At 33.6% G+C, this 144,179-nt stretch overlaps 2 protein-coding genes and 1 non-coding gene across 10 annotated transcripts; 1 reads left to right on the top strand and 2 right to left on the bottom strand.

Moving 5' to 3' along the window:
- The first annotated feature begins 50,823 nt into the window (after positions 1–50,823).
- LOC127850854 (cytochrome P450 1A2-like) lies at positions 50,824–94,094 on the top strand. Of its 5 annotated transcripts, none has more exons than XM_052384195.1 (7): positions 50,824–50,843; positions 52,884–53,466; positions 56,168–56,380; positions 57,105–57,228; positions 57,778–58,037; positions 58,808–58,935; positions 59,314–59,706. In XM_052384195.1, exons 2-7 carry the CDS (start codon positions 52,990–52,992, stop codon positions 59,519–59,521), a joined length of 1,410 nt encoding a protein of 469 aa, XP_052240155.1. In that variant the 5' UTR covers positions 50,824–50,843; positions 52,884–52,989; the 3' UTR covers positions 59,522–59,706. The 5 variants fall into 5 exon arrangements, 4 of the variants coding, with proteins under 4 accessions (XP_052240155.1, XP_052240156.1, XP_052240154.1 ...); XR_008035486.1 differs by lacking the exons at positions 50,824–50,843; positions 57,778–58,037; positions 58,808–58,935; positions 59,314–59,706 and adding exons at positions 51,554–51,589; positions 91,445–91,704; positions 93,358–93,485; positions 93,872–93,995; XM_052384196.1 differs by lacking the exons at positions 50,824–50,843; positions 59,314–59,706 and adding exons at positions 51,554–51,589; positions 93,872–94,094.
- Trnaa-agc (transfer RNA alanine (anticodon AGC)) lies at positions 70,434–70,515 on the bottom strand. Its single transcript has one exon. It is a non-coding gene; the product is annotated as a tRNA-Ala (tRNA).
- Positions 78,793–138,770, bottom strand: LOC127850853 (uncharacterized). 4 transcript variants are annotated; one of them, XM_052384191.1, is made up of 5 exons: positions 138,546–138,770; positions 136,872–136,954; positions 133,576–133,907; positions 132,366–133,177; positions 78,793–80,342 (listed from the first exon to the last, which is right to left on the bottom strand). In XM_052384191.1, the coding sequence occupies exons 4-5, from the start codon at positions 133,029–133,031 to the stop codon at positions 79,509–79,511; spliced, it is 1,500 nt and encodes a 499-aa protein (XP_052240151.1). In that variant the 5' UTR covers positions 133,032–133,177; positions 133,576–133,907; positions 136,872–136,954; positions 138,546–138,770; the 3' UTR covers positions 78,793–79,508. The 4 variants fall into 4 exon arrangements, 3 of the variants coding, with proteins under 3 accessions (XP_052240151.1, XP_052240153.1, XP_052240152.1); XR_008035485.1 differs by lacking the exon at positions 78,793–80,342 and adding an exon at positions 131,035–132,092; XM_052384193.1 differs by lacking the exons at positions 132,366–133,177; positions 133,576–133,907; positions 136,872–136,954; positions 138,546–138,770 and adding exons at positions 80,611–80,773; positions 87,589–87,804.
- Positions 138,771–144,179: the final 5,409 nt, after the last annotated feature.

The raw sequence follows: 144,179 nt of genomic DNA, 5'->3' as shown, positions 1-144,179 counted from the left end.
CCTGTTACATCCCCCCCTCCCCCCTCCATCTCAGAAAATCAAGTCGTCCGAACGTGAATGCTAGTAAGTACCCTTATAAATACCAAACTAAACATTAACTGATAAAGGCATATTTTTGTACAGCTATCATCTTCTTCCGCGTACAAATAGTGAACCACTATTTACTATTCTATGTCATACACTTACAATAACTGACGTAAACTGTCATGGCAATCATTTTCAAACAATCAAATATTACATAAAGTCAAAGTACTGTCCTCTGCCATTGTCATCTTTTATTATCTTCATTCTATACATAGATTGTGACGTCATTACGTGATTGTCACCTCTATACTAAGACGCATCACATTCCACTGGTTTGGGGAAATATGCTTCCGCCAAAGTAGTTCTGCGTAGGAATGAAAATGTAAATAATGAAAGAAAAAAAGTTTTGTATTGTGTGTTTAAAACAAAATGTTGTTTTAAGAAATGTTATTTAATTATGCTTAAATGTGATTTTGAATCTCTATTAAGACTGAGAGCGATTATCAGAAGCACGATTACCTGACCTACTTTCGCTTTCACTTTTCACTCGTAAAAGAAGTGCTACCCTCGATTCTTTTTGCGCTAATACACATATCAGTAAGACCGGTGTGTACACAATGTCATTATCTTCAATTAAACAAATGTAATTATGAAAAACAAAAAAGTACACAACGTATTACTAAACTAAAATTTATTGTTTAAGGGGTGTTGCGGCAGTTTTGCTGATTTTTTTTCCATCTAATAGATTTTGTCCAAAATTAATATTTAAGAGATATATACAAATACTATATAACAAATGAAATAAAAACATGTTTTGTTTTGATTTTATTCACCATTATATAACATGTACTTTTTCAATAAAACTGAAAAATCTCTCATTGCGTAAAACAAATGAAAACATATGAAATTGGCAACATGTAGATATTATATAAGCTAAGATACATCAAATACCATTTAATTAAACCACACACTACCAATAAAATGGAGTACACAAGTTAAGTTTTAAGAATTATTTTTTTAATTTTTCTGTCACCCAAAAAACCATTATTTTTTACTATTGTAACAACATAAATGGAATTTATCTTTTTTCTGTGTAATAGAATTCTGCGAAACTGCTTAAATATGTTCATATATGTATAGTCATCATAACAGACAAATAAAAAAGGGGGTCACCGCACTTTTAACAGAGATTTTTTGTTTTAACAATCCCTACCGTCTACGTCAAATTTCATAAAATACTGCAATTAGGCAAAACCCATGTACCGGTACATAGATTGTTAGCAATATGCATAAACATTAGAAATTGTTTACAATCTTAACTGGGATCACAACAGCTTACCAAAATACTTTAATAAAAAACAAGCAGACCATGCAGTATCAAACTCGACCTTAATCATTCATAACTTACTTATACTTGTTCACAGATTTCGGCATGTTTTGAAGTTTGTTATTAAATGCTTTAAATTGCTAAATGTAAACACCAGGACTAATGAGCCCCAACACAAAACAAGAATGAAATTAAAGAAAGAAAAAAGAAGTAAAAAAAATTAACCCAACCTGGAATCGAACCACTGACAATTGTATTATGAACCAACTCGGTCATTTCTGATGATACCTGACAACAATAATATTGAGTTGTGATAATAGCATGATCGGTGTTGCTATAAATATATCTTCGTTTAAATAAACTGCCGCAACACCCCTTAAGTGTGTTGTTCACCCCAACCCGCCTGATTATAATTGCTTATAAAAATAATAGAAAGCATTATAAACACAATAACTCGGACCTAAGACCGTATAAAACAGCGACACAATAACGGTTGCTTGTAAAAAGAAAGTATAATATAGCTTGCATTTATATAAACTTGTCTTTAGATTCAGCACTTCACGTAATATGGCGATCAGAATTTATAATTTAGCAACACTCAATTTACTAAGACCAAAACTTCCATCGAATATTATTCAATATGTTTTCTATAATTAAATCATTGTTTTCAAATACAGGTAAACGGTTCAGACCATCAGAAGGGACTTCAAGAGACAGAGAAAGCAAACTAGAAATCCTTCTGTTGGATGTTATGGCGCTGTACGAGAGAAGTGAAGTTCCAAAGTCGGAGTGGCCACAATTTCTGCGCCCCAAAACACAGTACTTAAACCGAAAGGTAAATCAATTATTTTACCAGATTAATACTGTCTATTTAATGATACGTACAATTATTTAATGTTTATGAGCTTATATTATTTGACTATATTTTTGTTAAAGAATATTTAGTTTTAACTAGTCCATATAGTATACGTATATCTTTCTAGTGTACTAATTGTCAAGAACTTCTTAATTTGGGTTGAAACTGTTATAATATCAAACTTTTGTAAAATGCGTCAGTGTGATTGTTTGTAGAATGTTTCGGCTCTATATAAGGCAGACCCCAGCATTATCGCATGTGGTTATCAACACCATATTCTCGAAATCTTTTTGAATAGACCGGAAAACTCGGCATTGGATAGCGCTATCATAAAAACATTACAGGGACTTCGTATTGTATATTTTCATCTTAATTACGGACCGTCCACATATCGTCCGTTAGCAGGAATCGATGTTGGCACAAAACTTTCCGGAAAAAATGGACGATTTGGTACTTTAGGAGGATTTGCATTTGGTGGCCAAGATGTATACGCATTAATATCTCGTCACTTTGCCGATGAACAAGAAGATGGATTTATATACTACAGGAATGCCAATGACTATTCCGAGTGCATCGCAGTAAGGACGCGTCCAGCCCAAGACGGTAGGGATGAACTTGATATTGCAGCAGCGAAAGTGTTACCAACCATTCAAATTAAAGACACGCGTTTTAAAACATCAACAGGCGCGCTTTCTAATACTTTGTTGTTTAGATTTCAAGGCAAAACTGACAAGGAGGTGCAGCGTTTATTACAAGGAGAGATGGTCTTTGCCTGGACTGCCAATTCGTCTGCTGGGTTCCCCAGCCTTGGAAGAATAATCGTACCTCTCTGTATTAGACCAAATTGCAGATATAAGTATGTAGTCATTGTAAACGATGCTACTTGCGACGATGACAATATTCAAGCGGAAAGCCAAAGAGGTGAGATGTTCGGTAAGCCAGGAGACAGCGGAGCTATTGTATGCGCAGACGACAAGGATGGAAAAGGTGTCCACGTTATTTCAATGTTCATGGGAGAACTTCAAGGACGAGATGCCACCCAGTTCATGACCTTGCCATTGCAACAAGGATTACAACAGATAAATCGGGAACTAGGCCTTAATCTGGAAATGCGTTAAATTGCGCAGTGCGTTTTTATATTATTTGTCATACCAGTACACGGATATACATTGGTGTCTGATATACTTTTATATAAGGACAGAATAACTGGACAGAACTGAATACGTTTTTTGAGAAAACAACAACATTTGACACAATGCCATATTGCATTTTAAATACAAAAGCAGCAAATATTTGTGTCATAATTAATTTTTTAAGAATAATTTTCTTCTCAATCGAAATTAAAATGCATAGTAGGTAGTGATTATATGTTAATAAATAGGATCGTTATTGTATGATTTACATAAAACAGTTTACTGCCCTTACGTCTTGTACTAGATCAAGATTGGCAAACCTCGACGTTTACTTATGTGAAACCCCACGAAACGATAGGACAATAACCCGGTGATATTTATGTAGAGTTTAATTAGCTTTCGCTGCATTGGCTGTTGCAAGGCATAAGCCAGTGAGTTAAGTCATGTTTAAATTGACTTACTTATATTTATCGTTCTGTTCTTTGTACGCAGTTGGCCACTACCCAACAATCAAGGACCATGTCATTGTAACGAGTTTTTTTTCCTTATGGTGATGTATATGGATTTTTGTTGTAAAATGTTTAAATGAATTTTGTCTTTGTATTTGTTTTTGCGATGATTTAATGCAATATAACTAAAATGATTTTCTGTAAGAAGTTGCGATGCTATCTCTTGACGGAAGTCTACGAAAAGTTTAGTGTAATATCTTATGTGATGCCATGTATGAATCGTAGTCAAACTGAGTTTGTGTCGTAATGCAAGAACACTATATAATTGATGTAAATGCATAAATGTGAAATTTCAAAGCTGGCTTAATGTATCATAACAAAAATATTGTAACGTCTTTCGTCTTGAAAATTGTAATAATGGTTATTTCATTTTTGGATATATGAATGTACACATAATTCTCTGCTAAGTTGTTTTATGCTTGATATGACTTATTTAACTTTAAGCAAATTTTCAATGTTTATGCCATTGCTTTTGAATGTATTATAAATTATAATGTTATATATATATATATATATATATATATATATATATATATATATATATATATATATATATATATCAGATACTTGTATGACAGACAACACGTAAATATGAATCATTACATGTATACTTTAAGCAGACATAATATATATAATAGTAGGTATATGAACAAAATCGGTAGTGTGTGATGAGTGAATTCATTGATCGATTTATCACTTAAAAGTTCCTCTCTTAAATTGTTTGCGTGATATATGTATTTTGCTATGTTTATCAGTTCACTTTTATTGTTTGTGGACATAAGGAATTTACATTTTGTTATCGTTGGCCATCTGCAATAGTATGGTTTTAAGTATCTTCCTCTTATGTGAGAGTATAAGGGACACGTTAGGATAAAATGATATTACACGCTTGGTTCTGGACCAATATATCAGGTGATCTAATACCAACGTACACATAGATATAAATATACATGTATCGTTGTTTAATTCCCCCAAATGCTCCTTGTTTAATATAGACTCCGCATATTTGTTAACAATATTACTTACACAGAGTTAACACAGATATACAATTAAAACGTACATGTACGTCGCAAATAATTCGCAATTTATGTTACTGAACACTTGAGCTCTTTAGTAAAGTTACACATGACGTTTTATGTTTGCCTATTAACTACTATTTAATTATGATTTCGATTTTAGAGCACGAATGGATAAGTTACGAACATTTTTCCGAAAGTAAGCTGATGTCGCTGCTCTCCCCGAAAACAAATTTAAGTCAAACTGATTGAAAATGTTAAAACTTTGCCGATTGTGAGTCTTTACTTGTTCGCAGCCGGTCGTTCACATCTCGGCCATATACCGGGCGGACAGCGATCGGCCAAGCTACCGACCCAAAATGATTCTTACATGATCGGTGGATAGAATTATGTCAATACATTTTTTAGCCAATTGGTCAACCAAGAATCTATATCTGGCAACGGCCGGCCGTACAGATTTTGGCCGCATAACAGCCAAAAATCAGCCACGCTATCTGCCATACATAGACAAGAAACGGAACAAGAAAGCAAGATGGCGGAAAATCGAACGATGAAAATTCTGACAAAACTACTTAAACGTAACTGCATAGATATGACTTCTGGATTTAAGCACTTTATGCACAATATTTTAAAATAAATATGTTGTCATTATGGATATCTTCAGTATAATTCATAGACATTTAAAACTGGCTTTCAAGGTATAACTAGCGGAAACCAAAGAAGGTTAGTTTTTATGAAATAAATTGTTCAGAGTAGAGATGGATTAATTCGTTATTTTTGATTGACAATCGGACGATAAGCTACAATGTTTTATGTATAAAACTTTTACTGTATTCGTTTGTTATTTTTCTTCCAGTTTCTTTAGTGAATACACTGAGACATTGCTACTCATCGTCATAAAGTTAGGATATTTCAATATAATCACGAAACGTTGTATACATATTTAAAGTTATGAAATGGGTATGCGGGGCCCTTCATTTGTGGAAATATTAAATATCCGTTAATTAGCATAGACTTACACAATAGAGATACATTTTACGCAAGGCAAACCCCCTTTAAAATAAATTTTGCATATATATGCATGCAATTGTACAGTAATATCTGATTACCGACACTTTCCGTCTGGATTACGTTTACATTTCCTTAAAACGAAGGAAATGTATCGTTTTTGATTAGCCTGTGCGGACTGTACAGGCTAATCTGGCACAACATACTCCCAGTCGGTTCAGTTCCCTTCAGGTTATACATCTCATTCTTGATTATCAAGGTTAAGTAGCCGCTAATGCCGTCGTAGGAAGCACCGAACGATCATGGTTACTTAACTATTGACATATCATAAACCATTAATTTGAATTCCCGTCCAAATTCACCCTTAAAGGCATAAAGTAAGTTTTATTTGACTTTTCCTTTATATATAATGTTCAAGGTAACAGTTGCTGCTTATATTATGACCCTTATATACTATGTATGCCATAGAGCTGTATATTGTGTTCAAAGTATTCGAGATATGTTGCAATCTGTAGGAAGAATTTCAATTGTATTCCTACGGTTTATGGATAAACATGTACTTTATAACTTGATAATAATTTGTAATATGATGTAATTTTAAAGTGATTTTCATATGTTTAAAATTGTGCACATTGTTTAATTGGATGTTTAATTGTTTGTTTGTTGGGGAATACTCAAAAACTATGAGTAAATTGTCATCCCGTCAATTCATCTTCAAGTATAAGAAAAGCAAATAGATCAAGAATCTTTGGATTGATGTAAATAAGCATTAATTTCAATGCTACAATATATTACACATTGCGAATACTCAAGATGTTGGTTTATGCAAAAACATGTTTTTCCTAAATTACTCAACATTTGGAAAACATTACTTGTTGTACATAAAGGTAGTTTTAATCATACTATAAACGTGTAATATAATACATAAATAAAACACGTTTTATTGTTTATTGATTAAGATGTTTTTAATTAAAAAGATATTGGTATTCGAATAACAGACAGACATGTGGTTACAATAAATTAGTTCCTCGCATTGATACATAGAGGCGTTAAAACACCTGAAGTTGTAAATTGCACAAGCTACTGAAGATGAAAGTTATGTTATGGCAAACGTACCGATGTCAAATACATGTGACGTATGGCAAACGTACCGATGTCAAATACATGTGACGTATGGCAAACGTACCGATGTCAAATACATGTGACGTATGGCAAACGTACCGATGTCAAATACATGTGACGTATGGCAAACGTACCGATGTCAAATACATGTGACGTATGGCAAACGTACCGATGTCAAATACATGTGACGTATCAACCGTTATGTTTGAATGCCTCAGTTATTGAGAAATAACATTTGTAAGCGCTGTTTGTACCAAGAGATAAGTTTTTTTTCGAAATAAGAGATATAGATTTTAACCATTGATCTACATTTATTAAACTACCAGATTTATAGTACTTCATTAACGGTTTATATGACCTAAAATAAATTAAAACTTGAACTTATATGTCAAAGAAAAATAAAATCAATGTTTTCGTGAAATAAAAACGACATGTGACGAAACAGTCACGTTCAATAGACTATATGAGTGTTTTGCATATGTTCAGTGCAAACATATTATATGTGATAATTGGAAAACTTGAATACGTCAATACTGCTTTCGTATTGTGTCCTCCATTTGTATCGGGTTTCTCTGTGCACGTGTTTAACACGTTTTAAAACAACGTGACTGAATTTTCAGTCTCTAACTCGGGTTCTCTTTAACCGGTTAAATTCTGAACTCATTTAAAGGGGTCTTTACACAGATTTTGGCATATTTTGAAGTTTGTCATTAAATGCTTTATATTGATAAATGTAAACATTTTTATCTTAAAAGTTGCAGTAAAAAATCAAGAATAAAATTTAAAAAGGGAAAAAAGTAGCCCGCAGCAGGGCTCGTACCAGTGACCCCCGGAGTCCTGGAGTTAGTCTGAAGTAGAAACGCATTATCACTCACGGCTATTCCGCCGGATATACACAGTTTAAGTATTTTATACCTTATATAAGCAATCTTCGTAGTTTCGTAAATTTAAACGACAACAACAGAACTCTCCAAATTATTCAATCGTTTCGCGTTGCAACGCTTTATAATGTTTAGGTTTTCAAATCGTCAAAAGATACATATAATGGCTATATTGGACTATGGTAAATGTTCAGTAATACTGTTTCCTCACAAATATCATAACTAAAACGAAAATGTGCGAATCTGAAACAACTTTTTTCAAATTTGTCAATTTACCAAACCGTGAAAAGATCTCTTTAAGGTAAGAAGTCTTAAAAAACATTACATAATACATTGAATTACCTTCGAAAACATATTATTACCTATACAAAAAAAAACTTTACTCGCGAGCAAGTGCAGTCACGTTCCATTTTTCATTATATTATATTGTAAGTACGTTATTTTTGGCGCATATACATTTAACAAGATATAAGTGAACTCTGAGAACATTGTGCGCTCGACACGTTTCTAATACAATTGACTATTTGGTTGTCCTTTCATATGTTTAACGCGTAAACTGAAACTAAAACTGTATTTCAGTCGGTTACTTTTGCGTCGCAACAACTCATTGTACTTATTGCGGGACATTACTGCCACCTGGTGAAAAAGTCTCAGAGGGGGCAATCTTGTTACAAATAAGACGACGACGTTCATGCCGAGGAAGGTATGTTTCGCCGTTTTATACAGTGTATTGTATTCTTTTAATGCCGCTCCAGCTATATCAGCAAGAAAGTTACAAGCGTTTATTTCGTATTAATATTCTCCCTATATCTCGACCTTTCTCGCGTAAATTTCTTAGCGGGATGACCTAATAACAGCCTCACAAAATATTGTTTTAAAAGGTTTGGTTAACAAACCTGCACTTGAGGTTTGTCATTTATAACATTAAGTTTCTTTGATCTTGAAACTCATGACATTTATTCGATTTTCTTCATGAACGATGTATCTTTTTAAAGCCTATAAGTGTTCACCAAATTTTGGGTTGCTATTTTTAAACCCAAAGTATCATGTTGTTGTTGTACGACAGTTTTAATTTACATTTGATTATTATAGCACTATCCATTTGTCGATGTTATTATATACATGTGTACGATGCGCATTTGCAAAATAAAGTACATTTAAAATGGTATATAGGCCTATAAGTATTATCATTACTCAACGTTTGTATTAATGTCACTTAACTAAAAATTGAGATGGACCTGGAGACGGAATATACTATTCCAATTTTTGGTAGACTAAGATGCGGCATCACTACTCGGCCTATCTCGTAACTACCCGCCATAAACCTTGAAGACCGAATGACGAACTTTCAGCCAGTATACCAGCATTCCTATAAACTTGATCACAAACAAGAACTTGTTGTTCAGTACATAAACACACAGCAACAACACAGTAACAATATTTTCGGACAGTTATGAACTATGATAATCAGTTGAATTCATGTTTTTTGGTAAGGAGTGTCAAATAAAATACTGTGTAATTTGCAAAATAGATAATGCCTAATGTTAAAACACATTCATTGATAGAATTCAAGGACCATCATCTTGCTTTGACCAAACTTGTTGAATTTCATTAAAAACGTTGTTAGTTAAAATTGTGTTCTTTGATATGCGGTGTTTGTTATTTGTGACTTCTTCATGGTTTCTGCCACAGGTAAATATAAGAAGCCTTGTAATGAATTATATATAATGTTATAGATTCAGTCTTACCCGATTGCATGCACTGCTTGAATGCTTTCATTTTTAAGTTAAATTGCTATGTATATCTTTAGATCACTACATATCATACGTATGCACCATTATACCTGCGGTACACATGATTTATGATGGTGTTTACGTACTTATTATTTTGTCCCAGGTTAAGTACCGAACGTTGAATATCTTTAGACACCAGGTTCATGGTTCTACAAAGGAAACGGACTCGAGAGTGCCTCAATAAGCTATAAACAGTTAAAAATTGAAACATGTTCTGTTGTTTTTCGTGTACGTGTTTTATAACGGTAAATACATTGCTCCGATCATTTTCATATGCTGAAGAAGACCGAGGGATCGACATGTTAATACTGATAATGGGCTTAAATGGGGATATTTTTATGTTTAATCTATTTTGTTTTTGTTATTATGGTAAAAACATTTAAATTACGAAACAATTATTATTTTTGCGATTTAAAAGAAAATTACCCCCCCCCCTGAAATACATATTATTTGAGGCTTATTTAATTTCAAAACAAACAAAAGCAAGGCCTACTAACACGTTTAATACTGTCAACGACTTGCTCTGTACAGAAACAAGTGTAAATGATATATACAGATCCGACAACAAAGCAGCAATACTAAAATACAATTATGTGATAAATTAAAACAGCAATACGTATTGTTACGTATTGATACAATATGCTTCATGTGTTGAAAGGAGTATCATGGTTTTTCAGTTATGTTAAAAACATGTGTTTGCTTAAAATGACAATTAATGTTCGATTTAATTCCTATGTGTATTTATATACACAGACAAAGTTACATACTACCTAAAAACATTGTCAATATAACAGGAATGTGTAAGGGGTGTAATTTTGGAAACAGGTCATTTGAGGAAATATTCTTCCCCACAAACTGTGTTAACCAAACTTTGTCACTTTTATATAGATGCAAGAAAAGAAATATTTACTAGACTTTCGTTTGATGTCCATTCTCATGTTGATTACTTTTATTTGTTTAATTCATTAACATGTTTTGAAAGGTGCAATTCTGTATTAACATTACATTTACAATGTAGTTGGAATTGTTGTTTTCCCTAGCCAAGGTTATTTTAATTTCTATTTAAAAACAATAATGGTAATAACATGAATAAAATCGGTGAGAGGAACTATCACACCCTGTTCATGTTACTGTGTAAATATCAACTTTCATTGTACATTGTGCACCTAGATTGCTGTTGCCATGCAACAAACAATAATAACTTAATTTTACAATGAGTATCACCATGTCAGCATACGATATCCTAAGAAAGCTATCGGTGCTATGGTTTTTGTCTATAATGACAGTGATTGGGCCGTAAAATATGTAACAGAATATCATAATGATACCAACATAAAGCAGTGTCCTTGTGAAAAATAATGTAAAATAATTGCCTTCGTTTTTATACCAGTTATCATTTTTTAAATCCACTGCCGAGAACAACCTTGTCAGCATAACATATTATAAGCTTTATAGCAGTTACGATGCGTTGTGTATCTGTAATGGTGGTTATTTGGATATAAACATTTAACATTATATCATAATAATACCAACATAAAGAGTTGTCCATATTTAAAATAATGTCGAAAATGTCTTTTGTTCTATACGTTTTTTAACATATCAATTTGCGTCTGTTTTCAACATGCGATTCAGGCGAAGTTGGCTAGCGATGTTGATATTGATTTATCATCTTCAATCATCTTCCAGTCATTAAAGATGCTGTTGACAAAAAATGAAAATTATTGGTATTGTGATAATAATTCTTATTATTGTCTTTCGAGAAGATAAATAATACACAAAATAGTAATGGTTGGTAAATACGGTAAGACTGGTGATGATAAACTGTGATTCTGAAGTTCCGGTACTTCATAATTTTAATGCATCCCACAGCTGGATTTGATACACCATTTTTTCCAGTACTCTTTCTGCCATGATTATAGCAAGTAATACATTTGTAACTACTGAGATTTATATGTTAACGTGTAATATTAAAAGAAGCATACTACCGAATTTCGGTTTATCGAGTCATGTTTCAAGGATTTATAAATCATGTAATTTATAATGAAATAATCTTTTTTTTACTCCAAGATTCAGCCCTTGATGCAGTTTTTGAATATAAATAAATGCATGTTCAATCGCAACAATCAGTAGATTGAGATCTAGCGTTGAACATCTTGCCAAACTAACACTCCGCATGATACTCTAAAACCCATCAAATGTTGACATCTATTCTAGTCTACAAGTGATGTCACAGATGCGCATTGATTTTGATTAATATAAAGCCATATATTGTATTTGATTGCAATTGCATCTAATCAGAATCAAAATTAATTAAATCACCTATAGGCACATGCGGTAAATGGTTTAACAAAACAGAATATAACTTAAAACATGTCTACGCAATGCATAATCATATATCACACTTATGTCAATACGCATTTTGTTCGTACAATATAAATGCTCACCCTTCCGTTTATAAAACGACAGGCAAAGAAAATGAAAAAATATAATAATATATTGCTAATATTTAACGGGCACGTGTCTTTGATTTTTATATAAAAGATGGTTACAGAAAAACGAGTGTAAGTATATGGAAATGTTTTTTTTTGCGGGAAAAAGCATTTAAATGAAATATTCTTTATTGGTAATAATGGACATTGGAAGACGAGAAATAAATAATTCATGAGTAGCTTGAATAGTTTGAACTAGCAGTCACTAAGCCTCCAAAACGCATATTTCTAACCCAGATTTTGTTTCCATAGTTTATTTTCAGAAAAACAGATTGTGTTTCTTGATCAAAACGTTTTGCTGACGAGTGAAAATGGATGACACTTTGACGGTGTATAGAAATTTAGCAAGACGTGTCGGTATTGCCGGTTGAAAAATGTTCCCGGAACAAATGTTGATTCTTCTTATTAGTGCAATCAATAACCCGTGTTAAGAATGGAATCATCCACCCTCGTTCATAACTGCATGTGTTTTGTTTTTTGAAGATATTCTGGTTGACGTATGCGTTTCGATTGTTTTGCTGTTGTAAAACTAACGACAAGTTGCAATCATTCTTGGCGACTAGGCTTTGTCGCAATTGAACGTGAACATGCAATCGTAAAAAAAAAGATAAAATTGCACCAAAAATGTAATCCCATTTATAAAGTCTGATATTGACCAATGATCAACCGTTTAAGCCTTCTGGGACCATTATAGAAGCAATTTTATGTGTCACATACACCGATGTTCCCATGACACCCTCTAGGACACAGAACACTCCACTACAATGGTAAAGTTGACATGCTTTAAACGATATATTTTTTTAAAGACGAAAGACGAAATGAATAATTATTCCAAAATGGGTAGGGAATTGCAATCCTTCTTTGAAAGGCACCTTAAGATGGAGGTTCATCGCGTCTGAAAGTTTGAGAGAAATCCACATTTACAAGATTGACGTCTATATATATCCATAGAGAACAATTAATGTAGTGCCATGCAACTGTCGAAATTTGACATAAATGTTATAATATCTAAATCAATTGTAATGAAATGCATACACGTGTGCATACTATTCTCGATTATAGGCCTATACATAAGTAAACGTAACGGCAATTAAATGTTCACCACGCTATTTTACTTTATTTATTTATGGTTATACAGTGCTAAAGGCCGTCAAACCAACCGAGTACATGTTCATAAAATTACGAATTGACACATTTCCAACGTTATCGAGATTTGTATGACAAATGTTTGAGCAACTTCCGTCATCCAACCCTTATTTTACCATGAACATGTATTGAGCACTTGTCAGAATAGCATTGAAGTAGTGAACGACAATCTACCCCAAAACGGTAAGTTGAAATGCCGTGACGGCAACGACTAGAGCACATAAGTTGACGCGGTACTGGCCCCAGATACCCATGTAATCCAACAGCTGACGTCGTGATGGACCGATGCCTAACACCATTTTAAGCTCATACTTGAAGTCAACTTATAGAATTTTGAAAACAAATGTGGTTCTTTGATTTATTTACATATGTATCTAAACCTATTATAAGAGGATTAATCACATTTATCAATAATTATTCCAAAATGTCACTAAAATTAATATTAATCGGATGTAAAGACACGTGAACATGTTAATGATTAGATTATCTCATAAAAATTCCGTCATGTAGATCTATCATGTGACTATTTCGTTGCAATTAATCGGTTCCTTAAAAAATACGTGCACAAACAAAATTCAACAAACTTGTTATAAAATTGATGATTTTCTTTAAATTCTTGTTAACTTAAGGTAGCCTGCAGTAATGTAAGAAATGACTGAACAGTATCCTGGTCAGCTAAAGCGGCAATGCCCTTCCGGTACCGAAGAACGCTTCTTATTCCGAATACTTTTTCCGGCACAAGGCGGCGGTTAACAATAGATGGCGTTTACTAGATCCAACACCATATGTGTTTTCAGACTTACCAACGAAGGCATGAGTACTTTTAGGTTTTCCAAACAACAACTTATATATTTTTACCATGGCCAATGATCACTTTTGCAATAATTTTGTGACAAAAACTACGATGGCGCGCAAGTGGAAGCCAGTAAATACCTAATAAAGAAGCTGGTCCTTTTGTGCATGATGTTAAATATGGTATAATAAAGGGTTGAAAATGCGTTTAATAAACCGAAATCATTATTGATGATATATTATCATAAAAGTAGTGCCACAAACTTCAATTGTTTTTATAGCTGACGTAACAAATCAAAATCGATGTTAAATCCGCAATGAAAAAATAATATTTGGTTAACGAATATCAAAACTGACAGCTGTCTTTTAAAGAATTACAAACGGTCGTATGATATTATGATTTCCTTTCACGGGTCAATGTCAATTCCCATTTTTGATGTTAGAAGCATTTTGCTGTCATTTCGTCTTGCCCTCTCCCATCGGACACCATCGTTCCTTTCTGGAGGGCGTTTCTGCTTGTTGACACGGTGTCAAATTTTCGTTTAGGTTCCTTCCGTTTTAGAATGTCAAATTTGTGGTCCCTGAAACAGGATATTTGTTATATCGAAAACTATTTATTTCCCAACATTTACCATCTCATTTACTAAAAGCGAGTTTTTCAGCTCGACATCAACCGAGGCAAATACAATGCAATGTAATCACAGTTTATGTCGAATCATGAATTATTAACAGTACTGAGTATCATTTTAAGGCAATTATGACAACAGTATTCGTCGACGGAACCCGTGCCCTAGACTCTTAGTAATACGTGAAATTGATCTTCTACAACTTGGCAATTAACCTTTTTGACGACAGATGCAAATTAATCCTGTTGAATATTACGCATTGGTTGATTAGTCAATATAACGCATTTCAAATTTTAGGAAACATCTGCATTAGACACATATAATCCTCTTCATTACAATTCATTTACTGAGCACGTGCCTGAGTGTACAAAGCATACCTTTAAAATAAAATAAATGTTCACTGTCATCCGGCAAGTTATCCATGGGTATGGACATCGCCTTGCAGTCCTCGCCTGCCACGTTTTGTGTATGAATTAAGCGTTCAACTGTCACAGAGCGGCCTTAATATAATTCATTGGGATGTCGACCAAGCCGTTCCTCGGACTCGGACAAGTTCCTTTTCTCCCCATGTGTTCTGGTTACTGCATTGCTTCCTCCGCCTCCCAGAAAGTTTCCTGCGTAAACAGTGACCTCGGTCACAACCTTGTTTTCTCCGTCTCCCAGTAAGTGCCTTTCGTCCATAGAATTAATCTTGGTAACTGCCTTTCTCCATCATCAAGCAAGAGATTTTCGTTAACAGATACCTCGGTCACTGCATTGCTTTCTCCAATACCAAGCAAGAGCTTTTCGTTCACAGATATCTCGGTCACTGCCTTGCTTTCTCAACCGTTTTCACTGCCAAGCGCTTCTAAAGATCACCGCTTGTTCACAGAAAGATCGGCAGTGACACTGCTTATCTCTAGCATATCAAGCATACAAATGCGAAGTAACATAGCAAAAGCCATTATTTAATTGTACATTTGTATTTGATATAATGTGTTTCGGTAATTCAATAATAACAATGCCTTAAGTTATTTGAGACCTCTTGCTATTTGATTGATCGTAACCTTTAATGGGGAAACATGTTTAAGTACCCAGTTACACATCTTTAAGACGTTTCATACTGTTTGTGTCGTAGCTCTCTTGCATTTAAATAATAATATTGAAACTCTTTGACACTAAACAAAAGTACAATATTCTCGAATATAACATCAACAACATAATGTCTATGGAAGTTCAACAAGTTTAGCCGTTTTCGTTGCATCGCCGTTATTTTATTCTAAGCCTCGCCTGATATATTACAAAACGATCAGGCAGTAACCTGTTATTCTCTATATATCTAAAGAAGTCAAATCAAATATGATTCAGCTTATAATCTTGTAAACTTTCAGTTTCAGTAATTGTAGTTTACTAAATTAAGGTCTGATAAACAAAAACTCTTGATTTTATCCAATATATGTTGTTTTAATTACGATTTAATACATTGCCTGTTAAACTGTCTAATTCACAACTACGAGTAATTATTGGTATGAATAATTAATCAACAATTTACGTACGCATTGAATGAAAATGATGCGAACACAAACCTGACTCTCGGAAACAAGGAATTTTACTTTACGCTTGACTGTACATAATCTTATCCGGACATTGGTTCCTCTGGACAATTGTTCATACGCTCATTTTGACCCAGGCGCACACATTGGTTCAAATTTTATTTTGACAACCTACGCTATTGCGTAATATACGTCCAGACGTATTCAGTCTAGTAACAACCCCTATACGTAGGCTGATTATTATCCCTTCTTTCTTCTGTTGGACGCTTACAACATAATTACTCACAACAGTTCCGAGTAATTGGCCAAGTAATTTCCATAAATTTACAAAATGACAATCAATTTCGACGTATAATAACCAGTAGGAGTCCCGACAACAAATCCCAACCTCCCACTGACGTATCTCCATGGTTTAACCAAGCAAGTCACTTAACTACTAATAATTTTCACATGCGTAATATAAATGATGAATAAACATGATACAGAAATATTCTAAGATGAGCAGTCTTTCCAAGTACGGGATGGGACAAACTTATTTTGAATGAACTTGCCATTGGTTTCCCTTGTTTTTGTTCAGCGAGATCGTGTGAATCGACACTTAAAAGCCTATTTAAATACGAATTACGAAATTACTTTTGACGGGAAATTGCGACACTTTTAGATGCTTGTAAGTAATAGCTACGAAAGTGATCTTGTTTTCTCGGCGGTAGACGTCCTTATTGAGAAAAAATAAGGCCTGCAAAACTAAAGTTGGCTTCTTATGATTGCAATTTATTTTATCTTTATCGTATTATGTTGAGCTTATATGTGTGCGAAATCGAGTTATTGCGACTATTTCGAATCAGATTCGTGTGTTGTTACGTATGCTTGGCAGTAAAGAAATGGTTGGAATCTAACTCACTGTATAATAACCAAAAATATGTGATTTTTCTGAAAGCTCTATAAGCATTTTATTGAACGAAATTTCGATAAACGCCTAAAAAATGTGTCGGCCTATTTTGATACAAAATTAGCTTCTGATGCTGAAAGATGTAATAACCATAAGGATTTTCAAGATTAATTTTAGAACATTTGGTTTCCACTAGGGAACGGTATATAAGCAGCTCAGTTGGATGTGAAAATGAAAGACAAACAACTGCTCAAAACAAAACACAATATAGAGAACAAGATAGCAAAACGAAACACCAACGAAACAATATCGTTTGAAGATAAAAAAAAATACAAAACAGGTTTGTTGTGTATTTTTAAATGAAATTTGTAATAAATGTAACACTCTGATAATAATGGGGAAAAATGTAAACGTCAATATATATCAACTGAATAAAGTGATTGACATGTATTAAAGTGGCCTTTTCACAGATTTTGGCATATTTTGAAGTTTGTCATTAAATGCTTTATATTAATGAATGTAATCATTGGATCTTAAAAGCTCCAGTAAAACATCAAGAATAAAATTTAAAAGAAGGAAAAAAAGTGGCCGGTACCAGGACTCGAACCAGTGACCCCCGGAGTCCTGGAGTTAGTCTGAAGTTAAAACGCACTGGCCCTCTCGGCTATTCCTCCGGGTATACACATCTTAAGTATTGTATACCTTATATAAGCAATCTTCGTAGTTTCGAAAATTTAAACGACAACAACAGAACTCTCCAAATTATTCAATCGTTTTGCTTTGCAACGCTTTATAATTTTAAGGTTTTCAAATCGTCAAAAGATACATATAATGGCTATATTGGACTATGGTAAATGTTCAGTAATACTGTTTCCTCACAAATATCATAACTAAAACGAAAATTTGCGAATCTGAAACAACTTTTTTCAATTTTGTCAATTTACCAAACCGTGAAAAGATCCCTTTAATTATTAAAATTAGTCAAATATTAGGTCAGCTTGCCGAATTTATTGCTGACGATATGATGTAATAATATATCAACTGTATACCGGTAGTATCGTCTATATAGACTTTGTTAATACATGTACTAAGTTTTTTTAATTGGACAATTAAAAAGGACAAGTCAGAGTAATGTTTTCAGAAAAACGCGATTGTAAAACAAAATGTGTGATAGAATTTATTTATCCTTATTCTTTTTCATTTAAACAGAATTAAAACATCACCACCAGAATGGCATTCATACGATTTGTCCTGGTCTACGTCGCCATGGTTACCATGTTGTTGGGCGTGGAGGGCCGACTGTGTCAGCTGGACTCCGTCGCCATGACATGCACGGATGTCGTGCCACGTGGAGGCCCGTTAAAGGGCATATCACTGTGCTCGACCGCTGGAAAGAAATACCAACTGAAAATACGACGGAGGTCAATTGAATGCAGGTGTGAAGCCGCCCGGGAGGGATATCAGCTATTATAAAACAAATATTTAACAGACTCGGGCGCTATCCGAGAGTTTCGGAGTATTTTGCGGTGATCTAAAACATGCTTTCAGAGTAACAAGTGGACAATTTGAGTTGACCAACAATTTAAAGGTCACTTCATGACATTTAGGTTAGATCAGAAATATGTCTAATTAAGTTTAATTAATGATGATCGCAACACGCGTTCTTTGATGCTACCAGTTACCATAGGACAATATATAAATGAATGAGATAAATTAACTAGTTTTAAACTCGATTTTCAATAAATATGTAGACATTTAATTTATTAAACGTTCCCTTTTTCCAATTGAGATAACGATTCGCTGATTTCACTTTATCATCGATTTGAGCAGATACAATTCTAGCAGGTATGAATTTGAAGGCGTGTTGGGAATTTAAATAAATCCATATGTTTATGTCTAAAATGCAGGACATGCTCATAATCTGTCGCCAGTATGTCATTCTTGATTACAGTCTTATTTATCATTGTTTGCATGATATTTTTAGTGCGTTCTTTTATTTATTTATTGTATTTTTATCTATTTTGGTTTGTAGGTTTAATGTTGGATAATATTTTGCTTCAACTATTCATATACGTGTATATTGTAGTGTATTATGTTTATATTTATTGCATTGTTCATGTTCACTGATATTGCGTTTTATAAACATGCGTAATGTATTTTTTGTGCATAATCAACTTATACCTCTTCGTTTGAAAATTATATATATACTGTACATAAAATGACGTGTTACCAATTTAAATTTGAAATGCTTACTGTACATGGGCATTATCATTGATCTCAGACATTTACATACAAAACATATTCGTTACTAAAATAAAAAAATATTATACATATATATATTTGTATTATAAAAAATCAAAGCGTTCTTCACTTTCATTTGAAAGTTATTTCATATGTTCATACAACATGTTTAAATGTATTTGTTGTATCTACAAGTGTTATCCAGTGTGTAAATTAACTCTTTACAAGGCATTTTTTGTGTTGTTAAAAAGAACAAGGCCCGGAAAAATCTGGTGAGGTTTACAAAACTTATCGAACCTTATCCCTTGTAAGATTTGTTTGTCTTTCGCATTGGTTGAGTATGCGTAATGTATTGTATTTGTTTCAGTGACAATAACTGTAATGTAACGAGGTTATCGAGGGAATAAACATTCGCCACATATGCATAGAGCCTTCAACACAAGGTTATCTTTAATAAAGTTTGATCATATTGCAATCTTGAATGTTTATGCACTAGATTGCACGTAAAAAAATTCATCATAATCATGCTCGGAATTATTTCGTTGCCTCATGAATAATTGATGTTGTAAAAGGCATTTTTTTTAAACGCTCGATGCAAGATCGCGGTTAACTACTGTCGCATTTGTAACATCTAACTTACATTTAAACAAAAAATCATTATTTTTGACATAATTGTTTTTGTGCGCTCTTCTGTCGATAAGAGTGTGTTGCTGAGCTTTCAATAACACAAATAAGATTATGTGGCTAACGGCGCTGTAATAAGAGAATTACATAAGGATATTGATCATATGTATCATAAGTCGACCTAATACAAATGTACCTCATATAATGGGGACGTATTATGGGAACACCCTTGGAAGATGAGTGGACGGGCAGTAGGGCGAGCGGTCGACACATGAATTTGATTTCCACCCTCAAACACGTACAGTTTCGACAATCTTTTTACAAAATGTATTATCGTTCATATTGTCATCGCATAGTTAATGTCCTTTGTTAATTAAAACACAGCTGAATTCGCAATTTTCACTCTCTTACGACCATAGTTTTCATTGATTCTTCATCAAACATTCTGGACATGTTTGTTCCATACCATGAAATTAATTCCAATAATCAGCCAATCCATACCAGTTTATCTACTGTATCAGTTATTGGGCTTTGATTATGAAAATGCGTAGTTTGCATTGTTTTTTTTGGTTTATGCATTGCAGTTTTCATTTAATCTTAACCAAACGTTCCACCAATGTGTGTTGATATGAATGCTCAGTTCGATGACGAACACCTCCGCACCAAATAATTTACAATCATTGCCCTTTCTGAACACAAGCATACGAAATTCGACGTTACCGCTCTTTTAATCTGACAGTTTTATTTGAATCTTCATCTAACTTTTACAAATGTTTGTGAACATTCAATTGATGCCAATTTTGATAACCAGCCAAATCGCGTCAAACACTTTAGAGGATTTGACTTTTCAGCTTTCATGGTTCATTAACTTTTCATTGAAAATTCACCAAATGTTTAATATATGCTTGTTCCCATATAACATAGGCAAAGCTCGATAACAAGCACGTGGTTCAATTTTTGCGTCGATGTATATATATACTCATGACCTATTGTCATAATAAGTCAGTTGATGTTGATTATAATTAAATATTTTAATTACGTTATATTACTTAAAGTCGACTATAAAGCCGGTATCATTTTTTCGCAAGAGATGGAACACATTATACAAAACCACTAGTTTGATACCAATATGTACTATTGTTTCTACACTAAAATAATCAATGACATAAAACACAACGGAATTGTTTGCGATCAAATCGTATGAAATGGAACTTACATTTCATTATTTCTTTAACGGAATAGATGAGACAGCTGTAAACTAAACTTATAGGTTACTGCCCTATCGTTGTATAGCATAATTGGCTCGGCACTTATACAATAAAGGCTCGGCAAGCAACGCCAGGTATATTACACAACGTAAGGGAAGTACCGTAACCAATAATTTTTGGCCTCAATGCATCCAGATTTTCAAGCGTTAAAATAAGTAATAATATAATTAATTTAAATAATTATTTTATTTTTCCGCCAAGCAGATGTGAACCACTTGAGAGACATTGACGAAATCCGTACACAATCATATTCAAATACTTCCCGAACAAAGTCGTGTAAGTGAATTGAAAAACTTTTGTAAAAAAAAAATCAAAAAAAATTGTCATATGCTGTTTATGCCAAAACAAAACCGCACGTTTTTGAAACAGATTCGGTAAACGCATGGAATAGTAATAAATGTGAAGTTATTTTTTATTCACAATACGGTAAACTTTACTCATCAGATGTCTTTTAACGCAATTAACTAAAATAAAAGATATTTTCCTGCATAAGAAAAAATAAATAAATGACACTTAACAATACCAGAAAATCCTACGAAACTGAACATTTAATACACATTAACACACCAAACATATTTTTTAGTCAATCAGATATGATTGGGCTTGACATAGACGTTGAGTACAAAACAACATTCAATCATTCTAATCCAAAAAATGCGTCATCCACAGACACAAACACGTCGTCGCGTTCCGTTCCCTTTTGCTTTCGTTGTTTTCGGCGTGGTAATTGCTGAAAAAAAACACAGGCTTCAATCAAAGGCTGTGATTTTATCGCACAGGTTTAATTTAGTAAACTTTGTTAACGGTATTCATGCATGACAATACTGAGTAACGTGCGCACCCTTATTATGTGTATCTCATTTTCTTAAATGGTGAACTATTACCAGTAATATAAATTCTTTAAGTCTAATATGTGTATATATATATATATATATATATATATATATATATATATATATATATATATATAATATGCCTTTTAACGTGATAGCTCTGATGTAGCTCTCAAGCGACTTTGTTAATTTTTACTATAATTACTTTTAGCGATTTCTTTATAGATTTGCAGAAAGCTAATAGAGCTCTACATAACGGGCTCCTAGAATCGATCTGTTAAAGTTAAATAACAATTTATTTAAATTCGATTGAATGTATGTTGATTTTTATTCGTAGTTGTTTATTCCTGAGAATAGTCAAATGATAACAATGAGAATAGTCAAATGATAAAAAATGTGTTTATTTTTATTCGTATTTGTATTGTTACTTCTTCTGACATGTATGTGAAGGCAGGTTTTACAATGTCATTCTCCGAATAAGCCAACAGCTACGAGTTAGCGCATTCGGCTAAAAAATATGAGGAGACACTTTTTTTATAATAACCAATGCAGTAGTATTGATAGAAAAAATAAATCTGGCTAAATGTTGTGTACGGGTTAGCTGTGGTATGTGTAACTAATGTTAATTTATATTAGCTTTACTTACCTAAGGATAGACCCTAAAGTATAGATCGAGTTTGTCAATTATATTTTTGATGATAACTGTTGTGGATAAGAGCATTAAATATTTTCACTGCATCCCGTTGCTTACAAAAGATGGACTATATTTGTAATTGCTAGTATTCATTATAAGAAATGTTCCAGTTGACCATTCACTAGTGTTTACACATTTTCCTACCTTTCGACCCCTATATCTCTTGACGTTTGCCCTGGAACACGATATTTGTATGATTAATACCTTGGCTCCGTAATGCTCCGAGTACCGTTTTGTTCGCCGTCTGACGGGGTGCGCGAACACTTCACGCAGTAATACCAAACCAAGACGAGTAAGATAGTGCTGACCGAAAGCAGTCCATTTGCTAGCCATGCAAAGATAAAGCATGAAATAATCAAACAGTCACTGTTACAGAAATCTCATAAGAATTAATCAATTTTCCTAGAACTACGTAGTTTACGGTTTCTTGTCAATGTTTTAAACGTTTCGCGACGTCGAGCGAATTAACTCATCATAGATATAAATATCAAGGTTTAAATTATTTAGGCGATTAAAAGCAAACTCAAGTTTAATTTGCGAGACTATGAATGAATTAAATGGCATGTTATTTTGTTAAAAAAAGTATATCCAAAATACATACCAAATCCATTTTGTAAATGATAATACAATTTTGAACGCTTTACTATCAAGTCATTTGTAAAATCTACTTTCAAAACTGCAGAAATTACACATTGTTTATTCATAGCGAGTGGTTTTTTGTAAAATTAATTCTATTTCTTGGTTTTTGGTTATGCTCATTGATGCCTTGGGCGTAATCCGACTCTATTTCGATGAGAGTGAAATTTTCCATCTCTAGTTGAACTTAAACTGCAAAAAATACAACCTGAAAGAGGCCCAGTGTACTTTAAAATTAATAACAGCATCTTATTAGATACTCAATATCAAACGCAAATAAAACAAGAAATATTCAATGCAGTTCAAAATAATAAAGATGCGAATCCAAATACCTTATGAGAAGTAATTAAAGGAAATAAACGTAACACACACAATTAGATAGACATTATTTAAACAAAAAGAAACCCACAAACTGAAACCATAAAAAGCATTGAAACACTTGAAAAACAATTACATGGAACAAATACAAACCAACGCCATTGAAAACGAAATAACATAAAAAAACAAGTATTGGAAGGAATATATCATACACATTTTAATGGAATAATACTAAGAGCACGTGCACAACATGTTGAACACAATGAAAAAATATAAAATACTTCGCAAACATCGAAAAACGCAGAAGCAAAAAAAACACAAATTTGTAGTCAATGGCGAAGATATAACAAACAGAACTCAAATACTAGGAGAACAACGTTTATTTTTCGAAACCCTCTACAAACGAAAACATGTTGAAAATAACACCTTTTTTAAAAATACACATCATGCTTAAAATCAAGAGGATATACTACCTTGCGACGGATTACTTAATGAATATGAATGTGGATAAGCACTTAAATAAATGCAAAATAACAAAAGTCCAGGATCTGATGGCATCATAACTGAATTTTATAAAATATTCTGGAATGATATTAAAACACATTTAATAACTTCACTTAACTATTCATTTAACAACGAAAACTTAACTACGCTACAAAAACGAGGTATAATATCACTCATACCAAAACCTGGAAAAAAAACTTAGAATCCTTATCAAACTGGCGCCCTATTAGTTTACTGCCCAATAATTATAAAATTGCAACTAAAAGTATATCAAACAGAATTAAAAAATATTACCATCAATCATTTCAAGATCTCAATCTGGTTTCATTAAAGGACGTTAAAGGACGTTACATTGGTGAAAACGTACGTCTCATACAAGAATGCATAAATTATTTCAACCAACCAAACAATTCTGGTCTCGTTTTCTTTGCAGACTTCGAAAAGGCTTTCGATTCACTAGACCATTCGTTAATGTTATCGTGCTTAGAAAATGTGAATTTCGGTGAAAGTCTTATAAAATGAGTTAAACTTTTTATACCGATATAAACAGCATAATTATTAACAATGGCTTTTTCTTAAACAGTTTGAACATCGAACGAGGGGTAAGACAAGGATTTTCACTTTCATCCTCGCTATTTATTATATGCATCGAGTATTTATCACACTATATCCGATCACATAAACATATAAAGGGAATATCGCTAGAACCAGACGAAGAAATTAAACAGTCCTTATTTGCTGACGATGCAACTTATTTTTTAAATGACAGTAGTGACTCATTCAATAATCTTATAGAATCGCTAACCCTTTTTGGAACGACATCGGGTCTTAAACTAAAAACAAGTTGTTGTTTTTTTTTTAATTATAATTTAAACAAAGTTATATTCATCTTAAAAAAGATATGAAAATCAACCGGACATCAGATGAAGCAACAACGTTAGGAATAATCTTTAATTTTTTTCCGGTTCCGGTCTAAAATGTAAACACGTATGCAAAAATGAAATCTATAAAATAAAATAAACGCGAGTGATCTGAGTGAATGTGGATTGTCTAAAATGGAGGGATTATATTAATATGGACTATTTCACGAGAGACAAGTAATAAGCTGTGTAGATAAAGAAAGAGAAACAGCTGAAGAATCTGTGAACATAGTATTGAAAACACTTAATGCAAAAATGCCGACAATCAAACTAGTCAAGGAAGACATTGACATAGCACACAGAGTGGGAAAGTTTGAACAAAATAAACACCGACAAATTATTGTAAAACTGCAATCCCGGATGAAGAAGACCCAAATAATGCGCGAAAAAAAGAACCTTAAAGGCGAGAAGCTGTATATAAATGAAGACCTGACAAGACTTAACCAAGAGGTGTTTCGAAGTGTACGACTGAAGAGGAAAGACCTCATACAATCGACATGGACCAATGAAGGCATAATAAAATATAGAGACTATCACGACCACGTGCACACACTACACTTCAGTAACTTCAAATACTGGTTGGAGTTACCATGGCCATAGAAGTCCACAGAGTAGTTTAATACTATGTACAATTATATATATTTCTCTAGTTAAGAAATAGAATGCCTGTTGTTTTTTTTTCCTCCAGTATACACTCATGTGAGTTAAAAGCGTATTACATCAAGTTGTTTATACAATGAGAAACACTCAACACGTTTAAATAAAGTATTGTAACTAAGACAACACATAATGTCAAATATTGGAATTATATGTAAGCTTTGAAAATTACAATCCCTTTATGACGACAAGAGTCTGTAGATGTTTTAATATGAAGGTACATACACTGTAAAAGTATACACTAAGTTAAAATTAGCATACTATACTTGCATCACGAGGCGAAATACACAGCTCCTTTTTTTAAAATATAAAAATCAAAAGTGTATGTTTTTTTAATAATAACACTAAATAAAAGCGTATAATTTTGTATGCAAAGTAAAATGGTGCACAACTAAAAGCAAGTAAGATTGGTTGTGTGCGGATGAATATGATTGTATTGTGTGTGTGTGTTTTTATTCAGAAAGTGCATGAAATACAATACTAGGCTTAAATAAGAAAAGCCGTTGTAACTGGTAAAGTGATCTTTTTTTACCATACACCCCCAAGGATATTCTCACAATTTCGTTTTCAATGTGAGAGTAACCTTTGTTCGTTCATTTTTTATAGGGCGGGGGGTGTAATTCATTTAATCTTAAAAATAAAAATATGCCTGTATAGTACATTAATTATATCTTACATTAATTTAACATATGTCCTTTATGAACCCTTAGTCAATCTCACAGTTTTTTTATGTATTTGTTGTTGCTTTTTTTCGATGTGAGAGTGACAAATAGGGTTAGCATATGTATTTTGTTATACATTTTAATAATTGTGTGGATTTTTATAAAAACGCAAAGTTAAATCAATGACAAACTATTGAAAGGAAATGTAAATTGTAACATTTCCATCAAATGCGTATCTATGTATCAAAAGTATATCAAATTTGTATAATTGAGAATATAATGAATAGTACGTACCTTTAACTGTATATGATTTTTCTTTTGATACATCTGTGCTATGTTTAGCCTTTAGTTTAAACCATACTCTTAAAGATACCTATACTATATAGTACAATGTTGCTAAGTTTATATAGTATTGCTTAAGCTGTGGTAACTTTTTTATTTTATGTGAATCTTAATCAAATATCTGTAATTGGGAAGATGTTATATAGTCTTTTTCTAATTGTATATGATGAAATTGTGTTTTTTTTTTATACAAGTATGCTATTTTTTATTTTGATTTTTCGACTTTACTAAAAAAAATACCTTTATTGTGTAGTATACTAGTTCTAAGGTAATATAGTATAACACCTTAAAGAGTCCTTTTTTTTTGGCTTTAATTTGAAATTAAAAAAGAAGATATATATAGATCATTTGCGTAAGAATAATTGTAAGCATGATGAATAACTTTTGTAGACATTTTATTGGTAAATTATTTGGTAATAAGTATATGTAATCTTGAGATACACAAGTTAAAAAAATAACACCAGAATGGTTACACATATGTTACTTTTTTATGTGTACTAAACTAGATATAAAAATAATACTAAAACTGCGTTGAACACTCTGCTTTAGAAACTCTGCATAATAATATATCTACATGTATTGCATTTTTATGATTAATTGTTATTGTGATGTATATTTGCACAATGTAACTTATACCATCAATTAAGTACTTGTACTTGTACATACGATGTTACAATATCGTGATGTAATACCTTCTTTTAACAGAAAAAAACAACACGCTATTAACAAAATTAAAACGAGCACTGAACACATATTCAAAAAACAAATAGTCTAACTACATTGGCATTACAATTAATATTTTTTTCTTATTCACATTAACTACACATGATTATACACAAATTGATTGAAGTGAATAGCTGGAAAATACTCTTGTATTAATAAGTAAAAAGCCACAACTGCTTGTACAGTAAATACTTACATGTATAGAAATAATGAATAGTAAAGGGTCGCTAACACCCTTGTTTGGAACGATTCTTTTTATAATATAACACGTCAACAAATAATAATTTGGTAGCACTAAAAATGAATCTTTTGACACAATTGAATAACTGGAAACTCTCTGACTGGTTCAAATCAAACTACTATAAAGTAAAATGGAAACAGTAATATTATCAATGAATGTTAAAGGTTTAGGTAATAAACAAAAGAGAAATCAAGTTTTCGAATGGTTAAGAAATAAAAAATTTGCGTTGTACCTATTGCAAGAAACACATTCGACCAAAAGCATAGTAGAATCATGGGAACGGGAGTGGAAGGGACAAGCCTATTTTAGTGGCACGAAATCAAACAGCGAAGGAGTAGCAATCCTCATTAACGATACACTGCCAGTAAAAATATTAAATTACAAAGAAATTATACCGGGTCGTCTTCAAGCCTTAACACTAGAAATCAATGAACAAAGTCTTACGATTATTAATATTTATGGGCCTAACAAAGACGACACCCTTCTTTTCAAAACTCTAGCTAAATTCTTACAAGATACCAACGAAAATATTTTAATCGGGGGTGACTTTAATACTGTTTTAGACACTAATTTAGACAAGAAAAACGGCCGAGCCGATACACATAAACATTGTCGAGATAACTTAAATAAAATTATAGACGAAAATAATTTAATCGATGTTTGGAGAATGCATAATCCTAATAAATGTCAATTTACATGGCACTCTAACGGTAAACCGACAATTTTCAGCAGACTTGACTTTTTTCTTATCACAGATACATTATGCAATATAACAAAAAATTGTATTATTCAAACAGGATATAAAACAGATCATTCATGTGTTATATTAAAAATGAATTTCACATCACAAAAACGGGGACCTGGTTATTTTAAAATAAACAACAGCCTTCTGTTAAATACCGAATATAAATCACTAATCAAAAACACATCGCAAGAAGTTTTAAACAACAATAAACACTCAAACGCAAACACTAAATGGGAATTGGTAAAAGGAAATATTAGAAATGCAACTATAAAATTTGCTAGTCAAAAGAAAAAAGAAGACAATAAACAAGAAAAAGAACTAATTCAAGAAATAGAAGCTCTTGAACAAAACGTGATACGTAAGGATAATATAGACACAAAAGAATAATCAAATAAAAAAATGTTATTGGATAATTTAAGAGACAAAAAAATCAACGGTATTTTACTGCGATCAAAAGCTATATACGTTGAAAGTAATGAAAAAAACAGTGCTTTTTTCGCAAACCTAGAAAAAAGACACGCAGAGAAGAAAACTATTAAATGTATAAAAGTGAATGATAAATTTATAACAAATCAAAATGAAATATTAACAGAAGAAGTGAAATTCTATCAATCCATTTATCAAAAACAGTATGATAAAACATCAAATATTGATTTCTTTAACACACCGATAAACCGCCTTAGTGAAAACAATAAAAATATATGTGAAGGTATCCTAACCGAAGAAGAATGTTATAATGCCTTAAAAGAAATGAAAAATGACAAGAGCCCGGGCTCAGATGGACTAACAGTAGAATTTTATAAAACCTTTTGGGATGACATTAAAAAAACTTTCATCGAATCAATAAACTATTCATTTATACACGGACATCTAACTGACTTTCAAAAACAAAGCATTATATCACTAATCCCTAAACCTAACAAGGATACCACTATTTTAACAAATTGGCGACCAATATCATTACTTAATGTAGACTACAAAATAGCTACAAAAGCCATCGCTAATAGAATTAAAAAAACGATATCCTCAATAATAGCACCTTCACAAACAGGTTTCATAAAAGGGAGATATATTGGGGAGAATGTCAGACTCATTTTCGAAATAATCGAATACCTTGAAAACAAACAAATACCCGGTCTTTTATTTTTTTCAGATTTTGAAAAGGCATATGATACTTTAAATCATGAATTTATGTTTAAGTGTCTACAGCATTTTAATTTCGGCGATGATCTTATATGTTGGGTAAAGCTGTTTTACCATGATATAAGTAGTATTATTATGAACAATGGATACATGTCGGAAAGTTTTAAGATAAAAAATGGCGTTAGGCAAGGTTGCCCTCTCTCATCGTCCCTGTTTGTAATATGTATCGAAATATTGTCTAATTATATTGAAAAAGACCAGAACATTAGGGGTATTGTTGTAAATAATATAGAAATAAAACAGTCGCTCTTCGCAGACGACGCAACCTTTTTCAATAACGGTGAACAAAACTCTTTTGAAAATTTGGTCAATGTTATAACGCAATTTGGGAAAACATCTGGATTAAACCTTAACAATTCAAAATCAACAGTTTTAAGAGTAGGGCTTTTCAAGAATACTACAATCCGGTTTTGCAATGATCACAAATTTATTTGGACATCAGAATCTGCAAACACTCTTGGGTTATCCTTTTATAATTGTAAAATAAAAAATATGTCCATGAACTTAGAACCAAAATTATGTGCATTCAGTAATTGTCTTAAACAATGGCACCACAGAAAATTGACCTTACTAGGGAAAATTACAGTAATAAAAACATTCGCACTACCAAAATAAGTATATCCATTCACTGTATTACCAAACCCTCCTCAACACACCATACAAAAAATAACTAAGGAAATTTTTAACTTCTTATGGGATGGTAAACCCGACAAAATAAAACGCAGCAAAATAATAATGAATTATACAAATGGAGGCCTTAAATTAACAGACATTGAAATGTTCCTAAATTCTATAAAGGGGTCATGGGTTAAACGACTGCTTACAGAAAATAATAGTATGTTGAAGTGTATATATGATACAATCCTACAGAAATACGGAGGAGAATTACTATTTGAATCAAATTTACAAACTAAAGATATTAAACGTATATGTAAAGACAACGAATTTTTAAAAAACATAATTCAAGGATGGAATACATGTAAAAATTGCTATAAACACAACTTCAGCAAACATATTATATGGAATAATAGTAAAATACAAATTGAAAATAAAACTTTGTACTGGAAAGATTGGCACGACAAAGGAATCGTATTTGTCGATCAGTTAATTGACTTTCGCGTGAAGAAATTTTATAGCTTTACTGACTTCAAATATATCTTTAATGCATCAGACAATGACTTTCTTAAATACAATAGTCTTATAAATAACATACCAAAAGACATATTGGAACTTGTAGATGAGCGTTTGATAACAGGATCAAGGAAAAAATCATTACTAGATATAATCAAAACTTCGTACCAACCAAATAAATTTTTATACAATCTTCAGCTATCTGAAATAAAATATACAAATTCGAATGCGGAAAATAGATGGCAAAATATTGTTCAAAATAAAGAGTTAAATTGGGCAAAGATATACACGCTAGTGTTCAAAACTTGTACGGACACAAATTTAAGATGCTTCCAATATAAATATATTATGCGTTTAACAGCTACAAATACATACCTCTTCCGGTGCAAACTAACTAACTCTAACTTATGTGATCTGTGCAATGAATACGATGAAGATATTGAACACTTGTTTTGGAAATGCCGGGTAGCACAACATTTATGGAACAGATTAGCGGACTACATGTATGATAAAGGCATTTTATTATAGTTTAACTACGAATTAATTTGTTTTGGACAGATGGAATATAATAAAAACATGCAAACAATTAATTTCATCATTTATTTAATGAAATATTATATATTTAAATTGAAAACAATGCACCAACCATATGATTTCAACAATTTCCTTACATTCCTAAAATTACGCTTTGATATAGAACAAGAAATAGCCCTAAAAAACGATAATCTTGAACAATTTAATACAATTTATCAGAGATTACTTGACGGTCAGTTTTGAGCTTCCAGCTTCTCCTTTTTTATACTTCTTTCTTACTTTTTACTTTCTTTTGTTAACTCTTCATATTGCAAAAAGACATAAATAATAACCTCTGGTTAAACCACAATTATCACTATTGTTCCATGCGGAGTGGGTATATTTTGAAGAAAAAATATTTAAAAAAAAACAATAACATTCTATTGTACGTGCATATGCACCCATAACTGTATTGTTATCTTCTTGAAGGAAAAAATGTTTGCAATGTATGTACATGTATAATGTTTGCTTTTTTTTAGTTATATTAAATAAAAAAAAAAGTAATAAGCTTTTGTTAAAAGTGTTCTAGATGATATTTTTGATTTTTTTTTCCACCCGCCTGACTTTCGCGCGGGTGGGGTAGCATAATATTCAGGTTATATAGACATATAGACAGCAATCGTAAACTTATCTAAAGCGGATAAACAAGTTCTATCCTGTCAGCTTTCTACCTGATCTGTACGGTGAACTCGTCACGCATGACCGGATCGCCTAATCGTCATATCGCCTAATTGAGAATAAAGAAGTGTCATAGTGCCAAATAAACCGTTAACCACTTATACGTCCTCGGAGGAAACCCTAATGCAGCCTAATAACTATAATTATAATGAGCAAAAGGCAACACTCATCCACAGCTAGCGAGAGCAACGCTAGTTTATGTGAAGTACCAGTCTTCGAAACACCAATCACAAATAAACAAAACAAGAAAAACAAAAAGAGCAGTAAAAAATCGAAAACAGAACAGGACAAAATAAACCAAAAAAGCATGACTGACTTTGTGCAAAGCGGTGCGGCTAAATCCGTGAAAGAGCACACGGAAACGTCAATTGAAAAGCGCCTCGATGACATTAGCTCTAAGTTATCAAACGTGCTGACAAAAAATGACACTTCCTTAATTAGAACAATAATAAAAGATACTCTCGATGAAATAAAGGAAACGTTTCTAGGAAGTATACTGAAAAAACTCGAAATAAATAAAAACGAAATAGATTCACTGAAAATAACAATTAAGGAACAAAGGGTTGAAATTGATGCCCTGAAAAAAACGCAATATGATCGAGATTGCAGCCACACATCCGAGCTAAACGAACTTGAACAATACGGCCGGAGGAATAGCATACGTATCACAGGCCTCTCCAACGATACAGACCAACAGGCATCAATGGCCGTGGCCGACGAAACGGTCTTAATGTTGAATCAAAAGCTTGGCACACAAATCGAGACCAGGGATATCGACGTAGCACATCGCCTTGGAAAATATGCCCAACATAAATGCAGGCCAGTCATTGTTAAATTCGTCAGGCGCCAAACGAAAATTGAAATCATGAAACGCGCCAAGCTTCTGAAAGGTACTGGCATTTACATCAATGAAGACCTGACTAAAATCAATGCAGAAGTTCTTGCTTCATTGCGCCTTAAAGAGCCGGAGTTGGTAGAGAAGGCCTGGTCCCGCGACGGGAAACTATTCGTTCGTTATCGGGGACAAGAGCGCAACGAACAAGTGACATTCGATAAATACAAACCCTGGATGGCAAAGTCATGGCCAACCAAAACCTACGCAACAAACAAAACAACGTACGCACGAAAAGTATCAAATGGCAGCCCCTAAAATCGTCAAACATAAATTAACAATAGAACAGTGACAAAACTCTGGTCCCGGAAATGGCAACCATCACCTTTGAAAATACCACCGTGTAGTTCCCCTTCGCAATTATGTTTTTGATACTGCATGTAACTATGTTATTGTTACCTAAATGTAATGTGCATGTAACTATGTTTCTATTACCTAAATGTAATTCGCAACACACACACACTGCATGTTACTATGTTAGTGTTACCTAAATGTAATGTGCATGTAACTGTGTTTCTATTACCTAAATGAAATTCGCAACACACACAAACATTCATACACAGACTCAAGATAAATATTATGATTTATAAATATTTGTTTTTTATATGATTGAATAAGCCTAGGCAAAATCTACGAATAAACGTTGTGTAATGTTTGTTGGTAGTCTTTCGGAAAAATCAGCATTTAATATGAAATTGAACATTCACTACTGTTAAAGTGCTAAAAAGTAACATTTTCTTATTATGTACATAATTATTGTCTGTACGGTTATACTTGTATTTATGTTTTCGTGAACTATGAAAGATTTAAGGATATTTATCTATAGCTATAAAAAAAATAACATTTTCCTATTATGAAAGTCATGAAATTTCAGTTATGAAAAGATATAATGGTATTCATCTATATCTATAAAAAAAATAAAAAAATTCTTATCATATACATAATTATTGTCTGCATTGTTTACTTGTATTTTTGTTTGCATGAACTGTAGCATATTTAAAAATATTAATCTATATCTATATTTATATATGTAGCGGGCGTTGCTTAGAATAGAAAATCGCACTCAACCACAGACACACAAACACACGCGCACGCACACACACGCATACGAACACGCACACACACGCATGCACGCTCGCGCACACGCACGCACGTACACACGCACACATACACACACGCGCACACACACGCACATACATTCACACACACGCGCATACACACACATGCACGAACCCGCGCACACACCCCCTTACACGTACATGCACAACACACGCACATTACATACTCGCGCAACATGCACACACACACACGCACAAACACACGCGCGCCGTACCACCCCACACAATTTTGTAGTTCTTACTATTATATTACTACTATTATAAGTTACATACAATCTACGAAGCTTTATATAAACTTTTTATTTTGTGTATTTCCAGTGTATGGAAGTACGCTTTTTTATGTCGCTCATGAGCTGTGAAAGGAGGATATGTATCTATTTTTATATTTATGTATATAGCATGCGGTGCGTAGAATATATGTGTTATAGAAAATACAGAAAATATGTGTTTTATATAATTTGTGTAATTTTCAGTATATTGTATTTGCTCTACAACTCCACATCACTTATGTTGTCAATTAAATTCTTTCCAAATAGGGCAACACATTTTTGTAATCATTTTTGTTAATAAAAATTAAAATATTTATTAAGAGTAAGACGCTCATAATTTTGTTATATGAGTAAAAACACATCTGGTGGTATCTCTAGTTCATTTTGTTTTCGGAACTAGATTAACTGCAGACCAGATACAGTAAAAATGAAAATACTAGAGTTACATTTTATAGGTACAAAATGCTTAAAAAACGTTTGCTTACCAAACAAAAAACGTGGGAATGTCCGTCAGTCGATCTAAGTAGGTTTCGTTTTTCGTATATTTCAGATCGACAATGCGACGGACATATTTTCGTGTATATGTCTTTGATCTTAGCACATATCGTGTAATGTTGATATTTGTTAAACGTTTCGTAGAAAACAGTTTATTAAAACGTGTACTGATTGCATTAATTGTGTTTAACAATAAATGAATATATACATACATAATCAATAGAAGATTTTCAAATACAGTAGGTGCATAGGTTCTTTTTAACTGTCGTGAACCTCTAGACAAATAATAGCACAAAATGTTTGTATAAGAATACATATTTTGTCATTGTAATAGTCATGTTATAGTAATTATTGTAACCTAAGCTTATCAATTATTACAACGTTTTTTTACGAGATACAGGTACACACAGTGCAAAATAATAAGACAGAATACATGCATGTATACACACATACACTCACATACACGCTTACAAACACACATGAACATACGCGCGCACTCAACCGCAGACAAACACACACATACACACGCGCACCCGCACACACGCGTTTTACACAACCAGCACACGCACACATACACATACGCGAGCGCTCGTGCGCGCACACACACACACACACACACACACACACACACACACACACACACACACACACACACACACACACACACACACACACACACACACACACACACACACACACACACACACACACACACACACACACACACACACACACACACACACACACACACACACACACACACACACACACACACACACACACACACACACACACACACACACACACACACACACGAGCACGCACACACGAATACGTGCAAGCACACACACGCAGCCGCGCACACACAAACCATACACAAACACGCACACACACGCGCACACACACACACGCGCGCATTCACACACATAACTGAACCGGCGCGCACACTCCTTTCCACGAACATGCACAACACAGGCGCATAACACACGCGCGCACACACACACAAACACACACCCACACGCACCGAACCACCCTCCACACACATTTTAGTAGTTTTTGTATTGGTATATTATTATTATTATAAGTAACCATACAATGTACGATGTTATATATATACTTTTATACTCAGATCACTATTTCAATTATTTTGTGCATTTCCAGTGTACGGAAGTGCGCTTATGTATGTCTCTATTGGAGACAAATCGTTTATTGTTGTTTTCTTCTCACTTTTGTGATTATTTCTGTTTGCTTCTTTTTTTATGGACTATTCAGCTGTTTGTATCCATATTTTTTGTTTTCTTTTTTCGTTTGTATGTAATGATATCTTATGTCTTATACTAGAAACCAACTGGGCATTTTTTTAAATAGGGACCAACTGGACAAGCATACGCAAATTATCATTTACATCACCCTCCACTTCTTTAAATGATTAAGATATGTACTTTAAATGTAAAAGGGCTAAATAATAAAGACAAACGCATAAAAATCTTCAAATGGTTAGACGAAAAAAATATAGTATAATCCTATTACAAGAAAGTCACTTGACACATACTTTAACACAAACCTTAAAAGATGAATGGGACGGAGACATCTATCTTAGTGGTCAACATGCTAATAAACAAGGCGTGGCCTTTCTGATAAAAAATAATATTGGGATCACAGTCGATAATTTTAACGAAATAATAATTGGCAGACAAGCGAGTATAGATATCAAAATACACGAAACACAATTAACATTAATCAACGTTTACGGCCCTAACATAGATGATTCCACTTTTTACGAAACATTACAATCCTTTATAAATAATAATCAAGATAAAAACATTATAGTCGGTGATGATTTCAATACTGTTCTTAACCCATTATTAGATAAAAAGGAAGGGCAACCTTTATACTCATCCTTAAAATAGACACATTTTAAATAACATAATTGAAAACTACAATATGATAGACATCTGGCGTACAATATATCCAAACGAAAGCAAATTCACCTGGCACTCAAACACAAAACCAACAATATTTTGTAGATTAGACTATTTTTTAATATCTGAGTCTCTTTGCAACATTATTGACACATGTAACATAAAACCAGGATTTATAACTGACCACTCTCTAGTTGAACTTAAACTGCACAATATACAACCTGAAAGAGGCCCAGGATAATTTAAAATTAACAACAGCATCTTATTAGATACACAATATCAAACACAAATAAAACAGGAAATATTAAATACAGTTCAAAATAATAAAGATGCAAACCCAAATACCTTATGGGAAGTTGAACACAATGAAAAAAATACAAAATACTTCGCAAACATTGAAAAACGTAGAAGTGAACAAAAAACTGTACACAAATTAGTAGTCAATGGCAAAGATATAACAAACAGAACTCAAATACTAGAAGAACAACGTTTATTTTTCGAAGCCCTCTATAAACGAAAAAATGTTGAAAATAACACCCTTTTTAAACATACACATCACGCTTTAAATCAAGAAGAAAAACTATTGTGTGACGGATTACTAAATGAATATGAATGTGGATTAACAATAAAAGAAATGCAAAATAACAAAAGTCCAAGATCTGATGGCATCACCATTGAGTTTTATAAAATATTTTGGAATGATATCAAAACACATTTAAATAAATCACTAAACTATTCATATAATAATGAAAACCTAACAACGCTTCAAAAACAAGGTATAATATCACTCATTCCAAAACCTGGAAAAAACTTAGAATCCTTATCGAACTGGCGCCCAATTAGTTTACTCAACAATGATTATAAAATTGCAACTAAAAGTATAGCAAACAGAATAAAAAAAATATTACCATCAATCATTTCAAAATCTCAATCTGGTTTCATAAAAGAACGTTACATTGGTGAAAACGTTCGTCGTATCCAAGAATGCATAAACTATTTCAACAATTCAAATGATCCTGGTCTAATATTCTTTGCAGACTTCGAAAAGGCATTCGATTCGCTTGATCATTCATTTATGTTCTCTGGCTTAGAAAATATGAACTTTGGTGAAAGTCTCATTCAATGGGTCAAACTATTCTATACGGATATTAACAGTTTAATCATTAACAATGGCTTCTTTTCAAACAGTTTCAACATCAAACGAGGGGTTCGACAAGGATGTCCACTCTCATCATCGCTATTTATTATTTGCATCGAGTATCTATCACATCACATCCAATCAAATAAACACATAAAAGGCATATCACTAGAACCTGACGAAGAAATCAAACAGTCCGTATTTGCTGACGATGCAACTTATTTTTTAAACGACAATTACGATTCTTTCCATAACCTAATAGAATCGCTAACCCTGTACGGAATGGCATCGGGTCTTAAACTAAACAAAAGTAAATGTACTGTGCTACTAGTAGGTAAATTAAAACAAAGTAATGTCCAATATAAAAAAGAAATGAAATTTCATTGGACATCCGATGAAGCCACAACGTTAGGAATTACTTTCACAAATAATGAAAAGGATACAGTTCTTAAAAACATACTACCTAAATTACAAAATTTTAAAAACTGCTTAAAATCATGGCATCACCGTAAACTTACACTTATCGGAAAAAACACAGTATTGAAAACGTTTGCACTTCCTAAACTAATTTATGTATTAACAGTCCTCCCAAATCCACCAAATGATGTTATTTACGATATAAAATCAGCAATACTGTATTTAATTTCATATGGGACGGTAAGCCTGATAAAATAAAACGAACTCAGTTAATTCAATCTGTAGAAAATGGAGGTATCCAATTAACGAACATTGACTCATTCTTGAATGCAATCAAATGCAGCTGGGTTAAAAGATACCTAGATAGTACCAATACGAGTAAATGGAAATTATTCTACCAGAAAATCTTAAACAAATATGGTGACTCTTTCCTCTTTGAATGTAACATCAACAATACTATCCTACATGAAATTGCAAACGAAAACATATTTCTGTCTGATGTTCTATCAGCATGGAGTGATGTCACTCACAATCTAGAAACCCAAAACAGCAGTAAAACTATTTTATGGAACAATAAAGACATAACTTCAAACAATAAGACGTTTTTCTATAAAGATTGGTTTGAAAGAAGCATTAAATATGTCGACCAATTATATGACTACAGAATTAAGGATTTCTACTCTTTTGATAATATATGCTACATATACGTAATACCTTCAAATAATTTTCTGAAATACTTCACACTAATCAAAAGCATACCCATACATATTAAATCTGAAATCAATACAAATAATACACCATGTACTCAAACAACATTTGTAGAAAACAAACTTGGATGAAAAAACAAAACAAATAAAATATTTTACACACTACAAATTAAGAACCCTACAGAAAACTCCAAAATCCAAAATAAATGGCAAGTCCTTTTTGGAGAAAATGAACTTAACTGGAAAGACATATTTACCATGCCATATAAAGCAACTATTGAAAGCACTCTGAGAAATGTTCAATATAAATACATCCATAGAATTAAAGCTACAAATAAATATCTCTTTAAATGCAACTCAAATCTGTGTGACTTCTGCAGTGAAAATATTGAAACTATAGAACATCTTTTCTGGGAGTGCAAACACATCCAGCCAATTTGGAATCAATTAATATCTTTTCTTGAACAACATCAACTAAACGTTAAACTATCTTTCTTAAATGTAAGTTTCGGAATTAACTCATTGAAATCAATAGACTGTAATAATATTGTGAATTTTATGGTTATATTGATGAAATATTTTATCTTAAACATGAAGTACAAAAAACAAGTACCAAATTTTAATTGTTTTGTCCATAGTCTTAAACTAAAAATCCAGATTGAGAAAGAAATAGCCCTCAGAAATGACACATTACAAATCTTTGAACTAAAATGGAATCGGATTAAATTCTCGTGATGTTTGTCCACTTATATACATTTCACTCTAATGTTAGTTTATCTCTCTAAAATAGTTTTGTTTATTTTTATTATTAGTTTTTTTTTTCAATCTAACAAGACCATTGTGAATATACAACAAAACACACAAGCCCAGTATGCTTTCTTCCGCCTTTATACAACTCATCATTTTTCATAACTATTCCTCTGTTGTTCTTTTCTTTTCTCTCTAAAAAAATAAATACTATATTAGCATATCTTGTATAACATGTCTGAACTTTATTGCTTTGTACAATCACTATGTTGTATGATCATATACATGTTTACATTGTATGTATGATATTGAATAATAAAAAAATAATAATAATCTTTACAAACAATGAAAATGAAACAATTCTAAAAAACATATTGCCTAAATTACAAAAAATTAAAAATTGTTTAAAATCATGGCAGCATCGTAAACTAACACTAATCGGAAAAAAACACCGTGTTGTAAACGTTTGCACTCCCTTAATTAATTTATACACTAACAGTTCTCCCAAACCCACCGAATGATATTATTGAAGAAATAAAATCAGAAATATTTAATTTCATATGGTACGGTAATCCCGATAAAATTAAGCGAACTCAATTAATTCTATCAGTAGAATATGGAGGTATCAGACTAACGGACATAGATTCATTCCTGAATGCAATCAAATGCAGTTGGGTTAAAAATTATTTAGATAATACCAATACGAGTAAATGGAAATTATTTTACCAGAAAATTCTAGAAACATATGGTGACACCTTTCTTTTTGAATGTAATATCGACAATAATATCTAGATGAAATTTCAACCAAAAACATATTTCAATCGAATGTTCTATCGGCATGGTGCAAAGTTACTCATAATTTAGAAACCTAAATAAACAGTTAAATCATTTTTTAGAACAATAAAGACATAACTACTAACAATAAAACGTTTTTTTATAAGCATTGGTTTGAACGAAACATAAAATATGTGGATCAATTGTACCAATACAGAATAAACGACTTCTATTCCTTTGATAATTTATGCTACATATTCGGAATACCTACAAGTAATTTCCTGATGTACTACACATTGATCAAAAGTATACCCGTACATATTAAAGCTGCTACTAATACAAATAACACACCATGTACTCAAAAAACATTATTGCAAAACAAAACAAAACAAACAAACAATTTACGCACTTCAAATTAAAAAACCTGCCGAAATCTCAAAAGCCCAAACTAAATTGCAAAACCTTCTCAGAGAATAAGAATTTAATTGGAAACAAATATGTGTCATGCCATATAAATCAACTACTGATAGCACACTGAGAAATTTACAATATAAATACATCCAGAGAATCATATCTACAAATAAATATCTTTTAAGTGCAATCTATCCAACACAAATCTATGTGACATGTGTAGTGAACATATTGAAACAATAGAACACCTTTTCTGGGAGTGTAAACATATTCAATCTCTATGGAATCAATTGACAACCTTTCTAGAGAAACAACAATTAAATGTTAAACAATCTCTCTTAGACATCAGTTTACGGGTAAAAACCTTTAAAATACAAAAGGTTGATAACGCTGTGAATTACATAATTATATTAATGAAATATTTAAATTCAGCATGAAATACAGAAAACAAGAACCAACAATGAACTGTTTTATCAATTATTTAAAACTGTAGATTTAAATAGAAAAAGAAATAGCCCTAAACAATGATACACTTCATATATTTGAACATAAGTGGAAACACGTAAAACTTTCATAAAAAAGTCCAGTATGCTTTCTACCCACTTCATACAACTCCTCCTTATTCATAATTATTCTGTTGTTTTACTTTTTCTTTTCTTTTCTGTCTTTTCTTTTCTTTCTTTCTTAGAAAAAATATATATTAACATATCTTGTATAACATTTTTGAGAATTATTGTTGCTACATGGTATCAATTTGTTTAATGATCATATACATGTATACATTGTAATTTTTTTCTGATACATTATTTTATTAGCTTTCGAAAACAACCGGTGTGTAGTTGATTCGTTAAAAATTGTTCGAGTTACATGGTTTACAGTAAAGATGGTGTAGTTTTTCGGCAAATGAAGTTGAACTCCTTGTTTCTATTATAACATTAAAAAAATACGGGATTCCCTCCTGTGACTGAAACTAGATAAAACAAAATAAATCTATCTATATTAACATTCGTATTAAATAAACAGTAAGAAATCTTAAAGAGATGCATATTAAAAATCTACCTGTCTTAAAAAATGCTCCCTAACACTGTGTCTTAAAGATGAAATACTTTTGATATCTCTGATATACTGAGGAGGAGTGTTCCAGAGAGTACAACCATTGAAAGCAAATGACTTTTTACCAGACCCATTGACCCTTAGAATGGCATACCTATTGCAATCATGCATGTTAAGATCGGTATTGGGTGAATCTGACTCTGATCTAATTCTGAACCGAGTATTCTTATTGTGGATATTAATGACTGGAGTAAAAGTATCTTCCAAATATAGCGAGGCCAACTTTGAGCTCATTTTAAAAACTTTACAAAGTGTGATCTGGTTTACGCGACTTTCAATAGGCAACCAGTTTTGTCTAGTAAAATGTTCTTTACCTATGTGAGACCTAGGATGCAAATGTAATATGAACCTGATACGTTTATTTTGGGTGATTTGTTTACCAGATTGCTATAAATAGCACAGTGTGACTTCAATTTTCTATCGTGGAGTATCGTGGTTTGATGTTTCATTTACAAGACGCAAATATATTTATATACTTTTAAAGACTCGCGTTATGCAAAACTGGGACTTATGCATGATGCAGAAAATGTAGTTCCAGTCCAGCCTGCGCATCATATACGTGCACTTCATAACAAACATTTCATGCGCTGGATATGCGACTTTTAAATGAACACAAAAGAACAAAGCCATACTTAAACCGTAGATTTTAATTTATTAACTTAGAAAAATACATTTTCTACGTTTATTTCAAAGTCAGGATATACGCCGAATATATTTCTTGGTTCAGATACACGTCAAAGTGTTTGTGCCAACGTTTAAATTGTATTTTCTTTTTGCTAGATACCCATTTTTATGTTATAAGAGCACTTATAAGAAAAAATGATATTTCTTCATTATAAAAAAATTGGCTTTGAAATTATTATCGAGGTTTTATGCTCTAAATATAAATAAAAGAATGTCAAGGGGCTCGGTCACGTTACATCTCGATTTTTATTATGAATATGTGTCATTCGTACTTCATACAAACCATAACCGTTACGACGTAAGTAAAAGGGGTTTACAAACATATGTCAACATTGAATAAGATCTTTTGAGAAATTGATAGGAAGATGGAATTAGTAGGAACTTATAATTGAGTGTGAATAACATACAACCATAATTCAAATATATTTTTTAAAGAAAACTTTGTGTTAATTTACATCGGTTACAACGTAGACTTAATTAAAATTAACATAATGATCCAACAGTTCAAATATTTCTGAAAAAAGAAAAATCCAGTAAATTGACCAAGCATATTTTGAAGTACTAAACAAAGGTATTCTCGGTATTATTGATGTGAGATTATCGTGAAAAGTACGTGATGACTGGCTTGTGTCCTTCTGAATTGGTCCATCATGATTGCTATTTATCGCATGTTCCCCATGAATAGGTTATATAAACGGTATTGAATCGGTAATATAAACGCGTTAAATAACACCATGAACATAAAACCAAAGTATTAATAACAACCGTTTAGTTTTTCCGAGCGAACTTGAAATAAACCTGAAGCGTTCGTAACGCTGAATGACCAATACTTGTTAGAGTCGCTGCTATGTTCGTTTTAATTACAGACAACAGGTTGACCGCTTCTGAATAGGTCTGGGCCAAGTTTGAGATATATCTTGTAAAAAACGGTTTAAGCCACGATGCATAAAATTGACATTTTCAATGTGACCGCAGTTTTATTTACCTGTATATATGTGTGTTTGTTGTTGTAACGTAACAGCCCCGTGATGATATAAGAAAATAGTAGAAATAGATTTAACCGTATAACATAAATATAATGTTATATAATGTTAAATAAAATATAACAAATTAAGTCACATCGGTAGAGTTAAATACATTAATTAGTTATTTATCCATATAACATATTGTTTATTTATGTAACATAAATAGTATGTTATATAATATAACAATAGGATTGAAATTTAGTGACAGATAATATTAATATATATGATGAATGATAGGAATTTATAAGTAAATTTAATTATCATAAATGTATTTCAGAAATTATCAAGAGTTGTTTTTATAATATAATGAAATCATAGGTTCATTTTCAGAAATTAAATAGATGTTTTAATTATGTAAGAAAATGTTAAAAGTTTATTTACATTAATATTTATCAATAAAAATACTTTGGTAATTAATGATACATCTTATATCATAATAATTAGAGTCCTATAAAGAAAATATTTTAATGTCGGAAAATATAATAACATAAATGAAGTTTTGAAATTTAATAAAAATTCTTTGTGATGTATTGGCCATTATTATAGAACTTGAAAATTATTAGTATTTGTTGAATTATAAATTATAAATAATATAAGAGTATAGAACTTAAATTAAGATTTCTCGAAAGTAAAAACCAGACATACCTTTACATTCATAGATCAACAATTTGGAAGATCAAAGATGAGATACTATAGACGAATAAATCTGTTATTCGTCGATGTGTATTTAACAAGATGCCCAAGTTGATAAAATGGTCAAAAGTACTGCCGCGGGAATTCTAATCTTAGTAAATTACGTCTTACATCCAGGGTATTGATGATTTAATGATATGAGTCATAAATAGAATTTTTATTCGTCAAACGAGACCTTTATAAAGTGTTTAGCACTATGTTGATAAAATGAAACAAGATAAACGCACATTTTTGAATTGCATGGTTCATAATAAAGGAATTGTCCATGGTTTCATTAGAAGGTAATTATTTATTTGCTATTTTTACACTTGCGACTAATGCACACTTTTTGGAATAAACACAAATGTACAACGTTATAATTCATACTGCAATCTCCGAGCAGTCATGGTACTGATTCTTAGCATATGTGTTATAAAACTCTAGCCGTCGATACAAACAACTGCTTCATTAACATATAATTGCCATTGTATGTGGTTTTCAGTGTTTATTTTAAATGTTTCGTCATTTGTCCCCCGTCAACTATATCTATCAAAGCACAGAAGGCACTGAATCTGTTCGCTGTTGTATAATCTTAGACGCAACTCAGTTTTCAAAATTATGTTATAGCTTTTTATATCGCAAGTTTGAAATGACAACCCATTCAAATTTATAAAGTGTGTGTCTTAAAGCACAGGTCGAGATGTGTGGGTTTTTTTTCAAATCATTGATACAGCTAATCAGTGTGCACAGGCTAATCTTATTTGACATGCATTAAGCCCCGTTTTCCCTGAAAGCAGCCAATATGCAGATTTCAATGATAAACACTAGTCTGGCCAACGTTGTCTTACAAGCTGTTAAATACACTGTGTAGTGTACCAGTGAGAACAGGCAGAAATGGTGGTTAAACCAAACGCTTTAAGCATTAAATTTTGTCGTCTGCTAAATTGTACTAGAGTTATCCACACAGGCAGTCATTGGTTACGGGCCCTACCGTAGCTAAGGCATACTGATTTGCAAAATTGCGTCTGCATTATTAGTGAGCGAATGACCATTTTTGTAAAAAAAAAAGACGATCATGAACAGCTAGGGATTTTACAGCTGTGAGGAGTTTACTCATAGAGCAACAATGCAAGTGTAGATACAAACAATTCGAACTGTGGCTCTATTCACCATGCGTGTTCAAATAAAATGTGCTGTTAAAGTGAATGTATTTTAAAGTGTTTTGTTTAAGATCACTGGCATTCGCACTAATATGCTCAAGACTCGTGTGGAAAGTAAAGCTTCACAAACAGTTCAACAAATCATCAACGCCATCAACCCTTTTCAAACATGCATTCAATGTAGCAAGAAAGTAATATTGTCATAAATAAAGATTAAAAGTGCATATAGACGACATTTGTAACCATGCGGAAATATAATATAATGTGTATTTCCATTTTTCCGCACACATATCTCTCTATGTTATAAAAAAACATTGTCAAAAAACAACAACACGCTACACATGGGGTTGAACTTACGCGTACCAAAAAGTAAAGTTAATTCAAGGCAGTTATCAAATGGATAAATCAATTGTGTGCAGATACATGTGAGTCGTGTTCTGAGAAAACTGGGCATAATGCATGTGCGTAAAGTGTCGTCCTCAGTCAGCACAGGCTAATCAGGGACGACACTTTTCGCCTTTATAAAATTTTTCGTTAAAATGTAGTCTCTTCTTAGCAAAAATCCAATTTGGGCGGAAAGTGTCGCCCCTGATTAGCCTGTGTGTAATGCACAGGCTAATCTGGGACGACACTTTACGCACATGCATTATGCCCTATTTTCTCAGAACACGACTCATATATAAAGCGTACTTTAAATCTAAAATTCTTTTAAAACGATTGTGCTATTGGAACTGATTATTAAGTTCAAACGTAAAGAAAATTAGCAATTTTACAACTATCAAAATAAAATTTAACTCGAAACGTGTGTTTATCAATCATTTGTTTAGTATTGTTGAAAACGAAAAACAACGCAAACAATATTTTACAGTATCAGCCAACGATATGCCTTTTGATATTTGCGAGATTCACATATTTATACGTTATAAAAAAAAGTTTAGAAAAATATTATTTTGATTATATTGATAAGTATTGAGTTTGTGTATGCGTTTATGAATACTCGAATTTCTACCAATTTATCAATACCCTTTATGTAAGTAAAATGTCTAAAATAACCGCCATTTTGTTTCAAACAAGGTATGTAATCGCGTACGTTTTGCAATCATTATGGCATTCAAAACAACAAAATAATTTTCTTCAACAATCAAATTTATTTGACCATACCAGGATACAAAGAGAATTCATAACAGACCTTTCAGACAAAATCAACATCACTTTCGCGCATTGGAAACTGCACAACTAAAGAACATTGACGCTTAAAGGGGCCTTTTCACGTTTGGGTAAATTGACAAAAATGAAAAAAAGTTGTTTCAGATTCGCAAATTTTCGTTTTAGTTATGATATTTGTGAGGAAATAGTAATACTGAATATTCACCATGCTCTAAAATAGACATTATATGCATCTTTTGACAATTTTAAAACCCGAAAATTATAAAGCGTTGCAACGTGAAACGAATTTATAATTTGGAGAGTTCTGTTGTTGTCGTTATATTTTGGGAAACTACGAGGATTGCTTATATAAAGTATAAAATACGTTTGGTATTCTGTCTGTAAGGATGGTCTAGTGGTCTAAGTCGTGGACTTTTTACTTCAGGACTCCAGGGGTTAGTGGTTCGAGTTCTACCGAGGGTTACCTTTTTTTCGTTTGTTAATTTTATTCTTCATTTTTTACTGGAGCTTTTTATAGCCAATGTTTATATTTATCGATATAAAGCATTTAATGACAAACTTCAAAACATGACAAAATCTGAGAAAAGGCCCCTTTAAGTAGCTAAATTCTACATGTATAATCCGATATAGTAAACGTGTTATTATGCCTATAGTAGTTCAATAATGATTTTAGACGCATTATTGCATTATTTTTTTTATATAAATTTAAGCTATAAATTGGATTCGGGTGGGCTAGTGTCAGGGCTGGTGATTATCCGGGAGGGGTTAAAAACGTCGAGAATAAAATAGCGGGTGGTCATTTGTCGGGTTGGTATCTGCCGGTTCATGTCTGTAAAATCTTCTCGTGAGCAGTGGGCGTTTTGACTCGAACCACACTCGTAAACGACAAAATACAAGTACATTCGAGTATATAAATGGCATCGAACAAATATTGACAAGAATTCAAGTACAAATAGGCTGTCATTTCATCATTCATCAAGGAAATGGTCAGCATGTGGCGATGCTGCCTGCAAGATCTGTGTTCCTGTCAAAACAGTTACGACTATGCATAAAAATCAATGCCCATAATTGAGTCGTGTTCTGAGAAAACTGGGCATAATGCATGTGCGTAAAGTGTCGTCCCAGATTAGCCTGTGCAGTCCGCCAGGGACGAAACTTTCCGCCTAAATTGGATTTTTGCTGAGACTTCATTTATTTGTTATTTATAAATAAAACACAGAAATAATCCGAAAACGTAATACAAGTTAAACGTCCGAACGCGAATCTTCCATACATATTTCAAATATCTGTACCCGCTTTCTTCGAACGAACCTGTTCAGGGTTTTGATATTTGACTCCATTATTTATTGTATTTAATAATTTCACACCAAATATATCGGTCAAGTTGTGGAATTTTCTTGGAAAATGAATCAATGTATCATGATGGTAAAAACAGATTAAGTGTCTATACTAGACATGCCATGTGTACATTGTAATGATAATTAAATACACCTTCTTTCAAGATATGTGTGGTCTAAAGATAAGTATAGTTTCGCCGAAGTAAACGCGATAGCGTTGAAATAACGACTCCCGGATAGGCTGACCGCGAACTGAAATGGATACATGGCCCACGCTAGATGGAATGCAGTGCATTTAAAGATAGGTAACGATTGCGCTGATGGAACGACAGCTTGTGTTAAACTTTGCAATTTTCACAAGTCAATTTTGAAAAACAATTAAACATGTATTTTAGGGGAAAATATTAATACTTACATAAATTGCAGTATAAATTATGCGAACGAACGTCAGTTTCTGATGCCATATTTTGTGAAATTGTCGGTGTAGATTCTTCAGACCACCTTTACTTTAATGATTTGGCTAGCTCAAGTTTGTCTAAAAACTAAATAAACTTAATTTATTTTCAATATTGGTACTAAATAAGATATATTCGAATTATTATTTAGGTATTATTATGTTTAATTCGAAATTTCTGATCGATTTATGGACTGAACACATGCCCCTAGGCATATAAGCTTATTTTAAGATGACACGCGGCAATGTGTATAATGTAAATCTATGAAGACGATGTACGGTTGTATAAGTCTGAATAAATCTTTCGGTCAATCTAAATTAACATCAAACTGAGCACCTTTGTACAGTTTACACATCTTCACAAAAAGACGCCGGAACTAAATCTTGTATTAAGCAGGTGCTGTAAATCAAAAATATGCGTCATAAATATAACCCGTGCTTTTTCCAACCAGGCATGTAAATTATGTAATGTACAAATAACAATCAACTGGTCAATAATACACATAACATGACCTGCGGCATCTCTTCTGTCGTTTGATTAAAGCGATTTAACAAAGGAATTCTGCGCATTTTATTCAACTTGTCCTTTACGCCTTTAATTGTAATATGACCCGCGGCATCTCTTCTGTCGTATAATGAACGCGATTAAAGATTTATGCACATTTTTAAGCAAGCTGTCACCAGGGCCAAGTCCGGCAGCATTACTTCAAGTGTCATGGGCGGGACTTCTTATACAAACACTCCGTTTAATTCGCGTATCAAATTAATCATAAGTGTCCGACATAATGGCATTGGTAAAAATATTACGGCTGATTGGGTTTAAAGAAACGTATTTCCGCTGTTCAGTCGCTTAACGACTGACTTTCGATATTGTTCACATGCATACTGCTTTTTCTTGATTCTAGGTAAGAACTTATTTTTATTTTGCATATTTAGAGTTACTTTTCTTTAAAACAATTTCAACAGTATGGTGAAACAATTTTGAACTTGTGTAAATGTATTGATAGACATTCTTTTCTAAAATTTGCTTTTTATACACGTAACTTAATCTTTATTATTAAACCATAAACGACTTTAGTAAACTATTTGCAATTTAATTTAATGATGTGCGCACTTTTGAATATTTGCAATGTTAGTTTAATTTGTCATATAAAAATGATACCTTTATTATTACTGATAAAGTGTACTCTATTATAAACAATAAAAAGGCAATAAATTGTTTAAAATGAACGTAATTAAACATAATTTAGTAAAATCTACACCGCAAACAGTACTGCCATGTCTTTTAAAGAAGGTATTATACAACTTGTGGATAGCATTATGGTACACTACAATATCTCTATCGTAAATGTTAATTAGTAATACAATCGAATGTCGAACATTTGAATTGCAATTCTTTTATCACGATAAGTTGAAGTAAATTATAAATTAAAAAACAGTTGCATATTTGATGTATATATATTTGTAACGCTATATACTGACTTTCACACCAGAGTCATGAAAAGTCTATTTCTTCCTTCTACTATTAATCTATTTATAGAAATAAGCCTGTATCAATTACTATTGTCATGGTTCTCGAGATTCGTATATTTCGTATAATTCGTATAACTGCGTTCACAATTTACAACAAAATTACTTTTCTGAGAATTGTCTGATAAGTTGATGAAACTCAAATCATTCGATAATTGTTAAAATACTAACGCTCCTTGTTCATTTGCATCTGATTTTTTAAAGTAACGTCTTCGTTTCGAAATAATGCATTTCAAACCCAATTAGGTCTAAATTCCAAAAGGACACATCCAGCGTGTCTTTCAAACGGCACATTTATCTATGTGTTCATCTTGTGTAGAAAAATACATCTTCGTTTAAACTATGTGGCATGCACATTTGTGAATTTCGGTTTTAACAGTGTCAGCATAATGCAGACTCATGCTCGGAATGACATACTAAACTTTGAAATACACACGTGCAGGTACTCGAATACTCGCATTATGAACAACATTATACAATACAAGTATCATTTTGCATTTATACAAAGAACACGGGGTTGTCACGCAATTAGATGATAAAAGCGTTAATGCGCTTTATACTACACAACCAGCATTTAATTCGGTGTTTTAATAAATTGTGATAGTCGAGAAGATTATGTTAACATAAATTTAATTCGTCTGTTTTCACTGGGATCGTAAAGCATGCAGAACAAGAGTAAGTATTCCATTTCGTTCGTGTGTACATTACTAGATTTGTGGATGGAAAAAAATAATACAGACTCAATATACAAAATTCAATGTTCTGTGTTATTTGGTTAACTGTTTTGCAACTCACAGACACTGTATCGTAAACACTTTATAATTTATGTCAGATTAATTTAACTATATATATATATATATATATATATATATATATAGTTATTTATTTATTTATTTATTTATATATAATGTATATGTGTAGGCTAAGAGCTTGTATAAGCTTTAATGCTGAAATAAATGTTGTTATTGTTGTTGTTGTTGTTGTATATAGATTAATTGTAAATTTCACTTGTATTTATAATAGAAGTAAACGTTACAAAATCTATTCGAATTAACCATCAATCTCGGTGTTTCAAGTTCTATAAGTATATGAATGGTTCATTTAAAATCTTTAAATGTGCATGCGGATTTGTCAATATCCGTACGCACCAAAATATTTCACTCGATGTACACAATAATTTCGATAATGAACAAAAGATATTGAGAAAACAATCTTATTTCATGTCTCGAACAAATCAACAACCTGTCAGTGGCTGTGTTAAATTACCACGAGGCTATCGGTTAAGGTCGATTTGTGGTTATCCTTTAGATGAATATCTCGGTATACAGGTGTCTTTAATATCCGTGTCATTAATGCGCGATATTTTTTTTATACATTAAGAATCAGGATCGGGATTTTTAAGGAATATTCACAAGGAACAGGTTAATATGTTTACATATGTCAAATATCCTTATTCTTATTCCGATAACTATTCTTCTTGTCTTTTTCTTCATTTTCTTATATTTATTAGTGAAATGTTAGGGAAATATTTTCGGTTTTTATTGTAAATTTTTGTTGGTGCAAGTACTTAAAATAGTTCCTGCTGTTACTATTTCACATAAACGGATTAATACAATGTACACTCGGTATGATGCACAAAAGACATACTTAAGTATACTGAATTGTACTCCGGGTACGGAAATATACTAAAACCAACCAGTTTCTTCAGTTTTAACTTTTTTTTAACTTTCTATGTTATCTATTTGTGCAAAATTGTTGAATTGATAAAAGTCGTCATGTATGTAATTTGTATATATTAAGTGGAATTCTTAACTGCGATAATCTCTTATAATTACAATTTGGAATGGCAATATACATTTGACATTTTGTAATTATTTGTATTGTAGTAACCATGTATGTATATTGATTAGACTTAAATAAAGATATACTACTACTACCAGGAATTCTATCGCTAAATTGGTCGTTTTCGGTTGTTGTTGTTATTTTTGTTTCAAATTAATTCTGTTCATATTTAAGTCAATATTTGAAAAATTGGCCTCTATATCTTCAAAACCCATAATAAAAAAAGAAAGTTGTGGCAGGTTTTGTTCAAAGAGAATTTTGTTTCTTATTCCGTAGCGCGTTTAACGACACTGAATTTTTGGTGGGAATAAACCATTGGTACGTTAAAGTAATACCCGAGCCGACCATAACCGATCGCGCCATTAGCTCTATTACGATCGTTCAAAGCTTGTTTGTGCACAGTTTGAATTATGATGTTTTTATTGTTCAATTTAACCAACATGTTAAAATTTACATACACCTGCTTACATACTATGGATATCTAACTTATTCTGCAATCAGATTTGAAAATCGGTCAACAACACATCAAATAATCCGATCTAAGTCTCAATCTCTTGATCGTATCGCAAGTTAATTAGCCTCGCCAATTAGCCTACAGCAGTAGTCTACACAGTTATTAGCATATTGTTGATTTTATCAGCTCAATACACGGGTTATTGGCTACTGTACATCGGACGGCTACCCAAATTACTTATAACTTTGTTTATTACATTTTTTTTTAAATAATTTGAGTTCTTTAATATTTTCATGTGTAAACTTTTTTGTACTGTATTAATTTGCAGTTACTAGTTGTGCTCGTACTAACACACGTACTTAAATAAATATGTTCAACCTTTTGTTCGCTTAAATTTTGCTTTTATGTACACATTTCAGATTAAACGGCATATGTCCATTCAAATACCCCGATATCAGTAACGGCGACGACAAACAGCGCCAGGGCAAAGATATATCAGCGGGGAAACTGATCGGTTCCGGTACCATGACGTCACCTCCGGGACCACGGGGTCTGCCCGTGTTTGGACAGGCGTTCAATCTCGATAAGGACCACATGCACCTCACGTTTATGGAATGGCAGAAACGATATGGTGACCTGTTCATGTTCAAAATCATGGGCCAGGATTTCCTGGTGGTCAGCCACCCAGACATCCTCCGGAAGTTGTTTGACACGTGCGAACACGCGAAGGCTTTCAACGACAGAGCACGTGGCTTTATGAGTAAATACGTTATACACAATTCCAAAGACATATTGTTCAGGAATATGGACGAGAAGCAGCAATATCTGAAGACGAAAGCTTTGGACTATTTCGAGAACCAGTTGGTCGAAGAAAAGTGGTTCTACAGCGCCGTAGCTGAGGAGATGCGGTCGCTGGTGTCCGAAATGGAGTGTCTCGTGGACAAGGAAGTGGACATCGTACGGATCATGGACACAATGGTCATCAAAATCATGGGCCTACTGGTAATGTATAATGTTATGTTTCTATATCGTATATGAAGTCTTTATGCTGGAAGCTGTAGTTCATGGAAATCGTCGTTGTACGATAACTGAAACAATTCCAAGATAAATACATAGAAGTTAATACTGCAGCGGACAAACCGAAACACTTTAATGATTATCGCTTAAACTTCGAAATTAAATATAAAAAAAGCTTTTTTTAATAACCCTTATTCGTAACCAGTTCATATACAAACAACAATACTCCGTATTATCAGCATTTCAATCCAGCCCCATATCATGTTTTTAGAGCAGGCGGATAAATCTACACTTATCGTGCGCAATAAGAGAATAACTAAATTTAATATTTGTTGTGAACTGAAAAGATGACAGAGCGATATGAGTATTCTTTAGAATGAATTTGAGAAAGTTTGCATCGGTCGAGCGTATGCATTTACTTATAGGCATTCTGAACTGACATTGGCACATGCAATCAAAGATGGTTATAGGACAATGATAAAGCAAAATAACCACAAGCGATTAATCTCTTTACAAGAATAAATACTCGAATAGTTAGCTTTTCACCTACGCGTAACCTTACACCGTAGTCGTTAACTTGTTTTCGGAATGAAGGGCTTGCTTTCTAATGTTGAATGGATCTACCCTTTCACGGTGATCGGTATGCATATCCCGATAGCTGTCAGATTGTGGTTTTAACATAATATGTGCATGTGGCTAAACCCCGGGGCTAAACTTTTTAAAGGTGTCTTTCGGTCAAAACTTTTCATACAAGGTTGAAGCTTAAAAGCATCCGTAAATATTAAATATTAAATATATATATGCCGTCCTTGTCGTTGTTGTGCGAATAGCTTAAGTAATACTAGCAGCAACAGCAGCACCAGTACCAGCAGCAGCAACAGCCGTATTATTAATGTTATGGTGAAATGCACATCTGGGCCGATGATCCGATGTACGTGTTAATGGTTTTATACACGTTTCTAGTGGTAACTGTATACTGTTGACACCTTCTTCATTATAGTTTTTTTACATGGACGCGCACACGGATAAATATCTTTAAATACCTGTGCAGCTATCGTTTTTCGCGGAAGTTTGTTACTCCTCTTTTCTTGTATTTTGTGCGAATTCGTTGTATTGACATCGATACCGACTAGCCCAAAATATTTATGTGAAAGGTGTGCATATTGAGATGGTACAACCACTCGAGGTTTATATGCAACAGTGCGATATTCAGTATCTTTAAGTATCAGTATATGCCCTACAGGACATTAAATCAACTTGTTAAAGAGAAAAAACTAGCAAGAGGTTAATCGTCTGACATAATGAATGGCGAGAAATTGGATTTTTGTCCTTCTAGCAGTATATTGTTATAATCAATCGTAATGCAAATATCGTTATGTTTTGTGTGTAAAATTTAAAGGGGAAGAAGAGATTGTATCCATTTAAACAGAATTATGAATAACAATCTCTTCTTTTCCTTTCAATTTTTCACAATTTTACATAACTTACGCTTGCATATCGTTTAAGAGTTTTGACAGTTTTAGAGTTTAATACATGACAAACAACAACGCAATGAAGGTACTTTTAGTAATACACTATATTACTCGCTGATAAAGACGAAGATAAAACGTTACGTTGTGAAGATACCCAACACAAAACAAAATCAACTGTCTGGAAGCTGAGTGTTGCATAGTACTCCTTTTATTTATTTTATTTATATTTATAAAAATATGTTTAAGTATAAAAAGAAAAAAATTCAATAAATGGCTATTTTTTTTCTGTTTTTCTACCCGAGTACACTTACAGTTTATTAATTGTCAATCTTTTCAGTGATGGAAGAAGTCGCCAATCATAACAAATAAATAGCAAATAAATATAATGTATATTTCTCTACTATCACTTTATACTACCAATGCTCAGTTTGAGCAATTATCATCTCTAACAAAAACATTTCCGCGTTTTTGTTCTCACGCGACTTCACATATTGATATGTCATAACATGTTTTGTTCACAAGGGTATTGCTAATATCAAGGATGATCAAATGAAGTCTAATGTGAATATTTTGTGTAAGGGGCGCAGTTAATGACTAAAGTCTTCATTAAGTTTATGACGCAAAAGTTGCAAAAGATCGATTGAAGAGCATTCTCTAAATTTACATAAAGTGGGCGATTCTGTAGATATAATTATTCATTTTATTTATGGTTAACCGCATTTCCCGTTTACTCGTTTATGTTATTTTATTTTACCTTACCCATATGTTTTCACAGCGATTCTGTTGCATTCTGTTTATCTCCCTTGCAATTGAATAATAGCATACTATCATATTAACAAGTAAAGTTTCTATATGTGGCCTCTATACGCAATCGAAAACTTTATTGGACCTATTTAAAGACACAAAGCCTGACCCCGTGTTCACAAAGCATTTTTTTTGCAATCGAAAATCGATTTTGCTTGTCATTGAAAATGGATTTCCATTGTAGTTGATAGGCAAAATGAAATTCGATGTCAGTTAAAATCGATTTGCGATTGCAAAATCGTTTTGTTAACACGTGACCTGGTTCCTCCTATTTAATAAACTCACAAGTGTTTTTTTTATGCCCAACGCTTTCCTTATCTTACTCGTGCATTTCGAGGTGAGATCAAAATTATCGATCAAGCGAACTTAACATTCAACTAAGCTAACAGTCAATCCTTTTTTAAATTAAGTTGACCGGAAATCGTATCACGGTGTCTAGCAGAGAATTCGAGTCCCTCTCCGGCTTTATAAAGCCCGCTAACGAAATGGCCAAGGTTAAGAACCACTCTACGCTTACGAAGTTGCCGATGCTTCGCAAGATACCAGGTAACCTCAAAAACCTGTACGACACACTCGAGGCCAGGAAAAAGGATTTACGAGATTGCTTCCTCGGAACGACAGAGGTAGGATACGTCCACGTATGTGATACACACGAACAACGCAACGACGTAAATGTTGCCATATTCAATAATAAGTTTCACTAATATCTGTCTGAGAACATATTTCACTGCATAAATGCAGGTATCGGACATATTTATACATCAAGTAAATTTAACCTACAATACATTGTTTTCTTATTTACTTTAGCAAACTCTATAAAATGATTTTGTGTTGTCATATTTAATGATACTTGTTCAGACGACACTAGCCATGTATACAATAATTTTCACAAGAACGTAGTGCCTTGTAAAAGTAGCCTCTCATATGATCGTCGTAGTGCGGCGTGGTATGCATGTTAAAAAGAATCGTAGCTAATTCACGCTTTTCGCTCAAAGCAGAAAGCTTTTATTGCATAACCAGCGTTTGTTCCTAGTTGTCTTCATAAGGTATCTGTTTGCATTATATGTTGTCTTGTCATGTAAGCGCAGTGACTGATACACACGCTTCTCACACGATTCCAACTCATGGCGCATATGGATTTGATTGTCCGTGGGTGTTTTCTCCGCTTACTTTGGATACCCATTCCACAGCACAAAACAACTCCTTAATTAAATGTATTGTAAAAACAAAACATGGAAATTGCATATTTACTTCAAATATCGTCTCATGTTTTCTATAATGAATGCGCTTCATAGTCGAAATGACTTAATTATCTTAAACATGTAAACACATACATCTGTCTTGCAGCAGGGCAAGCGAGGCCTCGTGTTCATGTTGAGGAGTCTGCGCGTTACTATGGAGATGGAGGACGGAGAGTCCTGGATAGACAATGACTTCATCATGGGCGTGGTCATGGACCTCATACCGGCAGGTAACGCAATGGTTCTAAACTACTGACAAAGAGCCTTTAATTAATAAACGTTACGATCTCCACTGCAAATAGTAATTTAATATCAATATCTTCCTGAAATATAGGTATCTATACAAAACAAAGGAATTATATACAATAACTTGAATAAACTCATCATATGCGTCAGTGCTTGTTTAAATTGTAGAACGATGTTTAGTAAGACGGATAACAGATCGCGACTACGAATAAGGAAAATATTCAAAAAAATCTTCGTTAAACACATCAATGTAATCGCTTATGTAAATTTTATTGGTCAACATTTCATGTTCAGATAACTTTAGAGATTAAAATATGCTGTTGTCATGGAAACTAGAGCGGACGTTCTGTTGTTTTAAATTTTGTTTCAATGTCCACATATATTCACCACGTAATATTCATAGTTAACACTGATGATTGAAAGTAGTTTTACCATGAGGAACACAATTTATTTTAGATTTGTATATTTGTCATCGGATTTGCATACACACATGTAAATAAACACATATAATGTTATTTATGTTCTTGTTTCAGCTATTGTGCCGTTACAGAACACCATCTCCGTCTTATTCCTGGTACTCGTGCATAACCCAGAGGTTCAAAACAAAATACGCGAACAGGTTACGTTGCTTAAAGCAGACGTTACCATCGACGACATCCGGAAGTTACCGTACATCGAGGCGTGCATTCTGGAGCTCAAGCGCTTCCATACGCCACTCCCGGTGTCCGCTCGACACTGCAACCGCTCTGGGAACGCCGTGTTTGAGAAATATAGCATACCGAAAAATACAGAGGTATGCGTAAGCCTTTTGTAGGCATTTAGATAAAAGTAGAGTATTATATTTAATAGCGGCTGTTGATATCGTATTATACAAACTGTTCTTCTTTCAATGACATCCGATATTTCTTAAGGACCACAATTGCATATTTGACACTACGAATGATAAGCGAATAATGCAGTAGAACACCTCTTTTAACCTTTGCTGATGTGATGTAGTGGATATTGAGAGTTTACAAATCTATATGATTATTAATTATATATCCATACAGATACATGTACTTTTTAAACAGATAATTTTACTATAAAACTCAAGCGTCTGCATACGAAGTCCGTTATAAGCTTGAAATCGGTTTCTGTTTATAATGTGGCGAGGGGTGGACATACGTTCTTTTGATAAGCACTTACTGAGATGTGAACTTATTACGATCGCGTCTTTCCGAAACACGTGATTTGTATTTGTTTGTGTTAATGTACCGTGTTCAATCGAGAGTGTTTCAATCAGCCTTACGAAACGCGAAGGTTTAGTCAGTAAACAAAGATAGATATATAAATTAAAATCATGGTTACCAGTAATTAAATTGAAGTGTAAAACTTTTGAACAATCTGTTCAGTCTCTTGATCGACACCGCCGTGTATGCACTTATTACATATTTCAACATAGTCTGCACCCTTTAGAGCGTTCATTTAACACTACTGCAGAAAGATGTGGAGAAATGAACATTGTTAATAAGGTTTCATAAAAACGAACATTTAATAAAACAGTGCGAACGTTTGTCGTTTCAGATCTTTTCCAACTTGTTCGGAATTCACCACGACGAGAGGTTCTTTGACGATCCCTGGTCGTTTAGGCCGGAACGCTTCATGGCTGAAGATGGCTCTCGAGTAGGGCCCGAACACCCTGTCATGAAAAAGTAAGCTTTAATGCTCTTTTGTTTATGTATGTCATGTGTTATTTACCTTAAAGTTTGCGCGTTTCCGTTGTTTTACCTGTTGTCTGATTTCTTTTTTGTTTATTTAAAAATGCCAGCGTGTGTCTGTTACAATAACCAGGTTGATAAAACTTACCAGGTAAATCTTATTTCGATGAGTATTGAAAGGAGTACATAAGAATGTTACACCGGAAGTCACCACTTCGAAATGATTCTATTTTGCTTGCAAACTCATGACATGAAGTAATTGAATCTTTATTAAATAAAACGCATTAATTAAAATGTCCTCATTTGTTCTTAACGTTTCAGTCAAACACACGTAAAGCATCAAATATAAACATCTTAATATCTTCTTTATAGCATGGTGGTCACGGGAGTGGGTCCCAGACGGTGTCTCGGCTCCACGTTTTCGGAGAAAGTCATTTTTCTTGTGGTTACCATTCTCCTGAAATATTTTCGAATATGCCCAAACATACAACAAGAGCTCCCACCCTGCGACCCCAAAAAGTTCACTTCCGGCGTTGTGACGAAGGCGCCTGATTTCAACTGCGTATTTCAGCTTGCGTGATGAAGCAATTGCGTTTCCTTTTAGTTTTAATTCTAAAAGGATCTTTTTATCAATGTTAAAATGACATATACAAGGAGAATGCAATCTGTACCTGCACTTACATTATATTTATAAGTGTTATAAAAATTAAACTGTAATTGTCTACCAACATATACAATATGTAATAAAAGTAGAGTTAAATAGTATCTAAGAAATATTTCTTTGAATGTTTTAAACAGTACATACACCAGCATGTTTATATTTGAATACAAATGTATTCAATAGAAATTAAAAACAAAACAATTATTGTATATTGGTGTTTTTTTCAACACATAATCATTACATCAACACGAAGAGGGATCTTTAACTCTTATAACATGCATTACATTAAAATATTATGCCTGCTTGTACTTAACAAGCACATTTTTTCCCCACAACTCTCTTATCAGTTTTCAACATTTTGCTTCTATATTCAATATTTAAAATGAATTATATACATAAACGGAGAAAGCTCAACTATTAATATAAAATACCGTTGTAATTTGAAATACAATGATCTTTTTTACATTGAAATATGTATCTGTCCACTTCAAGACATATCACGTACGTTTTTTGCTTGGTTCTACCTAACATAAATATCCTGCATACTAGTTTGACATACAATTCGATAACTTTAAGTTAGCAAGTATTAGATTTTTTTTATAATTTAGCAATAAAAGGATGAACATGAGTTTCTGCACATTGTTTACACAAATTTGGATTGATATCTTTAATAATTTCACTGTGTACATGATCTATGACAAAGTCGGTACATGAGCGTTTACAAATCGGCTCCACACTAACATATTGTTTTCTTAATAGTTTGTTAATCTGTTGGAGTCACAAACGTGTGCTTTCGTGATATGTGCTTTGATTTTTTTCATTTTAAAACAACCAGAATATTTCATTGTTCCAGGAATATTACAATCTCATTAAATAAAAACCTTATGTTTAACTGGTACGCAGTGAAAGGCATAGCAGAGTCAGACTATGTACCGTTTTTCTTGAAACTTGTGCTTACGAACGTTAAGTTCAGCCGTCGAAAGGACACCAATGTTACAATCACAAATATTTTGGACAACACCATTTCCGTATGCATATTGGCATAAACATTAGCAGGAACGCATTGTGTACACACCGGTCTTACTGACAATAACGAAGTGACGTCACCATCTATCTATAGAATGGCAGGAACGAGATTTAAGGGACCTTTTCACGTTTTGTTAAATTAAAATAATTAATATGTTTCAGATTTGCAAATTTTCGTTATAGCTATGATATTTGCGAGGAAACAGTAATACTGAACATTTATCATGCTCTAAAATATTCATTAGATGCATTATTTGACGATTTAAAAACCTGAAAATTATAAAGCGTTACAAACGTGAAACGATTGAATAATTTTGAGAGTTCAAGAAATATTGCGTTATCGTTATATTTTGTGACATGACGCGGATCGCGTATATTAGGTTTTGTTAAAAATACGTCACGAAGACAAACTCGTATTGTAATTTAATGACAATCCCCGAGTTACCATATCTCTACGACCTATATGACCCCCGGGGGGTAACTTCCTATATACGAGTATATAGGGGTGTGCCGATTTTATGGGGCGTGTTTCTCGATTTAAATTATAAATATGGTTATGGTTTTGAGCATCTAAGTATAGATATGGGTATTGAAATCAGAAATTTGCTTGTATATAAATGCATATAGATTTGAAAGTATCAGTATCAAAATGGGTCCGTGTACATACCGTCTTTTCCTTTTTCGTTTTGCATTCGACAACACGAAACACGAAAATAAACGCATATTAGTTCATATTCCGATTTTCTTATAACCGAAACAAATACAAAAAACAAAGAACAAATCGACTTATTTATATCGTTTTTCGTTTTACTAATTACATAACAAAACACGAAACGTGTATGTCTATTTCTTATTTCGTTTAAATTTAAATTACAAAAAATTCAATATTTGAAAATTGAAACAAAGCGCCTGCTCTCATTTATCGTTCTTGATTTGATAAAACGATACACGGAAAACGGAAAACGAGGGGCGCTGCGCAGCTTTATTTGGATGATAACTCATGATAAATCTTAGTGCGAAGTTTCCACCCTTTGAAACTATTATTTTGAATAATAAAATGTTCACTATTACATGTATTATAGAGAAAGAATAGACGAGTCTTGGCACAGCTCTTTTCGACTAGTCTAATGGATAATGAATAGATCAACAGTAAAGTTATATAACGATACCAATATAAATGCCTGCTTTTGTTTCAAGTCATTGGATTTGATTTAATGTATAAAATGCAATACAATAAGCATTGCACAATAAAATATCTTTGTTCGGCGTAGCCTTTCTCTTCAAGTAATAAACAACAATCGAATTATTTACTACACTGTATTCATATCTGTTTAAGAAATGAAATAAAAATCCACATTATTGCTAAACATATACACATGTACATTCAATTAGTATGGTGAATTATTCCTAAGAGCATGCACGGCCTCATAAAGCCCTGTCATGGCACATCGTGTGCCGTCCTGGCTCATACACTTCGGGTAACTGGCTGGCGGTGGGCTCTCATACCAGGTGTCCATGCAGTTCTTGCATCGAACCGGTGATTTGCAACAAGTTTCAAATGTAGAGTGCGACACTGGTCCTGAATGTAACAATTTATGTTGTTATAAAGCTATCGGTTCACGCACTGAGATCTTTTTATATTTTATCAGCATGTTTATATTTGGTGCTCCCTTTATAGAATAACGAAAATTTGCTTATAACAATTATAAAATTATTTAAAACTCTTTGCGAGAACACATCATTCAAATAACAGAAAAATCAACGCTAAGTATAGAACATTATGTCAATGGATTTTATTTTATAAGTTACATCTCTGACGTTGCTACAAACTTATTTATTTATTTTTAATAATGTTTTTGTTTGGTGTACAGATTTTGTCCAATTTGTGAAGGACTGTTAAAATGAACTTGATGTGTATAAAACGAATGAAATATACACTTTTCGACTAATAAATGTACTTTAACAGATCATGCAATCGAACGCTTGATGGCGCGCTCCTCATATATATCATTGACTCAGCAAATCATACACGTATTGTTACAAATGTAAACACTTTTCTATAATGGCATTCGAGTTTCATTTAAGGAGACAACCGAGGTCTTAAACGGAACATTTCAACGAGTGCAAGTAGATTCTATAGGCGTGACGCATGATATTCGCCTTCTTTAAGTAACGTAACGTTTAAAGGAAAAAAGATTAAGCGGCGTTATAATATCATTGGAATGTACATATCTTGTTAGAAATAACTTAATCTTGGGCGCTCTTTCAGGAACATTAAATATGTTGTTTAATAAGTTGTTAAATTGGTACATTTATTAATTATATTTAAGTTAATTTCATTTTCTTCAAGCGCAAAGCGGTTTCATATAAGGTGTTTGGTTATAACTCTTGTTTTAGAGCTAAAATCACTAGACATATCACAATGCAGTTGTTAAATTCACCATGTATTTGTTATGAATCGAATGAATTGGAAATTATATATTAGACACCTTGAACTTTACCGTTCCATAAGATTAAAATATTTTTTATATTATATTTATTCTCCTTTCGTCCTGTTCTTTCTTTTAATAGTGGCTGTATTAATACAACTCTGACATTCTATTATGTAAGGTGACGTTAAAAGTAAAACATAGGGACATTTTAGCAGCCGCCGCCGATTATTGTGTCTTTTAAATGTCATGCGGGTCTAACGGATAATAAAAATAGGTATACGGGACTCAGGGGACGGGGTATTGCAGCTCTTAAAATGTAAGGACCCCCCCCCCATGATAATAGGATTAAAACGAGTTGTTGTGTTTTGTAAAATAAGTACTGAATTTACATAGGATAGGGGCAATGAACAAGAAGTGTCATAAGAGGCTAATTATAGCCCTATCTAATCGGCTGGATCGGCATGAAATACCGGTACGTTGGAAAACCTTTCGATGTCAAGATTATGATCATTTCAAATTGGAAAAAAACAATACTTGGAAAAACAACTGAAAATATCCACGTCTCTGTCCCTTACGGGCGTGTCTTTACCGCCACGAAAAAAAGCACTTAGGAAGCCATGCTGATGGAAATAAGTGATTAAGTCTTATGTAAGGGAGAAAAATACGCGAAAAAAGCCACTAATGAGTTACCTCCCCAAGACAGCAGCACATCCCGCAAACGCCACTTGTTTTTCGTATACCGTTCTTTCAAACTAAGAACAGTAAACGGGATCAAACAATCCGTTCCAATTTTCAAACATTTATTTTTGTTATATGATTTGAAACGAAATATGAACAGGGGAATCAATTTCGTTTTTTGTTTTATAATAAGTACAACAAAAAACTATATAAAGAAGTTAATTTTGTTTTCGTATTTTGTTTAAGTTTCGGTTATTAGAAAATCGGAATATGAACTTATATGCGTTGATTTTCGTGTTTCGTTGTTTCGAATGTTAAACGAAGTAGGATAGGACGGTATATACACGGACCAAAATGGGTATGATATAAGTCATTCTTGTTTATAAGGCCACTGCAAATTGATTAGTTGGTCTACGGATTTTTGTGAAAAAAAGTTGGAGAGGCGAGCGAAATAAAAATACAAATAATTTTTTTTGAAAGCAGGACAATTTTCGAGCAAGCGAAGAGCGAAGAATAAAAAAATCACATTTCGATAGAAAAATATTGCATTAACAAGAGATACAGGTTTAAGCAGCTATACATTCAAATAAATTCTTATACAAAGAAAAGAATCTTTGTACAAACAAGCAATACTATATCTATGAGTTACATATTTTTCAAATAAAAATGCACTAAAATTAGGTTTCAGCACTTAAACTTTAAAATGTAGAACACAAGTCTAAAGCTAGTGTTTTCATATCAGGAAAAGCATTACTTGTAAGTTTTAATTAAACATCTTCTAATGCAATTAGTAACATAATGTTTACATTTTTATATTGAATAACTCTTCCATGAAGATTCTGCGCTGTTATATGAATTTTCAGCCGTTAAAGCTTCCGATATGATTTCATGTCGGAACGATGCTACAGCAAATTGACGTTAAACGATACGAGGTCGATGTATATCGACCTCATATTTATAGCAGTAAGTTGCATATGACCTTTGACCAAGAAATATAGCCATATCTTTGAAGTGAGGGACACATATCTACCTACTGCTGCTTATATTTGTTCGCAGTTTTCAATAGTGAAAGCTGTGAAATAGTATACCATGTTGCAAGCTGTGAAAAGGTACACCATGTTGCAATAGCACTTGAAGAGGGACAATCATCAAAATGATAATAACAGACAGTCGGACAAAGGCCATGCATATAATCCATTGTCGATACCTTATTTTAAAAGGGGCACGTCGATGGCTAGTGCGGTATTGTATTTTTCTGAAATAAATGTATCATTACAAAGAACTTTTTTGATGTTTCTAAAATACACGGACCTAGCAGCAAAACATGTTCCGTCAACCATATAAAATTAAAACATTGTCCCTATGACTCTTTTAGAACTAGCCTTTAACGATTTTATGTTTATTTTTTGTTCACATAAAATTGTGTTATAGGAAAAACTTGCCTATAATAGGAAAATACCGTCCATATGCCCATTTAATGAAGAAAATGCATAAAAAACTTACGTCATGTTTCGGTACATAGGTATCTGCAGATAGTGGCATGTTCGAACGTGAACTAACACATTCAAATAAGTCACAGAACGAAGCAGATGTATTTATATTTATAAGGGTTGACTGCAGCAACTTTTCACTGCAATTTGTTAAAACTGTCACGCAGGAAGCCATTTTTCTGGTTGTCTCGATCGAAACTTCGAGCGAATACAGTTATCGATTAAAAAGGTTACGAAACACTATATTTTGCATTCATATTCAGCGTCAAAATAGTTTTTGCGAGAATGCTTTTTTCTTTTTTCACAAATTAAAAAAAAACCCACATGCTCTATGGTTACAGAAGGACACAAAAATGAGTGCGAGCGGTAAAAAAAATGTTATTTTTTTCCATTTTGAAAAAATAGGTGCAGCAAATCCGACGACCAACGAATCAATTTGGAGTGGCCTAAATGGGTATCAAAAAGTAAATTTCAGTAGCGGGAAAGATATAATAGCAAATTCAATAAGTATACTGTATTGATATGAAAGAGATTAAAATTCTAGTATGAAATGTGTCCAGTTTATCAAACTTCTTGTAATGAAATGGGTCCACTCTGTCGATGGTATCGTATACAAATGGGTTTGCTTTTTAAATTATCTTCAAAATGGGTCTACTTTATCAGAGCTCCGGTATAAAAATAGGTCACATTTCGGAAGTTTCAGCGGGACACCCCTACCCTAAAATTTGGGAAGTTAACCCCCCCCCCGGGTATATAACCTATTACATTCACTAATTCCCTAAATATTGTACAAGTTAAGAACGAGGTTGTGACGTCACAAATATATGACCTCACAACTGATAATACAACCTGTTTTGTCTCTTGACTATTATTTTGTTAAATATACGTCACGAAGACAAACTCGTATTGTAATTTAATGACAATTAAATAACATATACATAATGCCATAGTAGTGAGTAAATTTTTTACAGTTTAAACAGCAGTAACTTTAATTTCTAAGTGCAAAATAGTTTGCAAAGAAAATAAAGCGAAAATAGTTAAAATAAAATAAACAATAGTCATGCAAGGTATACAACTCTCACACAAAATTATAAATGTCAATCCAGTGGTTTTTCCCCTTACAAAGCCTTACTATAATGAGTGTAACAAACTCTCAAAAGTCAATTTTTCAAGTTTAACAGCTCTCATGATTTAAAAACCCTGCTGTGAAATCTTGTGGAGGCTTGGAATGCACATAGTGCGCAAAGAACACTTCAGAATTATTCCATCGACCGACTGTGCGAACAATTTCCGGATCGACATGATTCTCCACAGCAGTAATGGCTCCAGTAGGGCGAAATGACTTAGCGGAGTAACCCTGACCTTCTAAACCTGCCAGTCTGATCCCGTCCTCAAGTACTTTAGCGATCGCGAAGAGGACCGAAAGTTGCCCTTAAAGATATTAATACTGGACCACTCGGTGGTCTGTGCACACTAGTCCTAGCCATGTAAACTTCAAGAGCACTAGCTTGGTCTAACTTACCTACCCTCTTGGCAGTACTACCTCAAACCAAGTACGACTAGTATACTTTTTTATTCCAACAAATGTGAATTTGGCCTCATTGTCCCGAAACTCGACCTGATTACTATTAAAACAAATCTGCTCAACATGATCAGCACTTGCCATTTGTGCATTGGGAGCCACATCAGATGGGCGTAACATAAGTGCGAGGGCCAAAAGTACAATAGCCTTAAAGCGTAATAACTTTATTTCTATGGCATCATTCTCAGGCCATGACAAAAATAAACTGTGGAAATTCTGAATTGGCATAACTTTAGACCTACACATGGGCGCAACAGTGGTGCTCGACTCAACCAGGTCAGTGACAAGTAGTTTTATATCAGAACTGTTAAATGTCTCTAAAGGGCCCACTAAAGCGTATAAGTGTCATAAGGCAGATAGAGGAGTCCTAAGTACTGAATTAGGCCTGTCGGACCCATCTGATATCTCTCACAGGAAGTCCGCCAAAAGAGCAGTGCTCTCTGGTGGAAACCTAAACTGACACTTACTACAAAAAGGAGCACATTTAGCAAGAGCATTGTTGTATGATTAAAGAGTACCTTAAGCTAAACAAAACTGCAATCTGTTCACCGACTCAACTGACCAACCTTTATGTATCAAACTTTTCCGCCATAAATCCTCCAAGCATATACTTTCCATGAACGATTTCTGCACGGTTCTGGCACCGGCCCCATGGCTCGAAATGCCAACGGACTCTTCGGGATTTGTTATGGAGGCGCAATAGACATTGTCAAAAGACGGCGAAACCACGTTTGAGCTGTCCAAAGTGGGGCTATTACTGTTGCAAATGCTTTTGCGTCTGTATTACATCTAGCACCCGAGGTATCAAACAAAATGGAGCGTTCACATAATTGTTTTCTTGCGCCCAGTTGTTATGTGCAAAAGCATCCACCCTTTCTGAAAGAGATTCACAGAATTGACTGTTGAATCTTGGGAGCTGGGTGTTTTGGCAGTGCGCAAACCGGTCTATTGTATGCTTGCCGAATAGAGTATCTATATACCGATACATTGCTGGATGCAACATCCAGTTGTGTTTGTCCGGAGTTCTGGACCAGCCGTCGGCGGCTGTATTCATTTTCCCCGCAATGTCTTCGGCCCAATACCCAAAAGGCTTACACAATAGGGTTTACTATTTATCTCTTCAATAAATCCTAATGAAAGTAACCTATCAATCTCAGAATCAACAGACGTTACCTGTGTTTTACTAAATAAGTGATTTTCAAGTTCGAAAGGCTTCAACTGAGTTTTTAAAGGCACTGTTACTCCATTGGACAGCCACTGGATCACGTAATCAGGCGCTCCAATACTTGTCAATGAGTCGATGTTTTGTTTCAAACGTGAAACACACATACGTGCAGAATAAAGGATGAACTACACGAACAATCTCAAAATAAAACACACACATTACGTTACATGTTTTGATGTAGTTCTCAAAATCCTTATTAAATTTCACACGCACCGGTAATTGGTTATCAAAATCCAAGGGAAGCTACTCGTCCTTTGATCCATCTGCCGTTGATGAAGAGTTGTCTTCCCTGCGGTTCTGCGGGAAGCCTCGACGAGAAAATCCACTGAAAACGTCTCCAGAGCGCTGACCGTATCCACGTCCACGACCTCTAGCTAGCTGATTGCTAGAGTATCCTCCTCGTTGCGGCCGGCTAGCTGCAGTTAACGTTGCAGCAGACCGCAAAAGGTCTCGAATCATTCCGCGTTCAACCCTGATGTGTTCTTTCCAAGAGCTCAAAACAATCTAAAGGTTGAATTGTCAAACCGGCGCTTGACAAGCATTGCCGCGTATTCGTCCTGCAAGTATTTGCACTGAGCGTGGGAAATCAGGAACAACTTATCCAATGTGTCTTGTGTCAAAGGTTGACCTGGCTCGAGCGTCGCCAACAACTTCGCTGAAGTCTCACTATACCGGATGCACTTTGTAAGAATGTTCAAGACCGGTTGGTCTGATCTCCGGACTCCTTGACGGGATTCGTTAAGTTTGAGCTCAGTCAGAAACCTCACTCGTGAAAAAGAGTCCTTCAACGCTAAAAGTTCCCCCTGGATATCCGTCGGCAATGTCCCGGCTGCGATAGAAAAACCGGTCCCGGGGGCTACAAGCAAGTGGCTGTCTCTCGTGGGAGTAAAGCTGCTAGGATCCACTGATAATCCGCCTGGATTCTCGTCCACTGGTGAACTATACACATTTGCTAATCCGTTATTCATTTTACGTTCAAATTTGTCCAGTTTCTCGGACACTTAAGCCATAAACTGTTCCAATATTTCTTCCATATCAAAAATGGGAGTGTACAAGTTGAGAACGAGGTTGTGGCGTCACAAATATATGACGTCACAACTGTTAATACAACCTGGTGTGTCACGTGACTACTATTTACATTATATGTAAACACGGATGTCCGAGTGGTTTCAGCGCTGGACTTTTACTTTACAGGGAAAAGGCTCAATGTGTTTTTCAGGGATTTACACACGGACTGGACCGAATGTAAACACACATTCTTTATTTTTGCAAGTATCTCAAGATTTTGAAATACATTTCCACAAATATTTATTGCGTAAAGACAATTTTTCTTGCAGTTGTGCCGATAAGATTTAAGAATAAACACTTTGATAAGCCTTAAATCGGTGCCGAACTTTCACGTTGCTTGATACATAACCTCCAAAAACACAGGCTTATTAAATAAAGTAATTCGTTATGCACAAGTTGAAATTCGCATGAAAAAAATATTGAAAAAAGCAACATTTACCGGTGTGTTTCCATCCATTATAGTTTAATTGTGAACCCCACAAAGCCACGTGATAGTACACCCTGTTTACTCCAAGGGTCAGTGGTTCGAGTCCAGTTGTGGATTACTTTTTTATTTCTCTTAAGTTAATCTTGTTTTATACTGAACATATTTAGTTTCAATATTAACATTGATCAGTTTAAGGTAGCGCACCTCTAATGGGCACATATCCAAATATAATCTAATTAATTATTTTCTTAATCAGCATCATTTCACTGAACTACATGCAAATTTGTAGGTAGGATTTCCATGCTTTTTAAAAAAATATACCGATTTTTTCAAAACCACCCCCACGCTCGGCTTTTGTCCAGTTTATTTTCACCCCTGGGGTATATAAAAGTTCCATAATTCATTCAAATTTCCAAATATGGGCATGCAGTTGGTGTGTACAGATGCTGTAAAGGTGTTTAAAGTTTAAGCAAGATGAAAGAAGTATTCTTTTACAGACATTTATTTTTTACAATTTTTTATCTATGGAAGAGCGCCATGAAATGTAAGTGATTTCAGCCAAGTAAAAATTGGGTCGGTTAAAAACAAAGTGTCATAAAATTCAAAATAGTATCATTTAAGTCATATTTTAAACTTAGTTTTTATAGAAACACTATATACAGCAAAAATACCAAGAACTAGACAGATTTACCGTTTACTTTTTGAAATAAAAATAAAAATGCAATATGCATTGTTCGTATTTTCAACAGTAAATCACCCAATTTCGCCATAACGTTGTTTTAATTTTAATAATTGAAGAATGTGCATAAAAATTGCAACATATTTAACAATAAATATAGCTTATATGCCATATTAAATCAAATTACGTTAGAAAATAAATAAAACGCGTCGCAAAAAAGTATACGTCGTCGGCAGGATTCGAACCTGCGCGGGAATATCCCAAAAGATTGCTAGTCTATCGCCTTAACCACTAGGCTACGGCACCTAATAGTAGGCTCTTCTACCTTCGAAGAAATCGCGGGAAATCATTAGAGGTGCACTACCTTAAAGCATTTAATGTCAAACGTAAACACATGCCAAAATCTGTGAATAGGTCCCTTTAATGTGCACAAACAGTGCAAGGGATTGTAGCTCATTGGTGTCAACGTGTTCGAATAGTTGGGTTCAATATGATAATAAAATATATTATTTAAGCTTATTTAGGCTTCCTAGGAGCCACACCTTTGAATATTTTCCAAACCAATTTATCAGATATTGACATTTTTTAAAGCAGCTCGATCTAGGAAAACTTGGCTTAATGCATCTGCGTAAAGTGTCGTCCCAGATTAGCTATATATGTATATATATTGCATACATATATTAACTTTATGAACATATATATGACAATATCGAACAATAATATGAAAAAATACTATATATTATTATTATTATATACATATATAGGATTTAACAATATATAGATGTCTTACTGAAACGTATATATACAACCATATCACACAAACATAGGCATATAGAACATATACATTCCAAAGTACCACATAAATATGGAAACATTGAATATTGCAGCGTTTGACACGCCATAGTTATCTAAACATTCATATAATATATTATGTGTAAAACATGTCCATATATATTTGGTAACATTCTAATATTTTATGTACATGCAAGTCATGTACACAAAGTGTACTTTCAGCTGCATTCTCAGAAGGGACGCCTTATAATACAATGCGGTCATTTACTTTGGGTAAGGAACAAATTGCCAAAAAAGAGACACAACACAAATATAGTAGCAAGGACTCACAAGTACGCAAAGCACAAACATGAGACAACTGTAGTAAATAATTCGAACGGATGATGCAAAGCATTTGGGGCGTTGAACCGGTTCTTAGGAGCTCTGAACATTTTATTATAAATTAAAACCTACTATTTTACAACGAATGCAGGTCTCCTTAACTTATATTTTCCGAAAACGCAGAGTTATTACGATAATCTGGCACTGACATTCCGGAAAAGGATGTACTGGTAGCGGACTATGTTTATGCAAACGGGATAAATTGATCAGTGGTGACAGTTTCATGGCATAGCCATACATCGGTTCAACTGGTAACAATGAGAGTACCATGTTCTTTCGATGAAAAATTGTGTTATTTGTAAGTTTAAATCTCTGCAATAGTGCAACATATTTGAGAATATAATGTACCGGTGCCGAATTACATAATTTCAAATGTTATTTTAATGATCATGCCATTTCTTTCTATGTACACGTGCAATTTACTAACTTAAAAATATCGGAATTTAGCGAAAATGAATAAGTTAATAAGTTTACATCTAATAGTATTGCTAAAAGGTTACGACGAACGCGCTCAATGTTTTCCGATCTGATAAATTCCCAAATCAAAATGGATGATTCATTTGCGATACATAAATGATATTTATTGGTACGTTCATCGCTACTTTTAGGGTAAGCAAAGAACGCATATAGTGTTTTGTGAAGGAACTATGAGCATAATTATACATTTTTAGTTTTCATCTATTATATCCTCATTATATTTTTAAAATGCAGCTAATCTAAATCGCAATCAACCAGGTATCACTTTCCATTTGTCTACATTTATGAATAATTAAACCTGAAATGATTTAATTTTGAAAAAAAATGGGTGCGGAAAAACAAATAGATTAGGATGACACGTTTTATAAGTTAATGTCGGGAATGCGCGGGTATATTTCATTAACATTACCTGTTCGTTTTTTGTCCGCGTAAACACGTTGCTTTGACCCTAAGGTGTGTTCTGTTAACGTCAAAGTGATTGCAGACTTTATGACAATCTTACGCCACCTTACGTTATAATAAGAGAATATTAACATTTCTTTTCTATAAACATCCGACTAATAAGTTCTATGTATATTAGTATTCAATTATAAAATGGGCCTATACAAAGTAATTTCCAAAACAAGCTGTTTCCTTTGTTTTGAGGGTTGGTTGGCGTGGCGGTATTTTCAATACACGAATCAAGTAATGGATGAATGAATAAGTGAGTAAATAATAACTGAATGTTAGCTTAAATAAATTAATAAATATCATAAACTCATATGACGACATTGATGATGTCAATAACAGACGGAATGATAGTATTGCCACCTATGTTTAGGGTCCATTTTTTGCTGTAAGTTAAGCAATTGTTCGTTGCATTGATTGTTCATTTACACTGTATTGTCATTATGTGACTACACCCGCAATTAAGCGCCCGATGTTTTTTTATCGTAGTTAAAGCAACACTCGTGGTTAAAATCACAGTGCTTTGCCGCAAGAAGAAATCTATTAGTTATAATGAAATCATGTGCAATTAAACAATATACATATTTTCTAATGATGATGAAAATGATGCGTTGACTCATGCGTGGCTGCAGGTATAGCTATTGGTCACCGCAAGCGAGTATTGAATATGGCCACGACGTCTTCATCTGTCCAGGATTATCCGGAAACGTAGTGGCAACTGGACATCGACATACTAACATATACATTTACAATTGCACATATAAGCAAACAAATTGTGAGTTATTATGTTTGGGCTGGTTGAATGATAATCATGCCTTATATGAAGTATCCACGCACTGTTTTTCATTTCCTAGTTTATCAATACCCAAGAAATGCAAACGTTTAAGCAGCATCTTTTTGCTGCGTTCGGCTAGGTGACTGTTTGAATTTCTTAATGATTACTTTCCTTGTCAATGAAATGTAAAGCCGTTGACAGCAAAAAAGTCAAGTTTATCAAGAATCGATATCATAATAGCGGTACCATTGTTGAAACAAGAAACCTTATTACTTATAATTATAGACTGTTTTGGCTGGGTTTTGTGTTGCTGTTAATGCTGTAAAGGATTTGAGCATCTGCCGCACGAAAAGATCATATGTCTTACGTTGGCTTACAAAAAGATACACACAGTTCACGTTACATAATGGCTGAGAAATGGACTTAAATTTATTTAAATGCACGCAAGTTGTTATGAATGCCTTTACTTCTCAATGATATACATGATAATGTATAGGATTTAAAAACATTATAAAAACGGAACATTTACAGACACTTGATTAATATTCGTGTATTTCTTTCATGTTTTATTCTCCTTAACAATCTTTGAAAACCCTATTGCGCAATTATATCAAAAGTTAAGATTGAGTTAATACAGTAATAAACGGATATATTTGAATTTTGCCTAATAAAAATCTGTTAAGTCAGTAAAACATTTTTAAACTGTATTTTAGTTGTTTTTTAAACAAATGTAAACATATATCTCTAATATTAAACGTTACGCATTCAAGCGTTCTTTACATATAATCCGAAACTTATAGTTTATACTCCGCTAATATCGCAAACAAATAGGTAGGTGTGAAACTTGTTTGTTTTGCTTTCTAAATATACAAAATGTATTTCACACTTATTAAATGATATTTAATTATATTAAAAATTCCTTGTCGCAATTCAACAAATCTGTTTTCATTTGTTAATGCAAAATGTGGTCGAATGTAGATACATTAATCGATAATTCATCCTGGGATACTAAAACAAGTTTCGGATCATCATATAACATAAGGAACTCCGCCAAGGACGGTCCCAAGCCCGCGCTGATAAAGGAGGACAAAACCTGCAATGTTAAAAATTGTTTTTACAGATTGAAGAAACTTTTATCAGAAATTAATAGTGGTCATGTATTAGAGAATAATATTGGAAATGCTAAACCCACTCACAGGTGGTTAGCGTGTGGCTATGATATTAATTAGTGAAAACATATCATTTCGAATGATGAATAATCATATAAAAACGAAAAATCAATTTTTCTGAAAAACAAAAATTCACTATCAAATATATATATAACAAGGTATTCAACTCGTAATCAGCCGAAAACAGGGTGCATCGCTTTGAACAGCAATTACTTCATCAATTTTGCAGCGATTTTCACGATCTCGGTCTTATTCAACGCAAAAATGAATTTCCTTTCTGGAAATGTACATATTTTCACAAATACTGGGTCAACGTTTAAGAAATAACACGATACACAACTCGCGTGACCCACTTAACATCGATCAGACATAATCTAACACTGAAATCTTCACGGATTCAAAGGCATTTTCCCTGCAAAGTTCACGAACCTCGATACCATAATTCAATAAAACGTATGAAAAAACATTCTTACCATGCTTACCGTTGTATTATGCATCAAAACTAACTGTCCAGCGCCGTTTGAACCCTTTCTTTACACACATTTCAACTAACTGACATTTTAAATACACGAGTGATTTCATTGGTCCAATGCGAAGGTGTGTCTTTATAACTGAAGATTTCATTCATGAATACTGTCTGCTCGGTGTCAAGTAGGTCAAGCGAATTGTGTATCGTTTTATTTCTTAAAATTTGACCCAGCATGAGTAGAAATATAACAAGATATATACATTTCCAAAAAGGAAATTCACTTCTGCGTTGAATAGGAACGGGTTCATGAAAATCGCTGCACAATTAATTAAGTAATGGCTGTTCAAAGCGATGCCCCCTGTTTTCAGGTGATTGCGAGTTGGATACTTTGTTATATATATATATTTGATAGTGATTATTTTTCCAGAAACGTTGATTTTTCGTTATAATATAATTATTTATCATTCAAAATTATGTTTTCATTAATTAATATCATAGCCACACGCTTACCACCTGTGAACCTACTATATCAATGTTGGAAGTGAATGTTTAGTGACGAAAACTATTTATCTGCCGAAGCCTGTCATCATATTCTAGTAGAAAAAGAAAATTGTATTGTGTAGTTTGATCTTGTAATGTGTTTAAGTTTTAAAAATGTGTAAATAATGTTAGCTAAATAAGATTTTTTTAGATATTCATGGATATTTTAATCACATACAAGAAGCAGTTACTTAAAGATGGACGTGTCTTTTAAGTTTTGTAAGATAATACACTGAATGCTTAGGGGTAAAATGTTAGCATCTCCTCTTCATAAATACTGAAGGAATTCCCCTTTTCTTGCATGATCTTTAGTGTTTGACCTGGATATATAGATATGGGTATCTAGTATTTCTGGTATTTTAATATTATACATTGTATTATAACAGCTGTATCATAAGTGTTAAATATCAAGTTTTCAAATCTCATAAGACGGAATACATTCAACGCTAGTATAAAAGGAACTTAATGGGGTGGACTAGATTCCTTTCTTGTTGCATAGTACTACGAAAATCATTAAACCATCATTTAATCATCTTATTTTTGTTTGTAGACATTACACTTCTTCACAAGTACCAATCTGTATTTTGGCAACTTTAATTCTATTCAATTTGCTCACATTAGAAGTTGTATTTGGCACTAGATTTGCAAAATGACATCTTTATATCCATAGCAATTAAATCTAAGATTTATCTTACTCTGATATATGTTGTATTAATTAAAACCGCTATTTGAAGTTGAAAACTTGAACAACATTCTCATTTGTAGTAGTGAAATATGTTCATACAGTTTTAGCTATTATTGTTGAATTTAGAATATGTATAGTCTCTTATAACTCAAATATGAGGGGCATTTATGTAATGTGTTTTAAAGCTGTTTTGTATATGTTTTACTATGTACATGATGATGAGACTTTAATAATAAACTATCTTAATCTTATCTTATCTTTGATACATTTTTTGTGTTTGTTACATAAAATTCTGCTATAATTTGTAATGCGTTTAGCAATCATGTCACACATATTCCTTGACTGTGTTTAAAAACGTTTGCAATGCTGTTATGTCGTATTTGTGCCCCTTTTCATTACTGCAGCTTCATTGCTTAAGTTTAGAAACAACATCGTAATTGGTGATTGTGTAAAGGACTTATGCCAACAAGCCAAGAATATGTGTGCTTTATGAAATTGTGCTTTATTAACTGTGGATTTTGCTGTGTCCAGACACTTACTCAGAAGGAGCTAATTTTCATCTCAAATAATTTTTTACTCATTTTGCCTGCATATAATACAGCGATCTTTTCGGTTTGGAAAAAATAGTATTCAGATATGGTCACTTGTTAAATGAACAGCCATAAAACACATCTTCCAAAATATAGCCATATAAAGGCTTGGCATGATTGATAACAGGGTTGTATCATGCATTGTACAATGTTCACAATATTGTTGAGTTTAATTACAAACAAGTCTAAATATTGACACTATTTATGACATTGTTTGGAGTGGAATCACTAAAACATGGTTTTTCATACATACTCATATCTTATTCGATTTTTCTAAAATAAAATTAAATACAGATCCACAGTTAATCTGTTGATAAAAATACTATATATTACCACAGTGCAAGGCTACACCTAGTTGAGTTGTCTTAAAGATACATATGTTAACCTTGTCCAAAACAATTTAAGTTTCACTCAGTCGCTCTACAAGTTTTACACCTATTAAAGAGTAACTGTCTTTCCAAACACGTGGAGGGTAAAAACACCTTGGTTGGTGGAGTCCATTTTGACAGCATAATGACATCTTCAGGTTAGTATTAAAATAATTTATATACAGTATTGTATGTATGGCGGAAAGTTTCTGACAGTTATAAGTTTGTGTATGTTTTTATCCTTTTTAAGACTAGAAACAAAAAAACTTACAAAGATTCACTGAAAGTTTTATTTATCCACATTTCATAGGGATTTGTCCTGATGTGCAGATGTTAAAGGGATCTTTTCACGTTTTGGTAAATTGACAAAATTGAAAAAAGTTGTTTCAGATTCGCAAATTTTCGTTTTAGTTATGATATTTGTAAGGAAACAGTAATACTTAACATTTACCATTGTCTAATATAGCCATTATATGCATCTTTTGACGATTTAAAAACCTGAAAATTATAAATCGTTGCAACGCGAAACGATTTAATAATTTGGAGAGTTCTGTTGTTGTCGTTTAATTTTGTGAAACTACGAAGATTGATTACTTAAAGTATAAAATACCTCACCCATACATACTTGGCAGGATGGCCGAGCGGTCTAATTCGTTTTTACTCCAGGACTCCGGGGGTCACTAGTTCGAGCCCTGCAGGGGGGTACTTTTTTTCCCTTTTTTTCATTTATTCTTGATTTTTTACTGGACCTTTTAAGATCCAATGTTTACATTTATCAATATAAAGCATTTAATGACAAACTTCAAAACATGCCAAAATCTGTGAAAATGCCCCTTTAACGACAAATCTTAATGTTAGGTACATACTTATATTGTTTGTGTATGTTTATGAAATAATTAATGACAAAAGATAAAGCTAAATGTCAGCTAAGGGTAAGATCTTCGTAAAAGACATCGTCCGACAGAAAATAAACCTTTTACTTTTAAAACATCAGTATCTAGTAATTGATGGTCTTAAGTCCAATAAGCTGTGCAAAACGTATGCATTATATTTTATGATAGAACAAAAAACATCGACACATTGTTAAACAATCATACAATTAACATTGATGGTTCAACGTTTGCGTGTTTGCTAATATATCCTTCACAAGAGAGTTGTGATGCATGTTGAATTAATTAATAGAATACTAACAATGACATTATGTTCCTGCGCTCGAATCATTAAGATTAATTAAGTTAGGTGTTTATGTACCACGTCGTTCGTGTTAACGGAACTTTAGATACGCTAAAATGATTAATTAAATACAGCATTTGCACTAAACAGTGTCATATAATTTATCACTTTTCGATACATAGTGTCATATTAATTTATCAATTTTCGATACATCGTGTCATATTAATGAATCACTTTTCGATGCATATTGTAATATCAATTTATGACTGGTCGATACATAGTGTTATATTACGAAAGTGAGGCTTGAAATAAGTTGTCATTGTTTTCTTCTACTCCGCTGAGCGTTACTTCGTTGTTACAGCTGACATCGTGCCGCTACTTACTTGCTAATAACGCGTTGCGGTACCAAACTCCTCGCTGAATAACCCTACTCACAATGCAGTATTCATTGCAGTTACATGTACTTTAATTTCAGATCTGGAAAAGTATTCAGTTTCTTTTGTTTTTCTCATTTAATCACATTTAGTGCAATTTTCTACTCTACATAATCTGACATTTTATACTTCGTTCACAGTCAAACAAGGAACAATAAGATAACTAATTAAAGCCATATACAACACAAAAATAAAGGAATCGATAATGTTCTGTGGTTTTCATCGGCAACATGGCTTTGAACAGCGTTGATCAGAGCCAGTTAAATCTTTACGCGGAGGTGTTTACGCTACGTGGAAGAATGCATTGTTCAGCAAAGTATAAACGTAGTAAATAAAGGTTCAAATAATTATAAAAATGTTTAAAGTTATAAGACACTCGATAAGGTAATGTTTGACTTTGTAGCGGATATGTACTAATAACTGATATAGTAATTGGAAGACAATGCGTTAACGCCATCAAACGCACTGAACCCGCTAACCCAAGTTAAGGTTGTTTTTCATAAATTATTAAAAGATAAAAACGCATTGTCAAATAAAACATTATATTAGTTTTTAAGCTAACATACACAAAACAACATACACAATGTACGACCGTGGAATTAGTATAACGTTATTTTAATAGGGCATATAGATAGTAAAAAGAAGTTTTGTCCATTTTTTGTGATACAATATCGCGCAGACATCTTATACTCATGAAAGTACCAACACATGCAAAGCAAATCTATCTGTAAGTACAAGCTCATATCAGAAGCGCAGTATACTGTAGCTAAAAGCACACGAAGCTCATAATAACTGCTATTCAATATTTGAATACAGTTCGATATATTGTATAGATCAATATTTAGTGTAAATATCACACACGTGTTTAAAATGTGTACTTGCCTTTGCTGTAAAAATGTTATGTTTACAAACACCTATGTGTATAGAGGACATGAATCGAATGTTGATCAATGTTATATACATGTTTAAGTTAATGCAACTGAATAAATAGTCATTGTTTCACAAATATAACGCCATGTTTACTATCACCGAACTGCAGACAAGTACCAAGATGTTCAACGTCTTGTTTATTTGATTATTTGCATCATTCATCACTCTTTTGAATGGCAGGCGTTCCATGCACACTTTGACTGTTGTCTTTCCCCCAGCATCGACGGACATTAAAAATTCCATGTCCCCGAAATATTTGTCAAACTCGATTAGGTATACAATCAAACCATTATGTAGCAGCAAAACTTCGTCATCTGAAAATTCCAGCATGTTGCAGAAAAATGTTTTGCTAATGAAGAATGAGTAACGAACATATATAAAGACTCCGTTTTCGATACGAATCAAGTTATAAATCTCGTCCATGAACACCCGTGTGTCATTTGTATATTGTGGGAAAAAATGTAACAGATTGAATAACTGTTGAGGCACTAATTCTTGTGAACAACTTTCTGATACGTTTCTAAAATGTACAAACCATTTTGTATTTAAGAATTCTTTCATTGCATTAAGAAAGTCTGATGGGTCAAATGTGCCGACTTTCATAGCCATCTCAAGAGCAAAAAAGTTTATCATTGCAAAATCCGCGTCCACAATTAAATTAAAATAAGAATTGAGAATAACCCATGGAAGGGGACTTTCGCTATTAAAATCGATGTCTTTGAAATAAGCATGCACATCGCTGAGCGTTGTGTTTGGTGAAAGCTTTATTGGTTCTGGTATTAATACTTTCACAAAAATCCCAACTCGCCCAGATTTCCATTGTTTTGATGGGTAAAGGCACAACCCTGTAGCGTCTCTGATCTGACCGACTGGACAATGCATAACACGGCAATTTGACAGATCCTGCAATAAAGAAGGACCAATGTAATGTGTAAGGAGTGTAAGTGGCTAACGTTTTAGATAAATATTGGATATTTACTTGTCCACGTTATTATTTACCGCGAATTTGCGAATGAAGAAAAATGAAAGAAGGAACAAAATCTTAACATTTGTTTTCATGAAACTTTAAAATACTACTAAGACATGGAATAATTTATGATATGGAAAATACCACAAAACAACAACAAAAATTTGCAGCATAAGTTAATTCATTTTATTTGTTTTAACATACCGTTGTTCTGTCAGCATTAACCTTGCAAGCTCGTATCGGTGTGATGGTTGCATTAATAACACCAGGCGTCGATGCAAGCAACATTGCAAAAGTCGATTGACCTAAACTGCTCAAAGTATCTCTGAGATCAGATGTGCATTCGTTGTTCTGTAAAGGTGCCCCACTACACAGAAAGCAGAAAATGTTTTTGAAGTACGTTAAGTGTGATTCCTGTCCATTAAACAACCGCTGAGTATATACAGACTCTATAGAACTGTGACATAGATCAACAATGGTGTCATAGTCTAAACCCAATCGTTCAGTTACTTCCATTCGTCTTGGATTCCATTCAAGGTCATCTTGACACGAATCTTCTCTTGTCTTATAGCACTGTAATTTATACATCGTATATGCGTCGTCGTATGGATAAGTGAAGTGTACATAGCAAATGGGTATGATTGTTCTTAACGCGATGGCGGATACGATAGCATCAATTTCAGACGGACTAGCACCCTGACAGACTATGTAAGGATGCCAAGGCTTTCCATCTGTTATGCCGTTGCATATTGCACATTGTTCATTGATGTAGATTTTATGATGGCTCGGTGAATACATAGGCAAGAAAGCACCCCATGGTGTAAGGGCGAATTCATAGCATTTATAAGTCCCATTGCATTTTGTTATCATATAAAAGGATTCATGCGTTAAGATGTCACCGTAGGTTTGATCAGAGAGTGGGTACAGACATTCCTCTTGCTCGTGACGTTCCTTCTTCGGTCAAGTCACTGAAGCAACAATCGTTGTAAAACTCACACTTTTCGTTCGCAAGAGCAATCTGTAGTCGAAAATACTAATAATTAACTAAAAAGATCCAGACATGAAAAGTATAATCAATAGACATTACATGTTTACCCACGTATATAATTTATTAATTGCATATTTGTGTACACCGAAAGCCCTTAATTTAAAAACAATCTCCTGTTCATTCCGTTTTAAAGATCTGGTCAGGGTTTGCACAATTCAGTTCACTGCCATTCCCTGATTTATTATTGACGCAGTTACCTTAACCCAATCATCCATACAAATGACAGATGCCTTTTTGTAATAAATTATCTATTGAAGCGTGACATTTAATTGCAACGATGCATTATTATTATTATTATTATTATTATTATTATTATTATTATTATTATTATTATTATTATTATTTGTATTGTCTTTATTATTATTATTATTATTATTATTAATATTAGCATTTAGGCATACATCTTACCTTTGCAGCATTGCGCCAAGTGTGAGTTTACATTCACATGTGTCATATCTGTTCTGTTATTGCAGATATAAGATTGGGGGCACAGTTTATTGTCGACGTGAGCTTTGAATAAAGCGATAATGTCTTGCTCTGTCGTGGGTTTTCGAGCAAGAAAGGAGCCTTCCGAAGGTGTATTCGAAGTCAATGCAAAATCAATCACAATTACAAAGGCAAACACACCATAACACAACTTTATCGTCGTAATCCCAGGCAGTGTGAATGAGCCATCACGCATTCTCCAAATCATTTCTTTTGCTTGGTAGGACTGCGTGTGTATATGTATTGATATTAAGCTGGAAACGAAAAGACATCATTATAATTATATGATTTATTTTCTTAAAGTCTCAAATTGCTCGTTTGAGAAAAGAGCAAATTAATTGGAACACTGACAAATCCACCAAGACTATAACATTTTAATTAATTGAAACCCACGCTTAATAATTGTCGTATTATTTAAATGTTAATAAGTGAATGTTAGTTTTGTAACTCACCACTCTAAAGCGTCTGTCTACACTACATTACCGTAACTATACTTAATTAAGGATCATTTGAGTTTGAACGTGTGCAATTTATTGTATGCTTTTTTCACCTTTAAGCGGTACTTATGGAATATTTCCATTATTATTTAAATGTGAGAATAAAATAGTTTGTATTGGTTTTAATTCGATTGCATCAAAGCTTTACAATGATTGAAACGCTCAACTTGGTTTAACCAGTACTTGGCATCTTTTGGAGTCATAAAAAAAATCGATCCCACAACGGAAATCGAACCAATTCCTCTCCTGTTGCTAGTCAGGCAACGTATCCACTACGCTACGACAACGCAAACATGAATAGGTTAGTGTAGTCCAATTCTGTATATCTGGATCAATACATGAACACGCTCACGTTGATATGTGTTATAAATACATATATGAATTTCAATTGCACATTTGATTTTATCAGTTTTGCGGTTTTGAAGAAACAAAATTTCTATAATAAGACCAAAAATATATTAGTAAATGACAATATTAACGATATCAACTCATTTGTAATACTATGTTGTTTATTCGAATATACTTATCATTTTAATATGAATATAATATACAATGTATAAATCAGAGTTTTAATATCAAATTCCTCATAATTATTTGCATTCCGATATATAATATAACATTAACAAAATTATAGTACAATAATTGCAATAAAGCGCTGGTCAAAAAAATATTAATTCTTCTCAAAATTGCTGTACTCAATAAAATACTACCAACAATAAGTCAATATAAAAGAGCTATATTATAACCATACTAGTCTTACCTGAAACAATACCAGAAAACACTCAGGCGCAGTAGCAGTGGGTGGTTCTTAAATACTGTGATAGGGTGTATGGGTAAGGATCGAGAATTGGGTTTCTCAATTTACCACGTACTTAGGAATATTACTAGTAATGATTCACTATGCAATATGAGGTTATTACCAACATATCTGGTTTATTTAATGTTCTAAATTTTTGCCCTATGTTAGGGAGCTCTTAATGTGTTAATATTGTTTCCAGAATATCACGAACTTGTCTTACGTAGATCATTGAGTTGGCTTGGAAGTCTTGCATGTTTGGATAAGAGTAAAAATTTTCTTTCGTGAGTTTCATGAGAACAGATTAATATATCTGTTTAATGCTAACACGAATGTTATTATCTTTTTTAATTACATAATGTCATAAATAAGTGAATTATACAAACTCATTTAAAACTAATGTTATTATACACAAAAGATCATTTTAATGGTATCATATCTGTCTTAATCTAAGGGTGCAGAAAAACAGTTCATGCCTTTAAATAAACTTAAAATAAAAACAATATTTTTTATGTTTAGAATTTACAAAGGTACGGATTGTTTAAAGTTTGGTGAGTGTATCCTAGTAGCTGTACACACTTTGGCTACAAATGACATGGGTGGTATTTCTTTGTTTCGGATTATTGATTAATGATTTTAATTCACGGTTGATTAGAGAAAACAGATATTCAAGAGTGGCATATCCACAAATGAAAGTTTGCATGTCTTATGATCACCACTAGATAAAAACTAACTCTTTTGAAACATGTTTTCGGGTGATTACTTTTTTATTGTATCGGCCAAATAAGCACATTATTGAAAGGGTCCTTTCAACAGATTTTGACAGATATAAGTTTGTAATTAAATGCTTTATATTGAACATTGGAACATTTATATTAAACATTGGATCTAAAAATTTCCAGTAAAAACAAGAATAAAATTAAAGAAAGAAAAAAAGTAAACCTCAACTGGGCTCGAACCACTGACCCCAGGTATAAACGTCTAACACTTAGACAACTCAGCTATCCGTGCTCATACAATAAATGATGTATTTTATACTTGTTATAATAATCTTTTCGCGTTGCTACGCTTTATATTATGTTTATTATATATATATATATATATATATATATATATATATATATATATATATATATATATATATATATATATATATATATATATATATATATATACGAGACAAACATATTCGATTTAATTACCTTCTATTTTTAAAGAAAGACTGTTGTTGTGGCTACATCATCGTAACAGTTGAACATTACTTGTGTTTGATACATATGCTATATCCATGTCAAACCTTCCTTTCATGCTAATCACCTTCAATGTTGGACAAAGTCAAGTTTCTATATGTGTTAAAAATGTGTTTGTATTCATTTTATATATGCGCCATGTTGTCAGTGTGACATTTACATATTTATATAAAGAGCAGGTTCATGTGAAAAAATACCTTCATTTAATCATTACTTCTGTTTTCTTTACAGTAAATCCATGCTGGACTAAGAGTCATGAGCCTCACATCAGGTATTGAATTTTTTTTTAAATGAATACAAAACATGGACGATGACCATTTTATATCTGGTCCAAATTCTGATGCAAATGTTTACGGTTGTTATTAAGGAAAAGAATATGCTTAGAAAAATAGAATTGTGAATGAACTTTAAGCCATACCTTCTCAGGGTCAATAGCAATATAAAGAAAACAATTGTGCAAGATTCATACAGATTGTTATGGTAGACATGTGTCGTGAAAAGCTGAAAAATAAATGCATAAATGCATAAAAAAACATCCCTTATCATAGTTTTCACACTAGATATTTGTTTAATGAATATAAACCCAAATAACAAAATATATTGGGTATAGTTAACCAACAATGCATTAACAAAATGTTAAGTTATACCATCATCAGAAAACGACTCAAACTGAAATTAAAATGAAACAAGCAAAGTCGTTGAATTGATATCCCCCGCCAAATAAATTTTGTTTATGGATAGAATAAAATAAAAGATATCAGTGAAGGGTTGTGCCTTTTGTCAATTATTTTTTTAGGTCTTGCACTGTCTGATAATTGAGAACAATTACATCAGGACATTTTGAGAATCCATTTTAGTACGGTAAAATCCTTACCAAATCAATGTATATTTCATTAAAATGTGTGATTTTGATGTTTGTGTGTGACTTTGGCTATGACCCTAACAAATATTGTTTATTGATGGGTGTAGAAGTAAATGAAAAAGTATAAGTGAAGGGTTGTACCTTTTGTCAATTATTTTTTAGGTCTTGCACAACCTGATAATTTAGAACAATTACATCAGGACATTTTAAGAATCCATTTAAGTATGATAGAATCCTTACCAAATAAGGCATATTTAATAACAAGAGTTCCAAACTGTCACAAGAAACCGTTTTAAGGCTTTTGACAACTTGAAATCTTTACCATGACCCATATTTAAACTTGACCTACATATCATCTAGACACAACTTCTGACCAAAGTTGGTGAAGATCTGATGAACGGACATCATGCTAAATGCTTGAAGTGACCTGGTGACCTATTTTTAACCTGGCATGACCCATATTTGAACTTGACCTACATGTAGATATTGTTTAGACACAACTTCTGACCAAATTAGGTGAAGATCTGATGAAAAATACTTCAATTAGAGAGCGGACACCATGCTAAATGCTTGAAATGGTTTAAGTGACCCTGTGACCCAGTTGTTGACCCGGCATGACCCATATTCGAACTTGACCTAAATATTGTCTAGATACAACTTCTGACCAAGTTTGGCGATTATCGGATGAAAACTACTTCTATTAGAGAGCGGACACAATGCTAAATACTTGAAATGCACTAAGTGACCCCGTGACCTAGTTTTAGACCCGGCATGACCCATATACATACTTGACCTAGATATTGTCTAGATACAACTTCTGACCACGTTTGGTGAATATCGGATAAAAACTATTTGAATTAGAGAGCGGACACTGCTGTGGACGCCGCCCGCCGCCCATCCGCCAAAACGCCCAACCGCACGCCCGCCCACCCGCACGCCCACCCACCCGAACGCCCGCCCACCCGCACGCCCGCCCATCCGCCCATCCGCCCGCCCGCCCACCCGCCGCCAAGGTGAAACTATAATACGTCCCGTTTTTTTAAAACGGGCGTATAAAAATGTGTGCTTTCGACCTTTGTGTGTGATTTTGACCATGACCCTAGCAACCTGGATCTTATATTTGACACTCAGCTAGATAATGGAGAACATTTGTGGACAGTTATTACAGAATCCCTTGATGCATAGTAGCGAATGACTAAATAATGAATACCTTATCAAATTTGTGACCTTTGACCTCAATGTGTGACCATGACCTTAGCCCCTCGGATTATGGGTGTTGAATGTGAAGCACCCCAGATGATAAAGAACAACTATGGCAAGTTGCATGGCTCTGGTTCATGTGTTAATGGAGATAAAGCTCTTATCTTATATAAAAAAGCATTTTTCCAAGATACAAAGGGCCATTACTCAGTTACTAACAGATGGTGTACAATGCCATTTGGCGTGCATCATCCTCTAATCCGTATATATACTAATGCCAAGTTTTAATGATATCCGCCAAAGCACTTCCAAGATATGGTTCCGGACACAAAAGTGCCATTTTTTTAAGATACAAAGGGCCATAACTTCGATACTAGTATTAACAGATGGTGTATAATGTCCATTTGGCGTGCATCATTTTCTTATCCATATATATACTCATACCAAGTTTCAATGAAATCCGCCTAAGCACTTTCAAGATATGGCTCCGTACACAAAAGTGCCGGATAGACGGACGGAAAGACGGACGGACGGTGAACGCAAAAATAATATCCCTTCGCCTATGGCGGGGGATAACAAAGACTTACATTTCATCTACAGTAACAAAGTATGTTATAAAATCTAGGATGTCACAAAATGGAATAACTTCATTAAACTGTTTGCAGTGTGTTCATGATTGCAAATATTCATTTACTTTAAAGTCAGTTTTAGCTAACATGGCCCAGTGATTCATTATTACACATATTCTTGATGTAAAAATTACACATATTCTTGATGTAAAAATGTCTCATCTGAAAATGTATTTGATATGTAATTGTTTATAAATTTATGAAGCGTGATTATCCGATCAAATTTAAATAAGAATAACAATTATCGTTATGAGAAAAATTTAATATGCATTTATCATAAGTTAGTTTCAGCTAATGTTTGTAGTTCTTCAATACGACACATATTCCTGATGTACAAATGTTTCTTTTATTGTTTACTTAATTGATTTATAATGTGCAATTATCCATTTAAGTGTTAATACGAATAACATTTACCTGTTCCGAAACTGCACGAAATAATAAGTACATCCCTTGCAATTGGTTTTCTCCAAAGCCTAATGGTTCCAAGATAATGATCCAAGAAAACCTCAGGTTTTGTCTGCTTCTTCATGTTTTCAAAGTTCATGAGAAGATTTGTCGAAAGGAGTGTCAATTAACGGAACTATGCTTATAAAAACGTTCTTTTTTGCTAACAAATAACATATAAAGTAATATGCACCACGTGTTAATTATAAATTGAATTTAGCGCACACGAAAAGATCGAAATCCCCATGCGATGTGTTAGGAGTTTAACTACATGCGTGTAAAACATATGCATCAAAATTTATTCAACCGAGTCGATAATTAACAAATTAATACAACGTTGATAAAATGTTTAATTAAAACAATTAACGTTGTGTTGATGCAGCATTCCTTTTTAACGGGCTTTCATGTACTTACTTGTTTCATGTACATTTTAATGATGTCAATACACGGCCGTTAATCATGCGAGCCACTTCTTTTTTGAGATACATTAATAAATGAGCAATGCTACTTCCGAGGTGGCGGTCAGGTCCGGATGTTTTGAAATTTAACGGATAATTTTACATGGTGATTAGCTTTAATATGTTGTTTTTTTTCAACATATTTTGTATTATTTTTAAAAATCGGCCAATGTTGTGCGATTCAGCGATTATAAATTCATCCAATGAGGTACAGAAACATACAATCACAACCCATTTAGAAACGTAAGAAACATGTTCCGATGTATGTATTAATGGTTTTATACATGTTTCTAGTGGTAACTGTATACTGTTGACACCTTCTTCAATAAAGGTTTGTTTCATGGACGCGCACACTGATAAATATCGTTAAATAACTTTGCAGCTATCGTTTTTCGTTTCTATTTTCTATTATTTTGTGCGAAATAGTTGTATTGTCATCGATACCGACTAGCCCAAAAGATTTATGCGAAAGGTGTGCATATTGAGATGCTACAACCACTCGCGGTTTCTATGCAACAGCGCGATATTCAATATCTTTAAATATCAGTATATGCCCTACAGAACATTAAATCAAATTGTTAAACAGAGAACAACTAGCAAGAGATAAATCGTCTGACAAAATGAATGGCGTCAAATTGGATTTGTGTCTTTCTACCAGTACATTGTTATCATAAATCGTCATGCAAAGATCGTGATGTAAAATTGAGATTGAATCCATTTAAAGTTTTAAACAGAATTATGAATAGCAATTTCTTCTTCTCCTTTCAATTTTTCACAATTTTACATAACGTACGCTTGCATATCGTTTACGAGTTTTGGCAGTATTAGAGTTAAATACCTGACAAGCAACAACGTAATGAAGTTGACTTTAGTCATACACTATACTCACTGATAAAGACGAAGATCAAACGTTCCGTTGTTAAGTTACCCAACACAAAACGAAATCAGCTGTCTGGAAGCTGAGCGTTGCATAGTAAAACAGAGTTCTCATTTTATTTATAAAAATATGTTTTTTAAGTATAAAAAATACCCAGAAGAAAATTCAATAAATGGCTAATGTTTTCTGTTTTTCAACCCGATAACACTTATAGTTTATTAATTGTCAATCTTTTCAGTGATGGTGGAAATCGTAATATCCCCAAAAATAACAAATAAATAGCAAATGAATATAATGTATATATATCTACTACCATTTATACTACCAATGCTCAGTTTTAGCAATTATCATCTTTAACAAATAACATTTCCGCGTTTTTGTTCCCACGCGACTTCACATATTGATATGTCATAACATGTTTTGTTTACAAGGGTATTGCTTATATCAAGGATGAAAAAAAGAAGTCTTATGTGGATATTTTGTGTAAGAGACGCAGTTTATGACTTTAGTCTTCATTAAGTTTATTACGCAAAATTTTCAAAAGATCGCGTGAAGAGCATTCTCTAAATTTACATAAAGTGGGCGATTCTGTAGATATAATTATTCATTTTATTTTTAAAGGTGGTTAACAGCATTTCCCGTTTACTCGTTTATGTTATTTTAATTTACCTTGACCATATGTTTGCACAGAGATTATGTTGCATTTTGTTGATCTCTCTCGCAATTAAATAATAGCATACTAGTATATTAACAACTTAAGTTTCTATATGTGGCCCCTATACACAATGGACAACTGTATTAGACCTTTTTAAAGACACACAGTCTGGTTCCTCCTACTCACACGTGTTTCTTTATGCCCAACGCTTTCCTTATCTTACTCGTGCGTTTCTAAGTGAGATCAAAATTATCGATCGAGCTTAACCTTCAACTAAGCTAACAGTCAATCCTTCTTAAAATTTAGTTGACCGGAAATCGTATCACGGAGTCTAGCAGAGAATTCGAGTCCCTCTCCGGCTTTATAAAGCCCGCTAACGAAATGGCCAAGGTTAAGAACCACTCTGCGCTGACGAAGTTGCCGATGCTTCGCAAGGTGCCCGGTAACCTCAAAAACCTGTACGACAACGCAACGACGTAACTGTAGCCATATTCAATAAACAGTTACACCAATATCTGTCTGAGAAATACTTATTTTAATCAAGTAAATTTAACCTACAATAAATTGTTTTCTTATTTACTTTAGCAGACTCTATACAATGATTTTGTGTTGTCATATTGGGCTGATACTTGTTCAGACGACACTAGCCTTGTATACAATAATTTGCATAAGAACGTAGTGCCTTGTTAAAGTAGCCTCTCATATGATCGTGATAGTGCGGCGTGGTACGCATGTGAAAAATAATCGTAGCTAATTCACGTTTTTTGCTCAAAGCAGAAAGCGTCTATTTATCATAACCAGCGTTTGTTCATAGTTGTCTTCATACGGTATCTGTTTGCCATGCCTGTTGTCATGTAAACACAGTGACTGGTGCATACGCTTCTTACACGATTCCAACTCATGGCGCATATGGATTTGATTGTCGGTGGGGGTTTTCTCCGGGTTCTTTGGATCCCCATTCCACAGCACAAAAACTCCTTAATTAAATGTATTGTAAAAACAAAACATGGAAATTGCATATATACTTCAAATATTGTCTCATGTTTTCCTGAATTAATGTGCTTCATAGGCGGAACTACCTAATTATCTTTAATATGTAAACACATACATCTGTCTTGCAGAAAAGCAAGCGTGGCCTCGTGTTCATGTTGAGGAGTCTGCGCGTTACTATGGAGATGGAAGACGGAGAGTCCTGGATAGACGATGACTTCATCATGGGCGTGGTCATGGACCTCATACCGGCAGGTAACGCAATGGTTCTATACTACGGACAAAGAGCCTGTCGTATCATAGAACCTTTAACTAATTAACGTTAAGATGACATTTTAGTCGTCTGCAAATATCCATTTAGTAATATTTTCTTCCTTAAATCTAGGTATCTAAACAAAACAAAGGAATTTAATACAATTACGTAAAAAAACTAATCATATGCATCAGCGCTTAACAAGTTTGTTTAGTAAGACGGGCAATATATCGCGACCACGAATGTCGAAAATATTGAACTAATTAGTCGTTCAATAAAACACATCAATGTAATAGGTCATGTAAATGTTATTGGTCAATATTTCATGTTCAGACACCATTAGAGATTAAAATATGAGGTTGTCTTGGAAACTAAACGCGGACGTTCTGTTGTTTTTAATTTTGTTTCAATGTTTAAATGCATTCATAACGTAATAAGCAAAGTTATCATTGATAACACAAAATTCCTTCTGTTAATCGAAAGTAGTTTCACCATAAGGAACACAATTTATCATAAATTTGTTTATATGCTATCGGATTTGCATACACACATGTAAATAAACACATATAATGTTATTTATGTTCTTGTTTCAGCTATTGTGCCGTTACAGAACACCATCTCAGTCTTATTCCTGGTACTCGTGCATAACCCAGAGGTTCAAATCAAAATACGCCAGCAGGTGACGTCGCTTAACGCAGACGTTACCATCGACGACATCCGGAAGTTACCGTACATCGAGGCGTGCATTCTGGGGCTCAAGCGCTTCCATACGCCACTCCCGTTGTTCGCTCGACACTGCAACCGCTCTATAAACGCAGTGCTTGAAAAATACAGCATACCGAAAAATACAAAGGTATGCGTATGTCTTGTGTATGTATTTAGATAAAAGTAGAGTATCTGTTTCATTGTGGTTGTTGATATCGTATTATACAAACTGTCCCTCTTTCAATGACAACCGATATTTCTTAAGGAGCACAATTACATACATGCATTTGACACCGCGCAAAAAGACAGCTATTACTTATTTGCAATACAGCAGTTGTAATGTAGAAATAATCTACTTACGATAAGCGAAGAATGCAGTAGAATACCTCTTTTAACCTTTGCTGATGTGATGTAGTGGATATTGAGAGTTTACAAATCTATATGATTATTTATAATATATCTATACAGATACTTTCTAAAAGGATATTTTTACTACAAAACTCAAGCGTCTGGATACGAAGTCCGTAATTTCAAAGTATGAAATCGGTGTATGTTTTCAATGTGGCGAATGGGGGGGGGGCATACGTTCTTTTGATAAGCACTTACTTATTGAGATGTGTACTTATTACGTTGGCGTCTTTCCAAAACATGTAGTTTGTATTTATGTTGTGTTAATGGACCATGTTCAATCAAGTCGTTGTTTTCAAAAATAGTTTTGATCTTTTAAGGAGGTTCAATTCCCAGTATGGAAGCGTTCTTTAAATGTCATGTAAAAGATACCAGTTACTGTTTCTACCCAAGAAACGGAATCGAGAGCGTTTCAATTAGCCTTATGCTTTCGATTCAATCGATCTCAAATAAATAAATTTCAACTGGTATATATTAAATGGAATATGGAAGGACTGCGGTGTTCCGCGTTTTGTATCGCAATCGTTTGTTGACATCGCATTATACTCGACCTGCGTGCTCGATGAATACATTATTCTTTTGTGCAATACATTCCATCGATCACTTCTGTCATTTAATGTATTATATTCTTGGTTTCATTGGTGTTTATATCATATGTCTTAAATGAAGTAACTCATTCAACAACCGATTCTAAAAACCAAACTCCCCTAGGATAATGCAATGTAGAGGATATGTTCTTTGATCAAGTGGATTTTATGCCGATCGTCATGAGTCAAAGAAAATTAGGTTATATACGTGCTTTACCCTGAAAGAGAATGTTTAACAGTTTGGGACAAAACCTTTTCCTGACTGAATAAAAAACTGGTTTCGTCTAAATACTAAATTCGCCTTTTGATGTATTGTTATATATATATGTTAGTATGACATAGGCAGTTATTAAAAACAATATAGTAGATCACATTCAAAACCTCACACAATCACTTTTAAAAATGTTCCCTGAATCGTTGGTTAATTACGACCGAACTTATTTTTAAAATAGATTTGATAATCCTTATTGAAATAAATACGGTCCAACATCTGAATTAGTCATAACAAGTTCTTCGTAATCTAGTATCAAACGCGAATGTTATGCCAGTAAACATCGACAGATATGTTTCGAAACTTTAACCATTGTTTCCGGTAATTAAATTGAAGGGTAAAACTTTTGAACAATCTGTAAAGTCGCTCGATTAACACCGCCGTGTATGCACTTATTACATATTTCAATTGAGTTTGCACGTTTAATCGCGTTCGTTAAACACTACTGCAGAACGATGAGTAAAAATTTACATTTTTAATTAGGTTTCATAAAAACGAACATTTAATAAAACAGTGCGAACGTTTTTCGTTTCAGATCTTTTCCAACTTGTTTGGAATTCACCACGACGAGAGGTTCTTTGACGATTCCTGGTCGTTTTAGCCGGAACGCTTCATGACTGAAGATGGCTCTCGAGTAGGGCCCGAACACCCTGTCATGAAAAAGTAAGCTTTAATGTTCTTTTGTTTAATATGTATGTCATGTGTTACTTACCTTAAAGTTTGCGCGTTTCCGTCGTTTTACATGAGTCTGATTTCTTTTTTGTTTATTTAAAAATGCCAGCGTGTGTCTGTTACAATAACCACGTTAATAAAACTTACCAGATAAACCTTATGTCGATGAATATTGAAAGGAGTACATACGGATGTTACACCGGAAGAACTACTTCGAAATGATTCGATTTTGCGTGCAAACTCATGAGATGAAGTAATTGAATCTCTATTAAATAAAACGCATTAAATTAAATTAAAATGTCCTCATATGTTCTTTACGTTTCATTCAAACACACGTAAAGCATCAAATATAAAACATGTCAATCTCTTCTTTACAGCATGGTGGTCACGGGAGTGGGTCCCAGACGGTGTCTCGGCTCCACTTTTTCGGAGAAAGTCATTTTTCTTGTGGTTACAATTCTCCTGAAATATTTTCGAATATGCCCAAACATACAACAAGAGCTCCCACCCTGCGACCCAAGAAAGTTGACTTCCGGCGTTGTGACGAAGGCGCCTGATTTCAACTTCGTATTTCAGCTTGCGTGATGAAGCCATTGCGTTTCCTTTTAGTTTTAATTCTTAAAGGATCTTTTTATCAATGTTCAAAGGACATATACAAGGAGAATGCAATCTGAACCTGCACTTACATTATATTTATAAGTGTTATTAGAATTAAACTGTAATTGTCTACCAACATATAAAATATGTAATAAAATTAGAGTTATATAGTATATAAGAAATGTTTCTTTGAATGTTTATAAGAGTATATACACCAGCATGTTTATATTTGAATACGAATGTATTCAATAGAAATTAAAAACAAAACACTTCTTTTATATTGGTGTTGTTTTTTTTAAACAAATAATCATTACATCAAGATGAAGAGGGATCTTTAACTCTTATGATATGCATTACATTAAAATATTATGCCTGCAAGCACATTTTTTTCACACAAATCTCTTATCAGTTACCAACATTTTGCTTCTATATCCAATATTTAAAATGAATTATATACATAAACGGAGAAAGCTTAACTATATAAAAGACCGTTGTAATTTGGAATACATTGATCTTGTTTACAATGAAATATGTATCTGTCCACTTCAAGACATATCACGTACGTTTTTTGCTTGGTTCTACCTAACATAAATATCATGCATACTAGTTTGACATACAATTCGATAACTTTCAGTGAGCAAGTATTAGATTCTTTTTTATAATTTAGCACTAAAAGGATGAACATGAGTTGCTGCACATTGTTTTCACAAATTTGGATTGATATTTTTTAATAATTTCATTGTGTACATGAGATAGATTGAGCATACAACATATAAATAATTTTAGCTTGAAACGAATCTATGTAGCAATCCCTTGTTATGTTGAAGACTGTTCTAAAAACAATGTTTTCCTCTTTCCCAATGACAAAGTCGGTACATTAGTGTTTACAAATCGGCTCCACACTAAAATATTGTTTTCTAAATAGTTTGTTAATCTGTTGGAGTCACAGACGTGTGCCTTTGCGATGTGTGCTTTGATTTTTTTCATCTTAAAACAACCAGAAGAATTCATTGTTCCAGGAATATTACAATCTCAATAAATAAAAACATTGTGTTTAACTGGTACGCAGTGAAAGGCATACAGAGTCAGACCATGTACCGTTTTTCTTGAAACTTGTGATTACGAACGTTAAGTTCAGCCGTCGGAAGGAAACCATGTTACAATCACAAATATTTTGGACAACATCATTTCCGTATGAATATTGGTATAAATATTAAAAGGAACGAGATAAAAGGGACCTTTTCACGTTTTGTTAAATTGAAATAATTGAAAAATATGTTTCATATTTGCACATTTTCGTTATAGCTATGACATTTGCGAGGAAACAGTAAAACCGAACATTTATCATGCTCTAAAATATTCATTAGATGCATTATTTGAAGATTTAAAAACCTGAAAATTATAAAGCGTTACAAACGCGAAACGATTGAATAATTTTGAGAGTTCAAGAAAGATTGCGTTATTGTTATATTTTGTGACATGACGAGGATCGCGTATATTAGGTTGTGTTAAATATACGTCACGAAGACAAACTCGTATTGTAATTTAATGACAATTTAATTACATATACATACTGCCATATCCACAACATATACACAATCCTTGAGTAACCATATCTATACGACCTATATAAACTATTACATTCACTAATTCCTTAAATATTGTACAAGTTGAGAACGAGGTTGTGACGTCACAAATATATGACGCCACAACTAGTAATACAACCTGGTTTGTCACGTGACTACTATTTTGTTAAATATACGTCACGAAGACAAACTCGTATTGAAATATAATGACAATTTAATTACATATACATAATGCCATAGATGTGAGTAAATTTTTTACAGTTTAAAAAGCAGTAACTTTAATTTCTTAATGCAAAATAGTTTGCAAAGAAAATAAAGCGAAAAAAATAAAATAAACAATACCTATGCAAGGTACACAACTCTCACACAAAATTATAAATGTCAATCTAGTGGTTGGTTTTTCCGCTTACAAAGCCTTACTATAATGAGTGTAAAAAACTCCAGAGTCAATTTTCAAGTTTAACAGCTCTCATGATTTAACAACCCTGCTGTGAAATCTTGTGGAGGCTTGGAATGTACATAGTGCGCAAAGAACACTTCAGAGTTATTCCATCGACCGACTTTGCGATCGACATGATTCTCCACAGCAGTTGTGACTACAGTCGGGCGAAAGGACTTAGCGGAGTAACCCTGACCTTCTAAACCTGCCAGTTTGATCCCTTCCTCAAGTACTTTAGCGATCGCGGAATCGCGAATAGGGCCGAAAGTTGCGCTAAGAGATATGAATACTGGACCACTCGGTGGTCTGTGCATACTAGTCCTAGCCTGTAAACTTCAAGAGCACTAGCTGGGTCTAACTTACCTACCCCTTTGGCAGTACTACCTCAAACCAAGTACGACTAGTGTCATTTTTTTACTATTAAAACAAATCTGCTCAACATGATCAGCACTTGACATTTGTGCATTGGGAGCCACATCAGATGGGCGTAACATAAGTGTGAGGGCAAAAAGTAAAATAGCCTTTAAGCGTAAGAGCTTTATTTCTATCGCATCATTCTCAGGCCATCACAAAAATAAAATGTGAAATTCTGAATTGACATAACTTTAGACCTACACATGGGCGCAACAGTGCCCGACTTAACCTGGCCAGTGACAAGTAATTTTATCTCAGAACTGTTTAATGTCTCTAAAGGGCCCACTAAATCGTACAAGTGCCCTAAGGCAGCTAGAGGAGTCTAAGTACTGAATTAGGCCTGTCGGACCCATCTGATATCTCTCGCAGGAAGTCCGCCAAAAGTGCAGTGCTCTCTGGTGGAAACCTAAACTGACTCTTACTACAGAAAGGAGCACATTTAGCAAGAGCATTGTTGTATGATTTAGGAGTAACTTTAGCTAAAAAAACTGCAATCTGTTTACCGACTCAACTGACCAACCTTTATGTATCAAACTTTTCCGCCATAAATCCTCCGAGCATATACTTTCCATGGACGATTTCTGCACGGTTCTGGCACCGGCCCCATGGCCCGAAATGCCCGCGGACTGTTCGGAATTTGTAATGGAGGCGCAATGGACATTGTATAAAGACGGCGAAACCACGTTTGAGCTTTCCATAGTGGGGCTTTTACTGCAAATGCTTTTGCGTCTGTATTACATCTAGCACCCGAAGTATCAAACAAAATGAAGCGTTCACATAATTGTTTTCTTGCGCCCAGTTGTTCGGTGCCAACGCAACCACCCTCTCTGAAAGAGATTCCCAGAATTGACTGTTGAATCTTGGGAGCTGGGTGTTTTGGCAGTTCGCAAACCGGTCTATTGTATGCTTGCCGAACAGAGTATCTATATACCGATAAATTGCTTGATCCAACATCCAGTTGTGTTTGTCCGGAGTTTTGGATTAGCCGTCGGCGGCTGTATTCATTTTCCCGGCAATATGCGCGCAGCGCAGTGAAATCCCATGGTTTATGGTCTCTGCCCATATTGCTATCGCTAATTCTGATAATCTGGGGCTCGGACCCCCTTGATGATTGATATAAGCCATGGCTGAGATATTGTCTGTGAGTATCTGGACTGTTAATCCTGTTAACAATCTCCCGAAAGCTGTTATGGCCATTAATATGGCCAACGTCTCAAGTTCGTTGGACGTAAGGCATGACACACGGGTATTCCAGTCGCCCGATGCGACCATGTCTTGGTACACCGCGCCCCAACCCAGATGACTGGCATCTGTTGCCACCTGGGCTTGTATATGTACATACTTCCTTAAAATTCCAATAATCTACAGCCTGAAGCCACCACTCTAATTCCTCGATATACCGTGGGTAAGAATAAGGATATCTGACCAAGATAATTTACTAGCGAGTAAACCGTAAGATTTTCTTATAAACAACTTACCTGGTGTTACGGCCCAAGCTACCGGCACGCACTGTCCAAATACTTTGGCAAGTTCTCGCGCGGAGACGTATTGACGGCTAAGAACTTTCCTTATCGACCGCTTTAATTTCGCAATGCGCTTTGATTGTGCCTTAACTATAACTTTATGCTCAGTACTATTGATAGTGTACCCTATATACTGAACTGATCTTGCCGGCACAAGTTTGGACTTCTCATACTTTATTGTAAACCCCTAATCTTTTAACGTGAGCAATAATTGATCTGAATGATCAGTGATACAAGAGACGCTGGCTGCTAATAAAAAATCATCAACAAAGACAGTAACACGCAAACCAAGCCCCCTCAAGTAACTTATTACTGGTCTTAATGTCTTATTGAAATAATACGGCGAGCAACAAAGCCCGAACAATAGACACACCACTGAAAATACTTGTTTCTCCACTTAAGGCCACTCCAAATTGATGTGTTGGTCTACGGATTTTTTTTTTAAATGTTGAAGAGGCGAGCAAAAAAAAAGTAAAAATATTATTTTTTTTAACAGGAAAATTCTCGAGCGAGCGAAGAGCGAAGAATAAAAAAATCACATTTCGATAGAAAAATATTGCTTTAACAAGAGATACAGGTTTAAACAGCTGAAGTTTACATTCAAATCAATTCGTATACAAAGAAAAGAATCTATATACAAGCAAGCAATAATAGATCTATGAGTTACATACTTTTCACACAAACATGCACTAAAATTAGGTTTCAGCACTTAAACTTCAAAATGTAGAACACAAGTCTAAAGCTAGTGTTTTCATATCTGGAATAGCATTACTTGTAAGTTTTAATTAAACATCTAATGCAATTAGTAAAGTAATGTTTATATTTTTATATTCAACAACTCTTCCATGAAGATTCTGCGCTGTTATATGAATTTGCAGCCGTTAAAGCTTCCCATACGATTTCATGTCGAAACGATGTTACAGCAAATTGACGTTAAACGATATGAGGTCGATGTATATGACCTTCGACCACGAAATATAACCATATTATTGAAGTGAGTAACACATGTCTACCTGCTGCTGCTTATATTTGTTTGAAGTTTTAAATAGTGAAAGCTGTGAAAAGGTATACCATGTTGCAAGCTGTGAAAAGGTATACAATGTTGCAATATCACTTGAAGAGGGACAATCTTCAAAATAATTATGACAGACAGTCGGACAAAAGTCATGCATATAATCCATTGTCGTTACCTTATTTTAAAAAGGGCATATCGATGGCTAGTACGATATTTATTTTTCTGAAATAAATGTATACATTACAAAGAACTTTTTTAATGTATCTAAAAAACACGGACCAAGCTGTAAAATATGTTCAGCCAACCATGTATTTTAATACTTATGAAACATTGTCCCTGTGACACCTTTAGAACCAGTCTTTACTCATTTATTGTTTATTTTTTGTTCACTTAAAATTGTGTTATAGGAAAAATTGTCCTACATATAGGGAAATACCGTGCATATGCCCATTCAATGAAGAAAATGCATACAAAATCTTACGTCATGTTTCCCGATGTTGTTTCAAATTGAACATGCTTCAACGGTATTTGCTGATAGTTGCATGTTCGAACGTGAACAAACACATTCAAATCAATCACAGAACGAAGCAGATGTGTTTATATTTACAAGGTTGGCTGCAGCAACTTTTCACCGCAATTTGTTCAAACGGTCACGACAGCAAACAAATGTGCTGCTCACGCAGGAAGCCATTTTTTTCTGGTCGTCTCAATCGAATTTTTAAGCGTCTGCAGTTACCGATTAAAAAGATTACGAAACACTATTTTTGGCATTCGTATTCAGCGTCAAAATCGTTTCTGCGAGATTGCTTTTTGGTTTGTTTTTGTCACAAATTAAAAAAAACACATGCGCTATGGTAACCATGAGAAGGACTCAAAAATGAGTGCGAGCGGTAAACAAATTTTTTTTTCATTTTGAAAAAATAGGTGCAGCAAATCTGACGACCAACAAATCAATTTGGAGTGGCCTAAAACCTAAATACTGTCTATGATCTTTATGAACTGGAAAATGACAGAAACCGTCTTCACCTGGCTCAATTAACTTAACTGCGTAACGGATGTCTTCATTCCTGAAACTAGGTGTGTCACAATTTAAGTTTAATTGACGCAGAGCATTTATCAAACGAAGTTCATTGTTTTTCTTCGGCACAACACCCAAAGGGCTTACACAATAGGGTTTAATATTGTTCTCTTCAATAAATCATAATGAAAGTAACCTATCAATCTCAGAATCAACAAACGTTACATGTGTTTTACTAAATAAGTGATTTTCAAGTTCGAAAGTCTTCACCTGAGTTTTAAAACGCACTGTTACTCCATCGGAGAGTCACTGGATCACGTAATCAGGCGCTCGAATAACTTGTCCATGAGTCAATGTTTTGTTTCAAACGTTAAACACACACACGTGCAGAATAAAGGATGAACTACACGAAAAATCTCAAAAGAAAACACACATTACTTTACATGTTTTGATGTAGTTTTCACGATCCGTATTAAATTTCACACGCACCGGTAATTGGTTATCGAAATCCAAGGGAAGCTACTCGTCCTTTGATCCAGCTGCCGTTGATGAAGAGTGGTCTTCCATGCGGTTCTGCGGGAAGCCTCGACGAGAAAATCCACTAAAAACGTCTCCAGAGCGCTGACCGTATCCACGTCCACTACCTCTAGCTGGCTGATTGCTCGCGTAACCTCCTCGTTGCGGCGGTCCAGATGCAGCAAACGTTGCAGCCGACCGCAAAAGGTCTCCAATGATTCCGCGTTGAACCCTGATGTGTTCTTTTGAAGAGCTCGAAACAATCTAGAGGTTGAATTGTCAAACTGGCTGTTGACAAGCACAGCCGCATATTTGTCCTGCAAGTATTTGCACTGAGCGTGGGAAATCAGGAACAACTTATCCAATGTGTCTTGTGTCAAAGGTTGACCCGGCTGAGCGTGGCAAACAACTTCGCTGAAGTCTAACTATACCGGCTGCACTTTGTAAGAATGTTCAAGACCGGTTGGTCTGATCTCCGGACTCCTTGACGGTATTCGTTAAGTTTGAGCTCAGCCAGAAGCCTCACTCGTGAAGGAGAGTCCTTTAACGCTGAAAATTCCCCCTGGATGTCCGTCGGCAATGTCCCGGCTGCGGTAGAAAAACCGGTCCCGGGTAAAACAACCTGCTTTGTCACGTGACTACTATTTACATTTAATGTAAACACGGATGCCCGAGTGGTTTCAGCGCTGGACTTTACTTTACAGGGAGAAGGCTCAATGGGTTTTTCAGGGATTTACACACGGACTGGACCGAATGTAAACACACAGTGTTTAATTTTGAAATTATCTTTAAGTTTTGGAAATACATTTTCAAAAATATTTATTGCTTAAAGACAATTTTTCTTGCAGTTGTGCCGATCAGATTTAAGAATAAATTCATCGACAAGTCTGAAATCGGTGCCGAACTTTCACGTTGCTTCATGCATAACCTCGAAGAACACAGGCTTATTAAATAAAGTAATTCTTTATGCACTAGTTGAAATTATTATGAAAAAAAAGTAGATAGAAATATGCGCGGCTGGCTCACTGCCGTTTCCCGGTCGTTTCCCGGTCGTTTCCCTTTCGTTTCCCTTCCGTAAAGAAATATACTAAAGCAGTTTTCCTTTCATGTCAACATGAAGTAACCACAATTTTATACATGTATGGTCTTTCCTTAACCATAAATTTAAAACAAGTATTAAAACTTTCGAATAACACCTTAACCATGAAAATTCAATTTTCTTATTATCGTGACGGGGCGACTGGAGGACTTTCGACCGTTAAGGCCTATGCAAAATATTCTCCTTTTATATTTTTAATTTCAAAGTCTTGGTAAATAATGTCGTTTGGTTTGATCATTCCGAGAAAGAATGCCGTGGTAATAGCACCTTTGCGATATTTTTTTTCCTCCATATCACACTTTAATTTTAACACGTATTTGTCAATCAATCTAAGTTGATCCCGTTTTGTAACGTTGTTCCACTGTTTTATTGACTCTTTAATGGTTACTTCCATCTTTTGAAACTCAGCGTTTTTAGTCCAGAGCATTTGATTAAGTTCATCATGCAGTTGGACGCTGTATGTTTTTGGTATTTTAAACGTTTTATTAAATTTCAATAAGGTAGACGTTCCATCGTCTTTGTCAATAATCATACCACATTTTCCAAAACCAAGAAGTTCCAAATGCCTCTTATTTTCCTTATCAGTTTCGCGCTTACTACATTCTAGAAAAAAAACGGATAAAATCTCATTTTTTATATTAGAGTTTGATACTCTTAACTCAGGTTGATAAAACATACAACTGCATAACTTGAACTCCAAGATCTCCGGCTCCAGAACTAGCTGTTATATTGAGTCTATAATACTGGTATGCTGAAGTAGTTAGAATATCGAAAAACAAAGGAGCATTAGCAGATCCAAAATATTTAGTTGTAGACAGTGGTCAACAGTGGTTCAAATTCTTTTCCATGATGGCTTCCACTAATAGTCCATCCAGTTATATTTTTACCATCTATAGCTCTAGCTTTTAACGCCACTCTCACGGGTTCATGACATTTAATTTAAGGCCAACCAGTTTTTGAAAGTGTAGCCCAGCTTCCATTAGACCCATCATCGTTAAGACTATTAATTGCACCGTATGCTCTAAATTTATCATCAGTAACTGAACTTGCAGTTGTTACAAATCCAGTTCTACTATTATTCTCCTCCAAAATTGGAACATAACCCGAATTACATTTTCTAGTTAAATTATTAGCATAATATTTAGTAAAAGCACCTTGATCATCTATATACTGTTTATTATTAGTAGTTGCTTCATTCACTAAACTAGTGACTTGTGACCAACTGGGTGCTTCATTTCCACTGTACAATCTAGGATAATGAACAGGTAATCCTTTAACCATCCTACCACCCATGTTTAAATCACCAGTCATAGTATCTCCAGACTCTGAAACTGTTCGATTATCAACATAATTTTTTGTTGCAGCGTCTTGAGCATTAGCATGATCCAATACATTGATTAGATTGTGAGAATCCATGTTAATATTTTTTAGCAGCTGCATTTTTACCATCTCGTCTTAAGAACGTATTAATGGCTTGTGATAATGTGACACCTCCTAAAATCACTCTTTGCGACGATCCGACGTTTGTTTTACCAAATATGTTTACAGACATTTTTATATACATATTTTTTTAATATAATGAGTTTATTACATGTTGAAAGCTTACGCTCTCACATTGTTTAAGAATGTAAAGACACAGGTGTCCGCAAATATAATAGCAAACGAGTTCAACTGGCGGTGCTAACCCATAACTGTCAAAGTACAGTTTTTCATGACCGTTTTTGACCCAAGCAGTCCAGTGTGTACCATTTCCTCGCGAGTCGCATCAATTTAGAATTCCCCATTCTACCTTTTTAGGGCTTTTTGGAAGTTCATCGCGAACATAGACACCCCTAAAGTTTTTAATTATTAACTTTTTAGCAGCATCTATCAACTGAAAATTGGATAGAGGTTCGTTTGGTAATACAATTCCTTCAACATTTTTATATTTTTCGGTATTAAAACTCATTTTATATAGTGCTATCAATGTTTTGTTTTCATTTGATCGTTTAGATACGTTACAAGTTCAAGTGGTGGTTCTAAACTATAAGTGTCAAAGTATATTTTTTCATTACCGTTTTTGATCCATGCCGTCCAGTGTGTTCCCGGCATATTGGGATGACGTGGATAGTTGTCACGTACATACCTTACTCTAACGTTTGAGCTTTTTAGTTGCTTTACAACGTCAATAAGTTGTGATGTGCTTGAAAACGTGCTGTAAATGGGAATGTTGGGTACGACACGCCCACCCACACCCTTAAACTTCTTCATTATCTTCTGATTGTCTGTGAGATTATTGCTCATTTTTGTTTTTTTCCTTAGGAGTTTATTTCCATAAGCCAGTGTGTCAATACCGTCTTTTTGTATACATGTAATACGTTTATCATTATTTGCGCTTAGAGCTACTTTGTTAACCGTTACAGTATACATTTCATGCGCGTATGATCTGATACCGTTCATTGACCTTAGCACTTCTTGGCGAAAAAACAGCGCGTTCTTATAATCGCCGTGTGTAATGGTGTTTTCGACAACGTTTTTTATTTACCCCCTTACACTTTTTGTTTTCCTTCCCTTCATACATTTTACACGAATACAGTTTAGCTCGGAGTCCTACAAATTCCTCTATTTGTTTTCCAGCTGCCTCATCTTTGAACTTTCCAAGAACCTTTTTAATTACACCAGTTTTAATTCCGGAGGGTAGATATTTTGGATACTCACTCGTATCAAACAGTCTTTCAACATCGTTTGAAATGTCTGCATAACTATCTTTAGTTTTAATTTCGTAGACAAGACTGTCTGTGTCCGTAAACAATAGCTTCGCCCTTTTTCCATATTTAGCTTTGATGTAGTTATAGTGGAACTCGTACATTATTGTCTTGCTTAAGTCTAGAATAGACATTCCAAGATAAATGGGTTTGTTATAACATAATTTGGTTTTTCTCATATGTATTGCTGTTAAATTTTCATCAAATATAGTACAGCGTTTATAATTAACCTTTGCAGCGAGCTTTTCCGCTTGTGTATGATTATTAACCAAACGGATATCAACACGATTCTCGATGTTTTCCGTTGTTTTTCCAAACACACTGTTTTTCATCAACTTTAAGAAGTATTTTTCAAAGTTGTTAGTTGCAGCTGTTCGCAATTCAGTGTTCAAGTCGATATATGTTTTCAACCAAGGGCTTTCATCAAACTTAATTCCTCTATGAATGTTGGTAACTCTGAGCCTTAGCTTTTCGTACTGCTGCAAGTTTTTATAATTTTCTACATACTTGGTTTTGTTGTTCAAGTTTGGAATAAGCTTTTTAACTTTTGATCCCTCAGGTATAACGTTTTCAGGTGCTAGTGGATAGTCATTATGAGGATCATGTAATTCATCAGGATTTTCCAAGTCAACTTCTAAAATACACCCTTGTCCTTCTGTGCATGAAATGTTTTTCCAATCGTTAAGCTCATTTTCATTCATCCACTTAAACCCCCTTGTTGGAAGTGGCTTACTCATCGCGCACCCGTAAAGATTGTTAGCATCCAGATAACTTATAAACGATGAGTCTTTGCTTTCATCATAATCATCACCCATATACTTATTGTTTCCAGTACCAAGACGCGATTAAATTGTACTTACCCCACCTCGAATACCATGCCTTAACATTAGCAACACGTCATAATCGTTATAAGCTCAAGTTTTACCTTTGTAAATTTTAGACACGCATCCATAGATAGTCCTGGCGCTGTATAATACCATGCTGGATCTAGTTTATAATATTTATTGCTAGCATCTCTGAACTTTTCGAAAACGTCGGCTAGCAGCAAGACATCACTCTTTATGTTGAGTTCAAGGTAGTCTCTTTTTGTTTTACAGCCAAAAGCCTTCCATACTTTGTTTGCAAATTCATAATCATCATTACTAATAGCTTTACCCGTAAGCATTGAGTAGAATCCTTTGGGGTAGTGATGTTTCTTCGAGTTTTTCAACAGAACTCACATAATCATATGGAAAGATTCCCTTTTGTTCCAAGAGTGTAAACTCATCACCGCTATAGACCATAGCCAATTCACGAAAATGATCATCGGTAAGATTTCCTGATAAAGCATCCAAACTCGATTGCATAAACCTATAGCTATCGATAAACCTTATTTCATGATAAATAGGTGTTTCCTTTCCTTTTTGTTTGTATGCGTGTCAACAACAATCTTCTTACAGAAGGAAATATACTTCTCCTCGTTATTTGGAATGCAGCTAATTTGTCCTCCATTACTTAACTTTTTAATAAATAGATGACTGTCATATTCAGAAAGATTGTGTAGTAATACAGGAATAAATATAGGAATTTTATACCCTAAATTACACTTTGAATGTGCTGCTCCTCTAAACTTTCCAGTCAAGTGACAATGATCGCGAACCTTTGTATAGCTATCATTGTTGCCTTCTAATCGGAACTCGACTTCAGCACCTTCGCATATATGACATGTGGTTGCAGCATCGTATTCAGTTTTATTATCTTTCGTGAATATCATTTCCTCGGAAAATTTGAACTTATTGTAAATATCCTTAGTGGTTTGTTCAACAGAGTTTACAAATAATTGCGCGACATCATCTGTTTGATTCTTAGCTGAATACACTACAGGCCTTTGAGTATACAATGAGCCATCAGAGAATACTATGTGGTAGCAAAACGCGCTCGGCGTATGCTTCTGGAACTTGTGTGTAAACGACGTCGCTGGATTTGTTTTACAAGAACTAATAGGCTCGATAAACGATTCGAAGTCTGCATATATCACAAAAGGAACCCTCATTGATCTACAGTAATGCTAAAAATACTTTGCGGTTCCCTCTGCTGGCATTACTATTTCTTGTGTGCTGTGTAATGAACAATATTCATTGTGTCTTTGAAGAGCCTCTGTTCGATGTTCTGTTAAGCACCTTTTACAATAATGCATAGTGTGGTGACCTGTTTCGGTTCGATCTGCTAACAATCTGTTAAAGTTTCTAATCCAACAATAATGCTTTGTTTTTCCATCTGAAATCAACAACAAATCAATCATCTTTTCACTTTCGTTTTTACTGATAATTAGTGGGTAAATATCATTTTGTTTAGAATCATAACCGAATATATTGATGCTCAAGTTGTTGTTTCTTTCAAATTTACTTATAACATTTTCATTCACAGTGCAACTAGAAACTCAATACCATCCCAATGAAGCAACTTTGCTTGTTCTTTTATTTGTTCGGTTATTCTTTTGAAATTTTTAAAAACTGGATTTAATGCTCTCGTGACGCACCACTTGAAACATTCGTCATCTTCATTCTTCATGTTAATAATTGCCTTTTTAGCAGCCAACTTACCTGGCAATGGAATGTATGATTTACCTTTTAATGGCTTATACACTACAGTGTTAATTTCCAGTCTAATGACGGACTTTAGTCTCCAATTGCTTCCCTTCATTTGAAACATGGAAATGGATTCCAAAATCTTGTCTGATGCTTTATTGTACAATTCGGCTACATCAGTTCCCTCCAATACTAATTCAGTTTTTGATATAAACGGTACATCGTCTTTAATTACTTCTCCACTTTTTTTATATCTACTCGCTCCATTTCACACACAAGCACTAGATTCCTTTTTTTTATTTTACGATGTTTGCTCATAAACTTTACAACTTCAGGCCTAACAATATCTAAAAATGTTGAAGCATCAGTTCTTTCAACCCCAACAATAACATATTGTCTTGCAAAACGTCAAAGTGCAGTTTTACTTTCTCTAATTACTATAGCACTTTCACAAATTTCAATATCACGTTCACTATTTCGCGGCTTCTATTGGTTATATTTTTCATAAATAGATCTGACTTCTGCTTTAAACGCCTCAGCCTTTTTGCTTATCACTCTCTTTACAGGCTCTGGTGTATGCTTAATAATCCAATCAAAGCTATTCTTTACAGCTGTCTTTACAGGTCTAACAGCCCAATTAAATAACCTATTTATCATAGTAGGTTTTTGAGATGGTTCAGCCCTTGCATCACCCCTCGCATCTTCCCATACATCATCAGCTCTTGCATCATCCCTCGCATCTTCCCATACATCATCATCCTAATCGTTACGTGCGCTCAGCCTCGCTATCAGATCAGCTTTTGTGAGCTTCGAATATCCGCGCAGACCTTGATCTTTTGCGTTTTTTTTCATCGCTTTCACCGTTTTAGTATTCATTTTATATATATTAAAAAATACTTAAGTCAATTCAATTTTTTTATAAGCATATAGTTTTGCTTATAAAAACGTTACCTCATACCTCATTCCATTTACCACTTGTCCGTTGTTTTTCTTTTTTATATTACAACCAAGCGCTTTTATTGCTTGGTATTTTGAATTATAGGTTCTTTCCTCACCAGTTTCAACATTCGTCAATTTAACAATTACTCTTGGCGAAAACTGTCTAGGTCTACCTCGTGGTCTTTTTTAATCGGCATTAGGTTCTGAAATAACAATATCCTTTCGATTCCAATCTAATCCGTTCTACTTTGCAATCAACTTTAACTCCATTATACTCTGATTAGTCGTAGTAGTAATGTTGATATCCTTTAACATGTTAATTAGCACTTTCTTCGTGTATCTCAATTTTATATAAAAAAATAAAATACTTTAAGTCGTTTCCATTTTTAAGTTGCTTCGGCGATTCAAAAATACCTTTCATCATCATCTTCTTCATCATCACTGTCATAGTCTAGATAATCTTCATCGTTGTCAAAGTCCTCAAAACCCGAATCAACATCATTATCATCATCATCATCATCATAAACCTCATATTCATTCAACACTGCATAAGGATTAGGATATTGTAATCGTGCTTCGATCATAGCATTCAACACTTCATTCGGATTAGGATATTGTAATCATGCTTCATCATCTTCTTCATCATCTTCTTCATCATCTTCTTCATCATCTTCATAGTTCTCATAGTCTTCCCAATCATCATCAGCATCATCATTTGCTTCATCAGCAGGGACCCCCTCGGCTATCCTTCGTAGGTATCTAGCCTGGTACCAACGTTCCCATCGCTGACGTTCCCGATCAAAATCTTCCTCCTCCTCCTCCTCCTCCTCCTCCTCCTCATCATCATCATCATCATCAACAACCTCTATAACAATGTCCTCATCAGCATCATCATTTGCTTCATCAGCAGGGACCCCCTCGGCTATCCTTCGTAGGTATCTAGCCTGGTACCAACGTTCCCATCGCTGACGTTCCCGATCAAAATCTTCCTCCTCCTCCTCCTCCTCCTCCTCATCATCATCATCATCATCAACAACCTCTATAACAATGTCCTCATCCCTATTCCTCCATTTCCAATCACACAGATTCCTTACACCTCTACAAACCGCGGATAACACATTTTGCAAAAATACAACTCGATTCATTATTTTATAATGGTAAATAAATTACTTAAGTCAATTAAATTTTTTTATTTCACCACTATATACATTTTAGATCCGTCAGAGGTAAATTTTATCATTTGATCGGAAATAACAACTGCGTACGCTTCTGTTCCCGCTGGTACATTCTGGTGGAATGTCACTTGGATTTGCATCTCTACCGATGCATATTTTAACCGCTCACTTTGTTTGCTGACATCAAACACCATAATAGGAAACAGGTCTTTGAAATGTGTAATGTGTAATGTTACTCTATGTTATAAGCGGATCCATTCCATAAATTTTTCGCTAAATCTAGCCGCTTCATAGTAAGCTCGTGAGAACTTTTGGTTTGGAAAAGATAAGTTGTAATCAGCCTCAGGGTATCGTTGATTGTTAACAGCCACACACATGTTATGAAGATCGCAATGATCGAATATCGATGTGTTTCTTTCTTGATTATTTTTGCGATTAGTTTTAAATCCTACCAAAATGTATCGCGGTTTTACGGTTGGTGTTCTAACACTAAGTCTCCAGTTGAACGACGTAGACGGTGGAACTGTAATACTTTCGCAATGTCTAGACCTGAAGGTGACGGGTACTGTTACCTTTGCCTGAATGGATTTGTACAGTTGAAATTTATCCATATCTGCAGGTAAAATCTGAGGCATAAACCATGACAATATATCAAGGCTTACTTTACCCGCATGTACTGCAGTTGCTCGAAAGATGGCATCGTTGTCAGTTTTTCTTACAAGTGCGAGCGTATGTTTAAATCCATACACAATTTTGTCATAGTCATCGCAAAAGCCGAAAATGTGTTTCAGCGGAAAAACGAACGAGAATGTTCCCCTAGGGTTAGGCTTCTGAATAAGGTATGCCTGCCTAGAAGCAAAGACTGGGTTATCTACCATATGAGCTGTTGCCGTCGTATCTTTAGTCCAAAGCTGATTGGGTCCTTGCGCTTTTGAAAAACCATCCGGATACTTGAGCATTCCAACCATGGTCGTAGCCTGTCCAGGATGATTCAACGATTCTACTTGTTGATCTGATAGCTTATACGTAATATTGGAAAACAAATGCATAAGCCCATTGTTTGTTAACGCTATTGCGGCATTGTTTTCGTATGCAGTCAAGACGTCGTCGTCTTTAGTTAGTTTACCTTCAATGAGTAGGTACGATTCCGCAGGATGAGCAAAGACATCATACAACCCGATATCGATAGTTATGGTACCCGATGAATTTAAATTCGTACCATTTACAGGCTCATACGCCTTAAACTAATATTTTTCAATGGATTCGTCAACTGTTATAGCTTCTGTAAAATTTAATATTTCGCTTTACATTCTTACTTTTAATAAGAAAGAAATTTTTTAAGCCAGGCGAAGACCGGATCCTGTGTTCAACCTTTTACAAGATCTTGAATTGATATTGCGTTTGCCCTTGTGGTACCTCTCTTCACCCCGACGCCGTAACCCGCAAGCAAGTTGTTAATGTTTGTTTCTTTATTAGAACCCAGATTCATGAGAAACGCTAATGCGTCCCTCGATTCTTGCGCTATGTCTCGATTTTTTGGCGCATTATATCCATCAATCAAAGCTTTAGCTTTGGCTATAGCTACATCTTTTCCAACATCAATAGCTTTTAAACCAACTTCTTTTACAACCGATTTTCCGGCTTCGATAGCCGTTTTACCTATTTCTGTTTTCGATGCGCTACTCAATTTTTGATGCCACCGTTTTTGCGACATTTGCAGCAGTTATCGAAGCCGTCGATCCTACCATTCGCTTAAAGAAATTTGAGACGGTATCAAACATTCCAAAACCGCCAATAACGTGTTTTTTATATACCTTCTTTTAACAATCATTTTTTAAATACGTAACATTAATTTTTTATAATATTCTTTGTCTATTACCGCTTGTCTCAACAGTTCATCTGCTATGTCTATGATTTCATTTTTTACTCCAATATTATCTGCATCATAACTATTAACTCGTAATGTAAGCATTTCAACGAGTCTGTTTGGATCAGAAGGCATTAACGCTATTCCTTCTCCTTTCTTCTTGAATAATGAAGTTGTTTTTAGTGCCTTTTTAGGTTTTGAATATGCTTCATAGTTTGGTTTAATAATTTTTCTGTACTTCTCTCCAGAACTTGATTTAAACTTACCCGTGTCAGGATTCACAATTGCATTGGTGTTTAGTAAAACTGTTATGTAGGAGTCAATGTCTTGTGAAATATATTTATCGGAATCAGGATATTTCGATGTTATTAGCTCCCAAAGTCCTAGGGTTCCATTATATTTTGTTTCTCCAACAATTACATCATCCCCAGATAGTTTAAAATCTGAATCTGTAATATAAAAAGCGCCACCTTTATCATACGGTCCACATGTTTTATCGGTTAATTGTTTGCCTGCCATCGATCTCAAGTATTCAGTTGCTATTGAACCTAGTTCTATTACTATTTCTTTCGGTCTCTATCCTCTTCTGCTTGTATGCTTTGGTATTGAGGGAAAGTAATGGCATTATGTGTTGTAGCTGCTAATGCTGCTGGCAGTGCTTGTATTGCACTTGACGTTGCTTTTTAACTTTCTTTGCGAATCGGTGATAGGTTTGTAAAGTTTTGTTAGTTCTCTGTGTTGATCAATGTCTCCTAGCTTTTCAGATAAAGAGTCTTGACGAATTTTATTTCTTAACATAAGATACTCATGCACCATGGAGTCCCTTTTTTCCGGATCTGTTATCTTTAAAAACGACATTTTTAAATAGAAATAATAATGTTTTTAGACGTGATTTTAGACGTGATTTTTGACGTGATTATAGACGTAATTATCAACGTGATTTGAGACGTGATTTTAGACGTAATTTTTGACGTGATTATAGACGTGATTTGATACGTGATTTTAGACGTTATACGTTGATTGAGAGGTGTTCGTCTTTTTTTTACTAAACATGTTTTGAAACGATAAAATTGCATCTTCACGTCCTTTTGCAATAAGAGACTGTTTTGTTTCCTCGTCTATACCTACTCGTATTTTAGATCTTATTTATTCTATCATTTGATTGAATTTATCTAGCTCACTTAGAATAAGTGAGTATTATACATCAGAAATTTGATCGTCTGCTAACGCCTTTGATATAAGATAACTCATTGTATTCAACTTTGCATCTGCGACTGTTTTAATTTTTTCGTGTTTTTCAGCTTTCGTTGATAGCTAATTATTGGTTTGTCCTCCAACAATAGACAATAGTCCTAAACCCAGGGCAGCACCTTCCATTGCTATTGCAACTGGCGCTGCAATGATTGTACCCAATACTCCTATTCCCGTAGCACCTAACACCATTGAAGAAACAACAAGAGCGTTGTCTACTCCAGCTACAACTCTCACTGCTCTGTGATACGTTTTAGACAAGTTTGCACGCTTGTCTCTTTGTGTAGCCATTTTTTTTATTTCATTAATCTTTTGAAGTCTGTATGACTGAGCACTTCCTTCAACTCTAATCAGTTCGGGAGCCGACGGAACTAGCATACGTATCGCATGCGTTACATTTAGAAGTTTTGTACTCCATTTTTATATTTAAAAAAAATATTTTTTAAAACGACTGATGTGTAACAAAACAAAAAGATTCACCTGCATCAATATCTACTGCAACTTCTGAGTTGTTTTGAATTGTAACAATTATGTCGTTAACAGATTCAGCAATAGTTCCATCTTGTAAACTACATCTGTTTTTCTTCAAACTTTGTCTGAGCGATACAGAACAAACGCCGTCTCTTAGTTGAACACCTATTCCAAATGCAAAAGTTCGTGCTACTTTCGGTTGAATAGTGAGCGATTGTTGCGCAAAAATGTTCCACTTACCATACTATTGTTCTGCAGGATGTGCAAAATTCTCGTGATGCAACCATTTAACTGACGTTGGTGGTGATCGTTTAGACTTGTGGATAAACTTGTGAATTGGCATACTATATCTTTGCATTTTTATATATGTAAATATTTTTATAAAAGCATCCCTAATATTGAAATACTGCTAAATTGTCGATAAATTAACAGGTAAATAAACAAAATTAACTGGTGTTTCCATAATTTTATACCCGGGTCCGACTGATGGATAAAAACTATATATGACGTTGTCAGTCGAATTGTTAACATATGATGGGTTAATTATATCACAAGTTACTCTCAAGTTACTAATACTTAATATATTTACAATATTTTCTGACTCGTGATATCCTGATGCGTATACTTCTGCATTAAACCCCAATACCGTTCTGATAGAGTTTGCAGGTGTCAGGTCTATTTTATAATTTTGTGCTATATTTAGTACTGTTTTAAGTGTGATGTCGTTTGAATCTAGCGATATAGCGTACTCGTCAGAGAAAGAGTTGTAATGCCCATTTTCCCTCATTATTCGTTGGATGTTATCGTTAATATCATAAACTTCGTATGAACCTTCGGGAATATTTATATTAACCCAATGTACTCCGTTGTCCGGACTATAGCGAAAATTATTGTTTAAAGAGTCTATATTTGGAAATGAATAGTAGGTCTCCAAATTAACTAAGGCCATTTCGTATTTTTGTCGACATCTAGTTGAATTGTTGGACATTAAGAAGTACAAATTCGAGAGCTATTACCTTTCGATATAATGTGAAAAGAATTTTTCGGACCTGTATTTATCCTAACTTGTTTTATTTCTTCTAAAATTGTTTCAAGAACACTTTCCATTTTTAATAAGAAAAAAGTTTTTTTCAATCAAGATATAAGAAGTCGGTTGTTAAAGAACATATTTTATGCTAAAACTAAATACGCAAATAGAATAAAAACTTTGTTTGAGCTCGTATTTAACAACCCAAAAACGATGTGTTTTACCATTAATAAGGATGGCATACATTTGAAGTCGCTTACAACTATTAACCTCATGATTGAAGTTTACTTACATGCTATCAATTTTGACGAGTATCGGTTTGAGTTTGACGAGCCTCTTCACGTTCGAATAGAAAATTTCATAAGCAAGTAGTTTAAAGTAATGAACAACAAAAACATAGTTACCTTATCCATAACAAAACCGGGAGAGCTTATAATAGGAGTTAAATCCACGAGCAAAGGGGCGTTTTCTTATGATTTGTCGGGAATAACGGAAATTGTTTAAAACGTGTCCTCCCCTCCGTTGAATACCTATTCGGATGATTACGCAACCGCTATATCAACTTCCCTGTTTAGTGATATGTGCAAGCTTATTAAGTCTAACGCGTCATGTCACGAGTTTACCGTAACTAAAGAACACGGCACGGCAAAGTTTTCTTGCAGTACACCTGATTAAGTAACCGAGAGGTTCACGTTTGGACAGCAAGACGTTTTAAACAGCATGCTTGTTCACAACTGCTATAAGTCTGATTAGCTCTTTAGAATAACAAAGATCGTCTCATTTTCTCAAGATTCGTCGAAAATAGTATAACGTTTATATTGAAAAGGATAAGCCTTTAATGATAACGTCAAAGAGCGAGCTTGGAATAATAAAAACGTACTTTTTGTGAGTGAAAACGCAATTTTTAATTAGTGAAGTTTGTAAAAGTAGTCAAATCCTGATCTATACTTACCATTATTTTTTTTACTAGTAAAATCTATAATAGCAAATCCACGAGGACGGTCCCAGGCTACTTTACAAAAATTTCTAAATTCTTCTTTTGACATATCAGTTGAAACGTGATCGTTGTAGATGTGATTAATATTTTTCATGTCCTGTGGGAACAAACACATAAAGTTTGCATTTTCACGTATTGTTTGTCTTGGAAGTTTAAAGTAGTTTTGTGCAAGATAAAAGAAGTCTACATTGCTGTGGCGTCCTATTACGTAATAAGATTCACGTTTGTTTTGTTTTTCCAACTGAAGGTCGCCAAAAATAATTAAGTTCTTTTTAGAGCTACCCAAGTCTCTAGGATCAGGTACATCATCAGACGTTTTAGATTAATTACATTCAATATCAGCTGGCCTATCTAAACATTTAGCCGTTTCTTCAACTAAAAGAGCTGGTGAAACGTCATTCTCTATTATATAGTCTTGTTCGGCAAACAATTTCAGGATTTTTTCTTTAGGCAGCTTTTCTTCAAACGCTTTCTTAATAATTCTGTACTCCGGCTGAAATAGCGACTTGCCAAAAACTTGCAAGTTGTTGTAGTCTAACCATCCTGGTCGTAGTAAAAGGTTTAACAATAGTATAGTTTTTCCGCATCCGCTTTTACCAATAATAAGACCTCGTATTGATCTCGGTAAAAGTCTACTGTTGCATCTTTTTGAAATATCATCATTCCACGAACAATCTGGCTGGCCTATCTAAACATTTAGCCGTTTCTTCAACTAAAAGAGCTGGTGAAACGTCATTCTCTATTATATAGTCTTGTTCGGCAAACAATTTCATTATTTTTTCTTTAGGCAGCTTTTCTTTAAACGCTTTCTTAATAATTCTGTACTCCGGCTGAAATAGTGACTTGCCAAAAACTTGCAAGTTGTTGTAGTCTAACCATCCTGGTCGTAGTAAAAGGTTTAACAATAGTATAGTTTTTCCGCATCCGCTTTTACCAATAATAAGACCTCGTATTGATCTCGGTAAAAGTCTACTGTTGCATCTTTTTGAAATATCATTATTCCACGAACAATCTGGCTGGCCTATCTAAACATTTAGCCGTTTCTTCAACTAAAAGAGCTGGTGAAACGTCATTCTCTATTATATAGTCTTGTTCGGCAAACAATTTCAGGATTTTTTTCTTTAGGCAGCTTTTCTTCAAACGCTTTCTTAATAATTCTGTACTCCGGCTGAAATAGCGACTTGCCAAAAACTTGCAAGTTGTTGTAGTCTAACCATCCTGGTCGTAGTAAAAGGTTTAACAATAGTATAGTTTTTCCGCATCCGCTTTTACCAATAATAAGACCTCGTATTGATCTCGGTAAAAGTCTACTGTTGCATCTTTTTGAAATATCATCATTGCACGAACAATCTGTAACTTCCATTTTAAATATAAATTATTTTGTTCATTTAAAAATGTATTGCGTAAAGTGAAAAAGCAAAACTGAAACAGTTGATGTGCAAAAAGTTGTAAGTAAAAACAATAAACCAATGCTTGGCGGAAAGTGCGTCGTTTGCGGTTGTGTTTAAACACAGTTTGTAAAAATGCATACTAAAACTGGAGGAGACTTGGTTTCGTCGTTAAATTCGGTAACTCGTAAAGAAAAGCTTCCGTGGGCTAAATTTCCCGGTGAAATGCATAATCCAGGAATGAACTTTGCAGGACCTGGAACTAATTTAAATGAACGATTAACTTCAACTGGTGCTTATAAAGACTGGAGTAAACCAGTTGATCGAGTTGATAATGCTGCCTACCATCATGATTTAGCTTACCAACACTTTCCAGATACAGCAAGTAGAAACGCAGCTGATAAAATTATGCTTGAAACCCCCAATGCATTTCATTGACCGTTCCAAGGCGGTGACCCCAGCTTTATTCATATTTTGTGTTTATGTTGGTTTGTATTGTGCTGTATTGTGCTGTTTTATACTGTTTGGGCAATCGGTCACTTGCCTTAAATAAAGGACCAACTAATTGTTTTTAATGAAAATTCAATACTGCTCCAGCAGCTGGAGTTTCACTTCTTTATATTGAACAAATGGATGATATTAAAGACCCAACGATCCGTGAAAGAATTGAGCGTAGTATAATAAAGCCAATAATATCTACCAAGGAAAAGTTTGGGTTAGGTTATAAGGGGAAAAAAGTCGTGGCTAAAGAACTAAAATGGACTGATCAGCTCGCAGACGAACTGCATAGACCCGTTGTAAAACGTTTTAGAAAAAGAATAGTCGTTGCCCATGGCATTGATAAAATATGGGCTGCTGATTTAGTAGACATGCAAGCTTTTGCTAAGTTTACTAATGGTGTAAAATACTTGCTAACAGTTATAGATGTATTTTCAAAATATGGATGGATTGTTCCATTAAAAAGTAAAACCGGAGTTGAGGTTGCAGAAGCATTTCACAAAATATTTAAGGAAAGGCAACCCCAAAAGTTGTGGGTCGATAAAGGAAAAGAGTTCTACAATAAAAATGTAATGGCGTTGGGAGTCGAGTTGTATTCCACAGAAAACGAAGAGAAAAGTTCCGTGGTAGAGCGGTGGAACAGAGCAATGAAGGAAAAGATGTTCAAATATTTTTCAGCCAGCTCTACAAGAAAATATATCGATGCCTTAGATGAAATGGTAAATGATTATAACAACACAGAGCATTCATCAATCAAACTGACACCTGTTGATGCTAGTGATAAAAAGAACGAAAGCGTAGTTTGGTTCAATTTGTACTCCAACCACCCTCAAAAGTACGGTTAGCCAATATTTGAAGTCGGCGATAAGGTGAGAATCACTAAGAAAAAGGGTATTTTTGAAAAAGGCTATACGCCTAGATGGACTGAGGAAGTGTTTACAGTGTCACAAGTTCAATATACGGATCCGCCAACGTATACAATTATTGATTATAATGGTGAGGAAATACAGGGTACGTTTAATGAACAAGACCTACAAAAGACAAGTCAAGAAGTATATAGAATTGAAAAAGTTATTCGAAAACGCGGAAACAAGTCGTTAGTCAAGTGGCTCGATTATCCCGAATCGTTTAATTCATGGGTTGACAATAAAAAGCCTAATAGACTTGTAATAGTCATTTTCAAACCCAGTTTGGGTTTGGAAATGAACCTTAATCCTTTTTAAAATCAATTATAGGATGATAATAAATACAACTGTTTTTAACAGGTATATGACGTTTGGCATATTAACAATTTATAGCTTTTTGTGAAAATTAAAAAAAAATTAAACCTTTATTTAGTGCCTCATCCAGCTCATCTAGCCAGCCGCGCATATTTCTATCTGCTAAAAAATATTGAAAAAAATCAACACTTACCGGCGTGTTTACATCCATTAAAGTTTAATTGTGAATCCAACAAGGTCACGTGATAGTACACCCTGTTTACTCCAAGGATCAGTGGTTCGAGTCCAGTTGTGGATTACTTTTTTCATTCTCTTAAGTTAATCTTGTTTTATACTGAACATATTTAGTATGAATGTTAACATTTATCAGTTTCAAGCATTTAATATCAAACGTAAAAACATGCCAAAATCTGTTAATAGGTCCCTTTAATGTGCACATACAGTGCAAGGGAGTGTAGCTCACTGGTGTCAACGTGTTCGAATAGCTGGGCTCAATATGATAATGAAATATATTATTTAAGCTTATTTAAGCTTCCTAGACGCCACACTTTTGAATAGTTTCCAAACCAATTTATCAGATATTAAAAATGTTTAAAGCAGCTCGATCTAGGAACACTGGGCTTAATACATCCGCGTAAAGTGTCGTCCCTGATTCGCTATATATGTATATATATATATTGCATACATATATGAACTTTTAGAACATATATATGACACTATCGAACATAAATATGAAATTATACAACATATATTTATTATACCACACATATATAGGATTTAACAATCTGTAGATGACTTACTGAAACGTATATATACAACCATATCTCACAAACATGGGCATATAGAACATATACATTCCAAAGTACCACATAAATATGGAAGCATTGAATTTTGCAGCGTTTGACACGCCATAGTTATCTCAATATTCATATAATACAAAATGTTTAAAACATGTCCATATATATTTGGTAACATTCTAATATTTTATATACTTGCAAGTCATGTTCACAAAGTGTACTCTCAGATGCACTCTCAGAAGAAACGCCTTATTATACAATGCGGTTATTTACTTTGGGTAAGGAACAAATTGCCAATAAAAAGAGACACAAAACAAATGTAGTAGCAAGGATTAACAAGTACGCAAAACACAAACTTGAAACAACTGGGGTCAAAGCATTCGAACGGATCATGCAAAGCATTTGGGGCGTTGAACCGGTTCTTTGGAGCTCTGAACATTATATTTTTAATTAAAACCTACTATTTTAATAAAGGGAAAATAAGGTCGCACAAAAAGTAATAGTCGCAAACAATATAAAGAAGTGAAAAATAATTATTTTGCAACGAATGCGGATCTCCTCAGAAATGGATGTACTGGTAGTGAATTATGTTTAAGCAAACGGGATAAATTGGTCAGTGGTCACAGTTTCATGGCATAACCATACATCGGTTCAACTGGTAACAATAAGACTACCATGTTTTTTCGATGAAAAATTGTGTTATTTGTGAGTTCAAGTTAAAATCTCTGCAATAGTGCAACATGTTTGAGAAAATAATGTCCCGGTGCCGAATAACATAATTTCAAATGTTATTTTAATGATCATGCCATTTCTTCCTATGTACAAGTGCAGTTTACTAACTTATCGGAATTTAGCGAAAATGAATAAATTGATAAGTTTACATCTAATAGTATTGTTAAAAGATTACGACGAACGTGCTCAATTTTTTCCGATTTGATAAATCCTCACATCAAAATGGATGATTCATTTGCGTAACATAAATTATATTTATTGGTACGTTCATAGCTACTTTTAGGGTAAGCAAATAATGCATATAGTGTTTTGTTAAGGAACTATGAGCATAATTATACATTTTTAGTTTTCATCTATTATATCCTCAAAATATTTTTTTAAATGCAGCTAATCTAATTCGCAATCAACCAGGTATCATTGATCGTAGAACCCATCACGTTCCATTTGGCTACACTTATGAATAATTAAAGCTGAAATGATTTAATTTTGAAAAAAACATGGGTGCGGAAAAAACAAATAGATTAGCATGACACGTTTTATAAGTTAATGTCGGGAATGCGTGGGTATATTTCATTAACATTACCTGTTCGTTTTTTTGTCCGCGTAAACACGTTGCTTTGACCATCAGGTGTGTTCTGTTAACGTCAAAGTGATTGCAGACTTTATGACAACCTTACGTCACCTTACGTTATAATAAGAGAATATTAACATTTCTATTCTATAGACATTCGACTAATGCGTTCGTGGTATATTAGTATTCAATTATAAAAGTAATTTCCAAAACAAGCAATTTCCTTTGTTTCGAGGGTTGGTTGGCGTGGCGGTATTTTCAATACACGAATCAAGTAATGCATGAATGAAGTGAGTGAATGCTAACTGAATGTTAACTTAAAAAAATTAATAAATATCATCAACTCTTATGACGATATTGATGATGTCAATAACAGACGGATTGATATTATTGGCAACTATGTTTAGGGTCCATTTTTTGCTATAAATTAAGTAATTGTTTGTTGCATTATTGTTCATGAATACTTTATTGTCAATATGTGACTACACCCGCAATGAAGCACCCGATGTTTTTTTATCGTAGTTAAAGCAACACTCGTGGTTTAAATCACAGTCTTCTCCGCAAGAAGAAATCTGTTAATTATAATGCAATCATGTGCAATTAAACAATATTCATATTTTCTAATGTCTTTTAATGATGATGAAAATGATGCGTTGAATCATGCGTGGCTGCAGGTATAGTTATTTGTCGCCGCGAGCGAGTCTTGAATATGGCCACGACGTCTTCATCTGTCCAGGATTATCCTGAAAAGTAGTGGCAACTGGACATCGATCTACTAACATGTACATTTACAATTGCACATGCAAGCAAACAAACCTCAAGTTGTGAATTACTATGTTTAGGCTAGTTGATTGATCAACATGCCGTATATGAAGTATCCACACACTGTTTTTCATTTCCAAGTTTACTATTACCCAAGAAATGCAAACGTGCAAGTAACATCTTTTTGGTGCGTTCGGCTAGGTGACTGTTGGAATTTCTTATGAATACTTTCCTTGCCAATACAATGTAAAGCCTTTTACAGCAAAAATGTCAAGTTTATCAAGAATCGATATGATAATAGCGGTACCATTGTTGAAACAAGAAACCGTATAACTTATAATTATAGAATGTTTTCGCTAGGTTGTGTGTTGCTGTTAATGCTAAGGATTGTTTGAACATCTGACGTACGAAATTATCATTTGTATTTCGTTGGCTTTCAAAACGATACACACAGTTCACGTTACATAATTGCTGAGAAATAGACTTAAATTTATTTAAATGCACGCAAGTTCTTATGAATGCCCTTACTTCTCAATGATATACATGATAATGTATAGGATTTAAAACATTCTAAAAACGGAACATTCACAGAAACTTGATTAATATTCGTGTCTTCTTTCATGTTTTATTCTCCTTAACAATCTTTGCAAACCCTATTGCGCAATTATATAAAAAGTTCAGATTGATTTAATACAGTAATAAACGGATATATTTGAATGTTGCCCAATAAGAATCTGTAAAGTCAGTAAAACATTTTTTAAACAGTGTTTTGTTTGTTATTTAAACAAATGTAAACACATATCTCCAATATAAAACGTTACGCATTCAAGCGTTCTTTACATATACTCCGAAACTAATGGTTTATTCTCCGCTAATATCGCAAACAAATAGGTAGGTGTGAAACTTGTTTGTTTTGCTTTCTAAATATACAAAATGTATTTCACACTTATTAAATGATATTTAATTATATTAAACATTCCTTGTCGCCATTCAACAAATCTGTATTCATTTGTAAATGCAAAATGTGGTCGAATGTAGATACATTAATCGATAATTCATCCTGGAATACTAAAACAAGTTTCGGATCATCATATAACATAAGGAACTCCGCCAAGGACGGTCCCTAGCCCGCGCTGATAAAGGAGGACAAAGCCTGCAATGGTAAAAATTGTTTTTATAGATTGAAGAAACTTTTATCAGAAATTAATAGTGGTCATGTATTAGAGAATAATATTGGAAATGCTAAACCCACTCACAGGTGGTTAGCGTGTGGCTATGATATTAGTGAAAACATATCATTTTGAATGATGAATAATAATATAAAAACGAAATATCAACTTTTCTGAAAAAACAAAATTCACTATATATATATATATATATATATATATATATATATATATATATATATATATATATATATATATATATATATATATATATAACAAGGTATTCAACTCGTAATCACCCGAAAACAGGGTGCATCGCTTTGAACAGCATCAATTTTGCAGCGATTTTTACGATCTCGGTCTTATTCAACGCAGAAATGAATTTCCTTTCTGGAAATGTACATATTTTTACAAATACTGGGTCAACGTTTAAAAAATAACACGATACACAACTCGCGTAACTCACTTTACATCGATCAGACATAATCTAACACTGAAATCTTCACGGAGTAAAAGGCATTTGCCCTGCAAAGTTCACGAACCTCGATACCATAATTCAATAAAACGAATGAACAAACATTCTTACCATGCTTTCCGTTGTGTTATGCATCAAAACTAACTGTCCAGCGCCGTTTGAACCCTTTCTTTACACACATTGCAACTAACTGACATTTTAAACACACGAGTGATTTCATTGGTCCAATGCGAAGGTGTGTCTTTATAACTGAAGATTTCATTCATGAATACTGTCTGCTCGGTGTCAAGTAGGTCAAGCGAATTGTGTATCGTTTTATTTCTTAAAGTTTGACCCAGCATGAGTAGAAATATAACAAGATATATACATTTCCCAAAAAGGAAATTCACTTCTGCGTTGAATAGGAACGGGTTCATGAAAATCGCTGCACAATTGATGAAGAAATGGCTGTTCAAAGCGATGCCCCCTGTTTTCAGGTGATTGCGAGTTGGATACCTTGTTATATATATATATATATATATATATATATATATATATATATATATATATATATATATATATATATATATATATATATATTTGATAGTGATTATTTTTCCAGAAACGTTGATTTTTCGTTATAATATAATTATTTATCATTCAAAATGATGTTTTCATTTATTAATATCATAGCCACACGCTTACCACCTGTGAACCTACTATATCAATGTTTGAAGTGAAATTGTTAGATATTGAAACGAATAAGTGGAAGCTATTGTTGGAGAGGCACAATTCTATACGAGGAAACGGAGGTAATAAATTAAGAACTTACATAAAATTTATATCACAGTATTGTAAGGAAAACTATATTATGTGTAATATGCCATTTTAATATAGATCAGCTTTTACAAAGTTTAGGTGTGGAGTAGCGCAATTTAGAATAGAAACAGGTCGCTATGAAAATAGTGATGTGTCAAAAAGAAAATGTTTTAATTGTCCTGATTATGTTGAAGATGAAAAGCATGTGATGTTTGATTGTCCGCTATATAGCGATATAAGAAAAGACTTAGTATCTGCACTCGATAACATGTTTGCAAATAATGATAATATGTCAGATGACGACAAATTGGTTATAATGTTTAGTGACGTAAACTATTTATCTGCCAAAGCCTGTCATCATATTCTAGTAGAAAAACAAAATTGCATTGTATAGTTTGATCTTTTAATGTGTTTAAGTTTTAAAAATGTGTAAATACTGTTAACTAAATAAGATTTAAAAAAATATTTATTGTTATTTTAATCACATACAAGAAGCAGTCACTAAAAGATGGACGTGTTTTTTAAATTTTGTAAGATAATACACTAAATGCTTAGGAGTAAAATGTTAGCATCTCCTCTTCATAAATACTGAAGGAATTCCCCTTTTCTTGCATGATCTTTAGTGTTTGACCTGGATATATAGATATGGGTATCTAGTATTTCTGGTATTATAATATTATACATTGTATTATAACAGCTGTATCATAAGTGTTAAATATCAAGTTTTCAAATCTCATAAGACGGAATACATTCAACGCTAGTAGAAAAGGAACTTGTTGGGGTGGACTAGATTCCTTTCTTGTTGCATAGTACTACGAAACTCATTAAACCATCATTTAATCATCTTATTTTTGTTTGTAGACATTACGCTTCTTCACAAGTACCAATCTGTATTTTGGCAACTTTAATTCTATTCAATTTGCTCCAATTAGAAGTTGTATTTGGCACTAGATTTGCAAAATGACATCTTTATAACCTCCGTAGCAATTAAATCTAAGATTTATCTTACTCTGATATATTTTGTATTAATTAAAACCGCTATTTGAAGTTGAAAACTTGAACAACATTCTCGTTTGTAGTAGTGAAATATGTTCATACAGTTTTAGCTATTATCTTTGAATTGTATTTTAGAATATGTAAAGTCTCTTATAACTCAAATATGAGGGGCATTTATATACTGTGTTTTAAAGCTGTTTTGTATATGTTTTACTATGTACATGATGATGAGACTTTAATAATAAACTATCTTAATCTTATCTTATCTTTGATACATTTTTTGTGTTTGTTACATAAAATTCTGCTATAATTTGTTATGCGGTAAGCAATCATGTCACACATATTCCTTGACCGTGTTTAAAAACGTTTGCAATGCTGGTATGTCGTATTTGTGCCCCTTTTCATAACTGCAGCTCCATTGCTTAAGTTTAGAAACAACATCGTAATTGGTGATTGTGTAAAGGACTTATGCCAACAAGCCAAGAATATGTGTACTTTATGAAATTGTGCTTTATTGACTGTGGATTTTGCTGTGTCCAGACACTTACTCAGAAGGAGCTAATTTTCATCTCAAATATTTTTTTACTCATTTTGCCTGCATATAATACAGCAATCTTTTCGGTTTGGAAAAAATTGTATTCAGATATGGTCACTTGTTAAATGAACAGCCATTAAACACATCTTCCAAAATATAGCCATATAAAGCCTTGGCATGATTGATAACAGGGTTGTATCATGCATTGTACACTATTCACAATATTGTTGAGTTTAATTACAAACAAGTCTAAATATTGACACTATTTATGACATTGTTTGGAGTGGAATCACTAAAACATTGTTCATACATACTCATATCTTTTTCGATTTTTCTAAAATAAAATTAAAAACAGATCCACAGTTAATATGTTGATAAAAAATACTATATATTAACACAGTGCAAGGCTACACCTAGTTGAATTGTCTTAAAGATACATATGTTAACCTTGTCCAAAACAATTTAAGTTTCACTCGGTCGCTCTACAAGTTTTACACCTATTAAAGAGTAACTGTCTTTCCAAACACGTGGAGGGTAAAAACACCTTGGTTTGTGGAGTCCATTTTGACAGTATAATGACATCTTCATGTTAGTATTGAAATAATTTATAAACAGTATTGTATGTAAAGGTATATAAGCTGAATTTGAGAAATTATTTTACTAGTTTCTATATATTTCTTTCTAATAGATAGTGTTTTGACAAAGCTATATCGTGGCGGAAATTTTCTGACAGTTATAAGTTTGTGTATGTTTTTATCCTTTTTAAGACTAGAAACAAAAAAACTAACAAAGATTCACTGAAATTTTTATTTATCTACCTTTCACAGGGATTTGTCCTGGTGTGCAGATGTTAAAGGGGTCTTTTCACGTTTTGGTAAATTGACAAAATTGAAAAAAGTTGTTTCAGATTCGCAAATTTTCGTTTTAGTTATGATATTTGTGAGGAAACAGTAATACTGAACATTTACCATTGTCTAATATAGCCATTATATGCATCTTTTGACGATTTAAAAACCTGAAAATTATAAAGCGTTGCAACGCGAAACGATTTAATAATTTGGAGAGTTCTGTTGTTGTCGTTTAATTTTGTGAAACTACGAAGATTGCTTATATAAAGTATAAAATACCTCACCCAAACATACTTGGCAGGATGGCCGAGCGGTCTAATTCGTTTTTACTCCAGGACTCCGGGGGTCACTAGTTCGAGCCCTGCAGCGGGCTACTTTTTTTCATTTATTCTTGATTTTTTACTGGACCCTTTTAGACCCAATGTTTACATTTATCAATATAAAGCATTTAATATCAAACTTCAAAACATGCCAAAATCTGTGAAAAGGCCCCTTTAACGACAAATCTTAATGTCAGGTACATAATTATATTGTTTGTGTATGTTTATGAAATAATTAATGACAAAAGATGAAGCTAAATGTCAGCTAAGGGTAAGATCTTCGTAAAATACATTCGGGAACCAGCGAGTAATGGCAGCTTTTTGTGCTCTCGTTCAAATAAGTGATTAAATATTAAATTAAAGCCATACAAACATTTTGCAACAGTGTGATTTCAATGTCTGTGCAATCCTGGATAAATAATGTAACCACCAGAGAAAAGGCAGCTTGACATGGATTTGAATTAAGGCATATATGACACGGTAACTTTTTGCAATATAATGTATTGGGTGCGGCCATATTGATTTTTACCTGATGTTACCTGAGTTGTACACAGATTTTAACCTCCTGTGTAACGGTTAAATGTGAAGGCCACCCACGCTGGATAAATCAAAGTATACTTTACAAAACCAATAATGCGATTCAAATGATGTCAACTGAAGACAAGAAACGCAAAAAGGAAATTAACTCCACTGGTAGCATCAGTGAAGTTGAACAGTCAGAATCACCATCACAAAACGAAAACACACCTAAAATGCAATCAGCGCGCAAAGCCAAAATGTCGAAAGTTGCAGATGCAAAATGGAAACCAGATTGTAACGTTTCCTCCGAAATAAATGACATTAAAACTCAACTTAAAGATAATAATCACAAGTTGGCAAACGTTGCATCAACGGTTGACAGATCCATTGAAGAAATAAATACAAAAATCAAACAATTACTAGAAAATGACGATACACGAATGAGAGAAACCATGAAAGATCTACTATCGGGCATCAAAGATGAAATTGTTAAAGCACTTTCGAAGCAAATAGAAGTGCTGGAATCAAGAATCTTTGAACGCGAGGTTGAGAATGATAAGCTGAAAGTTGAAATCAAAGACCTCAACAAGAAACTCTCGGATCAAGAAGAAATTAACTCCAAACTAACAGATTCGATAAATAAAAATGAAACCGAAAGGCGAACAATAGAAAATGAGGCGAATTAATATAGTCGCAGTAACAATATAATCATCAGTGGAATATCACATATTGAAGAAGTAGTTGAGGGAAAAACGCAATTCAAGCAATTTGAAACAGCCGAAGAAACTACAAAGTACATGGTGAAAACATTAAACACCAAACTGGGCTTCCAGATAGCCACCAACGAAATCGATATCGCCCATCGTTTAAAGAAAGGACCGGAAGGAAAGAAAGACATTATTGTGCGCTTTCAGTCCAGGCTTCTACGTAACACTGTGTTCAGGGAAGTTCGTATTTTCCGCCAATCAGGTATATTTATTAGAGAAGACCTAACGCCTCTCAACTTGGAGGTCTTCATGAGTGTAAAAAGAAAAATGACTGACGAAGTATCCAGTGTATGGACTCGTAATGTGGCAATTTTCTACAAGAATGTACATGAACAAGTGACCCGTGTCGACTTTGAGGACTACCAGACCTGGTTAGACCGACCTCGGTCAAAACGACCTACTAAATAACAGCTATAAGTGTCGTCCTCATCTATCAGTGGACAGTATACATTCGTGTAGAATTTAAATCGTGCTTCAATGCGTGAAAAACCTTGTACAATAGATATAGTTTAAACGTTTCATAAGTATTCTTGTGTGTTGTTTCAACTGTACAAAGTTAATGCTTGTCTTTTAATATAAGGCTAACACGAAAAATAAGTTTCTAAGTAAATATTTACTTGAATATAAAACATAATTAACGTTTATATTGGGAATTAAGATTAAATGTAAACATAAGTAGAAATAAATAAGAAGTGATATATATGGAAAAAATAAATATTCTTTCTCTTGAACAATCTATTATAGTGTAAACTTATTGTTACAAATAAATAAATCTGTATCGAAAATATCATATGTGTGTTACATAAAATATTACTTTTTTTGTAATAATGTACTAATTATACAAATCAGCTGGTATGAATAGATAATAGATAATGAATATACTAACAAGCATATTTATATCACACTATATAATTAAGTATTAATCATTATATATAATATATATTTTACTTTACAGTAAAACAATAAATTAATAATAAAAATATACTAATAAATATGAATAAATACAAATATATAACTGATTGTATATTTATGTTTACAATATATATATATATATATATATATATATATATATATATATATATATATATATATATATATATATATATATATATATATATATATATATATATATATATATATATATATATATATACATGTATCACATGTATGGGTTTCACTGTAAGGGATACATTTTTTTTCAAAATGTGTAAATTATTTTTACAGCGCAATTTAATTGTTAAACAATAAAGAAATAATATAACAATAAATATAAATATAGATTACCATATAAATGTTACTCATAATCTAGAAACCCAAATCACCAGTCAAACTATTTTATGGAACAATAAAGACATAGCTTCAAACAATAAGACTTTTTTCTATAAACATTGGTTTGAAAAAAACATTAAATATGTCGACCAATTGTACGATTACAGAATAAAAGACTTCTATTCTTTTGAGAATATATGTTATATATACGGAATACCTTCAGGCAATTTCCTAATGTATTACACATTAATTAAAAGCATACCCATACATATTAAATCTACAATTAATACAAATAACACACCATGTACACAAACATCATTCACGGAAAACATACTTGTAAAACAAAACAAAACAAACAAAATATTTTACAAACTACAAATTAAACACCCTGCAGAAAATTCCAAGATTCAAAATAAATGGCAAAGCCTTCTTCGAGAACAAGAATTTAATTGGAAATAAATATATATCATGCCATATAAAACAACTATTGATAGCACACTGAGAAATTTTCAATATAAATATGTCCATAGAATCATAGCTACAAATAAATACCTTTTTAAGTGCAACCTATCCAACACAAATTTATGTGATATATGCAGCGAACACATTGAAACAACAGAACACCTTTTCTGGGAGTGCAAACATATTCAAAATCTATGGAACCAGTTAACAACATTTGTAGAGAATCAACAATTAAAATTAAAACTCTCTCTATTAAATATCAGTTTCGGTGTGAATAAAATTTTAAAATAGCAGAAATTAATAACACTGTGAACCACATTATCATATTAATGAAATATTTTATATTTAGCTTCAAATACAAAAAACAAATACCTACTTTCAACTGTTTTATAAACTATTTAAAACTAAAGATCCAAATTGAAAAAGAAATAGCCCTCAACAACGATAAACTTCATATTTTTGAACAAAAATCGAAACGCATAAACTTTCATAACCCAGTCCAGGTGTCTTCTACATAACTCTACGCAACTCATCTATAGGATTGATTATTACATTTAATAATAACAGCATACACCACATGCAACCAAATCATAAAAAAACAGTATATCCTAGCATATCATGTATAATATGTGTTTGATATTATTACTGTTATATTATACCAATTTTGTTCTTGCTTATGCACATATTTACATTGTTTGTTTTTTTATTGAATATCAAAAAAAGAAGATCTTCGTAAAAGACATCGTCCGACAGAAAATAAACCTTGAAATTTTAAAACATCAGTATCTAGTAATTGATGGTCTTAAGTCCGATAAGCTGTGCACAACGTATGAATTATATTTTATGATAGAACAAAAAACATCGACACATTGTTAAACAATCATACAATTAACATGGATGGTTCAACGTTTGCGTGTTTGCTAATATATCCTTCACAAGAAAGTTGTGATGCATGTTGAATTAATTTATAGAATACTAAAAATGACATTATGTTCCTGCGCTCGAATCATTAAGATTATTTAAGTTAGGTGTTTATGTACCACGTCGTTCGTGTTAACGGAACTTTAGATACGCTAAAATGATTACTAGTAATTAAATACAGCATTTGCACTAAACAGTGTCATATAATTTATCACTTTTCGATACATAGTGTCATATTAATTTATCAATTTTCAATACATCGTGTCATATTAATGAATCACTTTCCGATGCATATTGTAATATCAATTTATGACTGGTCGATACATAGTGTTATATTACGTAAGTGAGGCTTGAAATAAGTTGTCATTGTTTTCTTCTACTCCGCTGAACGTTACTTTGTTGTTACAGCTGACATCGTACCGCTACTTACTTGCTAATAACGCGTTGCGGTGCCAAATTCCTCGCTGAATAACCCTACTCACAATGCAGTATTCATTGCAGTTACATGTACTTTAATTTCAGATCTGGAAGAGTATTCAGTTTCTTTTTTTCTCATTTAATCACATTTAGTGCAATTTTCTACTCTACATAATCTGACATTTTATACTTCGTTCACAGTCAAACAAGGAACAAGAAGATAACTAATTAAAGCCATATACAACACAAACATAAAGGAATCGATAATGTTCTGTGGTTTTCATCGGCGACATGGCTTTGAACAGCGTTGATCAGAACCAGTTAAATCTTTACGCGGAGGTTTTTACGCTACGTGGAAGAATGCATTGTTCAGCAAAGTATAAACGTAGTAAATAAAGGTTCAAATAATTATAAAAATATTCAAAGTTATAAGACACTCGATAAGGTAATGTTTGAGTTTGTAGTGGATATGTACTAATAACTGATATAGTAATTTAAAGACAATGCGTTAACGCCATCAAACGCACTGAACCCGCTAACCCAAGTTAAGGTTGTTTTTCATAAATTATTAAAAGATAAAAACGCATTGTCAAATAAAACATTATATTAGTTTTTAAGCAAAACAACATACAAAATGTACGACCGTGGAATTAGTATAACGTTATTTTAATAGGGCATATAGATAGTAAAAAGAAGTTTTGTCCATTTTTTGTGATACAATATCGCGCAGACATCTTATACTCATGAAAGTACAAACACATGCAAAGCAAATCTATCTGTAAGTACAAGCTCATATCAGAAGCGCAGTATACTGTAGCTAAATGCACACGAAACTCATAATAAATGATATATTCATATATTCGATATTTGAATACAGTTCGATACATTGTATAGATCAATATTTAGTGTAAATATCACACACGTGTTTAAAATGTGTACTTGCCTTTGCTGTAAAAATGTAGTGTTTACAAACACCTATGTGTATAGAGGACTTGTAACGAATGTTGATCAATGTTATGTACATGTTTAAGTTAATGCAACTGAAAAAATAGTCATTGTTTCAAAAATATAACGCTATGTTTACTATCACCGAACTGCAGACACGTACCAAGATGTTCAAAGTCTTGTTTATTTGATAATTTGCATCATTCATCACTCTTTTGAATGGCAGGCGTTCCATGCACACTTTGACTGTTGTCTTTCCCCCAGCATCGACGGACATTAAAATTCATGTCCCCGAAATATTTGTCAAACTCGATTAGGTATACAATCATACCATTATGTAGCAGCAAAACTTCGTCGTCTGAAAATTCCAGCATGTTGCAGAAAAATGTTTTGCTAATGAAGAATGAGTAACGAACATATATATCGACTCCGTATTCGATTCGAATCAAGTTATAAATCTCGTCCATGAACACCCGTGTGTCATTTGTATATTGTGGGAAATAATGTAACAGATTGAATAACTGGTGAGGCACTAATTCTTGTGAACAACTTTCTGATACTTTTCTAAAATGTACACACCATTTTGTATTTAAGAATTCTTTCATTGCATTCAGAAAGTCTGATGGGTCAAATTTGCCGACTTTCATAGCCATCTCAAGAGCAAAAAAGTTTATCATTGCAAAATCCGCGTCCACAATTAAATTAAAATAAGAATTGAGAATAACCCATGGAAGGGGACTTTCGCTATTAAAATCGATGTCTTTGAAATAAGCATGCACATCGCTGAGCGTTGTGTTCGGTGAAAGCTTTATTGGTTCTGGTATTAATACTTTCACAAAAATCCCAACTCGCCCAGATTTTCATTGTTTTGATGGGTAAAGGCACAACCCTGTAGCGTCTCTGATCTGACCGACTGGACAATGAATAACACGGCAATTTGACAGATCCTACAATAAAGAAGGACCAATGTCATGTGTAAGGAGTTTCTAAATGGCTAACATTTTAGATAAATATTTGATATTTACTTGTCCACGTTATTATTTACCGCGAATTTGCGAATGAAGAAAAACGAAAGAAGGAACAAAATCTTAACATTTGTTTTTATGAGACTTTAAAATACTACTAAGACATGGAACAATTTATGATATGGAAAATACCACAAAACAACAACAAAAATTTGCAGCATATAGTGTTAATTCATTTTATTTGATTTAACATACCGTTGTTCTGTCATCATTAACCTTGCAAGCTCGTATCGGTGTGATGGTTGCATTAATAACACCAGGCGTCGATGCAAGCAACATTGCAAAAGTCGATTGACCTAAACTGCTCAAAGTATCTCTGAGATCAGATGTGCATTCGTTGTTCGGTAAAGGTGCCCCACTACACAGAAAGCAGAAAATGTTTTTGAAGTACGTTAAGTGTGATTCCTGTCCATTAAACAACCGCTGAGTATATACAGACTCTATAGAACTGTGACATAGATCAACAATGGTGTCATAGTCTACACCCAATCGTTCAGTTACTTCCATTCGTCTTGGATTCAATTCAAGGTCATCTGGACACGAATTTTCTCTTGTCTTATAGCACTGTAATTTATACATCGTATGTGCGTCGTCGTATGGATAAGTGAAGTGTACATAGCAAATGGGTATGATTGTTCTTAACGCGATGGCGGATACGATAGCATCAATTTCAGACGGACTAGCACCCTGACAGACTATGTAAGGATGCCAATGCTTTCCATCTGTTATGCCGTTGCATATTGCACATTGTTCATTGATGTAGATTTTATGATGGCTCGGTGAATACATAGGCAAGAAAGCACCCCATGGTGTAAGGGCAAATTCATAGCATTTATAAGTCCCATTGCATTTTGTTATCATATAAAAGGATTCATGCGTTAAGATGTCACCGTAGGTTTGATCATAGAGTGGGTACAGACATTCCTCTCACTCGTGACGTTCCTTTTCGGTCAAGTCACTGAAGCAACAATCGTTGTAAAACTCACACTTTTCGTCGCAAAAGCAATCTGTAGTCGAAAATACTAATAATTAACTAAAAAGATCCAGACATGAAAAGTATAATCAATAGACATTACATGTTTACCCACGTATATAATTTATTAATTGCATATTTGTGTACACCGAAAGCCCTTAATTTAAACACAATCTCCTGTTCATGCCGTTTTAAAGATCTGGCCAGGGTTTGCACAATTCAGCTCAATGCCATTCCCTGATTTATTATTGACGCATTACCTTAACCCAATCATCCATACAAATGACAGACGCCTTTTTGTAATAAATTATCTATTGAAGCGTGGCATTTAATTGTAAGGATGCATTATTATTATTATTATTATTATTATTATTTGTATTGCCTTTATTATTATTATTATTATTAATATTAGCATTTAGGCATACATCTTACCTTTGCAGCATTGCGCCAAGTGTGAGTTAACATTCACATGTGTCATATCTGTTCTGTTATTGCAGATATAAGATTGTGGGCACAGTTTATTGTCGACGTGAGCTTTGAATAAAGCGATAATGTCTTGCTCTGTCGTGGGTTTTCGAGCAAGAAAGGAGCCTTCCGAAGGTGTATTCGAAGTCAATGCAAAATCAATCACAATTACAAAGGCAAACACACCATAATACAACTTTATCGTCGTAATCCCAGGCAGTGTTAATGAGCAATCACGCATTTTCCAAATCATTTCTTTTGCTTGGTAGGACTGCGTGTGTATATGTATTGATATTAAACTGGAAACGAAAAGACATCATTATAATTATATGATGTATTTTCTAAAAGTCTCAAATTGCTCGTTTGAAAAAAGAGCAAATTAATTGGAACACTGACAAATCCACCAAGACTATAACATTTTAATTAATTGAAACCCACGCATATTAATTGTCTTATTATTTAAATGTTAATTAGTGAATGTTATTTTTGTAACTCACCACTCTAAAGCGTCTGTCTACACTACATTACCGTAATTATCTACACTTCATTACCGTTACTATACTTAATTAAGGATCATTTGAGTTTGAACGTGTGCAATTTATTGTATGCTTTTTTCACCTTTAAGCGGTACTTATTGAATATTTCCATTATGTTTTAAATGTGAGAATAAAATAGTTTGTATTGGTTTTAATCGATTGCATCTAAACCTTTACAATGATTGAAACGCTCAACTTGGTATAACCAGTACTTTGCATCTCTTGGAGTGATAAAAAAATCGATCCCACAACGGAAATCGAACCAATTCCTCTCCTGTTGCTAGTTAGGCAACGTATCCACTACGCTACGACAACGCAAAAATGAATAGGTTAGTATAAGGCAGTCCAATTCTGTATATCTGGATCAATACATGAGCACGCTCACGTTGATATGTGTAATCAATACATATATAAATTTCAATGCACATTTGATTTTATCAGTTTTGCGGTTTTGAAGAAACAAAATTTCTATTATAAGACTAACAAGGGACAAAATTGTCACAAAACCAGGTTTTCATTGTGAAAAAAAAATCTGATAAAGGGAGAAAACTCAAACTGAACTTTTGAAATGAACAAAAAAAATTAACCCCCTTTGTAAGTTTTTTTAAAATCTATTTTTAGTCGTGGCGACCTTGACATTGGAGATATTGACGTGATTCTTTCGTGCGACACACCGTCCTATGATGGTGAACAAATGTGCCAAATGATTTTAAAATCTCACAATGAATGACATAGTTATGGCCAGGACAAGCTAATGTATGGCCATTTTTGACCTTTGAACTCAAAGTGTGACCTTGACCTTGGGGATATCGACGTAATTATTTCGCGCGACACACCGTCCAATGATGGTGAACAAATGTGCCAAATGATTTTAAAATCTGACAATGAACGACATAGTTATGGCCCGGACAAGCTTGTTCCGCCCGCCCGCCAGCCAGCCAGCCAGCCAGCCCGCCAGCCAGCCAGCCAGCCCGCCCGCATTCGCCAATCTAATAACCAGTTCTTTCCTTCGGAAAACCTGGTTAAAAATACATTTGTAAATGACAATACTAACGATAACAACTCATTTGTAATACTATGTTGTTTATTTGAATATACTTATTATTTTAATATGAATATAATATACAATATATAAATCAGAGTTTTAATATCAAATTCCTCATAATTATTTGCATTCCGATATATAATATAACATTAACAAAATTATAGTACAATAATTGCAATAAAGCGCTGGTAAAAAAATATTAATTCTTCTATAAATTGTTGTACTCAATAAAAAACTACCAACAATAAGTCAATATTAAAGAGCTATATTATAACCATACTAGTCTTACCTGAAACAATACCAGAAAACACTCTGGCGCAGTAGCAGTGGGTGGTTCTTAAAAACTGTGACAAGGTGTATGGGTAAGGATCGATAATCGGGTTATTCAATTTACCACGTACTTAGGAATATTACTAAATGATTCATTATGCAATATGAGGTTGTTACCAACATATCTGGTTCATTTAATGTTCTAAATTTTTGCCCTATGTAAGGGTGCTCTTAATGTGTTAATATGGTTTCCAGAATATCACGAACTTGTCTTACGTAGATCATTGAGTTGGCTTGGAAGTCTTGCATGTTTGGATAAGAGTAAAAATTTTCTTTCGTGAGCTTCATGAGAACAGATTAATATATATGTTTAATGCTAACACGAATGTTATTATCTTTTTTAATTACATAATGTAATAATTAAGTGAATTATAAATACAACTTCATTTAATGATTTTAATTCACGGTTGATTAGAGAAAACAGATATTCTCGAGTGGCATATCTACATATGAAAGTTTGCATATCTTATGATCACCACTAGATAAAAGACTAACTCTTTTGAAACATGTTTTCGGGTGATTACTTTTTATTTTATCGGCCAAATAAGCACATTATTAAAAGGGCCTTTTCACACATTTGTACAGATATAAGTTTGTCATTTAATGCTTTATATTGATAAATAAAAACATTTGATCTAAAAATCTCCAGTAAAAATAAGAAAAAAATTAAAGAAAAAAAAGTAAACCTCAACTGGTCCCGAACCACTGACCCCATGTATAAAAGTCTAACACTTAGACCACTCAGCCATCCGTGCTCATACAATAAATGATGTATTTTATACTTGATATAAGCACTCTCCAAATTATTGAATCGTTTCGCGTTGCTACGCTTTATATTTTGTTTATTTTATATATATATATACGAGACGAACATATCCGGTCCAATTACCTGCTATTTTTAAAGAAAGACTGTTGTTGTGGCTACATCATCGTAACAGTTGAACATTACTTGTGTTTGATACATATGCTATATCCATGTCAAACCTTCCTTTCATGCTTATCACCTATCACCAATTATTCAATGTTGGACAAAGTCAAGTTTCTATATGTGTTAAAGATGTGTTTGTATTCATTTTTTATATGCGCCATGTTGTCAGTGTGACATTTACATATTTATATAAAGACCAGGTTCATGTGAAAAGCAAATACCTTCATTTAATCATAACTTCTGTTTTATTTACAGTAAATCCATGCTGGACAAAAGGTACTGACTTTTTTTTGAAAATGAATACAAAACATGGACGATGACCATTTTATATCTGGTCCAAATTCTGATGCAAATGTTTACGGTTGTCATTAAGGAAAAGAATATGCGTAGAAACATAGAATTGTGAATGAACTTTTAGCCATACCTTCTCTGGGTCTATAGCAATATAAAGAAAACAATTCTGCAAGCTTCATACAGATTGTTATGGTAGACCTGTGTCGTGAAAAGCTGAAAAATAAATGCATAAATGCAAAAAAAAAACATAATCCCCTATCATAGTTTCCACACTAGATATTTGTTTAATGATATTAACACAAATAAAAAACTATTGGGCATAGTTAACAAACAATGCATTAACAAAATATTAAGTTATACCATCATCAGAAATCGACTCAAACTGAAATACAATGAAACAAGCAAATTCGTTGTATTGATTATCCCCGCCAAATAGATTTTGTTTATGGATGGATGTAGAACTAAAATAAAAGGTATCAGTGAAGGGTTGTGCCTTTTGTCAAGTAATTTTTAGGTCTTGCACTGCCTGATAATTGAGAACAATTACATCAGGACATTTTGAGAATCCATTTTAGTATGGTAGAATCCTTACCAAACAATGGGCATATTTCACTAAAATGTGTGATTTTGATCTTTGTGTGTGGCTTTGACCATGACCTTAGCAAATATTGTTTATGGGTGGGTTTAGAAGTAAAAGAAAAGGTATAAGTGAAGGGTTGTACCTTTTGAGAACAATTACATCAGGACATTTTGAGAATCCATTTTAGTAAGGTAGAATCCTTACCAAAATAAGGCATATTTAATAAAAATGTGTGCTTTCGACCTTTGTGTGTGACTTTAACCATGACCCTAGCAACCTGGATCTTATATTTGACACTCAGCTATATAATGGAGAACATTTGTGGACAGTTATTACAGAATCCCTTGATGCATAGTAGAGGAATGACTAAATAATGAATAATTCATCAAATGTGTGACCTTTGACCTCAATGTGTGACCTTGACCTTAGCCCCTCGGATTATGGGTGTTGAATGTGAAGCACCCCCAGATGATTGAGAACAACTATGGCAAGTTACATGGCTCTTGTTCATGTGTTAATGGAGATAAAGCTCTAATCTTATATTAAAAAGCATTTTTCCAAGATACAAAGGGCCATAACTCCGTTATTAACAGATGGTGTACGATGCCATTTGGCGTGCATCATCCTCTTATCCATATATATACTCATACCAAGTTTCAATGAAATCCGCCAAAGCACTTCCAAGATATGGCTCCGTACACAAAAGTGCCGGAAGGACGGACGGACGGTCAACGCCAAAACAATATCCCTCAGCCTATGGCAGGGGATAACAAAGCCTTTAATTTCATCTACAGTTACAACATATGAAATAAAATCTAGGATGTCACAAAATGGAATGACGTTATTGAACTGTTTGCAGTGTGTTCATGTTTGCAAATATTACTATAAAGTCAGTTTTAGCTAAGTTGACCCAGTAATTCAGTATTACACATATTCTTGATGTAAAAATGTCTCATCTGAACATGTATTTTATATGTAATTGTTTATTGATTTATGAAGCGTGATTATCCGATAAAATTTTAATAAGAATAACAATTATCATCATTAGCAAAATTTAATATGCATTTATCATAAGTTAGTTTCAGCTAATGTTTGCAGGTCTTTAATACGACACATATTCCTGATGTACAAATGTTTTCTTTTGAAATTGATTTTTTTATTGTTTACTTAATTGATTTATAATGTGAAATTATTCAATAAAGTGTTAATACGAATAACATTTACCTGTTCCGAAACTGCACGAAATAATGAAAGTACATCCCTTGCAATTGGTTTTCACCAAATCCCAATGGTTCCAAGATAATGATCCTTGAAAACCTCAGGTTTCGTCTGCTTTTTCATGTCTTCAAAGTTCATGACACGTTTTGCTGAAAGGAGTGTCAATTAACGGAACTTTGCTGTCAAGCCTCAATATATACCAAGAAAACGTTCTTTTTTTGCTGACAAATAACGTACACAGTAATATGCACCACGTTTTAATAATAAATTGAATTTAGCGCACACGAAAAGATCGAAATCCCCATGCGTGTGTTTGGAGTTTAATTACGTACGTGTAAAACATATGCATCAAAACCGGTTTAATGCAAAAGTTATTCAACACAGTCGATAATTATCAAATTAATACAACGTTGATAAAATGTTTAATTAAAACAATTAACGTTGTGTTGATGTTATGCAGAATTCCATTTTAACGGGCTTTCATGCACTTACTAGTTTCATGTACACTTTTATGACGTCAATACACGACATGGCCGTTAATCATGCAAGCCACCACTTTTTTGAGATGCATTTATAAATGAGCCAATGCTACTTGCGAGGTGGCGGTCAGGTCCGGATGTTTTGAAATTTAACGGATAATTTTACAGGGTGATTAGGTTTTATATGGTTTTTAGCCACATATTTTGGCCAATGTTGTGCGATTCAGCGATTATAAATTCATCCAACGAGGTACAGAAACATACAATCACAAACCCATTTAAAAACGTAAGAAACATGTTCCGATGTATGTGTTAATGGTTTTATACACGTTTCTAGTGGTAACTGTATACTGTTGAAACCTTCTTCAATATAGGTTTGTTTTATGGACGCGCACACTGATAAATATCGTTAAATAACTTTGCAGCTATCGTTTTTCGTTTCTATTTTCTATTATTTTGTGCGAAATAGTTGTATTGTCATCGATACCGACTAGCCCAAAAGATTTATGTGAAAGGTGTGCATATTAAGATGGTACAACCACTCGCGGTTTCTATGCAACAGCGCAATATTCAATATCTATAAGTATCAGTATATGCCCTACAGAACATTAAATCAAATTGTTAAACAGAGAACAACTAGCACGAGATAAATCGTCTGACAAAATGAATGGCGTCAAATTTGATTTTTTTGTCCTTCTACCAGTACATTGTTATAATAAATCGTCATGCAAAGATCGTGATGCAAAATTGTGTAAAATTTAAAGGAGAAGACGAGATTGAATCCATTTAAAGTTTTAAACAGAATTATGAATTAGCAACAACGTAATGAAGTTAACTTTAGTCACACACTATACTCGCTGATAAAGACGAAGATCAAACGTTCCGTTGTTAAGATACCCAACACAAAACGAAATCAGCTGTCTGGAAGCTGAGCGTTGCATAGTAAAACAGAGTTCTCATTTTATTTATAAAAATATGTTTTTTAAGTATAAAAATACCCAGAAGAAAATTTAATAAATGGCTAATGTTTTCTGTTTTTCAACCCGATTACACTTATCTTTTCAGTGATGATAGAAATCGTTATATCTCCAAAAATAACAAATAAATAGCAAATAAATATGATGCATATATATCTACTACCACTTTATACTTCCAATGCTCCGATTTACCAATTATCATTTTTTACAAATAACATTTCCGCGTTTTTGTTCTCACGCGACTTCACATAGTGATATGTCATAACATGTTTTGTTTACAAGGGTATTGCTTATATCAAGGATGAAAAAAAGAAGTCTTATGTGGATATTTTGTGTAAGAGGCGCAGTTTATGACTTTAGTCTGCATTAAGTTTATTACGCAAAATTTTCAAAAGATCGCTGAAGAGCATTCTCTAAATTTACATAATAAACCATGGCCATATGTTTGCACAACGATTATGTTGCATTTTGTTGATCTCGCTTGCAATTGAATAATAGCATACTATTATATTAACAACTAAAGTTTCTATATGTGGCCTCTATACACAATGGACAACTGTATTAGACCTTTTTAAACACACACTGTCTGGTTCCTTCTATTCAATGATCTAATCGATGTTAACTGGGTCACGCGAGTTGTGTATCGTGTTATTTCTTAAAAGTTGACCCAGTATTTGTAAAAATATTGCAAAACATATACATTTCCAGAAAGGATATTCATTTTTGCGTTGAATAAGACCTAGATTGTGAAAATCGCTGCAAATTGATGAAGTAATAGTTGTTCAAAAGCGATGCACCCCCGTTTTCAGGTGATTTTGAGTTGGATACCTTGTTATATATATATTTGATAGTGAAATTGTTTTTCAAAAAAGTTCTTTTTTTTTCGTTATAATATGATAATTTATCATTAACAATGATGTTTTCACAAAGTAATATCATAGCCACACGCTTACCACCTGTGTTTCGGCGTTGTGTGACAAAGGCGCCCGATTTCAACTGCGTATTTCAACCTGCCTGAGGACGCTTTTGCGTTCACATTTTAATTTTATTTTAAAATAATCTTTTTGGCAATTCAATAGATTTTTTGTTCTGATGTGCATACACAAGGACAATACAATACGAAACATGTAGAAATGACATATACATGGAGAATACAATATTATTACGCAATTATAATATGTTTGCAATTGTCATTAGATTTTTACTGTGATTGTCTACCTACATATGTAATGTCTAATGAAATAATATTTTCTTGGTATATAAAACATATTTGAATGTTATGAAGATTGTTTATATCAGCATGTTTATACGTGTACATTGAATTTTAATGTATAGCACATAAAATGCTATTTAATACGGTTGTTGTGTCTGAACGTGTTAGCATTACATCTACACGAAGAGGGATATGTAATTCTTATGAAACGTTATACATTCAAAAATACTATGCTTTCTTGTGAAAGACATGTACATGTGAGAGAAAGCTAAACTATATAAAAGTCCGCAGTAATTTGGAATACAATTATCTTTTCTACATTTAAATATGTATCATTTCGTTTCAATGCATATCATGCTAAGATTTAGTTTTTCTGTTTTGTTTCAAACTAACCTAAGTATCCTGCAGTCTATTTCCAGTACACATTTTTTTAATAACTGTTAGGTCAACAATATTTAGTTCATATTTGAATGAAGCATTTAAATTGTTGACAGTTCCAAAAGAGATTAATAGGAGTTTATTCAAATGCTTTACAAAATAGCACATGCTATTTAAAAAATCATTGTGTACAAAAAGAGTCTGTGTCTAGAATATTAATAGTAAATCTAGTGTGAAACAATTGTATTAAGAAGTCCCTTGTAAAATACTGTTATAAAAGTATTTTAACAAGGAGCACAATTGTTGAATCATTAATGCCAGATATTTCATTATCTTGAACTTTATTCATTTATAAATGGACACATGTTAAATGGAATGATATTGAACGGATCATATATAGAAAGTCAATACGAGTTTTGAATGATAAATGTCGCAGATTAGTATATGTATGAAAGATTAAAATAGTCCACTATGCGCTACGTCAAAGACTCGTGGTTTTTTTTTTCAGCACAGGTCATTCACAATCTAATGCTATTAATAGATCAAGAACAATTTAACTACTGCTGATCAACACGTATAGTGGGATGCCGAGAGTCCAATACACTATAACTTGTCTGTTGCGTAACATCGTTGATAGTTCTTAACTGATCTCTGGCATAGTTAAGTCTCATATGTCTGGGGAATGTTCAAAGGTACTTAGTAGGTTGCGGCGATTTCTCCTGTATTCTCCTCCAAGAGGAGCTTGTATTTTTTACTGTATGTTGGTAACACTTGCTGGTTTCCAGAGTTTCTCTCACTAAACCTTTCAGATACATTAATATTTGTCTAGTAAGTGGTTTTGAGCTTTTGTCGTAGATGCGAACTTGTTTAGCTTTCGTGATTTGAATAGTCTACCCAACAGAATTAAGATCATATTTTTGAATAAGCTTGGATACAGTGGTAGGTAGAACCGACATAATTATCCAACTCTTCAGCAATTGTATGGACGATAACAATAAAATAGTATAGTGAAAAGTTTTTATCTTATTCATAGTTGTTAATGTCAATCCTGCTCACTTCCCAACCATATCGGCAAGAAAGTGATTAGAGTTTATATCGTATTAATTTACGCTCTATATCTCCACTTAACCCGTGCGAAATTTCTTAGTGGGTCACAAAATTACAGCTCCCGCTTAGAACATTCGAAGCGAGAAAAAGAGCGATTATAAATATAAAATAAACACTAATCCCTTCCTTTCTGATATGGCTGGAATGCGAGCGGCATTTAAAAGTGGGACCACAATCGAAAGAACAATATTTTGTGACGAATCCGTGGTATTAGGAAGCGTGTCAATGTTTCCTTAATCCGATAGTAGTCTACTCTACGTATTTTCCTTTATTAAAATAAATTTCCAACATTCCTGTAAATCCCGTACAGAAACTTCCACACCGATCAATACCATTCCCATCAAACAACATAAATCAAATTCCTAAACTTACTTGACGAACGAATTTAAAAATATGCCTTTCATTCGAAATTCAGAAGTGCAATCATAACAATTATATATGCCAGTACAGCGAATTGAAATTCCAAACACAACCAACCCGATTAAATGTAGATTGCACAAATCACAAACGGAGTTTTTTCATAAACAGTATTTGAATGTCGGCGAAGTCCCACGACCAAGAAATCTACGAAGTTTACAACATCCAATTTCCCTCGGTCGATCAGAGATAAACACAGTAGCAAGGGAGGCTACTGCTACACATATGTTGAACTATACTACATTGAGTTTTACAATGATTTATGTCGGATTGTTACATCCTAACCAGCAACCTCCGAGCAGAGACTTGACTGGAACCAGCATAGCTGGATCAAATCCCTGCCGTTATAATCATCCACGTGATGATAGCAGAGCCAAGTGGAACAATTATTTTCCCGCTGTTATTTCCACTTTTTATTATGAACCTAAACTTATAAGTAGTGCAAATATTAAGAGGTTTATACCACCAAACAAGTCTCCGATCATAAGCAATTAGTTTTACATATCAAAAGGTTCGTTAGGCTCTGTAGATTTTGACATTATTAATCATAAGGTTCGAAAGTGCTGGGGGGGCTAGGTTATATATATATATATATATATATTATATATTTAAAAATCTTTCTACTTCTTATTCTCCGTCCTTGGTTGTTATATTCACTATTTTCAAAATGTAAATAATAATTTTAAATAATACTTAATTTGTAATAATACTTAAAAATAACCTTCAAATCTTGAAGAATGTTCCTGTTAAAGCAGAGATTGTATAGGAGACATCGCAGGAAATCCGAAACCTTGTGAGCAGTGAAAACCATTGGAGCAGTGTTCGATGTTTAACCATAAACTTACATTTTTTTAAAGAAAAATTTGTCAGGATTTGTCTACATGTAGGCCAATACCTTTGTTATCAATGTTAATAGTTTATACAGTTGTTGCAAATTGGACTTGGAAATATTTAATTTTTCCAATTTATTGACCCTACAGCTGCTACCACTACTACTACTACTACTACAAACTACTACTACTACTACTACTACTACCTACTACTACTACTACTACTACTACTTACTACT

Source organism: Dreissena polymorpha, chromosome 11, assembly GCF_020536995.1.
Source record: "Dreissena polymorpha isolate Duluth1 chromosome 11, UMN_Dpol_1.0, whole genome shotgun sequence".
NCBI lineage: Eukaryota > Metazoa > Mollusca > Bivalvia > Myida > Dreissenidae > Dreissena > Dreissena polymorpha.
The sequence above is the reverse complement of the archived record's forward strand: the minus strand, read 5'-3'. Positions and strand labels throughout refer to the sequence as shown.

What these genes read in the sequence shown, in the direction of transcription:
- LOC127850854 (XM_052384196.1), top strand. Translation starts at nt 52,990, where the DNA reads ATGACGTCACCTCCGGGACCACGGGGTCTGCCCGTGTTTGGACAGGCG. An exon ending in TCAAAATCATGGGCCTACTG is followed by an intron (nt 53,467 to 56,167) that starts GTAATGTATAAT and finishes TTTTAAATTAAG; the next exon opens with TTGACCGGAAATCGTATCAC. An exon ending in GCTTCCTCGGAACGACAGAG is followed by an intron (nt 56,381 to 57,104) that starts GTAGGATACGTC and finishes TCTGTCTTGCAG; the next exon opens with CAGGGCAAGCGAGGCCTCGT.
- LOC127850853 (XM_052384191.1), bottom strand. Translation starts at nt 133,031, where the DNA reads ATGATAACAAAATGCAATGGGACTTATAAATGCTATGAATTTGCCCTT. An exon ending in TTAATGATGACAGAACAACG is followed by an intron (nt 80,343 to 132,365) that starts GTATGTTAAATC and finishes TCTTTATTGCAG; the next exon opens with GATCTGTCAAATTGCCGTGT.